Source organism: Rattus rattus, chromosome 13, assembly GCF_011064425.1.
Source record: "Rattus rattus isolate New Zealand chromosome 13, Rrattus_CSIRO_v1, whole genome shotgun sequence".
NCBI classification, from domain to species: Eukaryota; Metazoa; Chordata; class Mammalia; order Rodentia; family Muridae; genus Rattus; species Rattus rattus.
In genome coordinates this window covers 19,299,950-19,420,872 of record NC_046166.1, presented here as the reverse complement: position 1 = coordinate 19,420,872, position 120,923 = coordinate 19,299,950, and the positions used below count along the sequence as shown (strand labels likewise).

General features: G+C 44.4%; 1 protein-coding gene across 1 annotated transcript; it reads left to right on the top strand.

The window, feature by feature from the left end:
* The first annotated feature begins 9,777 nt into the window (after nucleotides 1-9,777).
* Nucleotides 9,778-93,716, top strand: Sh2d4b (SH2 domain containing 4B). The gene is made up of 8 exons (XM_032919367.1): nucleotides 9,778-10,723; nucleotides 31,708-31,867; nucleotides 33,216-33,363; nucleotides 51,313-51,460; nucleotides 64,686-64,902; nucleotides 67,186-67,310; nucleotides 88,165-88,385; nucleotides 93,054-93,716. The coding sequence occupies exons 1-8, from the start codon at nucleotides 10,540-10,542 to the stop codon at nucleotides 93,144-93,146; spliced, it is 1,296 nt and encodes a 431-aa protein (XP_032775258.1). The 5' UTR covers nucleotides 9,778-10,539; the 3' UTR covers nucleotides 93,147-93,716.
* Nucleotides 93,717-120,923: the final 27,207 nt, after the last annotated feature.

Sequence of the window (120,923 nt, the reverse complement as noted above, 5' to 3'; positions counted from 1 at the left end):
ATGGGGCATCGTGGTGGTGAGGTCAAGGAGGGAGGGTCATCCTGCCCCCATGTCTGCTCATCTTCATGCACATGTTAGGGTGCTGGGAACGCTGCGAACTTACCCTTATCCTCCTGTGGTTTTGCTCTTATGGTGTTTGTTTGAACACACACACACACACACACACACACACACACACACGGCCCTGCACTGTGGGCTGGGGAAATGGTGCTGTGAGTAAAGGGGCTTTTTGGATAAGTGTGGAGGACCTGTATTTGCATGAATGTCTGCCATCCCGCTGTCCTGACCAAGACGGGCAAGGTGTAGCCAGGAAAATCCCAGGCAGTTTGAGAGTCAGCTAGTCTGGCCTGTTCAGTAGAAGAACAAAGACCTTTTCTCAAGGTGGAAGGGGAGTACCTCTGACCTTCATATATGGTATGTGCCATGCCCAAATGCCCAGTCACACACAAGAATGTGCCCACGTTGTACCTGGACGTACATGAGTCACCCAGGGAGGGAACAAACAAAAGCTGCAGTACTTGTGTTCAGATCCCTTAACAAGACTTAGATGTTTGATGGTTTATTCCCCTAAAGAGAATTCTCCAGGAAGGTGGGCCCATGTTAGTGCACTGTAGGGGCTGGTTGTAACAGGCCAAGCTATAGCTTACTGTTGGTGTGTGGATGAATGCCCCCAGCTCCCACAGTTCTTGTGATAATGGGAATGGTAGCCCTTTCCCTTGTGGTGATGTGTTTAACATTTATCACAGGGATGTTTCCCTGAAGCTGCATCCCCACCAGCTGAGCCACCCATGCCACACAGAGTCCTGAGGTAAGCAGAAACGAAGCAATCACATCTCTCTTGCTTTAGGAATGAGTCTTTGAAGTTTGCTAGGAACCTCAGTAGGACTTTGGAGCTCACCAGTAGTGTGTGGGGTGAGACACACTCATTCTTACTGGAGTATAGCTCCTGCCAGAGGCCTACACAAGTAAAGAAGTTGCATCTGAATCTACAAAACTCTATACACACACACACACACACACACACACACACACACACACACACACACACACACACACACCCACTCCACCCCCCCACACCTACAGCCTAGGACTAATACGAAGCCTAGAGGAGCTCAGAGTAGAAGAAAGAGCCGAAATGGTAAACTTGTAGTCAGCCTTCTGCAAGCATGTACTGAAAACTGGGTCATGGTTGTATGGCTGAGAGACCCCATCTCCTTCCCTGGGGTTTCCAGGAGGAGTTTGCACGCTCCTCACTTCCAGTGGGAAAGCATGTCCTTCCCACCTCCCATGAATAACCAGGCTCCCTGTGAAACCAGAGCATGATGGCTTCTGTGTACTTTCCTGGGTACCAGGAAAATCTGAAAAAACTTGGGAGTCAGGAAAAGTCGAGTCAGATGTACCAGTCGTGATTCTGTTTTCCTAGAAGCAATGGGCATATACAGCCTTCTCCCTTGTGACCCCAGCTCAGCTTCATTGCTGAGCCTGCATCCTCCTCTTCCTCACCCTTCCTGACCAGCCCTGGCCTTGTGCCCTTGTAAAGATGCCAGGTAATAAGTTTATGCATTTCCCCCTTAGGCCTAAACAGTCATCACCTCTCAGCAAGACAAATCATTGTGATGCTATCTCCTTTTAGATTTGTTTTTCTTTCAAAGTCAGCACAGCTGTGGGCCATATGGAAGCATTGGAGTGGCCTCTCACAGGGACCTAGCACCCTGTCCCTGGTCCCTGAAGGTGCATGAGGAAGCATGGACCCCTTTCTAGGACCATAGGAATCAACGGGTGATGGGTTTTGTGTTTCATGGACTGAGGGGAGTCTGGGAGGATTTCCTGTGGGAAACGGCACTAGGAAAGGCCCAAGTTCCTGGTTTCATATCCAAGAGGCAATGGTCCTTCTTATGCAGTCTGTAAAGGACGTTTCTTTATAAGGGCTCATGAATATAGATAAGCACGTATGAAGCTTGTTTGACTTTTAGTTCATAGGTTGAGGGAGGTGGAAAGGTTAACAACCAGTTCTGAGGAGAAATCTCAATGAAGTGTCAATCCACAAGGAGAAAAGCGATGCCAGGAAGGGTGTTCAATACAAAAGGATCTGCTGAATCCCCTTTGGGTGTGCACATCTCTCCACGATAATAATCTATATTAGCTTTGCAGCACAGATGTAAAATACCTCAAAGTAAGAGCAGTCTAGACTCAGACTCCGCTGTTAAGGCATGTCCTGAATGACATAGGTTTTCATTGGCGGCAACCAGAAACTTTGTTTATTCCAAATTTCTTCCTAGCTTTATCTGGCCAGATCAAGTGAGATGTAGATCACTTGGACGCTGAGAAGGAAGTGCTTTTCCCATAGTTGTCAAGCCAGCTGGTCTGCAAGTTACCCCCAGCTATTGGAATGCTTCACTCATGCCCATCAGGACTTGAACATCCTTCTCCCTGACCCTCCTGTGCTGCTCCTGCAGTAGACTCTGCGTCACCCGTGTTGGAATCTGTTTTTGAACACAGCTGCATTTTGAGGTTTGTTTACCTTCTTTCTCTGTAGATGAGAAAACTTCCTGGCAGCTGCCAACACTTGAGGACTTTGGTAGAACAGTATAGAATCTGTAGTGAATGTTCAAAGGATCTCAGATGTAGGGGTTCCCAGCCCTGGCTGGTGAATCCTCTTCCTTCCCTGCAGTGCAAAGGCGTGTATTTTAAAGTATGTTTTTATTCTTTGATAGTTTTATACAATGTGCTTTGTCCATATCCTCCCCGACTCCTCCTGACTCCTCCCAGATCCCCTCCCCACTTTTTCTAACCCACAAAGTCCACTTTGTGCTGCTCGTGAGTGAGGGGTCACTCCAGTGGACGGTAATCTATCTAGCGGGAGCGAAACACTCAATGAAAGCTGACTCTGGAGGGAAGAAGCCATTAGCTGTGACTAGTGCTTCAGTAAGGGGCGGTGCTTATGAACTCCTCCCACCACGCTCCAGTGTTGATTGGCTGGATTTTGTGTCCGTCTTGTACAGGCAACTACAACTGCTTTGAGTTCACAATGCTCTATCATGTCCAAAAGACACCGTTTCTCTCCGATCCTTCCTGATCTCTGGCTCTCAGTCTTTTTATGTCCCCCTCTTTTATGATTGTCCCTGAGTTTTGAGGGAGCAGATGGAGGAGGGCACCAACGTGACTTTCATTTTATGTGAGAGGTAGTGGAACTTGTGGATACCATGAAGTTGGGAAGTGTTATAGAAGTCATCCTGATTTACAGCCAGGATTTCCTTTCCAAGGACTGCTCTCCCTCCCCATTGGTGCTCATAGAACACAGTCTGAGATCAAAGGGCGAATGGTCCACCAGGTTTATGGAGTCAACTCTGGCGGAGCTCAGGTTTCAGGTAACCCACACAGTAGTTTGAAAGCTGTCATACATGAACTGAGGGAGAAGATTAACCATTAACCACCTCCAAAATCTGAGTGGATTTGGAAAAGGTTAGTTTACTTTTTACCGTTTTCTCAGGCCCTGGGGGCTACTGGAGGATATAGGCTTGTGATTGCTCTGCTCTGCCGTCTATCAGAGGACCTGGGCTCCTTCTGTATTGTGGCTCCACTTCCTACTTCTCCTTGTGGCTGGTTAGGAACAGAGTGAGGAGCTTAGAGGGGTCGGGCTCACCTATGCCATGCAGAACGTTCACCTTTGGGGGCTGGCTGAAGTTTGGCTGTGTGCACAAAAGGGAGTGGGAATAGGCAGACATTGGATGCGGATGGTCTGGGCTCAGTCCTGTGGTTCAAGGAAGTGAAGAACTAGCTCTCCCAAGTCCCTTGGTAGGGAACCCGAGGTCTAAGCTGTTGGGGCTGGTTTATCTTAATGTAGCCTCTGATCCAGCCTGGAGGCCATGAGTAGCTGCCTCACCTGTAGATCTGGGCTGTGGACTGTGTCCGGTTGGGACAGGTGGGTCACTGTCTGCAGAGGTGACTGTGAGAAGTACAGCACAATCACAGCTACAGGAGGCTGGAAAGATTATCCAGCCGAGGACAAGAGTCGGAAAAGGGATGGGCTGGGAAGGTAACCTAGCCTGGAAGGGTTAGACTGCCTGTAATTCTCAGCCGTTCTGAGGCAAGAGCAGAGCTTGTCCCTTCCGGCCAGGAGAGCCTTTGTCTTCTGGGCTCTGAATTGTGAATGTGAATCTTTTGTAGCTAAAAGAGCAGTAGGCGTGACCAGAGTACTGCTTGTTCTTTATTGAGTACCCAGGGCCCTGTGAGGTGGTCTGTGGGATAGCCTGCTGGCTACCTGGGGCTGCCAACATCTCTCAGACTGCGCTTCAGGGCCTCAGTTGAGTGGAAATGGGGTGGACTAGTGGCTTCTGATGAGCAGGATTGGGGCTCCAGGAATGGTCTGTGGACTGGGGATGCAGGCCAGTGGTGGCCATTTCTACTAGGTGTCAGGTAGAAAGGTGACAGCCAGCTCAGTGGTACTTCTACATCAAGGACCCAGGGCTTCCTACTCCGTGAGCTGGTGCAGGCATAAACGATCACCTATGAGCAGACAATGCACTTCTTCCTCTAGAATGACCTCTCCCACTGTTTCCGGCTACCCGCAATGAGGCAAAGGAAAAGGAACTGAATTACTGCTTATCTTCAGTAAGGATGTGTTGGGTGACTGAATCCAGGGGTCTAGGAGGATTTCCTGTGAGAAAGGGCACCAGGAAAGGGCCTCAGTTCCTGGTCTTTTGTGTCATTTCCTGACCTTTACAGAATCCATGACAAGATCGTTGGGTCTCCAAATTCCAGCTATGGTGGAGAGCTGGGGTCAGGACATTTGGTTGCCTAGGCAATTCCTGCTTAAACAAAAAGTGGTTTACAGGCTTCCTATGTAGGGAAGAATAGTGGGAAGTAGGAAGTTAGGGGGCCAATGAGGGTCTTAATGTTGCCAAGGCAACAAGCCACTCTTTGCTACTGCATAGAGTTTTTCCCTGCCCTGCAAGCAATTTTGAAGGCCATCAGCCACAGTTGGGAACAAACAAACAAACAAACGAACCAAAACCAAACGGACAATCTATCCAACTTTCCCTAATGTTTGTGGGTGAGTCTGAACAGAGTGCTTGACCACCTAGCACACGAGACTTTCTTTCCACGGGAGGACTACGTGGGGCTTGCTCAGCAGAGAAAATTGGTCAACTTAGCCCACGCCTGATTATTTTGGTTTAGTGTATGAAGGGGCCAGGCCCTCCAAAGTGCCTCAGAAGAACCAAACTCATGAGGTAACTGTGTGCCTGGCTGACCATATCCATCCGGTTAATGAGGACAAAAGCGACTTGACAGCTTACTTGTATATGGACTTACCTGTATATAGGAGACGGAGTTACGAAAGAGGTGCATGCCTCTGTGTGTGTGTGTGTGTGTGTGTGTGTGTGTGTGTGTGTGTGTCTGTCTGTGTGTAGCACGTGCAACCTACAAAATTTGCCTGTGAAAGTGAAAGGACGACTCTGGGAGTTGGCTCTCTCCTTCCCCCATATGGGTCCTGGGATTGCACTCAGGTTGTTAGGGCTGGGGACAAAGCCTTTACACACTGAGCCAGCACCTTCCCTACCCCCAACACACTCCTCATTTTACAAGACAGTGTTCCACTGGCCTGGAGCTTACCAAATAAGCTAGGCTGGCTGGTCACTCTCAAGGGTCTGCCGGTCTCTGTCTCCCCAGAACTGGAATTACAAGTGTATATGCCATCACATCTCCATTTAAAAAAAACAAAAAATGTAGATTCTGAAGTGAAGAACTCAAGTCCTCATGCTTACCAGGCAAACACTTTACTGACCGTTCCATCTCTCCAGGCCAACAGTGGGTCATGCTGATGATGACTGTGTCACACCCTAGGACACCTTAAATAGGTATCCTGTCATCAAAGATGTCTTCTTTGCTTATCCACTCCCACAGGCTAAATATGTTCCCAGCATTTTGTGTTTTATGCATGGTTTCCATGGAGGGCAAGATATGCTTTTTACATAGGACGCGTTCTAAGTATTTACTGCACATATACACGTGCAGGGACACTGATGGCTTTCCTGCCTCCCCCAGTGGAGACAAGGCCTTTTCTGTAACCTAAGCTGGTCTTAAGCCTTTGGTCATCCACTTCAGCCTCCCGAGTGCTGGCATTATAGTCCTGTGTCCTGGTGCCTGTCTTATGTTTGTTATCGTTACTATGTTTAGTGCTAATGGGATGGAGATTGCCGTTGTCTTTCACAGAGCTGGACTGTGCTACTGAGATCTGAAGTGTGCTCTTGGGAGTAGCTTCCTCAAGGCACATTGGACCAGGGCAGGTGGACGGTGTGCAAGCAGGACTGTGCTGCCACTGACCTTGCAGTAGTTGCTCTCATGGGCTTGCATGTGGCTAGGATGATGGAGTCTTCTAGCGATCTCTGCCTCGTCGGGGACATACGTACAGGGATGACTGAGAAGCCAGGGCAAGTAACTTAGGCAGAGCCACTCATTCATTTACTGAAGCCTACCTTCCCTTGACTACAGGACAACCGGACTCCATGGCATTTGCTCAAGCTCTGGTTAACTCTACCTAGACATTTCTTTCCTCATCCCCCACCCCCTTGTTTTGAGTCAGGATCTCATGTAGTCCAGGCCATTCTCAAACTTGCCAAAAGCTGACTCTGACTCTGAGATCTTGGTCTTTCTACCTCCATTGCTTACGTTCTGAGATTAGAAGTGTGCACCGCACCATTCCTGGTTTACAGGATGCCGAGAATCAGACCCAGGTTTTTGTGCCTGTTAAGAAATTACAACAGAACTGTCTCTCCAGCTTTTCCTTCTTTTTCTATAGATGTTTATCCAGGACTACTCAGCAGTGTTCTTTCCACACTGTGAAGCCGACGAAAACACCCGCTGTTGGTTGCTTATTATCTAGCAGGGAGACAGACAAAAATACAGCAACAAATCAATAAGTAAAATAGTGGTTTACAAAGTTAAATGCTAAGGAAAAGCCAGAGCGGAAAGCAGAGGAAGTGAGTAGGACGAGTCATGGGCGCAGGGTAGTGAACAAATCGAGCTGGTCGGAGAAGGTGGATCCATACTAGAGCCCGGACAGCGGAAAGCCCTGGGTTTGATTTCCAGCTTTGCAGAGGAAAAGGATACGTGAGGACGAAGATTGGGATTTGCGGAGTAGCCAGGTAATGATTGGCTCAGGATAAGGCCAATAGGCTGCGGCCAGTGAGATTGGTGGGCGGGATCATCAGTGCAGATCACCCGGGATCTTGAGGACCCTTTGAGGACTTGGGTTTAGACTTCAGTAACTGGGTTTTGCTCAGAAAACTAACGTGCATTGACTTAAGTTTTAAAAGTGGAGTTGGAGATGTGCTTAAGCCCTGATTTCAACCCCCAACACAAGTTTCACAAAACGGTGTGGTGACACGTGCCAGGAAACCCAGCACTTGCAAAGGTGAAAACCAGGACACCCTCAACTACATAGCTAGTTCTAGGCCAGTATGAGGCGGTATGAAGGGGCATCTCCCTGCAAACTTCTTCCAGGGCCTTCTCCTTAACACTCCCTCTCAGAAACTCTCAAAGCTTTTCTCCAGCTCAGAAACCCAGGGGTCCTCCTGACTTCCCCAGGGTAGGGAAGCCTGGCTTTACCCTCAGCACTCTTTCTAGTAGTAAGCCTCATGGGGACTGATTTCCAGGCATGGTGTTTGTAGAGCACATTTTAGGGATTTTGAAATACATTTGGCTTTAATCATATGTGTTATGCAAGGCTATCTAATTTCTTGTATAGCATCCAACCCCTACTCTCTAAGAAGAAACCAGGTAGTTGGGTTAAACAATTAGGTGTGCAATTTTCTGTATGCTTCCCTTTGTTTACACAGAAATAATTAAACAATTCCTCTCAGCACTTCTGCCCTCTCTCAAGCCTACTTCCTAGGAGTTCAAACACATTTTTAAAACAAATAACACTGTGGACATATCCCTCGTTTTTTTCTTTTTTCTTTTTGCCTTTTCACTTTATCCGTCCTGGGTGTTTCCCCTCCTCCAGACAAAGAAAGTCATCGTTCTTTGGGACAAGAATAATGTTTCCCAGCTTACGGACATCCAGGTAGTTTCCAGAAGCTTGCACAACAGACTTGTCCCGCAAGGAATGGCGTCAGCTTGCAACAGGCACCACCTCGGCCAATGAAAAATAAAACCAAAACGTTACCTATCTGAGGATGGTGCTGTGGTCCAGTCCTGCTTGCACCTGTCGTGCATAGCCAGGATTGGGGTCCCGTGCTGCCGGAAGGGGGCGCACCAAGCTGGACGCAGCCTGAGGAATGCGTGGATGAGGGCGCCAATGGCGCCCAGTGTGGCGGAACCGCCCCCTTATTGTTCCAGAAACCCAATACAGCCCTCTGGCTGGGTCAGGTCCACGGATTTGGTGTCAATTGGCCTCCTGCCCCACTGACCTGGGAGCACCCCTCCTCCACAGAGAGAGCCTCGGTAGCACTTTCTATTCTTTTACAAATCCCAGGACACCACTACTTTCAAAGGGCTGGAACCCTGAACAGCTGGCCCATTCCTTCACTTTTAATAGTGTTCTCTCTGCCTTTTATCCTCTTCTTTTAAGAATCTGGGGACACAGAAAGAGGCTAGGTGCCCTTCCTGCTTTCGGTTAACCTGTGTTCCCAATTTGCTTCCCTTTGCTATGATAAAACGCTGATGGAAAGCAGCTTGAGAGGGGGAAAGGTTTATTTCATTTTATAGCATACACTGTATCACCGAGGGAAGCCAAGGCCAGGACCAAAGCAGAAATCACCAGGAAGGCTGCTTCTCTGTTTTCTTCCTCGTGTTTGCTCAGCTACCTTTCTTCCACAGATCCAGCCTGCCCGCCAACGCATGGCACAGTGGGCCGGGTCCTCCCACAGCAATCAGCAGTAAGCTCTTAGACTTGTCTGACTGAGACAATTCATCGATCGAGGTTTCCCCTTCCTAGGTGACTCTGGCTTGTGTCAAGTTGATAAAAATTAACCAGTACACATGGCGAGAAAGACAAAAATAACCAAATCAGAGGCAAGGAGTGAGCTGGGGAAGAATGGCTGGCCGGGCACTGAGGGGAGCCAGCGCTCTAATGGCGGTAGTCAGTAGAGATTGTGAAAAGTAGGAAGGATCCAGGTCACAGTCACTGTTCTGTCTCAGTAGGAGTTCCTGTGCGCCAGCTCTGAGTCATACCTGACCTGAGAGGAGGGTGTCTGACTACCACGTTTCTCTTTGACCTGTGGGCTTAACTGGTGAGACTGCTTAGTTCTGCTTACCTTACTGCCAGTCTTGCAGAGAGAGAACGATTCAGACTCCCGATCTCTTCCTTGCCTCTTGGTTGTGAGATCCATCTTCCACACCACCAATCCAACCAGCTCACGGTGCCAGATCCTGCCTGTTTTCTCTAGATAGGGTTGCAGCTTTAAACTACCTAGAGGACCTCGAATTTGAAACCTGGCTGAGGGCTGGTGCAGCAGCTTACTGGCTGGATAGCCCTAGGCATGCGCGATTCTCCTGGACTCTCCTGTCAGGATAAAGGGGCACCCGTAGGCAGCTCGGCAAGCAAGCTTAGAAAGGGAACCTCGGGTCTCAGCAAAAGCAGCCCCTCTAGGCCAGAGGCCGTTGCTTCCTTAAAGCAGAAGCCTGGAAGGTTCTATTAAAGCCGGTGACAGGTTTGCTTTGTGGTAAAGCACTTGGACAACAAAGACAACAACAGCCCCCGGGAGAGGCCTGTCTTTAAGCAGTTTAAAAGTCCGCTCTAGGGAAAGGGGAAATGAACTCATCTTTATGGCGATGAACACTGTGGGTAATAACCCCTCATTTCCTCTACTGACGCCATTTTGTTCTCTGCCTTGAATCCAAAAACAGATAGGGGGAAAGACATTTCCTCCCCAAGGCACTTTAAAAAGTAATACCTCCGTCTTCCAGGAACCCTGAAATGAGGAAGGTTGTCCCTGGTGAAGCAGATACAGTGTGGCATTTGGGGGGGGGGGGGGTCCCAGAAGCTTTTGAAAGTTTCATAGGCCTCTGTTTGACATTGGCTCAAAAGACATGGAATTAGCAGGCAATAAAACGACTTCGCCCCTTCCCCCTCTTCTCTGCAGGGGAGGGATCAGTTCTCAGCTGGCCAGGCCAGTGTCACTGATACAGCTGGTGTCACTGTTACCTTCCACTAACATCACTCGACACCTACCCTACCGACCCACAGGTTTGGACCCTTCTTGTCTCAGAACCCCAGGGAAAGCCACAACATAAGGTGTTGCTGAAACGCAGTGATCTAATGATAAGTGATCTTGATAGGAACCCAGGGCCAGATAGCTCCTCTCAGAGCTTGGTTCTTGCTGCTTGGGCTGAACAATGCCAACCTGGCCGATATGAATTCATCACTGGCTGGGAGCTGAGACAGAACAAAGATGCTATACAAGAAAAGGATATCTGGAGTGGTTCCAAAATGAGGAGCTAGGGCAGAATTGGCTCGAGGCCTTGGCCTGGCCGGGGGATCTGCCTGGCCCTGGAGTTCTGACTGGCTGCACTCCGGTGTGTGTCCCGGACAGCATCATGCTGCAGCAGATCCTGCAAGACATGTACATCGACCCAGAGCTTCTGGCTGAGCTCAGTGATGTGCAAAAGCACATCCTCTTCTATAAGATGCGAGAGGAGCAGCTTCGACGTTGGAGGGAACGGGAGGCATGGGATGCCCTGGCTCAGGCAGAAGGCCTCAGGCCCGCAAAGGTCAAGAGAGGTATGTGGATTGGGGGTCACCAAATCTTCACTAGTAATGAAAAAGTTAACAAGTCTAGGATGGGTTCTCCTTTCATACGGGCACTAGTGTGATAAAGACCCGGGATTTGGAACCCTGTGCTGGGGCCTTTGGTCCCACTAGCTTGGGCTTCCAAACAGGATTATAGACGATGAATGTGGCAGGAACTATGCAGGATCTAGATGGGCTGGGGAAATGTTGACTTGCTTTGTCACGTATAAGGAAGGCCCCAATTCAAAGAATGTACCACTGAAACTGACGCTTGGCTATTGCATGTTAGATAATATAGAACAGTCTTTTCTTTCTTTCTTTTTCTGATTCTAGGAATTGAGTCTAAGGCCTTGCGAACTCTACCATTAAGGTATATGCCCAGACCAAGGGCGTATTCTCCACCCTCACTAACAGTTCTAGTAGAGTACACTGAAGATAAGTAGGTCCTTCCTCCCTGGCATAGAGACTCTGGCTCTCAGCTTTGTCTGTACTCTGTATCGCAGCCCACAGTGTATATGTCTTCGTGTGAGAGGATGCTGTGGGCTGTGGTTATAGTCCCACTGCACATCTGTCAGAAGGATGCCAGGAAATTTTCTTGTACAATGAGTCATCTCCAAAGAACAGTAGCAACTTCAGGCAAGAATCGAGGACCCGACCTGTCCTTCGGGTAATTAATATTCAGTCATTTGTCAGTCAAAGCCGGGTGCTGGTGCTAACTGACTAGTGGGCCCTCTAGCCCGCATCAGGTGTGCTAACTCACCTTGCACATTCCAGGCTCCGCTGTGGAGAGTAGCTTCTGTGTATACTGCACTCACTTTACAGTTCCTTTGAAATCATTACAGTAAAGTAGATTCAGAGTCACCAGTAACGTGCTGGTGAAGCATGTATTAAGTACAGAGATCAATGAAACGTTTTCTCTTGGTGTCATTTGATCAAGAGGGAGCCCAGATTGGCATCTTCAGTCTCCCTGCATCTTCCGTTGCCCTCTGTCTGTCGTATGAGTCTGCTAATGTGCCCACCTCAATCAGGCTGTCTTGTGAATCTGTGTGTCCCTGTCTCTCTGTGGGTGTTTCTGTCCCTAACAGTTTGTTTTCTCCTTTATTGAGAAATGCAGAAAGCTTCATATGGGAAAAGGAATGACGAGTACTTCCCAGAAATCTTTAACAGTTTTGTAAGAGATTAAGTCACTGACCCTGACTGACCCAGATAACGAACCGTGCTACAAACATCGCTATTTACCCACTGATATTCATATGTTGCTTTTAACATTTCTGGTGGATATTCATTTTATAAGGTTGGTTTCCGATGTGTTTATAAAAAGATAAGGAGAGGATATGTCCCAGATTTCAGCACCAACGTTGTACTTTTGAAAGATAAAGAGAGAGGGGATTATGTGCTGTGGGGGTCTGGGGAAAGGAGGCGGCCGTGAGCCCATGGAGAGAAGGGGGAGGGGAATGGGAAGAGAAAGGACAAAGGGGGAAGAGGGTAAGATCCAGAGAGCAAAGCAAGAGCAAGAGAGTGAGGAGGGGGCAAGCGGCCCCTTTTATAGTGTCATACCTGGCTGTTGCCAGGGAACTGTGGGGGTGGAGCTTAGAATGCTAACACGTTCAGCCTACATCAGCTCTTTCAGCACTTGATTAGTGTAACACAAGTACCAAAGCACACGCGTCACTCTTGAGTGAGGGGCAGGAGAGCTGTGACACTTGGCTCCTGGTACTTGAGTCACCACTATTCCCTATGCTGCTGCTTCAGTCGACTGAATGCTCTATGACCCATCTATTCCAAGTGTCAAAGGCTAAGTCTTGCGGCAGCTCACTAGCGCCAGATGGATTAGGATTCTGAATACGTGGGAAATCCGGAGCAATTAAGGTTGGTTGCTGTATTGAACTCTTAAAGGCGGATTAAACAGGCTGAGTACACAGTAGGATAGTGATCTTGAGTCTTAGGTGACCTCACGGTGTGTTACTAAGTCTGGCTGTAAAGTCCAGCAAAAGTTCTAGTCTCCTTGAATGTTATTTTTTTTTTAGTAAAACACATAGCCCCAACTCTATACTTTGCAACACAAATCCACTTGCTTTCTTTTTTGCCCCTGTGACCCTCCCTCACTTGTCTCCATCTATTCGAGTGAAGTGTAGCTTTGATCTGTTCAGAGTTCAACCCAGGCCAAATCCAATGCAGGCCTGTTGGTGAATTGATCTGTTGTGTTTGATCTGTTGGTGGCCTCGCCTCTGCCTTCCAATCTAGCCTCACTGTTGGTGAGGTTGATCCTGTCCACCTCATCATGCCCACTCTCACCCTGGTCTTTGTGCATGTTTTTCTTTATGTTGGTAACCACCTTCTTCTTCTTCTTCTTCTTCTTCTTCTTCTTCTTCTTCTTCTTCTTCTTCTTCTTCTTCTTCTTCTTCTTCTTCTTCTTCTTCTTCTTCTTCTCCTTCTCCTTCTTCTTCTTCTCCTTCTCCTTCTCCCTTCCTTCTCCCTTCTCCTCCTTCTCCTTCCTTCCTCCTCCTCCTCCTCCTCCTTCCTCCTCTTCCTCCTCCTCCTCTTCCTCCTCTTCTCCTCCCCCCTTTCCTCCTTTTTTCCTCCCCCTCTCCTCCTCCTCTCCTTCTCCTCCTCTTCTTCCTTCCTTCCTTTCCTCCTCCTCCTCCTCCTCCTCCTCCTCCTCCTCCTTCTCCTTCTCCTCCTCCTCCTCCTCTTTCTCCTCCTCCTCCTCTTCTTTTCCTATCATCCCCATCCCTGGAGTCTTGAAGGATGTCATTGGTGCAGGAAGAACTTGCTCTTCTGTACCTTTCTGGCACATAGGACCAACCCCAGCTGTAGCATTTGCCAACCTGGCATTGTTTGTCACCATTCACTTGTGTGACTCTCCCAGTAGATTATAAACTGCTGGAACTTTGAACTACACTTCACTGTGTTTTCCTTCCTTGAGCATAGAGCTGGGACAATGTTAAATACCTGTTCTGAACAAGAAATAGCAAGAACACTCCCCCTGAGCACCCAACTCACCCACCCACCCAGAGGTGGTGACAGAACTCTGACATGACTTTAGGTGGCTGGTGCAAAATCTGGGCTTCCTACTCTGGCAACCGAAGCATAAGCTGGAGTAGTCTGCAAGTCAAGGTCTTCCATCCTCACTTAGCCTGAGTCCTGAGGCCTCACCTCTGTCTGGAAAGTCCTTTGGGAAGAAGACAGATGCCTAAAAATTTAACTGCAAATATATTTATGTGGAGATTCGTCACACGCTGACTTCTACCTTTTCATATATAAACTATACATTAAACTCATTTGGGTTTTTGGTGCAGAAGGTTCTTTTCTGAGTAATTACATTTGTGATCTATAAAGAATAGGAAAGAGAGGGGGACTGGCTGAGGAATGTATACATCCCAGGCCAAAATCCCATTCAGATTTTAGCTCCATACTGCAGTGCTACCCCTGGGAACTGCTTAGGCTTGACTCTGGAGAGTTCTAGAGGAACAACTGGCTCTTCCCCAGGAGCAAAAAAGCTTTTTTCTGGAGGGTTGAGGGTACACAGTGCCTTGGAGTCATGGTGAAGGATCTTGAACACCCTACACCCTGTGAGAGCTTTGTTCAGGCTCATACCCGAAGGCTCCCCATGTCTGGAAGGCAAGAACCTATGACCCTACTTCAAATGGGAGTGCTGAGCCTCACAGAACAGATGGAGTAGAGCCAAGGCCACCCAGATGATGAGAAATGGCGTCAAATACACATTCCATGGCTTTGACCTGTAGTCTCAAAACTGAAAATTTTCCTTCATAATTCTTTCTAGTCTTAGAACTTCAATTAAATAAAAAATCTGCCACTTGTTCTCTTGTCTAGCCACTCATCCATTCATTACTTATTCCAGGGCTGATACTGATGGACTGCATGGAGTTTTAGCCTTTGGAAGTTTGAACAGAAGGATTGTAGTGTACACAGTTGACACAAGTGCCAGGAATCAGGTATCATGCAAGGCATCTATGTGGTGGCTCAAGGTAGAAACATCCATCCATTGGATCTTTTCTTTCCTGCATATGTACAGAAATTCCCAGTCTCCGTTCTCCTAATTTGTTCCGTATGGCACATCTCCTATGCCCCTGTTGAGATGTATTTTGGCCTCTTAGGATCGCTCTGTACAACATTGCTCAGGCATGCTCAGATTAAAGTGGTATTGCACTACTTCTGGCCATTGTCCCCACTGAGCTTCTTCCTTTACTGGGAAAATTTCTAGTAGGCCTGAATTCACTATCTGTGAGCGCAGGTCACACTCTAATGGCAGGCTGGGGCAAAATGTGGCTTGGCCTTACTCTAGTTATATCTGACGAGGCTATGAGTAAACCCAGGGGTCATGGATCATTCTAGTTCCTAAAACCTTGTGACTTTCCCAACTCTCAGACATGCAGTTGGGACCACAGAAATGAGCTGGAATGACAGCTTAGACCTCTACTGTAAGGGGAAGGGAAGAACATTAGGGACACATTGTTTATCTCACTACGAGACATTCCTTTGTAGCCATCTCCTGACCCAGATGCAGCAGAAGGAGACCCCACAGATTGAAAGTCTATTCATCTTGCTGTTATGTTAACTGTTTATGTTCAGTGACTTAGTGGAGTCAATCATTGTGGTTGACCATTGTTGTTCAATGGGAAGTCGTGTTGTCACCTTGAGACTCTGGGGTAGTGTCATAACTATGCTTCTGCAAGATTTCATCCAGTCACTCCAACATTCCTAGGATCTGTGCAGTTCCCCTTTTCTCTTTGTTCCTTTTGGTAATGCCAAACTTCAAGCTGGCAGTTTTGCTCCCTCCCACTTCCTAGGGGCTAGGGATAAATTCTTGAGGTGTTTAAGAACATAAAATAATGCTGTCTCAGTTCTTCTACTCTTGAGTTGTGTTGATGCTATTTTAAAAATGTGTATAGCCTAGATGGAACCAGGATTTTATCACTTGGATTTTATCACCTAGTGGAATAACCTTGGAAATTCACCTTACAATGGGAGTAACAAAGCTTTTTGTTAAAACAGTAAGGTGGGGGGAGATGGGGAATTTCCAAAGTGTTCACCATATATAATATACATAACATAAGAAGCAGATTACAGTCATCTCAGTTCTTTCCTGATTTGGTAGTATGGAAGGAAGGCATCTCTGCTTGGCCAACCTCAGTTATTCTAGAGTCTGGGAGATGGAGGTGTAGCTTAGAATACTAGAATCTTAACTTTGTCCTGTTCCTCCCAAGCCATCACTGCTAATATGACTCATAAGTTTAGTTTCAATGTGTAGGATAAGTGGGAAGAAATTCAGTCTTCCCAGAAGAACTCCTTTGCTTTTGGAGATGTCGATAAACATTCTTGTGGGTGAAATGAAGACATAGTTGTAGGATGGGCATGGGACATACTCTACTGAGAACAGATGTGATCTGCTGAGAATGGTAGGAGTATCCTAAGGCCTGGAAGGATCCTGGTTGTGACTGTTCCTAGACATGGTTAGAGCAATGAACCAAAGCTGGTGATCTCTGAAAAGCAGCATGAAGATTGGTGTATGTCTATTCATCTTGCTGATGGTTTGTGACATCAAGAGAAGCTCTCATACCCAGGCTTATATGCTGTACCTGTTTGTTTTGTGTGATCTAGCGGGCCTCCCATGAGTTGTTGTTCCAACAGGAACATGGCAGAGACTCACTTTGTGGTTCATATTCTATCCTAAAACCAAAGCCAGTGAGTCAGCATCTTAGTGGTACAGTCAGCATCATGTCCTCCTGCAGCTCAGTCTTTCCTCTGTACTGGGAGAGACAGTTGCTGAAAGTATCTTCCTTTATAAGTGGTTATGAATAGTTAGTGGGCCAGTATGCAGAATTCTTGGTGCCTACCCTAAACATATGACACCAGCTGATGGCCTCCGGTTTCTTTCAACCAGCTCATTCCTATTCCTGTTTCGCCTTCCCCGAATCTCCTGAGACAGTTCCACTTGTCAAAAATCACCAAGATCAACAGCTCCCTACCTCCATGCCAGCCTTTCAGAAGCTACAACCCTCCAGATATACTAGGTAGGCACTGAGAGGGTCCACAAAAGAGCAGAACTCCTGTTGTGAAGGAGTACAAAGTCATCTGTAGGGACTGTGGTGATAGCTCTTTGTATCTGACAGTTGTGGATGAGCCCAGGGATGAGGTACACTCTTTGAAGCTATGGAGTTATTTTGTGTGGAACCCTTAAATACAAGAGCCAGATAGTCTGAATCTGTTGCATGAAGTTTTAAGTTACTACCTTTTAGCTCTGGGACCAGCCTCGCTACTAGCCCCTCCCAGCTTCCCTTTTGTTCTATGTGCCTTTCCTCTGGTGGGTATGGCACTTGATGGCTCCCGCCCGAGACCCTTGAATCCAAGGGTAAAAGACATATACACACAGTTTGTTACTTTACAACTTACCTTCTAGGCACATTTGCCTGATGTTACTATCTCCTGCCTGGAAAAGTATGCTTTTACCAATTTATTATCTCTGTCTCTCCACTTGCCTAAATTCAGTGGCTAGACCCACCTAGTCCCTGTCAAACATCCTTGGCCACCTATAGTGGAGGCCACAGGTCCTAGCATCTCCTAAGACCACACATGGTTGCTGTGTTCGTCTTCCTCCAAAGCATGACAGAAAAAATTCCTCTCTCTTTCCCTGCATCTGCCTTTTCCTCCTGGGACCCTGAGTCCTGCTTGTACCTTCCAACCAATAATTGGCCCCTAGTCTTCTTTACTGGTAAATCAAGAACCAATTGGGGAACAGGACATTAGCATCAGAACCTCTCCTTACATGAATCTACATGGAGTGTCAACTGAGAGCTTTTGATATGGGATCATGAAGGGGTCCTCAGCAAGTGAGTGTTGGAGGCTCAAAAGCAAAGGGTATGGGGAAGCAGGCAAAGCAGCAGCAGCTGTATTCCTTGAGAAGAGCTCACCCTGATAGGAGACCTGCCAGGTCTGTGATAAGCCTGCTTAGTCTTGCCCTCTTACTGACCCGGAAGCTGCCACTGTATGTATTTTATGAATTAAATCATGATGCACTGTTGATTGTAAGACACATCCTGATTGCAGAAATGTTACGATGCGAGTCTTTGAATTGATGAAGTGAGAACTGAGCTCTATTTTGGTTGAGCAGATGAGTCTCAGGCAGCTTAGCAGGCTGCACTGGGTAAGCACTCGGGGAACTGGGATCTGAGTACTGACCTCTCTGCTACAGTTCAAGTTTCTCTTCTTCCTGCCTCAGCACACATTTTACTACAGTTTACTCTGAATCTACAAAAGACTTTTATTATCTTTTTTTGAAATGTTATTTTTATTTTATGCGTATGAGTGTTTGCCTGAGTGTGTGTGTGTGTGTGTAATGTGTATCTCTCTATATATCTATATCTATATCTATATCTATATCTATCTATCTATCTATCTATCTATCTATCTATATATCTATATCTATATCTATATCTATATATATCTGCAGTACTGTGTGGGTACAATACCCTCAGAGGTCAGAAGAGGTGTCCTCTGGGATTAGAGTCACAGATGGTCATGAGCTGCTTTGCAAGAACTGAACCTAAGTCCAGCCAGTGCTTTTCGTTGCTAAATTAGCCCTTCAGCTCCTAAAAAGACATTTAAAATAAGTAAAAGACAGCATACAAAAAAGCAAAAGTATAACAAAATAATTAGACGAATAAAAGAAAAATGTAAAATAAAGATGTTTACTATAACAAGGAAAATAAAGAAAAGCATCATTAAATCAAGAACTATCTCCTTGGTAGTTTTGAACAGGACGAAGGCCATCAAGATGGTTGAGTGGGTAGAAGGTTTCGTGCAAGCCTGATGACTTGAATTTAACCCCTAGAGCCCACATTAAAGCGTCATGTGCTGTGGCTTGCATCTGTAGTCTGTTACTCCTACCTCAAGGTGGGAAGCTGAAATAGGCGACTAGTCTAGAAGCTCAGGGCCAGCTGCCCTGGAGCATGCTAAGCAACGTGGTGGAAACAAGTGAGACCCTATATCAAGACACAGTAGGAAGAGAGAGTCAACTCCCAGAAGTTGCCCTCTCTCCTTCGTGTTCATGCTATGGCACGCACACAACTTCCCTTACACACAGATCATACACACATGCACGTATCTGCCCGCATCATAATAAAAATTCCTAAAGGAACCCAAGGGAAGATACATGGGAGGAAAAGATTTACAACATATAAAACAGAGGACGTGTTAATATTTAGGACATAGAAACAAGTTTTTGAAGTCAATTAGGAAAATACAATTAAGAGAAAAAGTAAGAAAATATTTAAACAAGCGGTTTGCAAAAAAGACCATTTTAAATTACAATGAAGATGTAAAACAGCGCACAATCTCAATGGTGGCTAATCTTAAAGTCAGGCATTATATTCATTTAAGAGACAAACTGGTGAATGGGATTGTTGGGGAGGGCGGATGGGGAGGATGGGGAGGGGAACCCCAATTGAAAAGGGGAGGGGGGAGGGGGAGGGGGATGTTGGCCTGGAAACCCGGAAAGGGAATAACAATTGAAATGTAAATAAGAAATACCCATGTCAATAAAGATGAAAAAAAAAAAAAAAAAAAAAAAAAAAAAAAAGACAAACCAACCCCACCCGAACCCTCCCCATCAAAAATAAATAAATAAATAAATGAATAAATAAATAAATAGCAACCTAAATGGGAAGCAGCCACGGCAGAGAACTCTTAAAAAATGCGATGAGGATGCTGAAGTTGGCTGTCCACGGTTGCTGGCTTCTGACACGGGTGCAGGGGAACGGATGACTCGGTTCTATTAAGGGGAAAGCCACTGAGAGGCTGACCATGCTATAGTGAGTATATAGATAGCACAAGTTGGACTCTTTTATTTGGTGTGTGTGTGTGTGTGTGTGTGTGTGTGTGTGGTGTCACAAGGTTGGGAGGTGGACATGGAGGGCCTAGGAAATGAGCACGATGAGAGTGCATGATGTAATATTCCCAAAGAAGTAATAATGTTAGAGAGAGAGAGAGAGAGAGAGAGAGAGAGAGAGAGAGAGAGAGAGAGCGAGAGAGAGCGCCAGCAATAGCTAGTTTTGTGTTTGGGTTTCTGGGGTAGGACTACACACCCTGAATATGGATAGTACCGGTCCACGGGATGGGATCCCAGGCTGAAGGGAAAAGAAAGCATGAGTGTGGAGAGATGGCCCGGAGGTTAAGAGTACGCAGTTCTCGCTGAGCGCTCGAGTTCGGTTCCCTGCGTGGTGGCCGCTGCTTTCCTGACTGGTAGAGTCCCAGTGTGTGCTGCTGGACTGAGCTGCCCAGATTTACTTTCTCGTTCTTTGTATTAGAGACTCTGGTGCCTGTCACCTCCCGCTTCCCGCTCTAGCCTGAGGTGAGCCGGGACCGTTCCTGGGAAAGGCAGCCGCGGATTACATCACCTGGTAACCTGATGCCCGGTCTCAGCTCCTGCTCTGATGAAGGAGCAGCTTGCAGATGCAGCCTTGCTTCTCTGTCTTTCAGGGTAGCGAACACGGTTGCTTTCTAGTTGCTTCCTCATGTAAGAATCTGCAACGCTTCTTGCGGGGTTTCCATACTGAAATAGGTCTTTAAGTTAGACTTTGAGGTCTAAAGTCTTTGGGCTTGTTTTTGTATCAATCTTTCCCCAAGTCCCTTCACATTGACCGTAAGTACCCGGGATCATTTTTCTCTATCCTATTTCATGGGCGTGCTTATCTTCTGGTTGCCTGAGTTGAGTTCCGATGTTTAGAGTTTGTGAGACACTGAAGATTTAGTGCATCTAGTCCCTTAATAGATGCATCCCCCTCCTATGACAAAGTAAGCGATTAGTGCCTCAGACATTGTCCTAACTGGGAATACTGTGCTGATAAGGAACAGGATGAAGATTAGGGTCCCCAGCTTCTTGCTGGTATCCTGTTTCTGTTGTTTCAGTCCTTAGGGAATTACAGATAAGGGGCTAGGGTTGGAGGTGGAGTGCTGTGACTTTCTCAGTGACAGCTGCAGGAAGTCCTAAGACACTCCCCTTCAAAGGCCACACGGTCTTGAGTTGGAGTGTCAGGGGGTGGGGTGGGAGGGACGTTTTATCATCACAGCTTAGAGAGAGCCCTGGATAACCAACTGTGAAGTCTGTATGGACTACAACGTAAAATAAGCCATACGATTCATCTGATGTTACATTGTCCTGAGACTTTGTATTATTTGTGTTAGAGGACTTTGAGTGACATTCAGTGACTGGGTTTATATTCTGTCTCTGCACAAGCACTAACTGTACCCGTGTCCACATATTAATTTGGCCTAGGCGAGATATTCAAGTGTCTGTGTCAACTGAAGTTGATAATAGGGCCTATTCCCTGGCCTCCTGGGGACGGAAACCAGATGGCCCCAACCGAAACCCGATATGCTATTAAGTTATTGATTTTCAGTAGCTTAACAATACCACTTTTAGACCTCATCAAGTTATTTTTGTTTTCCTAGAAGATCAAATTTATAGCTTAGGACAAATGACACCTACGTGCAGGGAATACACCTGCTGTTGGGGCCACCTACCTGCAGGATTCTCTTGAGAGATGTCATAAAAGCCACACCTGTTTTTAACCCCACGAATGATGCATGGACACAGTGGACAAGCTGTGCACGGTACCTTGTGGTCCTCAGTATCTCCTGGCTCCTTACTGCCTAGAAGGTATGATTCAGTCATTTCATAATCAGCTATTAGTGTATTTCTAAGTCTGGATTCTCCAGTGATACAGAACCATTTAGAATGGAAATGTATTTACAACTTTATTTAAAGAAATTGGCTCACAGGGAATAGTAAGTCTCACTTCTATGGCCTTGAAACTCAAGCAGCAGTTCTTCTTCTTGGGGGAAACCTTGGTTTTATTCTTCCTTTCCCAAGACTTCTAGCTAATTGAATGAAGGCCTGCTACATCATGGAGGCTCATGTGTTCTATTAAAAGTCAACTGATTGTAAATATTAATAAATCCTTTAGTGTAATACTCAACAACATAACAAGCATCTTAGCACTATATCTGACCATATCTAATCGTATGAGATTAACCCTCTCAGGGCAGAGGGCGTGGTTTAGCAGGTAAAGATGTTGTTTCCAGGCATGAGAGCCTCGGTTTGATCTCCAGGAAGGGACACTTGCGAGCTGGCCTCTGACCTACACATGTGTTCCGTATCATGCACACCCACACACATGTGTACACAGTACAGATATAGAAATGAATGTAATAAAAACTCACCAGCACGGTATGCAGTTATTCCTATACACATGTTAGCAAACACTTGTTATATGCAATGTGACTCTACCACGAGAGACCTCAGTACTTTCTGTTCGCTAGACTCTGATACCAGGCTATGTTTTCAGGTATATTGGTGAAGAGATCTTATGGAAAAGAGGGTTTCTTTCAAGTAATATCTCAGAATTTAAAGATATCAGGGAAAATGGATCTGGAACCAGCAACTGGACTAGAGGGAGGGCTGTTTTCTCCATCGCCCGGTCATGTCTCTCTCGGCACACTGTTCCTGCTGAAAAGCTCGCCGTGCTGTTCATTCGAAAGTGGTGTCTCTCCCATGATATCCGGCGTCTCCCCGATGCTGTCTAGTGTCTTTGCAATGCCATGCAGTGTTTCTCCCTTGCTACCCAGTGACTTTACCACACCAGGCGGTGTCTCTGCCGTGCTATCCAATTGTTAGAACACAGTCCGAGAATGGCGTGCTACGAACATTTTAAGTGCTTGTGAGAAAACCCCAAGAAAACAGGCCTCAGTTTCTTGAAACATGGAATTGTTCTTGGGATGTGTTTTCATGCCCCTCCCAGGTGGAGTGGAGAGGAGAGCGCTTACTTTAGCTTATTCTTCACAGCTGGATAGTGTTACTTGTTTATACGCCTCTTCAGAAAAACATTTTTTTTTGCCATGTGCATCTTGTCCTTGTGATTGTACACTTTACTGAGGTGACTCTTAACCCTCAAAGTATAAATTGTCTTATGCCACGAATGAAGTTGGCATGAGACTTTAGTCTACCTGAATTTTAGACTCCATTCTCTCAGGTGCTACCACATCTAGAATTGTAAGCATCCAATGTCTCCTCCATGCCATCTACTGTCTCCCCCATGTTATCCAATGTCTCCTCCATGCCATCCAGTGTCTCCTCCATGTCACCAAATGTATCCCCATGCTATCCAGTGTCTTTTTATGCTATCCAGCATCTCCCTATGCTATCCAATGTCTCCATGCTATCCAAGTCTGAATTCATGTAGCCTTAAATGACCCTCATTCTTTTGCATCTTAATTTAGATTTCATCTAAATCTAAAAGTAGATTATGGTCTACATTTGTGAGAAAAGAGGGCCATGGTGACAGCGGGGCTGCTTTCTGTCACAGTTCCAGCTTGGAAAGGTGTAACTAGGAAAGAATTCAATTACAGCAGGTTAAATGGTAGATCATTTCTCAGTAAGGGCGAGCCATCTTGTCCTGCTAAAGATGATCCATCCGATTCTGCTTGGCCAGGATTTTCCTTGTTTGAAAGGCCTACATCTTGGATACCCTTGGCCATTCAGGCCGTCTAGGACTTCTGACCACCCCACTCTTGCATCAGTAAATACACCTTGGTGGAAATGTCCAAAGAGAAAGTTGGTGCCTTGTAAATGCAGGGCAGAAGCATCAAAGAGATGAGAAGTCTCTCAGGACCTCTCCTGGAGACGCTGCCGAGGCAGCTAGGTTTTGGAAGAAAGCATGGCAAATCAGTTGAGTTTTATCCTGGGCTTCCCAACATTTTAAAGTACAAAGTGCCTTTTTTTTTTTGGAGGGGAACCTGAATGTACACACTAATTCCTTGATGGCTTAAATGTGAATACATGTGTGATGTAAGGTAAGAGTTGAAAATAACATTTTTATATGAATGTTAGTTTGTCAGTATTTGTTGTTGAAAACAAACCCTTTTTAAATTTCATTGTATTGGCACTGCTGTTGGCCAAATGAGTGTGTGTAGTTCCAACTCTGGACTCTGCTGGTTACCAATGTGTCTGTCCTGACACCAGCATCACAGTGTTAACCAACGTGTGTGTCTGTCCTGACATCAGCATCACAGTGTTAACAATGTGTGTGTCTGTCCTGACACAAGCATCACAGTGTTAACCAATGTGTGTGTCTGTCCTGACACAAGCATCACAGTGTTAACCAATGTGTGTGTCTGTCCTGACACAAGCATCACAGTGTTAACCAATGTGTGTGTCTGTCCTGACACGAGCATCACAGTGTTAACCAATGTGTGTGTCTGTCCTGACATCAGCATCACAGTGTTAACCAATGTGTGTGTCTATCCTGACATCAGCATCACAGTGTTAACCAATGTGTGTGTCTGTCCTGACACGAGCATCACAGTGTTAACAATGTGTGTGTCTGTCCTGACATCAGCATCACAGTGTTAACCAATGTGTGTGTCTGTCCTGACACAAGCATCACAGTGTTAACCAATGTGTGTGTCTATCCTGACATCAGCATATAGTGGTTGTGGCTTTCTAGTAAACCTTGAAACTGTAGCTTTGAAGTAAACTTCAAACTGTTAATATATAGGTTGTCTGACTTTGTTCTCTTTCTAGGTTTATTTTCTTTATTATAGCTCTCTTATTATGCTAGATTTTAGAATTATCTTTCATGCTGGGAATTTAAGGTAGCATTGAATGTTTGAATTAATTTGGTCTTTTCGAACATTTATTCTTAATAAGAAGTGGTCTGGTTATGTAGGTCAGGCTGGCATCTATTGACCCTTCTTCTCAGCCTCCCAGGTCTGGGGATTCTAGGTATGTTCCCTAGTTAGAGTTTTACAGCTGTGAGCAGACACCATGAACAATGCAAGTCTTAGAAAAGCAACATTTAACTGGGTCTGGCTTAAAGGTCAGAGGTTCAGTCCGTTATCATCAAGGTGGGATCATGGCACATCCAGGCAGACATGGTTCAGCCACAGCTGAGAGTTCTACATCTTCATCTGAAGGTTGCTAGCAGAAGACTGACTTCCAGGCAGCTAGCAGTCTTAAAGCCCACACCTCAGTGACACACCTACTCCAACAAGGCCACACCCACTCCAACAAGGCCACACCCACTCCAACAAGGCCACACCTACTCCAACAAGGCCACACCTACTCCAACAAGGCCACACCTACTCCAACAAGGCCACACCCACTCCAACAAGGCCACACCCACTCCAACAAGGCCACACCCACTCCAACAAGGCCACACCCACTCCAACAAAAGCCACACCCTCTAAGAGTGTCACTCTCTGGGCCAAGCATATACAAACCACCATATCCCTGTACTCTGTGGCCATATTTGTTTATTCATTATTCTGAAATGAACTCATGGCTTATTTGCCCCTTTTAGGCTTTTGCGAACAATACTTTTATGAACATTTATGCACAAGGTTTTTTGTTTGCTGGTTGTTCTTTTTTGAGATAGGGCTTTAATATATAGCATAGGCTGGCACAGGGATCCTCCTGTATCATCCTTCCAAGTGCTGGCCTTACATGTGTATGGTACTGTGCCCGGCTTCACATGGACATTTCTGTGTGGAAGCATGGTTTCATTTCTTTTGGTTGGATCACTGGGTTGTCTTGTAACCTCCACTCCAAGCAGCAGTTTCAAGGGAACTTGTTTTTCTCTATTTTTTTTTGCCAATTCTTCTTATTATGTCTTATTAATGTCTCATGTCTGTGGCAAGTTATGCTATTGTAGTATTATTCAGTGTGTGTGTGTGTGTGTGTGTGTGTGTGTGTGTGTGTGTGTGTGTATACGTCAGAAGACAGCTTGTAGGAGTCAGTTCATCACTTCACTGTGAGGGTCTCCAGGACAGAACTCAGGCCACCGGGTTTGGGAGCTGGCACTTTTACTTGCTGAGCCGTTTTGCTGGCCCACATCATGTCTTTAAGAATACTACTTAAACATTTCTCATTAAAATTATTTGAGGCATTATAGGAATAATTATAGGAATAATAAAAATGGTTATGCCTTTGCTGTCTCCTTTGAAATAATTTTAAGAATCTTTCTGCTTCTGAAACCACTACACCTTCTCATGCTTTCCAGTGTTGTATGAGCAAAATGACAATTCATTCCTGTGTGGATACCGAATTTTTAATTGGTGGTGAAGTTAAGTATTTCGATATGTTTAGCAGCCATTCACAGAAGTTCTTTGTGTATCTCAGGCATTATTTCCCTCCCTTGAATCAGTATAATACAAGAAAATTGAGCTGTCATATTATGGAATGATTCTCAAAGTGTTCTTTCTGGGTTCCTTGAAAAACCTGCCCCTGGTTTTCAAGACAGGGTTTCTCTGTGTAGCCTGGCTGTCCTGGACTCGATTTGTACATCAGGCTGGCCTTGGACTCACAGAGATAAGCCCACCTTTGCCTCCTGAGTGCCAGTGCTACCATACCTGGCTAAAACTATGCTCCTTTTAACTATACTTGTACTGAGGCCGTAAAAACAATGGGGTGCCTCATTTAATATTTGGAGTGTCTCCCAAAGCTCCACACTGAAGGCTTGGTCCTCGGTTTGGTGCTATTTGGAGGTGCGGGGAGTGTTGGTCTGATAGAAGCCATCCTGGTCACTGGGGATAAATAGATTCCCAGAAGGGATTATGGGACCTCACTCTCCTCCTCGTTCAGTCACGACACATCTGCTCCGGTGTATGATTCCACCGGTGTGTGATATCCCATATTGGGTCTGCTCGCACATGCTCTGAAGCTCACAAATTGTAAGCCCAAATGAACCTTTCTTCTTTGTTAGTTGACTAGCTTAGGTATTTGTCATAGTGATGGAAAGTTAGCCAACACAGTGAGGAAATCTGCCGGCACCATACTGGGAGTGGTCAGTGTATTTTTCATTATTCTGTCCAAGTGAATGATGGCTTCATTCCAGTATGAAATAGCAAACGTTTTATCATGTGACAAATGTGATGACCATGGGAAGCATTGCTCCTGCTGCAGGATGCAGGGCTATCCTGCACAAAAGTCGTGGGCTTGTTTCGGTAAGTTGATAAACTAGCCTCTTTCGTGGTTCGCCGTCTTTATTTAAGAAAAGATTGCCAGGCAATGATATATGTATTTTTCATAGGTGACTACTCTAAAATGAGCGAAGAGAATATTACTCCAAGAAAAGGAACTGACAAAGCTTACACCGATGATAAAATTTCTGCTTTCAAGCAAAAAAAGCTAAAATTTTTGAAAAATGTCTGTCTGCTACAATGAACTTTTAAGAGGCCCAATGTGTAATCCTTTGCCTCATGAGATCATGATGGCATTTGCAAATGCCACTTTTCTGAACTGTAAGATAAAACCCATATTTGGAAGATGTGTTCGATGCATTGACCCAATGTTTTCCAAAAAACCAGTGACCAAAGTATCAAAGCCATGTATGAGTGCAAGATCTCTTCACAGTAGAATATGAACCAGTGGGGTGTATATGTATATATATGTATGTGTGTATGTGTATATGTGTATGTGTATATGTATATGTGTATATGTGTATGTGTATGTGTATGTGTATATGTATATGTGTATGTGTATATGTATATGTATGTATATGTGTATGTGTATATGTGTATGTGTATATGTATATGTGTATATGTATGTATATGTGTATGTGTATGCATATGTGTATGTATATGTGTATGTGTATATGTATATGTGTATGTGTATGTATATATGTATATATATGTATATGTGTATGTGTATGTATATGTGTATGTATATGTATATGTGTATATGTATATGTGTATGTGTATGTGTATGCAATGTGTATGTATATGTGTATATGTATATGATCTGTCTTGTTTGATGGTCAGGCTGGCCTTGAGTGTTGATTCTCCCATCTCTGCATCCCTTGTAGCTGAGAGAACCACATGTACAAAAGCATGCTTTTAATTTTAGCACTCACAAGGCAGATGCAGGCAGATTTCTATGAGTTTGAGGCTAGCCTGCTCTATCCGGGGAATTGCATCCATGGCTGCTTACATAGGGAGATCCTGTCTCAAAAAACAAAAAACAAAAACAAACAAACACATAAAACACTTGCTTGGGGCTAGAGAGATGGCTCAGTGCTTGCGGCTCTTCCTGAGGACCAGGGTTTGTTTCCCAGTACCCATATCGTGCCAGTCACAACCATCTGTAACTCCCAGCTCTAGGAGTTTCAACACACACACGCACACACACACACACACACACACACACACACACACACACACACACACACACCCTAAAATAAAACAGAAGCAAAATCTTGTGAAAAACCTTTAGACCTTTTATTTTGAAATAATTCAGACTTACTTCAGAAGAACTGCAAGTTGGAAGAATTGCTATAACATTCCCACTCAACATCCCCTAATGGTAACATCATTATGTCATTACAATCAATGGCTTTTAATATAAAAAGCTTAATGGCTTTATTGGTATGGTTTAGATTCCATGTTGTAACTAACCTTTAAGATTTACTACTAGCCAGGCATGGTGGTACATCTTATAACCCAGCACGGAAGAGGCTGGGGAGGGAGGAGTATTATACAGTTAAGATCACTGGGGCTATAGAATGAGTCTAGGGCAAGCCTAGTCTACATAGCAAGACTTTATCTCTAAACAAACAAGCAAACAAACAAACAAAGTGTCCATTACTTATTTGAACACAGTGTATTTATACAGTATCTATGACTACCTGGGGTAAAGTTGTGAGGTCTCCTCCACTCTTCTGTTTTCTAAGTGCGTGTGAATAATTCTTTTATATATTTCAACAAAAATATCTGTCATGGAAGAGTGAGCTCAGGAGAAGATATGAGAATCACTTTTGTTTTTAATTAGGCTGGATATTAAATAGATTTACAAAACATGCAACACAAGACCCATTCTTAAAAATAATAAATCACAAAGAAACTTATTTCAAAATCTCGGTATACAGAAAATATTTTCATTTATTACAGAGAAATTTGCATATTAATGAGATAGATGCTAATGAGCTTTAGATAAATATTTTTTTTGAGATTCCATACGTGTACACAGTGAACCATCATGCTTCTTATTTCTCCTCCAGCTCCTTCGAAGTCCCAACACATCCCTTTCTAACTTCATGTTTGTTTGGTTTTTTAAATAACCCATCAAGTCCAGTGAGTGTTGTAAATACAGCTAGGGACACACGTGTTTATGTCAGTGTCTCTCTGATCCTACTCCCCACTTTACATCCCACATGTGTGTGAGTTCATATGATGTTTGCGTGTCTGTGTCTGGCTTCTTTCACTTATCGCAGTGCCCCCCAGGTTCACCTACATGGTTGAAAATATGATTTCCCACTTTCCTGGGGCCAAATAGTATTCCACCATCCACGTGTATCACGTTTTCCATTATTTATTCTTTATTTTTGGTTGTTTATATGTGTGCATTATTCCATGTCAGTTGTGTCTAGTGCCACAGTGAAGATGACTGTGCAGATGTCTCTGACATGATGACTTCATTTCTCTTGGACACACACACACACACACACACACACACACACACACACACACGTATATAGACACCTTTAGTTTTCTGTACTCTTTTCTATAATGGCTGCATTAATTCACATTCGTACATCAGAGTACAAATGTTCCTTTACCTCTATGGACCTCAAGCTTTTATTTAAACATGGGTGTTTCTTTTGCATGCGTGTCTGTGCACTACATGTACACAGTGCTCACTAGGGCAGGATAGGGTGTTAGGTCCCCTGGAACTGGAGATCCAGGTGGTGCTGAGCTGCCATGTGGGTACTGGGAGTAGAATTCAGGTCCTCTGCAAGAGCAACAAGTAACCACTGAGCCACCTGTCCAGCCCAATGGTTCTCAACCATTCTAGCTATAAATATACTAATTATATTGATACAATTCCTCATGTTGTGGTGACCTCCAACCATAGGATTGTTTTTATTGCTACTTCGTAACTATAAATCTGCTCCCTTTTTGAATCCTAATGTAAATATCTAAAATGCAGGATATTTGATGTGTAACCCCTGTGAAAGGGTCATTCAAACCCCCAAAGAGGTCATGAACCATAGGTCATGAACCACCGCTATAGCCCATGTCCCCAAGGGTTTTAGCTTTATACATTTGCTGCTCGCCCTTCTAACAGGCATGGCGTGATATCCCACAGGGTTTTGACTTGAGCGTCTCTGATGATTAATGAGGTTGAATGTTTTCTCTAACAGCTGGCCATTTGTGTGTATTCTTTTAAGAGGTGACTGTTCACACCCCTTTCCCATTTGAAAACAGAATTGTTTGTTTTCTTGATACAGTGTTGCTTGACTTTCTTATGTATTTGGGTGGTAACCCTTAATGAGATGTAGGATTTTTGTCCCTCCATAGGTTGTTTCTTCACTCTGATCATTTTTTTTTTAATTTATTTTTAATCAACTGTGTATCCAGAAGAAAGGCAGGCGACTCAGCCTTTAGGGCAGCTGCTGAGTGATTGGCACCCTCATGATAATTTTGTCGTTTTATACAATATAGTTTTTTTTTTTTTAATGAAACCATTCTAGACTATTACATACTGGGCTTGGAACTATTTAAAATAAGTATGTTTTTAAAAATTTCCTTCCTGACCTTGAGTAAAGGAGGCAGGCTGGGAACCTTATTATAGGGAGCTGTGTAATACCGGGAAGTTTTGGCAGGAAGTTAGACATCTCAGTCATGAGCTTGTCATGCTGGGGCAGCCTCTGGGAAACACGAGGTCCTGGAGGCTGAGGGTTTATTGAGCAGCATCTGCTGCAGCGGAGGGTAGGAAGCCCATGCTCACAGCCACTGTGCTTGGTGTCCTCAGGAGTCCCATGCAAGGAGACAGCTGACAGCTCTGTCACCAAAGCTCTTCCAACTTTCACCTTTTTGCATTGTGTGTGTGTGTGTGTGTGTGTGTGTGTGTGTGTAAAAAGAGAGGGGAGGGAGGGGAGGGTCGAGGGGGAGTCACTGTATTGTCCAGTTAGCCTGGAATTCATGATCCTCCTGCCTCAACCTACAGAGTGCTGGGATCACAGGCATTTACCACCGTGCCAAATACAATTTGGAACCTAATTTATTTCCAATCACAAATTTCTGTATTCTCCATTTTCTCTTTCACTTCCCCTTCCCTGCAAAGCACTTGATTCCTTCTTGAATTTTGTTGGTGTTTTTTTTTTTTTTTTCTTTCTCTTAACAGTGTGTCAAATGCATCTAAAATACGTTGTTAATGTTTCATTTCCAACTTCCTGATTCGGAAAGACACAGGGTCTGCCTTTTAAGTTCTAAAACCAGCCCGTTACAATTCTGCCAGCTGTTTTGTTCCTGCATTCCTGGACCTCCAGCTGTTTGGCCTGCTGGATATCACTCACCCAGCTGCCAAAGCCAGATGCAGGGTTTCTATTGCTGTGGCAACCCCGTCACCGCGGAACATCGCTGGTCTAGTCACAGTTATCAGTGGAACCTGCTATTATTGGCAAAATAAGGGCTTTCAGTGACTGTATCTAGCCGAGGTTCATTTCTTGCTCAAATTACAGCATGATGTATATCACAGAGACACCAGGCTCCAGACTGCTTCATCTTGCAACTCAACCATTTCTGATTCCTTCTTTCTAGTCAGTGGATAGGAGAACAAGAGGGCAGAGAGGGCTCACTAGCACCCAACTGCCTCAGTCCAGGAATAGCACACATAATTTTCTACAGAGAATATCACGCTGTCCCTTGATATTTTTGTTGATTCGGACCTCGCAGAAGCTCACTTTTGACTCTAGCCTCAGGTGCTGGCTTAGCCGTATGCTGCTGCCTAGAGGGACTGGTGTAAGGGGATTTCTTGACCCTGTATTCAGGCCACGGTGGCTCTGCTGAGTTGTGTGATAACTACAGAACGTGCACGATGCACCATGTTGGCTTGCCTGCTCTTTGACTGGAAACCACGTGTTTCTTCTTTTCTCTCTGTCCCTCCTTCCGCCGTGAGGCAGCGAGCAACAAGCACATCCAGTGGCTGCTGGGAGCGGATGGCGAGGTCTGGGTGTGGGTCATGGGAGAAGGCCCTGGAGACAAGCCCTATGAAGAGATATCTGAGGAACTGATTGCAGAGAGGGCTCGGCTGCAAGCACAGAAAGAGGCCGAAGAGCTCTGGTGAGAGGTGCTGGCTGGGAGGGTGCTGGGTAGGGCCTGAGCCTGGAGCTTTGAGAGATTGAATGAAGCTATGGGTAGAAAAATGAGGTGCTGATCCATGGTTGGCTGTGTTGAGTTCTGTAAAGATCAAGTGACCAAGACATCAAAGTCTTCCATCAGTAAACCCTGTGGGCTCAAGTGTTAGACCCAGCTGCCAGCTAATCTGGGACCTCAGTTTTCCCCTGCTGGGGCTATGATCTAAAAACCCTACACCCCTTCCTGTATGTGTGAAGTGTACATTCGCCTGGATGGTATGGACAGCATGGTGTGTGTAGTGCATGTTCATGTACTCAAGTGCCTGTGTTTACGTGTGCATGCATGTGTGAAAGCCAGAGGTCAATGCCAGATGTCTTCCGTTGCTCTCCACACTATTTTTTGAGGCAGGGTCTCTCATGGGACCTGTAACTAGATTGTGTGGTCAGCGAGTTTGGTGGATTCTGTCTCCTTAGTGCTGGGATTTCTAAGCCTGTGTTACTGCATCCAGATCTATCTGAGGACGCTAGGAATCTGAATCCATTTCCTGTGCTCACATGGCAAGGCCGTCCGTTTCCACAGCCCCAGCCACTCTGCAGAGCTCTCTTGGGGATGGTCTGCTCATACCTTGGCTATGTGTTGTTCCCCTGCACATTACTGACATTTTCATAGTAGAAGGATGGCTAAGTCCTCAGGAAAGTTTGGAGTCAGACTCCTGTCGACAACGTAATTTATTTTTTTCTTGTGAAACTTAGAAATCCCTGTAACGGTGCCTCCAGCATCCTCCGCCATCAAGTTTGAATGATGGCATCTTAGTTGTGAAATTGTAAAAATATGTAAAGAAGACTGAAGATTAGAATGAATTAAAGAGCACCCACCACCTACTTCCCAAGCTAACCATGAAGGCTATTTAAGGGACAAAAAATGGCGACTTTATTTATACCTTGCCAAATCCCATCAGTTCAAATCCTAGTGCTGTTGCGGATTCTCATGTAGCGCTCCGTTACACGTTGTGGTTTTGAAAGACATTTATGTTGCGTATCATTTCTTTTATAAACCTCTGCTGGGCATCTACTGTATACACCTTCTTCTACTTGAAGAAGAAATGGGACTTTCATGGCTTGTTTCTTGGCTCCCAGAACGATGCTGCTGGTGTGCGGTTCCCTACGAGAGTGTTTTCTCTCCTCTCTTTTACCATCTTGCGTCCTGTTGATCTTTGTCCTCGCTGTTCTGTGTACCAAAGGGAGCCTGCTTGTCGCTTTTACTTGAGGTTGCATTGAGTCGTCGTCTTCTAGTTTTTCACCCGAGCTCGCCCCTGTTGCTGCTCTCTTGGAAGGAGACAGAAGGAAGCAGAGATCACCAAAAAGTTCCGGGATGCCTTGGCCAATGAGAAAGCCCGGATTCTGGCGGAGAAGTGGAAAGTGGAGATGGAGGACCGCAAGGCTGCTAAGGTCCTGGAGGAACGGATACATGAGGAATTCAAGGTGGGTCAGTGCATAGGGCGCCTGTGAGGAGCATCTGCTTTTGCCTCCAAGGTCAGTGTGGCTACTCTCTCACTTGGGTCTCTTCTTGGCCATTGGCTGGTTTTGGGTGTGTTATGAGACAGAAATCTGGCGTGCCTGTGCAGGAAGGAACTTGACACACCTTAGGCCCATCTTTTTTTTGTTGTTGTTGTATTGGTGAGGGAAGTGAGGGCCACACAAGGAAAAGGAATTGCCAAGGCCCTGTATGATAGGGGTTGGGGGCCGAGTCAAGAACAGAATATCGGCCTCTCTGCCCCAACCGAGAATGCTGTGAAATGAGGCCCCAGGAACGCGCTTCTAACCAGATCAGCTGGAACTCAATCCCAGCTCTACTACTGACTGTTTCGTGATCCCAGACTATTTGCTAAACTTCTCTGAGTAATCACCTTGTTTTTGGTAAAAAATAGTAAAATGAACAGACTATTTCAGAGTTTTTCCCCTTCGTTCTTTTGGTTCAGTGTCTCACTATGTAGCCCTGGCTGATCTTAAACTCCCCAGAGCGTCATATACCTCTGCCTCTCACATCCTGCGACTAAAGATCTAGCCAGCAGGCCTGGAAAGACTTATCTTTATGAAAATTTATGGAATGGCTGATCGTTGGGTGTTATTAACTAAATCTAGAGGATCTTGGGATTGGTAGATGAGTTTCACTGCTTTTTGCTAATGTGATGGTCAGCTTTAATTGTCATCCTGACACCATCTAGGGTCACCTGGGAAAGGAGTCTTCGTGAGGAGTTGCCTAAATTAGCTGGCCCACGGGCCAGCCTGGGTGGCGTTATCTTGATCACATTGATTGGTGTGTAAAGATTCAGCCAAAAAGTGGCAGCAATTCCTTGCACTTGGATCCTGGACTACACAAAAGGGTAGCTGGGTGCAAGCACACATTCATTCTCTCCCTGCTCTCACTGCATGTAGCTATTTCAACTTCCTCTGCCTCGACTGTACTACAATGATGGACTGCAGTGTACCATTATGAGCTAAAATAACTCCTTCAGCCCCAAGTTGCTTTTGTCAGAATACTTTATCACAGTGACAGAATGGGAACTACAACAGGCAGGGAGCTTAAATCACCCGAAAACATCTTTTTTGTTATTGTTATAATATGGGTGGAATACATTTCTTTAATAGTCAACAAAAAAAATACAGATAAGCAGAAAAAAATCATATTCAACTCCAACATTGTGCTGTTTTGTTAATTGTCTTGTTGCAATCAAATGTAGCTGGCCGTAAGTCAGGGAAAGAAAGTGGAGTTTGGGGCTGAGAATATGTATGTGGGACCCTGGGCTTCAGATTTAACCTTTGCAGAAAGCAAAACTCGAAACAAAAAAACATGTTTCTTTTTGGTAACTACGGGAAGTAGGAGACGGAGCTGAAATTCCTCAGAGCATCTGCAGAGGTTATTAATGGCACTGAGCACACCAGGACAGGGCAGGGGTGAGCCTGCTCTCAGCAAGAAGAGAAGGGAAGAAGCTAGAAGGAGAAGCCAGTCAGTGCCAACATCTAACTAGATGCTGCCTCCCTTTGGCCAAGCAGTTAGTGGAGGACCTGTCCTCCTCTAGAAGCTGGGGAAGACCCCCTCCTATGGCTACAAAGAACAGCTCCCGGGGCCTCTGGACTCATGCTTCTGGGATAGAAGATGTCATCACAAGGGTAAGTTCCTTAGAGAATGATCTAAAACGTTTGGGCCTGGTCAGGTGCAGGCTAGACCGCATTGCACATTTGGTTTGGATTCATCCCAGGCCAGGGTCTTCTGAGCTGGAAGCTAAGCTGGAATTTGATCCAGTTTCTCCGTGCACAGCTTTGAAGGAGTTCTGCTTTGGGTTCTGCTTGTCAGTGTCTTCAGAACGTCTGGGCCTTCTAAAGCCTGTTCCTTCTTCCTCGGCGATTACTTAGTGAGGGTGTGGAGAGAGTTTCCTCAGCTTCTGTGCTTTTCTTAGTTTTGGTTGTTGTGTTTTTACATGTATAGAAGCTCAAAACGTTTGTGAGGCAAGTTCACCAATTTTCTTTAAATACGTTTGTTTTTACACGTTCGTGCCTTTGTTTCTCTGTATTGAATCTTGGGAGAATCATGTAGTATTGGGCTCTGACATTTATTTCCCAGCTCTGTGTTACAGCGTGTGGTTGAGCTTCTTCCTTTCCATTTTCTGCTGTCTCGACTGGACTTGCCTCCAGATCTCTTCATTTTTTCCTCTATGATTTATTGTTCCCACCCCAGACTAATTGTTTAATTATCATAGCCTTAAAATATTTTTAAACACATATTTAGGTAAGAAAACCATCATTTTTCATTTGTAAAATGTCTTTGGCTAATAACCTCATCTACTTTTTTCTACCAACAGAACTTTTGAATACCTTTCTTTTTTATTTTTTAAAGATCTATTCATTTATTATATATAAGTATGCTGTAGCTGTCTTCAGATACACACAGAAGAGGGCATCAGATCTCTTTACAGATGATTGTGAGCCACCATGTGGTTGCTGGGAATTGAACTCATGACCTCTGGAAGAGCAGTCGGGTGCTCTTAACCACTGAGCCCTCTCTCCAGCCCTTGAATACCTTTCTTATCATTCCTCCCCTCGAATAATAATCCACGGTGACTTTCACTAGGGTTGTATTAAGCGGTAGCTGTGTTTATGGAAAGTGGACATTTTGCCTCCTTCTGGAATGTGCTGTGTCTCTTGTGATCAGAAGTCGCTTGCCTCTTTATTAACTTTAATTGCAAACTTGTAAAAATGAATGGTTTCAGAGACCCAAACAGTTTCAGTAACGTCTTTAACCTGTCAGCCTTTTCTGGACCTGGTAAAGACTTCAAATACTCTACACTTTCTTCTTAGTTGAGCCATAGGCTGAATATTTTTGCTGTTTTGAATAAAATTACCTTAGTGTACGTACATACATACATACATACATACATACATATATACATACATACATTTTTCTGATGCAGGGTCTCCCTATGTAGTCTAGGCTGGCCGTAAGCACAGGCCAATCTGCCCACACCTGCCTCCTGACTATTGGAACTACAAACATGTATTACCACATGGGCTCAAATGGTGTATTAAATCTATTTCAGTTCCTGCTAAGTTTACTGTGAATTATATTTTTGAGAACTTTTAAGTTTTTAAATGAAGTAGTATTCACTGTCAAAGTATTTTATGAACAATTTCAACGATGCAGAAAGATTGGAACAAAATAAACATACTTTTTCACTTTTATTTACTAATTAACAATATTTGCCAACTATTTATTGTTTCTTTCACACATATGCATACATATGGATATATACACATGCATATATGCATGTCTTTACACATGCATTTGTACGTCTATATACATATGCACACACATATGCACATAGGTGTGTACATGCATATATACAGATAAATATATATATATGTATACACACACATTTGTGTATCTTTTTGTCATTGGTTTGATAAACAGTTTAAAAGAATGTCATGTAGAGGACACTAACCCAAGAGCATTCTGAACATTGCCAGGCAATATTTTTAGGCTATAGGAGCCATACTGCCTACATCATGTTTCTCAGTTTACATTGAGGTACAATAGTCACTGTCTACAATATGCATGCGGCTGTGTTCCTAGAAGACATCATCTTTAAAGATGGCTGATAAGGCTTTAAGTTCTTTTGCGTGCATCCCCTTTGAGTAAGGACACTGCCCTTCAACTGTTACTCTCCCTCTTTCAGTTAAGAGCAAAACTATAAGGTATGTCCTGTCTGTCAGGTCTGAAAGAAACCCAGGACAAGTGCCTAACCGTCCTGCCTATTAGCATACGAAGTGTGGCTGGCCTCCAGGCTCACTCAGTGTTGCAGTTCCTTCTAGGCTCCACCCCACAGTTACCTGGCAACCGGCAGGCAGTGCCTGACGCACTATAAAAGGGGTTGCTCACCCCTCCCCTCTCTCTTCTCTTGCTCTTCTTCCTCCCTTCCTCTCTGTCCCTTCTTTCCCCATTCCCCTCCCCCTCTCTCCACGTGCTCATGGCTGGCCTCTCTCTCTCTCCCTCTCTCCCTTCCTCCCTCCTTTCCCTTTCTGTCTCTACTACCCCCTCAACTCCCCTCCCCATGCCTTAAATAAACTTTATTCCGCACTACACTGTGGTGTGGCTGATACCTCAGGGGGAAGGGATACCTCAGATGGGCCCACAGAGGCACCCCCTTCCCCCACACCATACGCCTTCTTTTTCTTTTTTATAAAACACAACACTCAGTACCTGTGGCTCCTCTCAGCTCTTCTCACCCTGCCCCACCCTAAACTTCTCCAGCTCAGGGGCTCCTCTTCCCCCAGCTTCTTACTCCTGTGTAACCCTACCATTTCAGTTTTGTGTTCTCTTGGCTCTCTCTCTTGCTCCTCTCTTAGTCCCCTACCCCACCATGGCCCAGGACATTCTGTTGGCCATGTTCGATCTACTTTTTCTTTGCCTTTGGCTGTACTCTCCCTCATATCTACAATAAAAACGTTCTCCTCAGCCATACCTTGGGGCTGTCGTGTCCCCCACTTTATAAACCTGATGCCTGAAACCCCCCACTTTACACCTATGCAGTCTAATCGTGCACAGAGCTTTATACTGTTGAGGTTTATATATGATTTAGCTTTAAGTTGACTGGAGAAGAAAAGTGCTTCCTTGTCTATATCTCCAGCAGTGAAAATTATAGACTGTATGGAGGTACATGGGGCTCGGAGTGAGGTAAGGAAGAGCTGGACCTTGAGTTCACTGCACAGGAAGATCACAGCAGGGTCATGTTATTGGTAGACATTTTCTCATTGATGGTCTCCTTGAAAGCTTCATTGATGCGAGGTGCTCTGCCAGGGCTCACAGTGGTGTCAGTGAGGCCATTTGGCCAGGCCTACAGGCCTCAAACATAGGCGTCTGGTGTCTTTTTCAAAGAAGATTCTAGTTTTGATGCATATATCTTTGGTTTAAAATTGAAGATGTTAAATATGCATGTTTAAACTTTAATATGAGTAGGCACCCTGATTTAGCATGGCTTCACTTTGAGAAGCTCCAGAAATGTGAGACAATGGGCTACTGGCTCTAGGTGGCCTGGTCTACTCTCCAACCTATCCTTTTGAGCTTATTTTGAGTCCACCCATCATGGGCATATATCTCTTCCACCACCAGACAACTTCTGGCCCCCTCTGCTCTATTCTAGTCCTCTGGGTATGACTGGGGCAAGAGTTACTTATAGTTTTACTGTAAATTTTCTAAGAAAAAAGGAGTTTACCCCTTCCTTCATCATTTCCCCAAATACTTGCGTTCCCAGTAAAGAAAAAAAATTAAAGTGGTTATCGCATTCCTATATTCAAGCATCGCTGAATGTTGGAATCTTAACATCAACAGATAACAATAAAAATAATCCAAGTCAGTCTCTAACCTGATACATAAATCCCTCATTTGGGCTCCTTCCGGCTGCAAGATAACCCACCAGAAAACAAACGGCTTAACACAACCACTGCTTCATTCACTTGAGATTCTGCAGGGTAATAATCCAGGCAGGGCTTCACTAGACAGCAATTCTGTACCACACAGTATCACCTGAGGTTGGTCCCTTGGCCAAGCTCATTCCTTGGGATGGCCTGGCAGAACCAGGAGGAATTCAGTAGGTGCTGGCTGCTTTACTACCCTCCACATAGCCATATGGGCTTTTTTTTTTTTTTTTTTTCTTTTTTTTTTTTTCGGAGCTGGGGACTGAACCCAGGGGCCTTGCGCTTCCTAGGTAAGCGCTCTACCACTGAGCTAAATCCCCAGCCCCAGGGCTTTCTTTTAACGGGGTTACCTACGGTAGAGGACTATTTGTGAGCAGCTCCCCAAAATGAGCACTACAAGAGGTGTAAGTAGAAGCTTGTGCTGAAAAGAGACATAGACAGAATACACCCAAGTATCTTGAACTTCTAGGAAAGCTGTCCAAAGATGTTTACTCTACATTTAATCTTAACCCAAACTGAAAATGCCCTGATTCAACAAGAAAAACCTAGAAAATACTCAAATGCAATCCGCTCAAAAGGACAGAGTCTTGGAATGATGCTTTTAAAAGTGTGCAAAAGAAAAACCTTTATGGAAGGGCATAGCTGGGTTGATTTGAGGATGACGGTGACAGCATAATTCCAGTTAGAGCTTCAGAAAAAAAGGTCAGTTAGGAGGTTTGGTTTATTATTATTTATTTATTTTTTCAACGATTAGGATGTGAAGTTGAGTTAGACTATGACTCTTGGCAGAAAAAAATGGTGGTGGCATAATTTACAGGTTGTGGAGGAATTAGAATGAAAAGAAGCAACAAACAAGGACTTACTTGTCCCAGGCTGAGGGATGGGCAGATGGCGGTAACTTCTTACAGTGGAAGTTGGACTCAGGTGCAGACTTGGAGGGGAGTGAACATGGAGGGGAATGTGTTAGCCAGGCGGAAGCTTTGGTTCTGTAGAGGAGAGAGTCGGAATGGATTGAGGCTCAAGAGGAGAGAATCTGAGAAGCTAGTGGTTTGAGGGAGGGGGTGGGGTGTGCTTGGGATGGTGTGCTTTGGGGGGTGTAGGCAGCTTCCTCTAATTGTCTAGGAGGTTGAAAAGACAATGCTGAAAACTTACTTTCGAAAATAGAAAAAAACCCCGTAAACCTCAGAATCTCTGTGTGCCGTTGCAGTGGAAAGCCAGCATAGGGCACAGTACAAATTGGTAATCTGTTTTTAAAAGGCTTTCCGGCTTTTATAAAAGCCTTCAGCAGCATCTCAGTAGTAGAACACTTTCCCAGTGTGCCCATAGCCCTGCTTTCAAATCCTAGCACCTGGCAACAAACAAATAACGAAACAAACAAAACCCCCAGTGGAGCAAAAAGCCATTCTCTTGGGGCCTGGAGAGATGGCTGAGAGTTTAAGAGCACTGAATGCTCTTCCAGAGACCCCAGTGCCCACATGGAGGCTACAATAGTCTGTAACTCCAGATCTTGGAGATCTCTTGACCTCTGGGGATGCTGCCATGCATGTGGGACACAGATGTACATGCAGGCAAAATAACTATCCACATAAAATTAAAATAAGGGGAAAAGACACATAAAAGGAAACAAAACCCAGGCCAATCCTTATCATGGACTGATGCCCTGAGAATGCGGTGTACATGCAGAGAAAAGTGAGTTCTTTAGAAAAAGAGAGATACCGGGGCCAGATACTATCTGTAGCCTGCTACTCCCTTCTTACTTGTACGGCCACGTTTATGTGCATCTCCTACTAGAGATCACAGAAGAAGGCTCACAGAGAATTGTGCTCTCTTTCTCTGGTCCCTTCACCTTCCTTCTTAATTCCCAAGTTCCTTGCCAATCCCATTTTCCTGATTTGAGGCCACTCTGTTTTTCTTCCCCTGGCCCTTTACTAAAAAGGTTAGAGTTTGTTTTCGTGGCTGGATGTCATCCTCACCAAACATCGGGATCTTCATCTCAATAACATCATAAATGGTGGCAAAACTTTCCATATCTCATTTTTTTTTCTCTTGAAAATTGTGGCTTCAGGGCTGAAGGTTTGGTTTAGGGACTAAGAACACTGGCTGCAGGTGGTTTACGTTGGCCCAAACCTTTAATCCCAGTGCTTGGCACGAGGCAGGCTGATCTCTGAGTTTGAGGCCAGCTTGGTCTAGAGAACGAGTTTTAGGACAGCTAGGGACATACAGAGAACCCCGGTCTCATCCCTGCCTTCCACCCATCTCTAACTCCAGTTCTAAGGGATCCAGCACCCTCTTCTGGCTTCCTCAGGCACTAAACCCAAGTGAGGCAAAGCTATACAAAACACCCACACACATAAAAAACAAATAAAACTAAAAACTTGGTGGGCTGTCGGGAACAGGATACCATGACTGGGGTCACTTTCTCCCTCTCATGGGTCATCAGAATCCCTGTGGTTTTTACTATTATTCATTAATCTACTTGGCATTTAGGAAGCACCTACTGTCTGCCAGGCCTGCCCCGCGACTTGGAGAGGGAGGAATGAACAGCATGGTTCCGTCCTTGTTGTTGTGCAATGTAGCATCTCACAGGGCACAGTGGCATTGTAAGAATAAGAATACAGTCAACATGTTGGTGCCTTCCAGAAAAAAGCTTTTATTGGCATTAGAGAGGCCCAAGCCTCCCTAATGAATTATCAGGAAAGAGGGGTGGGGGGGGGTTGAGTAATCTCAAAGGGCCTTGAGCAGCCAGCACAGGGGAATGTGAGTATTTGTGTAGCTGCCTCTTGGTTGGATTGGCCTTTGGCTGCCTCAGTGATCTCAGACTGAAGATCAGACTGAAGACCGACAGTTCAGGTGCTTGCCACAACAATGAGAAAGCTTAGGTGATTTTAGCTGTGAGAGTTGAGCCATTTTAGTGAGTCCTTGAGGAGAAAAATGCAATTCTGTGGATTTGTAGTTACACACTGTTTTCTTTTGTTGTCCACATCTTTGTGAGGAGATTTGCCTTTGCCACAGTAAATGACCAGTCATTTCCCTTTGAGAGGGGAGGTTGTTGCAGACCGCTGGCTCCCCAGGCAGTGTCCCACTCTCAAGAGGAGAAACAGTGGAACAATGACACTGTTGTTTAACATTCTGTCTCCTATCATCCACAGCTGGGTGATGCAGAGACCCCACCTTGTCATTTGAAGTGGAGAAAGCAGCTTAGTTATGGCACACCAGTCCTGACCCTTCGACTTGACTCAATTATCACTGCCCACTCCTCTCAACACCCCCACCCTGCTCCTACTCCCCACATATCTTCCTCTACTCTGAAATCTGAAATTCCCAGTACTTCAGCACATAACTGTATTTGAAGGCCAGGTCCTTACAGAGGTAGTTTTAGCTAACATGCACTGTTCAGTGTTGGTTGGTCCTGAATAGAGTATGCCTAGTGTCCTTCTAAGGAGAATAAATTGGACACCGTATGAAACAGCAGCAAGGTGGCCACTTGCAGGCCAAGGAGAAGCTGCAGAATGAGTCAACCCTCCTGATCTGTGTTAGGACTTGCCACATCTAGAACTGTGAGGAAGCACCCTCTTGTTTAAGACATACAGGCAGTGATGCTTTGTAACAGTGAATTAATACAGTTTATAGGTGAGACTCTTGGCTCTGATGGGAGTCAACCGACTGCCTGGAAGACCCCTGTGGGTGGGTGATAGATTTGAAGTGTCTGTGGCAGGATGCTTTGGCTAGTGTCTTGTGTTCTGAGTGACACAGTGGCCATTGTCAGAGATTAGAGAGCCCCAGAGGAAGAAAAGAAAATATATTAGGTAGAATATGAAGATCTGTGCCAGCATCAGTCAAAACAACTTAGGAGACATGGAGTTCAATTTAGAGTTGGAGACATGGCTTCGGGTTTTACATCAGTTGGGGACTGCTTTAAAATTCCTCATGTCAAAGCCATATATGTAACCTACCCTTCCCATGTCTATCTTTGAGGAATCTGAGCCGAAGGGCTGAGAAGCCATCCCGTGTCTGCCTTCTCTCATCTTGGGTGTCCTGAGGGGTTGTCTGTGGACATCTCTCCTTTCTCTCTGTGGTGTCTAGATAACTATCCCTCTGTTCTGTGAGGGCTGCTCTCGTCACAATCTCTACTCCCTTCCAGTGACGACACCCAGCTGTCTCTGGGAGCTTTCTTATCTTTCTACTGTCTCAGGAGGCTTCATTTCTACTCACTGCTCTCTGCCTTAAGTGCTCCCTCTTCCTGGTTGTTCACAGTCATCCTTCCTTCTACGTTATTATCTTAACCTTGGCTTTCTTTATTAGTCTTTTTTTTTCTTCTCATCTTTATTAACTTGGGTATTTCTTATTTACATTTCGAATGTTATTCCCTTTCCCGGTTTCTGGGCCAACATTCTCCTAACCCCTCCCCCTCCCCCTCTACATGGGTGTTCCCCTCCCCATCCTCCCGCCATTACCGCCCTCCCCCCAACAATCACGTTCACTGGGGGTTCAGTCTTAGCAGGACCAAGGGCTTCCCCATCCACTGGTGCTCTTACTAGGCTATTCATTGCTACCTATGAGGTTGGAGCCCAGGGTCAGTCCATGTATAGCCTTTGGGTAGTGGCTTAGTCCCTGGAAGCTCAGGTTGGTTGGCATTGTTGTTCATATGGGGTCTCGAGCCCCTTCAAGCTCTTCCAGTCCTTTCTAAGATTCCTTCAACAGGGGTCCCGTTCTCAGTTCAGTGGTTTGCTGCTGGCATTCACCTATGTATTTGCTGTATTCTGGCTGTGTCTCTTTTATTAGTCTTCTTAATCTGCTGTCTTTCAATTATACCACTAGGCTCCATCTATCAGAATGCGACCATATCCCCCAGTTAATATGCACACTTGAGCTTTGCCCTTAAGCCCTGTGCTCTCTTAATCTTAGCATCTTATTACTCACAGCAGGCCTACTGGGTGTCAGAAGGCTTCTCAAACACATGCACCTTAGAGTTCTGACTTTTTCCACTCTAGCCACAGTGACTTTGTACACAGAGAGGCTGGCATTGACTGCGACACATGGGCTTTTGCATATGTGGCTCTGCTGTCTGAAAATTTCTTCTCCTGGACTCACTTGACTGTGTTTTGCTTGTGACTTGGATGTCAGTCACATGCTATCTCCTGTGACGGATCTTCATACCGTAGGTCACATAGTCTGTGGTAATCTCCCAGACTCTGTTATCCACACTGGTCGTTCTTTTGTGAAATTTCTTGAACGTTAACCTGTTTGATTTGTGTTCTCCCCACCAGAGGGCAAGCTCTGAGTGAGTGAGGATTTTGTTCTCACCCGTCACCCACAGTAGGCCTGAGAGTGTCACAGGTGCTCAGTTAGAATTTGGCGAATGGTTTAGTAAAACCACATGGTTTCTTTAGCCTGTAGTCTCCTCTAATTCTTAGAGAATGTGTTTTGGTATTTTTAGAAACACAAATTGATCCTTGAATTGGAGAAAAGTTCTCAATCAAAACCATTTCAGAGTGCCAGCAGCAACACAATGTCATTGTCTTTTTCATTTCCGTTTTTATCTGGATGGGTGTTTTGCCTGCATCCGTGTCTGTGTACCATGTGCATATAGTGTCAGTGGAAGCCAGAAGAGGGTGTCAGATCCCTTAGAGCTGGAGTTCAAGACTGTTGTTAGCTGTAATGTGGGGGCCGAGAATTGAACCCCAGTCCTCTGGAAGAGCGGCTGCTTCTCTTAGCTGCTGAGCCATTTCTCCAGCTCCAAGATATCATTTTTAAGAATACAGAATTAAGAGTTTACAGTTACGTTGCTTTCTTTGCTTTTTTCTTCATTAAAATAGTACTGGAAGCTAGAAAAAAATTATAAACCACATGGACAAGAGGGGGTGGGTGAGATGAAAAAATATCCGACCAGAAGTAAATGGGGATGACTAAGGGACGTCTGCCATCGGGCAGAATGGAGAGAGACGGATAGGAAAGAAAGGCATTAAGTAGAGGTCTGAACCTGCAGCCATGGGAAGACAGCTAAGGTTGCTTCCAGGATGTACAGGGATGGTGACTGATTGTTTTGTAGGGCGTTGTCTTTATTGTCAACCAGAGCCACCTAAACCCAGCTGGCTGGCTCTGTCCCTGCAACTGATTCTCTTGTAAACTTATGAAAAATACATAAATACTCTATTGGCCAGCGGGATGTGTCTGCTTATGGACGTTCTGCTTGGAACTGGGGCTCAGCCACTGGGCTATAGGCTAGGCTAACTGCACAAAATGGATCCTGGAGTTCCTGGTCAACTCACTATCATTAATAAGCTGTGTCAGAAACAATTAATAAATTACAATTAACAATTAACAATTAAAATTAATAAGCGTGCATGTTTGTATCTTTCCACAATATACTGCATAACAATTCACACACAATATCAATTCTGTTCACTTTAATTCACTAAGTACTACTGTTCTCAGAGTTATTAAGATCAGAGCCCTGGACCTGGCAGCTCTATTGAGTTAGAGTTGGCCATGTATCCTCGATAGCCAATTAAATGGACAAACAATGGTGGGAAGTTGAGGTGAAAGATACGGCTACACCGTGAAGAGGAGCAAATACAGAGCTCTAGTGGAATGGGTTTAAGGTAAAGCGTCAGCTGTCATTGACCCATCATTAATTGTCTTTACTCCAGTTTCTCTTGTAAGATGGTCTGACAGGTTATCAGAACTGTGTAAAGGCAGAAAGTTCCTCAATGTCTGGCACCAGACTTTAGCCCTTTCCTTCTCCCAGTGTGAGATTCCTGAAAATTCTAATGTCTTGGGGACCATTGTTCCAATAATGTTATAGCCAAAGAGAAGGAGCACAAATATCTCAGTAAAATATCTTCATTCTTGTGAGGAGGGCTATGCTACGGATTTCATTTGGTAGATATGGCCAACAGTAACCACTGGTTCTTTTGTTTTAATATTAATTATTAATACTAATTCTGAAATCACATATTGTATTTTCTACGGTATAGTTATAAGTATATGCTACAGAGTGGCTTTGAACAAGTCAACGAGGCATGCAGGGTTCAGTGGTGGCAACGAGACTATCTAGATGGAAGGAAAAGTTTTAGTAAAGAACCAGGCAAGTAGTTTTAAAAACTATAGTTTTAGAGCTATTCAAGGCATAGAATGGTCAGATGCTAGGTGAGGGTAGTTTTACAATTGGATGTATGTCATAGGCAAGAGAAACTCCTTGATCTGAAGCCTGGGGACAAAGGCAGACAGTGTTTGCTATAGCAATTCTTCAGGATGTGACAAGGGACGACACAGTGGGTCAGTATGCCTTCTACATTTCAGTCTCCATTTTATAGTCTCAGGGGAAAAGCTGGTATATGATATGATTGATAATTCATGCATTGTGTTTCCAATATGATTCCATATATTCTCATGTGTAATGATTTATTAGTATGAATACAAGATTTATCAGGTTGTGCCTTATGCTGGTGGTTGTTTACTTGAATAAACAAGTTTAATGGCGTCCTATCTGAGTGCTTGGGCTCAGGGTATAATAATTTAGGTTAAAACTGTTCCCTTAGGGAAGGTGAGAGGGCTTAGTAGGTGTGGGTTCTTGCTACTAAGTCTGATGATTTTGGTTCCATCCCTGTGATCCACCTAGTGGAAGGAGAGAACCAATTGCCACAAACTGTTCTATGACCCCCTAGCCAAGTGGCATGATATGCATATGCCCTGCACACATACATACATGCACATGAAATAAAATGTAAAGGTATAATAAGAAACCCTTGCTTTAAAAACTGCAGTATTTCAAGGATAGCACATCAGAAAGGTGCTGGTCTACACAGTTTAGGACACGGCCTGATGTTCATACTCGTACCCTGAGGAGAGGGGCAGAGAGCATGTGCAATAAATAAATAAGAACTAGAATTCATGCAGGACCTTGTCTGGCCTTAGCACTACCGAGAAAAATGCTGGGAAGAAATTGACCGATGAGGCACTTCACAACATGACTTTCCATCAAGCAGTATATAGTGGTTTGAATATGCTTGGCCCATGGGGAGTGGTACTGTTAGGAGGTGTGGCCTTGTTGGAGGAAATGCGTCACTGAATAGATGGGATTTGAGGGCTCCTAGTGCTCAACCTTCCCACAGCACAGAAGAGACAGTCTTCTCCTGGCTGCCTTCAGACCAAGATGTAGAACTCTCAGCTCCTCCGCACCATGTCTGCCTGCGTGCTGCCATGCTTCCTGCCATGATGATAATGACTTACGTTTCTGAAACTGTAAGCCAGCGCCAATTAAATGTTTACCTTTATAAGAGTTGCTGAGGTCAAGAAGTCTCTTCATAGCAATGAAACCCCAACTAAGACACAGGGGTTCTCAACCTTTCTAATCCTGTGATCATTTAATACAGTGACTCATGTTGTGATGAACCCCAACCATAAAATTATTTCATTGCTACTTCATAATTGTAATTTTTCTACTGTTATGAATTGTAATGTAAATATCTTATATGCAACACCCCACCCAAAGGTGTTTCAATTCATAGTTTGAGACCTGCTGCCATAAATCATGAGGCCCAGGTTAGGGGATTTAATGAGAGCTCTGCCTGTACCATGTACACTGCTGACTTCTGGTCGGACACCACACAGGAAAAATAGGAGACTCTGGGTGGTCTTACTGATGGAATCTCCAGAATCTTCCATCTGACAGTTTATCAAAGAAATGGCTGGTTCCTCATGCAATGGCCACAGAGTGAAGCTGGCTACATCCTTAGCTTCCCATTCAAGTTGGATTTCTCTCTGAACTGCAACCAGATAGGGAGGGCGTATCTGATGAAAGTCTTCTTTTTCTAGCAATGGCAGGTACCAAGTCAAATAAATGCAACAAACCAAACCACAGACATAAATCTCAGCCAAAACAGAGGAACTGACAAAGGTCTCAATCCCCAGAGACTTGGGCTGTTGCACTTCTGGAACAAGTACAGAATGCGACCACAAGAAGGAGACAGTTATCAAATAAGAAAGAAGGCTTTAGAAATCACGCCTGCCCCAACGGAAAGTTGCACATAAAGTCAGTGACTCCAACCAGGAACGAGAAAAGAGGAGATATGGAAAACAAGGGAGAAAAGGTTGGGAGTTTTTAGGAGACTGATTCAAGCTGACCAGCGTGTGACTAATAAGAGTCCTAGAAAAGGAGAAATGATGGGATTCATGAAAGCTATCCCAGGCTCTGGACAGACATGAGACTCTGGTCTGAAGAAAACACAGCAGGGCACGTCATTGAAAACTCTTTAGAATCAGCAACCAAACAGGACAAAATAAGACACAATAAAACAAGGCAAAAGCGCTCTCTCTTTTTTTTTTTAAGATAAAAATATATTTTTATTTTTTTTTATTAACTTGAGTATTTCTTATTTACATTTCGAGTGTTATTCCCTTTCCCGGTTTCCGGGCAAACATCCCCCTAATCCCTCCCACTCCCCTTCTTTATGGGTGTTCCCCTCCCCATCCTCCCCCCATTGCCACCCCTCCCCCCAACAATCTAGTTCACTGGGGTTCAGTCTTAGCAGGACCCAGGGCTTCCCCTTCCACTGGTGCTCTTACTAGGATATTCATTGCTACCTATGAGGTCAGAGTCCAGGGTCAGTCCATGTATAGTCTTTAGGTAGTGGCTTAGTCCTGGAAGCTCTGGTTGCTTGGCATTGTTGTACATATGGGGTCTCGGCCCTTCAAGCTCTTCCAGTTCTTTCTCTGATTCCTTCAACAGGGGTCCCATTCTCAATTCAGTGGTTTGCTGCTGGCATTCGCCTCTGTATTTGCTGTATTCTGGCTGTGTCTCTCAGGAGCGATCTACATCCGGCTCCTGTCGGCCTGCACTTCTTTGCTTCATCCATCTTGTCTAATTGGGTGGCTGTATATGTATGGGCCACATGTGGGGCAGGCTCTGAATGGGTGTTCCTTCTGTGTCTGTTTTAATCTTTGCCTCTCTATTCCCTGCCAAGGGTATTCTTGTTCCCCTTTTAAAGAAAGAGTGAAGCATTCACATTTTGATCATCCGTCTTGAGTTTCATGTGTTCTAGGCATCTAGGGTAATTCAAGCATTTGGGCTAGGCAAAAGCTCTCTTACGGAGTCTGGACAAGGCGACTCAATATGAGGAAGAGTCCCAAGAGCAACCAATCGTCAGAGGCACAGCCGCTTCCACTGTTAGGAGCCCCACAAACCCCCAAGTTAACACTGCAGCATAGACACACGCAGAGGACCTGTACAGACCCATGGAGGCCCCATGCTTCTGCTTCAGTCTCTGTGAAACCGTACGAGCCCTGCTTAGTTGATTTGGTGGGCTGTGTTCTGCTCCCTTCTGAAGAAAAATGGACGGGGAGTGGATCTCAGGGAGAGAGGAGGTTGGGGTGGTGGGAGCTGGGAAAGGTGGAGGGAAGGGAAGGGATATATTTCATGAGAGAAGAATCTATTTTCAATAAAAAACCAAAACCAAAACAACAATAAAATAAGAAGAAAGAAAGGAAAAGAAAGAAAAGAAAAGAAGATGCTTTGGAATACCCATGGTAACAAGACAGCAGGTTGCCAGGGAGAAAACCAAGCACCCTATAAAGCAGATGAAAATCGAGTAACAGTAATGCTGGTAGCAATGTTTGTAATCAATCAGGTTCTATCTTCGGCTAAATGAGGGGTTGAATGTGAGGCCGGCATAGTCATGTTTTCAGTCAAACACCCGGAAAATGGCTCTGTGTACTCTGAGATGTTACGGAAGAAGGAGCGACACAGGGCTCTATCTCAGAGAAGGTTCAGAAACGGATCCTGGAGTTTGGATGAAGAGAGGTTTCTAAGAAACATCCAGCACAGCTCATCGAAGAATGAAAAATGGTTCTAAGGGGGAAAGATGTCCTTCTGAGAAAAGGAGCAGCAGTGTCTTTAAAGGACCCATACCTGGTTTAACTCAGACATTGTTTACTATAGTAGGAAGGAGTTTGGGAAAAGTCAATATTCTACTTTAAGAAAAACTAATTGTTAACCCAGGAAAAACAGGCTCTGGCAAAGATACTTAAAAAAGAAGTCCCATCCCTGCCATGTTTTACAGAATTTAAGAAGCCATCAATCATAAAAACCTGTCATTTATGAGAAGAAAAAAACCCTGTTGTTTGGTAGAAAGGCAAGTTGGGAGTTATACAGCACATGCAAGGAGCAGATGTGCTAAAAGGTCTAAAAACATATTCTTTAAAATTGAGGCTAACAATCTATTTGGCTTTGCTATATGATGGTTCATTTCTATGTTAAAAACTCAAGGAATAAAAATCAAAGATAGGGTTTTATTTTGTCTTTGATTAAAGAGCTAGACTTATTTTTCTCATTTAAGGTTTCTTATACAATAAAACCCAACTGTAGTTTCCCTTTCTCAACCCGTCCCAGTCCTCCCTCTCCCCTTCCCCCCATAGCCACTCCTCCTCAATTTCCCTTCAGATCAAAGGCAGAGTTGAATGTTTAGAATTGATAAATCAAGAATGAACAGTATTAGAGGGCAGGAAGATGGCTGATTCAGGCCATACCTGCTTGCCATATAAGCATGAAGACCTGAGTTCAATTCCCAGCACCTATGTAAAATGTAATAAGGGTCAATAGCATGTTAGGGTGGGAAAGGAGATTTGGTAAACTACTTTTCATTAGCTACTTATATAAGTCCTGGGTGCATAAATACTATTTTTATATAAACAAAAGTAGGAAGCCACACATACAAATCTTTTGGAGTCTGTAAGTGGAACTTGTAAGATATTTAAAACCTGGAGACCTGTGGTCTTGTCAATACTGTATCCAGATTGGTCAAGACCCCACCCTGTGTCCAGATGGACAAGCTTTAGAAAGGCTAAGCTCTGCCCTGTGTAGCTGTACTCTTTCTTGACCTCCAATGGAAGCAAGCCTGAAGATGGCCGAGTCCTCTTAGCTTTGTAGGGAGCTTTAGAGTTTAAACATCACTGGATGTCACAGTGATGGCAGTTGCCTAGCAAGCACGAGGCTCTAGAGTGAGGGTTGATTTGCAACCTGTAGATTTTGACCCCTTTGGTGGTCAAATGACCCTTTCACAGGGGTCACCATCGGAAAACACAAGTGTTTACGTTACATTTCACAACAGAAGCAAAATTATAGTTATGAAGTAGCAATGAAAATAATTTTATGGTTGATGGTCACTATGACATAAGGAATTGTATTAAAGGGTTACAGCGTTAGGAAGGTTGAGAACTGCTGATCTAGAGTCTAGGTTCGATCCCCAGTACTGCAAAACAGCAAATAAAATTTGCTTCAATATACTGATTACTTGATTCTTGCCCAGTGTGCCTGTCACATTCTAGTTGTGTAGAGATCAGGAATGGAACGGTCTGTGCTGGCCACTTTATTCCAGGCAGCTCATCTTGACCCACTGCAGTTCCCATTCCAATCCCACAGATGGTTCCCCATTCTAATGTCATTCTGTTTCCAAAATATTTCAGAGGAAAGAAGAGGAAGAGAGGAGGCGAGGGGAAGAACAGATTCGACTCCAAGAGGAACAGAGGGCAAAGGAACTCTACTGGACCCTGAAGCAGGCCCAGTTGCACTGCCAAGACAGTGAGAACGAGGAGCGTGAATGGGAAGAACAGCGTGAGTTGAGTTGGGTCTTCTTCCTGGAGGCCTGCCCTACTTTCCCCATCAGCTCCTCCTACTGTCATGCGATTTGTCATCAATTCAGCGTCTTCCTTACTACACAAGGCTAGACCCATGTGCATGGCCCTGCTGGGATAAAGACTTCACACTCAGGAGCTTATGTGCCTGCCCTGGAGATGTTGTACATTGAAGAATGAAACATTATATTTACTAAGTTGCCAATAATTTTCTGACTCTATGCTGTTGTCTGTATTAATGTCCTATTGCCATGAAGAGAAACCATGACCAAGACAACTCCTACAAAAGAAAACATTAGAGTTTCAAAGGGTTAGTCCATGATCATCATGACTGGAAGTGGACAGGCACTGGCAATAGAGTAGTAGCTGAGAGCTTTGTGCCCTTCAGGAAGCAGGCAGAAGGGGGTAGGGACACAAAGAAAGGCAGAGTCAGAGAGACAGAGAGATAGAGGCTGAGAGATAGACAGACGAAGACACACACACAAGGAGACAGAGAGACAGACACTGGGCCTGGAGTAGATTCCTGAAACCCCAAAGCACAATCTAGAGACACACCTCCTCCAATGACCACACCTCCCAGTCCTTCTCAAACTGTTCCACTAACTGGGAACCGAGCATTCAAACATATGAGCCTATGGGGGCCATTCTCATTCAAACCATCACAGCTGTGCTCTGGTGACCTCAGATATGGATACTTAGAGCCTTATCTTGGAATATATCTAACCAGAACAGATGGATATATGGACTCAGGGCTTCGAGGGAGAATGTGTCAGGAGTAGCATGAAGTGGACTTGGTGGTGGGTTAGGAATAATGATAGCAAAGAGCAGGTGGCAAAAACTCAGGATTTTATGTGTGTGTGTGTGTGTGTGTGTGTGTGTGTGTGTTTCTCTGCATATGCTCATATGCATATGGGTAACTATAGAGGTCAGAAGAGGACATTCAATACCCTGAAGTGAGAATTATAGGTAGCTATGAATGTTCTGACATGGGTGCTAGGAACTGATCTCTGTTCCTTTTCAAGAGCAGCAATCTTAACCTCTGAGTCATCCCTCCAGTCCCGAAGAGTGCACTTTAGATGGGGCCAGCATGTACAAGGCATAGTGACAATGGGACATTGTAGGCTAAAGATGCTGTGTATGGAAACCCTGAGGATTGTCTGGTTCAAGAAGTAAAGTGGGAAAACCAAGTTGGAGCCAGGTTTGAAGGGCGACGTTTTAATAGGTTCCCAGGAGTTGCTGAGACCAGGTATGTATGTTAGCAGAGATATGACTCTTAAGATATCGCTACTTATAGAACCTAGGTACCAAGGAGTAACACAAAATACAGGGTCACATAGGAAGAATCAGGATCAGTGGGGTTTAGGACTGAGTTAAGACCCAGGTAGGAACATTTATTGAGATTGCAGGAAAAGCAAGACAGATAAGATAGGCTTAGGATTGGCTGATGTGAATGGTTTTGTGGGGCTCTTGAATGTACACGCTGGCTCCAATTGTCTGTATCTGACCTCTAGGATAACTAGGGCAGATGGATGCTGGCCCAGGTATAATGGCCAGGTGTAGATGCTCTTCTCTAGAAGCAGTGGCTTTTGTTTGGACTATTTTCTTACGAAAGGCAGGCCTTTTACTAACTCTAGTAGTTGGCTGACCTGGGAGGGAGGGCCAGCCCTCCAGGCTCACCAAATGTTGAAGCATCAGTAAAGAAAAATGCTAAACGTTCTTGACCAGTACAGGTGGGCAGGATCCTTCTATAGTTGAGTGTGTGAATCTGGTAGGTCAGGGGAATAATGAGTGGGGGTGGGTGGGTGTTTGCAACCTGTACATTACAGATACTGCCACTAGAGCCAACAGTGGGAGCCAAGAGCTGAGGGTTCTCCTGGGTAGCCCTTTGCTTCTCCGGATGCTTTGACTATAGGCATATATGCCAGGTCCATTAAACAGACCTTTTGGAACAGCTGACATGTAATTTACATATCATAAAATCTATCATTTTAGAGTGTACTATTAAGCATTTTCTTTAGTGTACTCACAAAACTATGTCCCCCTCAATATCTAATCATGGAACATTTTATCACTTCAGAAAGACAATATAACCCACATTAGTGGTTTCCTTCCCTTGCTTCCAAACCACTAATCTAATGTTTCTCTAGATTTGCCTATTACGAGACACTTCTTTGAAATACAAAGATATAGAGTCTGGAGCCATGGCTTGGTGGGTAAGAGCCCTGGCTGCTCTTCTAGAGAGCCTGAGTTCAAAGCCACCACATGCTGGCCTACGACCATCTGTGAATCTAATTTGAGAGAATTCAATACCCTTTTCTAGCATCTGATGGCATCAGGCATGCATGCAAGTGCTACATAGAGATACAGGCTGGCAAAATACCTACACATAAAATAAAATGTAAAAAAGAAAACTATTATATGGCCCTTCATGTCTGACTTCTTTAACTTAGCAAGCGTGTAGGTCCATTCACGTGCTAACATCTGTCACTACCTCACTCCCTTTAATGTCTGTATGATCTAGTACATGCATATACCATATTGTTTTTTGTCACTTAAAGGACACTGAGCACTTGGCTGTTTCTATGTTGGAGCTGTTCTGACTCTTGTAACAAGTGCACGTGTTTTTTGAAGATATATTTTTAATTCTCCGGTGTATATACCTAGGAGTAATTTCTGAGTCATAGGGCGACGGAGTTTGGCACCTCGCTGAGCTGCCGTTCTGTCTTCCAAGGTGACTGTACCATTCTTATTCCCAGCAGTGTTGTCTGGGGTTTCACTTTCAGCGCAGCCTCACCTCTTCCTCGGCATTGAACATGGGTCTTGGGACCTGATCGTGGATCCTCTGAAGAAACAGTCAATGCTTTTAACCTCTGAGATGCATCGCCAGCCCCCTTCTGCTTTCTTGGTAGAGTTCTTTGAAACATAAATGTTTTGGATTATGAGGAAATCCTTTTCTTTTTCATACATTCATTAGTTTACATCCCTATCACAGCTTTTCCTCTCTCCTCTCCTCCCATCCTTCCCTCCCTCAATTTCTCCTCAGAGAAGGGGAGGCCTCCCATGGATATCAACCCACCTTGGCCTATCAAGTTGCAACAGGGAAGTCCTGTTTTCGTTTCTTTCTTTTTTTGTTTTCTTTTGTCACTTGTGGTTTTTGAAACATCCAAGAAACCAGTTGTTACTCCCAGGCCAATGACTGACATCCATTTCTCCTCTAAGAGTTTTACAGTTTTAGCTCTTATGTTCAGGCCTCTGCTATGTTTTGAGTTAATTTTTGTGTGAACCGACATTCCTGATTGACTCAGTTGTCAAAGTTCCATTTGTTGGAAGGGCTAGTTTTTCAAAGCCCTTGCTATTCTTGTAGGAATAGTTAAGCTAAACCATGTCTGCCCCTGACTGCTCAGCTCTGTTCTGATGGCTTATTTATCTCCTATGCCAGCAGCAGTCTTATAATGTCGGGAGCCTGGCAGCCAGCTTCGAAACTGGGTCTTATAAGACCCCCATTGCTGTTCTCCTTTATTGGAATATTTTAATTATTCTGGGACTCTTTTATTTCCATACAGTTTTTAGGATCATCTGGTCTACCTGTGAAACAAGAGCAGCTGGGATTTTGATAGAAACTGAATTGCGTTTGTATGTCCATTTGGGCAGTGTCGCCATCTTCACAATACTATACTGACTGTCAGGTATGATGGGACACTGCCTGAAATCCAAGAGGAAGTTCAAGGCCAGCCTGACCAACACAGCAAGTTCAAAGACATGCTCAGCTTGTATAGTGAACCTCTGTTTCAAAAATAAAGAGCTGGCTAGGGTAGGGGGCTAGAAAAATGGCTCAGTCATTAAGAATACTTCCTGCTCTTCCACAGGACTTCAGTTTGATTTCTAGCATCCATATCAGGTGATAACTATGCACACACAGGCACATGCATACATGTAATTAAAATAAGATAAATGATAAACAACCTAAGGGTCATACCTCAATAGTAAAATACTTGTCTAGCAAATGTGGGGTCCTGGGTTCAATCTTTTAAGATTTAAAAAAAGAGCTTAATCCTCTACTTCTTGAATTTGACAAGATAGCATTTTGTTTAAGTCTTATTTAATTTCCTTCAATATCTCATAGTTATACCCTTGTTTTGATAAATTCATTCCTATGAAGTAGATGGAATATATCTTAGATTGTACAGCCATAATATGCTGACCTCTTAATTCACTTATTGGCTTATATAGATTAACTGTATATTTTTGGAAATTTTCTGATAACGTTATATTTAAAAAGAGACAGTTTTACTTTTGAATGAGCATTTTTTCTTTCCTTTTTTTCTTTTTAAATTGAAGTCCTCTCAGTTCTTTAGTTTAAGGATATTTAATAGGAACATTTCCATATCACTATCCTTTGACCCTGTTTCTCTTCCATCTTTCCCAGACCTTCCAGTGCGCACGAGACACGCAGTTTAAACTCAGACTGGGTCCCAGAATTGAGAGAGGGAAGTGGATAATGGGGTCTACTCTTAACTAAGACGCTATTAGCAATTGATAATCACTGGCAAAGGAAAAATCAATTTTCTACAATGGAGTCTTCAGTGGGTATGTTGAACACTGTCCAGGGCAGGCCTCATGCTCAGGAGTAGTTGGCCAACACACACACACACACACACACACACACACACACCACACATACACACACACACACAAACACACATACATACACACACACAAACACACACACACACATACACACACACACACACACACACACATACACACACACACACACACACACACACACACACACACACACACACACACACACACACACACATACACACACACACACACACACACACACACACACACACACACACCACACACACACACACACACACACACACATACACACACACACACACACACACACACACACACACACACACACACACACACACACACACACACACACACCCCAAACCCAGCATTTTGTTTTTCCTAATCTTTTTATTTCATTTTGGCATTTTTCTGTCTTGTTGGTTTATGTTTGTTTTGGTTTGATCCACCCGACTTGTGAATTGTTCTGGTTGGAGCTTGCAGTACCGAGTAGGAGTGAAGTAGCAAAACCAGACATCCTTCTATTTGATTGTAGGGAAAGAGCTCATTCCTCTTTATGGGCGAGCGTGACGCTGTAGATTTTCACACAGAACCTTCACCAGGTTGAGAAGGCTCCTTTCCCCTATTGTTTGTTGGGGTATTGAGGTTTTCTGCATCTGTGGTGATAATTATGTGTTTTTGCCCTTTACCAATATGGTACATGCCCTGGTTGAGTTTTGAATTGAAGTCAGTCTTGTGTTCCAGGGATAACTCTCATTCATAGTGTATAATCTTTTTAAATATTTGTTACCATGTTTAGTGTGGTTAATATACATTTGTGTGTGTGTGTGTGTGTGTGTGTGTGTGTGTGTGTGTACACGTAGAAGACCAACGTTGATGTCTGGTGATGGAAGTCTTCCTTTAGTCTCAGTTATTTTTTGAGACAGGTTATTTACAAACCTGGTGCTTACTGATTGGCTAGTTTGGCTGGCCCATGTGCTCCAAGATTCTGCCTGTCTCCACTCCCTGCCCCTTTCCCATTCTGAGGTTACAGGCGCCTGTTGTTATGCCTAGCTTTTACATGGATGCCAGGAATCCAAACTGATTTACCAACAGTCTAGCTCTGGTATGTGAATATTTTGTTGAGGATTTTTGTATTAATATTTATAATGGATACTGGCCTGAGTTTTCTTAACTTTGTTAATCCTAGGTTGGATTTTCAGGTAGTCTGGGTGTCAGTGAATAAGAGGTATCGGGAAGTGTTTACTTTTTCTATATTTTAAGAAGGGCTTGAAGAATTGGAATTCTTGCTTAAATATTTGGTTGAATTCACCAATGAGGTCATCTAGTCTTAGAGGTTCTTGGTGGAAATTTAAACTCTTCATTTGGGTTGAATCCTTGTTTTTTGTATAAATGCTTTCTGTATGTTTTCAAGTTTTTGGTTAATTTTTAACATTTTAAGAAAGTCCATTCTGAACATTTGTTATTGTTCTTACCACCTGTAGGAGAGAGGATGTCTAGAGGGCCATTTCAAAAATATTTTTTTCAGTGTATGTTGTATGTGTGTGTGTGTGTGTGTGTGTGTGTGTACATGATTCAGGTGTCTGCAGAAGTTGTTGGATCCCCTGGAGCTGAAATTATAGGTGGTTGTGAATTATTTGATATGTTCTGGGAACCAGATTCCAGTCCTCCGGGAGGGCTCCATGTTCTCTTAACCTCTGACCCTTCTCTTCACCCTCGCAAGCTCTCAGTTCACCTTTGCTCCTGACACTCTTTGTATTCACCCTCTCTCAGTCTCTGTGTCTCAGTCTCTGTCTGTCAGGCTCTACATCTGTCTGTCTCTATATTTGTCTGTCTGTCTTTGTCTCTGTCTGCCTGTCTCTGTATTTCTGTCTATGTCTCTGTCTTGCATACATTCAGCTCTGAGGTACGTGGTTTCTGGGACTTATTTGTAGTCGTGACTGAAGCAGACAGTGCACACACAAGACACGATGTAGCTGCATCCTGGGGTTCATAATGGGCAACGATGACAAATGAGGCTGCGAAGATGCGATGGGGAGAGCCAATAGGGAAGCCATTCACCTAAATTCAGAATGGAGGAAGAGGCAATGGAGGGAAAAGACAACACTAATGTTAAAAAAAAAAAAGTAGTGAGATTCGCAAGATGAAGTCAACGAGGTCACTACAGGAAGCACTGGCTGGATAGCTTGGCCACTAACCAGAGTAGAACGCATGAGCTGTTGTCTTACTGGGGACAGAGACTGGAAATTTTGTCCTCTGAGACCTGCCTGATTGTAGCCCAATATGTTGAAAATGGAAACACCTCAGATAAACTTGTAATACGTGATACTTCAGGCTCCCTGGTCAGAGGTCCTCATATCATTCTTTCTTAAAGAGTGATGAGCTGAACTCAGAGCACGTCATTCAAATCTAGCAAATCCATTCCGCACTCAGTTAACGTAATCTGAAAGATATAGTGGGCGATTAATCTATCGGGAGTGGCAGTTTTGATAAAACAGCCAACTTAAAGTCTCCAACTGAGAAAAGAAGGGGGGAGGGCAGACATCGCTCAGTGTCACTCGAATGGAGGTTAGCTACTCAGCTCAAGTCTTACAGGTCTGGACAGGTCAGGCATGGCAGTGGGCTGAATGACTTTTCCGCAGTGAACCTGTGGGGGTGTGGAGTTGGAGTCTATTTAGGTGGTCAGAGATTTAGAGAGAATCCAGGAAATGATATTATTTATAGAATCCAGAAATTAGCACTGTTGCTGTGAGGTTAAAATGTAAATGAGCTTTGGCCATCTTGAGTAGGAGTTTTGGTCACTCTGGGTCCTCCAACTGTGTGATTTTGGTTATGGCTCCAAGTCAACTTCCTACATGCAGTCGTCTCTCTCCTTGCTGGGTTACCAAGAGAGCTGCCTGAGAAACCGTCACACAGCCTGGCACGGGAGTCCTGCGATGTTGGCTCTATCCCCTCCCTCTTAAAAAGAAGTGGGTCTGGGTTCTTGGTTGAACATTGGTGATCTTAAAATGCTAGATGTGTGTGACGGGCTGAGCCAGGGGGAGCTTTTGAGAACAGTCCTGGACCGGAAGAGGGCTGAAACAGAGGAGAATGTGGACCAGAATATAAGGGCAAGAGAAAAGAAGGTCTTTTGATATCCCCTTCCCCTCCCCTGCCTCTCCCCACACTGTGTGTGTGTGTGTGTGTGTGTGTGTGTGTGTGTGTGTGTGAGTATGATAGTTGATTCCAGTGCAGCAAGCTCGACTGGATTAACAAACCTCTAGGCCCCTGTGAGGTTCATCCCAGCTCGGTCTGTGAGAGTGTTTCCAGAGAAGATTAGGAGGTGGGGAGAGTCGTGGTGAATAGGGGTGGTACTGTACCTCACTGAGTGATAAGGGCAAAAAAGAGAAAGCCAGAAGAACGTCAGTCATTTCTCTGCCTTCTGACTTCAAGATGCAAGGTGAGCTGTTGCCTCAGCTTCCCACCACCGTCCTTTCCCACCAGGATGGACCTTAACCTCAAAGTCAATTAAGAGGCCTCTTGTCAGCTAGTTGGTCTCAGGGGGAAACATTACCGACACCTCATTATTCCTTGGACATAGTCACAGTTTTTCAACTTACATGAAAGTTATGTCCCCGAAGCCTGAAGTTGATATTGTGACCTAATCCAAACCCTAAACTACAGAATACCCTGGCTGCTCATCAACAGAGCCCACTGAGAGGATACAGGTTGTGATCTGCTCAGATCTCCCGGCTGGGTGGGAGCCACTGACCAGTATCAGCATACACATATGCCTATATACACACATGCACACACACATGTATGCACACCTGCAGATCTATATGCATATGGCTAGCCTGGGAAGAGATTGAAAATCAAAATTTGAAGTACAACTTTGACTGAATTTATATTATTTTTGAAAAAAAAAATACCCACCACACATTGAGCCATGATAAACCACAGGCCCTCTCAACTCTGAGTGCCTTTTTCAGTATTAAAACATTGACTAGTACTCATCTTAACTTCTGTATGCCTAGTTTAGGCTGTATTTGGGGCTCCCTCTCCTGTGGAGTTAGTTGCTCACAGAGCCCTGGGCCTTATTTAGCTTTCCTAAGGCAATCATTGTTCTGTTGAGATGGCCTGAGGACGGCTTAGGTTCTAACAGGGTCCAGCAGTTGGTCTTGGTCACCACAGGGATCTCTGTTGCCAGACATCAAGCTCAACTAGAAGGAAGCAGGTCATTGAGAGCATTCCCCGGAAGGCCTGGGATAGGGGCTGAAATCGCCCCTTTCTTAGACCAGTCCAACTGTGGATGAATCTCGTTTGCTTTCTTAAACTTTTATGCTCACTTTTCATTCTGTATCTCATCCTTATTGCTAAAGGCACTGATTTATGGCAGTGACCAGGCTACAGACTGAGTCACAGGACATCTGAGAAAATGGAAACCCTAAACATCCCCTCTCCAGAGGTTAGAAGCTCTTCTTTCTAGGTGTTCATTTGCTCCGTTCCCTGGTAGAAACTCCTGATTCTACCTAAATGCTCTCCTCCCCACTTGTCACTCCCCTTCTTACCTCCACCAGAGGATGGGCTGTTTCTAAATTGTGTGCTCAATCCCCAGAATACACAGCTTACACAGTAAGGAGCCTGAACATGTTTAATGCACACCTTTGCCAGGACCCGAGCAAACCCCCCATTGAGATCTCAAAGCAACTCCATGAAGTCTTCCTTTTCTAGTCAGGAAAAGAAATTATAGTTAGTTAATTCTCTGCTCAAAATTACAGAGAGATATTTGGTTTGGTGATGCAAACCAAATATTTGATATTTGCTTTAATCCCAGCACTACTCGAGGCAGGCAGAGGCAGAGGCAGAGGCAGAGGCAGAGGCAGGGCAGAGGCAGGGCAGAGGCAGAGGCAGGCAGGAGGCAGGAGGCAGGCAGAGGCAGGAGGCAGGGCAGGGAGGCAGAGGCAGGAGGCAGGAGGCAGAGGCAGAGGCAGGGAGGCAGAGGCAGAGGCAGGAGGCAGAGGCAGAGGCAGAGGCAGAGGCAGAGGCAGAGGCTGGTCTCTATGAGTTTGAGGCTGGTTTAGTCTGCATAATCAGTTCCAGCCAGCCTATCTAGAGAGATCCTGACTCAAAAAGACCAAAAAAATCACAGATGGCAGAAATTAAATGTTTATATATAACACATACACAAATACACAGATACACTCATATGTACACACATCATATATATGCCCATACACACACACACACACACACACACACACACACACACACACACACACACACACACACACTTTACTCAAAGTCAATCATTCATTCAACCAAACAATCAATCACTGTAATTTTTAAAAGACAAGAACCTGGCCTTTAGGTCTACACCTTCTGCTCAGTCTCAGTATAAAAACTGACCAAGGGAGCTTATGATTGGCTCAGTGAGTACAGGCAAATGCTGCCAAGGCTGATTACTTGAGTTCAACTCTTGGGATTCATAAGGTGAAAAGAGAACTGAGTTCCACTGTTGTCCTCTGACTTGTACACACAGACTCCACTCCCCTCAACCCCTGTAAGTAAATAATAGTAGTAGTAGTAGTAGTAGTAGTAGTAGTAGTAGTAATGATGATGATGATGATGATGATGATAACAATCCAAGCTAATTGTATAGATTCTGCCCATGTTTTCTCTCTGAATTTAAATGCAGTTGCTTCAGCCATTCTCCTCGCCCAGTGCATTCCTGTTTTCTCATTCTCTGGTTCCCTCCAGTGCTATTTAGCTCAAGCAACCTCTTGAGAGTGTAAACTGAACTCTGCCCTCTAGTGGCTTCCAGTTGTTTTTCAAGACAGCATTAGAACACAATAGCAGCAAGTGTCTGGTCTTTAAAGTGGCCTTTTCTGCCTTACGTGTCTTCAGTGATGCTGTACTGTTCCAGGAGGGACACCTCCTCCCTCTGGCCGCTGAAATCTGTTCTAAGAAAGCCCTTCCACTGGCCACTGTCAATCAAATCTCTTGAATCTCTCAGGTATCACTTTAGACCTCTCCCTCCTTCCAGAAGCTATCCATGTCTGGGTGAGATGTCCCTCTTCCTGGGGGCTCTGAGGTCCAATGTACAGCACCACTGCTTAGTGTGGTTTCCCCACTAGACTGTAAGTTCTCTGAGGGCCAACTACTGTCACAGGGTCTCTTGGAGCTGTATGGTGCTTGGGTTGTATAATTTTAAGAGGTAGCCCTATGCACTTAGAGCTGGCACATGTAGACAACTAAATATAGCTAAATGAATGGCTATGCCATTCATTCATTCATTCATTCATCCATCCATCCATCCATTCATTCATTCATTCATTCATATTTTTGAGACAGGGTTTTCTTATAGAGACAGGCTGTGCTGAAGCTCAAAATCCTCCTGCATTGGCCTCTAGGGTCTTAGAGGTATAAGAGTGTCTCACCACACCTGGCCAACATGTTATTTGAAGCGGTGACACCTTTTCAATATGTCTCTTTGCACCTGTAGAGCTGTGTGACCACTCATGCAGCTCTGCCAAGAGGGGAAGCAGACGTTGCTGTGTTTCCTCGGTGTCAGGGAACTGAATGGAGGGGATGCCACTCTGGAACAGCCTGGTCGTGTGGCACCCTTGGACTAAGGGTGGTACCGTCTCTATTGCCCAGGGAAAGAAGACTAAAAAATAATATTGTTCCATACCAGGCCGCGGTTCAGGAGCAAAGCCTCTGTCTGTCTGCCTGTCCTTCTACATCGTCTCTTAGGAACTGTGCACTCCGTGCCATTGTTTGTTTTTTTTGTGGCAGAGGCTTCCAATACGTCACTGCACAGTGATGGTGAGGTCAGTCCTGGATTTCCTGACCCTGCCTAACCTCTGCCCACAGTGCAGCAGGCTTCACAGAATTCTTGCTGCCGGAGACCTACAGATGAGTGGCTGGATCACTGAAGCCCAGAGTTTCTTCCTAGAACGGGCTCCTCGCCTCCTTTCTTTAGAAAGTAATTGATCTTTCCGTACTATCTGGTTCATTGTCTTTCACTGTAATTCACAAGCTCAGTAATTCACCAGGAAAACAGATTTATTCTCTGCCTGAGAGCCTGCGGAGGCAGAGAGGAGACAAAGGAGCTGATGTACTTTAGACATTTGTTTCCCGAGAACTGATCTATCCCCGGGAAAATTAATCCAGCCTTATGAAGGTGACTCCAGTCTCTCCCAAAGGCCCGACACCCAGCCTGAATGCTGGTAGGAGCAGACCACCTCCTTCACTGCACAGGCCAAGGCTGATTCTCCCTTAACGGCCCTGGTCCCTGTACGTTATGAATGCTGTGGACCCTGGTTTTTCTTCTTCTTCCCTTTATAAAATGACACTCATGACCAGTTTCCTTAAGGTTAGTACTACTTATCTGTCTTCTTCCATGACTTCTCTCTGTCTAGCCTTGAGTCAAATGCAGAGTCGAACCGTGGAATGCTTTTTAAAATCGTTAATTTTTAAAACGTATATGTGCATATACATGTATGTGCATATGCGTTTTGTGCGCGCTTGCGCGTGTGTGTACACATGTCTGCACATGCACACACTTGTGTATACTGAGACTGGTGGTTAATTTTGAATGTCATCTTCTATCACTTTCTACTTTGCGTTTTGAAACACTCTCTCCTTGAACCCAAAGCTCACAGATTCAGCTAGAAAGCTCCAGGGATTCTGTCTCTGCCTCCCCAGAGCTGAATTTCTGGCACGTGCCACCATGATCATTTTTTACAGGGTGTTGAGAATGGAACTCACGTCTTTATTCTTGTATGGCAACCACGAACCATCTTCCTAGCACACTGGATCCCCTTGTCACCTAGAACATTATCTTGTCTAGAAGGTCTGTTCCAGACCCTGGAGTTGGGCAATGAGCAGGCAGGGGATGCTCTACGTGTGACATCACTCTGTAAATGCTTTCGTAGGCACGGACTATGTGCTTGGATCTGGGAGATGCCAAGTTCTCAGGAAAGGCTCCTGACCACCTGTGAAGGAGAAACACTCTTTGCGGACTATAATTACTCACCACGATCTCCAAACTCTGACAAAGTGTGGTTTCTAGAGAGCTGTAGGAACCTGTGATACATTTTGAGGAGACAGAATAAGATTTTCCTTCTTGGAAGGGGATGTGGTCTTCCAGGCCAGTGCAATCATAAGTCTTGCACAGTTTCAAGTCTTGGGTCAGTTTCCAGAGCTCTCCATTGAAATCTCTTGGATTTTAGAGGAAGGTAGAGAGACCGGTTCAAACAGAAATCCTTGATTCCAATAGGTTTTGTTTGGTCTTCACTTTCCCAATCCCAAAATTCCCTTAACAGCTACGCACACATGCATGCATGCACCCACAAATGCACCCACCCTCCCATGCATGCACACACCTACCTATGCACACATACACACTTTGCACACACATACAACCATGCACACATGGCTGGGAGTACTCTGCTATATCCCTAGAGGAGCCAAGTATCTTGTAAACCATGGAGTTCTGGGTGGCCAGTTCTAGGGAATCTTGAAATTCCAAGTAAGTCGTATACAATGTTGTCTGTGTTTATGTAGTACAAAGCTTGGGCTATGGGACAAGGCCACTAATCTGTTTTCCTTTCCAGTGCGTAGATCCAAGGCAGCTGATGAGGAGAGGAGCCGTCGTGCTCAGCGAGCCCGGGATGAGTACCGGCGCCACTCACTGCGAGCCATCCAGAAGGGCACTGTTGCTGGTCTAAGCACCATGTTCCAAGAACTTGGTCAGAACCATGAGCAGGAGGCAAGACTCTATCACCAACTTCCTGGCACCAGGCCACCATCACCTCTCACAGGACCTGACAGGTACGTTAGGATGGGAATACAAGCAGAGCTGTGGACCCATGAGGCAGGCTCCATGGGTTCTAGTACAGGCTCTGTCTGTTACTTGCCTTCCAGGGCCTCAGTATTCCAGTCTATATAATGGCAGAACATAGAAATAAGGTGGGCTCTGGACCTCTCAAACAACTTTGCAATTTGGGGGGGGTTAAAATTTCAGAGGTCAAGGATTCTTGTCATCCTTGATAATCTAAAGAAAGTTGTACAACTTCATTACCTTAAAATCTGCATATACGAATACCCCAAATGTTTCCATAGTTTTAGATTCCTTGACCTTCATCAAAACCTTGTAGTGAAATCTCTAAGATTTAATGAATATGGCCCAGTATCTGGGAACTAGGACCATAGCCTTTTCTAACCATGGAGGGAGCTGGTTTGTACCTAGTTTGAATAGCAGGTTTGCAGACCAGTATGGGTAGATCAAGAGGTCCTTGCACACATTTGTGTCCCTAGAGGAGTTGTTTGTCAAGAACATTTCAGTGACAACCTATGATTGGCAAAGCCAAAAGACACTGGTCCCCTGGAGCCTCTGCAAGTTCGGCCTGTCTTGCCATAGAGCCCTGAGATCTGGCTTCTTGGCTCAAGGCCCCTTGGCTATGCTTGCAGAACAGCTACTTCCTGTGGAGCAGAGATGTGGGACTGCATGCCTGAGGCTGGCTCCCTTGTCCTCAGGGTATGTTCAGGAGTCAATTCACCTCAGATAATGTAGCTTGCCTAATTTTGTTCTGATTGGACTTTGGGGTTTATAACCTACAGCTCCTTTCCTCTAGAGTCCAGGTAGAGCTGATTCTGGCTTTCCATCTTCCCTCCCAACCCCCTCTTTCTTCCGTCCTTCCTGCCTTCCTCCCTCCCTCCTTCTTTCCCTCCCTTCTTCTTTCCCTCCTTCCCTTCTTCCTTCCCTTCTTCCCTCCCTCTCTCCCTCTCTCCCTCCTTCCTTCCCTACCTCACTTCCTCCCTTCTTCCCTCCTTCATCAGCTATGACTCCTAAGCCAGAAGGTCTGAGAAGGTCTGAGAGGGTCTGGTGTTCATAGAGACATCTGATTACTTCCCCGGGTACCGTCTCTTTACTGTACAACCATAGACACTGCTCTCAGCTTCTTCTCTGTACCCTATCCTAGCCCCTGGACTTTTTTCTGTGCAGCTGCCAACATAAAAACAAGCAAGCAAGCAAACAACCCTGCTTCTCCTCTCCTCTTTAACAGCCACCTTGTATTCTGCGGTGTGGATTTGCCATTGGTTGTCAGAGACTCCATCAGTCTATCAGACATCGCTTTTCAAATCCTTTTGCAACCACCGTCAGGGCTCTGTGTACGTAAACTTGTGGAAATGAATTTTACATTGGACAACCATAATCTGCAACATTGGACATTCTCCCAGGCAGGGCCTTTGCTCCAGGGCTGTGTGCTTTTGAGATTCAATGGTCCTGCACAGGGCTAATGCCAATGCTTTGCATCTTCCTACCCGTTATCCCAGCCCATCTTGTTTTGCTGTCAACCTTGTTCGAGGAAATGTGTCTTGGATTCAAATGCTCACGTGTCTATGGGCCAGACTAAGCAAGTCACAAATGTTGAGGGGCCATGCTCTCGTCTTCTCTATGGGTGATCGAGTCCATCCTTCCACTATGAGCTCCGTGCTCTCTTTATCCAGATCTAGAATTTCCCCAAGTTAGAGAAAAAAAATTGTGATGAACTCCTTTTTCTCAATTTGTCATTTACCTTTTGTTTTTTGGAGATAGAATATCCTGGCATGCAGAAATGTTTTATTTTTATGAGATAAATTTTCTTGTGTGTTTTCTGAATCTGGGAGAATAATTAGAAATTCCTTCCAGATTCTATGCTTTTAAAACTTTTTATCAATCAGTCAATCAATCAATCAATCAATCACACACACACACAGACACAGACACAGACACAGACACACACACACACAGACACAGACACAGACACACACACACACACAGACACACACACACACACACACACACACACACACACAGAGACACAGACACACATACACACACACATGCCAGATCATGCATGTGGAGGTCAGAGGGCAACCTGGGAGAGTCAATTCTCTGCATGTGGGTTCCTGGAATCAAACTTACACGGTCCAACTCGGGAGTAAATGCCTTTATCTGTTCTGCCATCTCTTTCCATTCAACTTCTTCCCTTTCTCCTCCCTATCCCTCTTCTTCCCTATCTTTTTCCTCTCTGATCTATCCCCTCCATCTCTCTCTTTTCTTCCTTGCAGGACCTGGGAGCGACCTCTGCGTCCACTCTCCAGAGAAGTCATCGTGCGCTGGTTCAAGGAGGAACAGCTGCCTCGCCGAGCTGGCTTTGAAAGGAACACGAAGTCCATCGCTCCCTGGTTCCATGGTAGTATACTTTCTGGGCCCCAATACAGATGGTGTTCACACGTCCAACTCTTTCTCAGATGAAGATGTTTTGGAGAATGGCTGTAACTAGAAATGTAGAGAACGTCAGAGTCCATAGTGCCTCAATCCTTCCTCCAGCACTTGGCAAGAATCCAAGAGTCCAGGGTCACTGGAATACTGGACATGTATCCCCTGTGTTTTCTAGGAAGTTGTGAACCTGAGTCCCATCTTCTGTTGCCATCAGCATTTGGCCTCTTTGGTTTTCACATCGCCCACCAGGTTATACCTTTGTACTCATTAGACAGTGAGCCCAGGGGCCCCAGTCTACTGGTGAGCAGGGCCAACACCATAGTTGTTCTTGAGTCTGCAGCTCTGTTCACAGCCATGGTAGCATGGTAGACTGCTCACTCGCTGTTTTGTAGACTACAAAAGCAATGCTATTTGGTTAGATGCGACATTGATGGATGAAGAGTTCAGAGTCACTTCAGTGCAGAGCATTGATGAGACCGTTCTTTAGGACTCTTCCAATCTCTTCATTACGGCTAGGAAACCAAAGCTCAAAGACAGAAGGGTGTTTCCAAAGAGGACTAGGTGATGTGCATCAAGAAAGGATCTCCAGGTCCATAAACCCTGGCAGGGATCTGAATACACAGGAGCTTCACAGAGGGAAACAAACATGAGTGTGGCTTCACCAGAGATTTTCTACAGAGGATTATCAATAGATTCTGGCATTGAGTTCTCTCACTATTAGCTAGTCATAACTGTATAACAAACAACTTCAAAGAACCATACCTGAAAGCAAGTAGACCTTTTTACTTTCTTCGTTGTGTCTGAGTTGGTTGGACAGTTCTAGACTGGTTCAGATGATCTTGGCTGATCTCATCGATCTTCCGCTGAGTAGTCAGAAGGTTGCCTAAGGCTCCTGGCCTAGGAGAACCTTCTATGTGTTCATGTGAATCCTTACATTCTAGCAGGCTAGCGAAATGGTCAACTTTCTGCAGCTTGGCCTTGTTCCCTAAGCCTTCCTTTCCCTACCAGACTTAGTTCAAGTTAGGAAAGCTTAGGATTCCTCCTGTCAGAATGAACCTCTCCTGACACTGTTATTTCCCACATGACCCCTCTCTGCCTGCTTCCCTACTGTCAAATCTAGTGGACTGAAGACCTTATCTTGTCCTGTGTTTCCTGTGTTTGTTGGTCCTGGTGGCAAACTGCTCTCCTAGTCCAGACCAGGTTCTCTGTCCTCTCACTTCTCTCCAGTGAGAAGGATGAACCTAGTGTCGTGTGGATGCAGAGTTACGGTGTCTTGATGGCTGCTTGGCATCTGGAAAGGAACACCCTTATGGGCTATACTGGGCGTGGCTCTAGCTCTGAGAAGGAAACCAGAAATGCTTAGCAGGAAAATGTGCTAATTGAGCAGAACTATCTGTACCTTTGCTCTAGTCTGTTGGCGCCCAAAGAGCGTGTGAACTCTGAAGGCGGACTGCAGGAAGCGGATATGAAGTACTGATAGGACCTCTGAAGGTCACAAAGGTGATGGTGCTTCCAGTCTTCCTCGGTCTGTTCTCTTTGTGACTCATTTTACACCAAGCATTCTGGGACTCTTTTATATTTTTAATGTTTTATTTTTGTATTTTTTACATTCTTTAATTTTAATTTTAATTTTTATTATTTTATTTAATCCTTTTATTTTTTACAGTCTAGGTTTTATTCCTCTCCTAGTCCACCCTCTGACATCCCATACCTCCTCCTCCCCAGCCCCCTCCATCTCCACAAAGATGTCCCCACCCCCATCCCCCACCTCACCAGACCTCTAAATTCCCTGGGGCCTCCAGTCTCTTGAGGGTTAGGTGCATCTTCTCTGATTGAACCCAGATGTGGCAGTCCTTTGCTGTATATGTGTTAGGGGACTCATATTAGCTGGTGTATACTGCCTGGTTAGTGATCCAGTGTCTGAGATATCTTGGGGGTCCAGCTTAATTGAAACTGCTGGGTCACCCTTCTCCTCAGTTTTTTCCAGCATTTCCATAATTCAACCATAGGGGTCAGCAGCTTCTGTGCATTGGTTGGTAGCAAAGATTTGCATCTGACTCTTTCAGCTGCTTGTTGGGTGTTTTGGAGGACAGTCATGGTCCCCTTTTGTGAGTGCTCCACAGCCTCAGTAATGGTGTCAGGCCTTGGGGCCTCCCCTTGAACTAGATCCCACTTTGGGTCTGTCGCTGGACCTCCTTTCCTTCAGGCTCCTCTCAGTTTCCATCCCTGTAGTTCTTTCGTACAGGAACAATTACGGGTCAGAGATTTGACTTTCTGCTGCAGGTGGGCTCTGCAAGTCCCCTCTCCCCACTGTAGGGCCTTTCATCTAAGGTCCCTCCCTTTGAGTCCTGAGAGTCTCTCACCTCCCAGGTCTCTGGTACATTCTGGAGGGGAGTCCTGCAACCTCCCACCTCCTGAGGTTGCCTCCTTCCATTTTTTCAAAACAAAACAAAACAAAACAAAACAAAACCTAAAAACCAAAACCCCTCTAAATCCTGGTCCAAGGTCCACCAGGCCCAGGTGACAGTAGTTTTCCACAGCAAACTTATGTTAATCACCTGTTCCCCCTCGCCCAGAGCTCTGGCCTTTCTTTTCTTCTTGAATGAGCTACCCCCCTTTTCCAGCTCAGACCCTTTGTCCTTGCAATGAGGTTGCCTGCCTTTGATGTCTCTCCCCAGCTCGTTGCTTGGCATATTCAGTCTTATTTTTCACCTGCAATATCTGCTCCTTCGAGAAGCCTTTCCTGGATTTCTTTCCAAGGCTGTTTTCTTTAAGCTCTGCCAATTTGTCTTCTATCATTCCCAAATTGCTCCCTTATGCCATTGGTATTTATCTTGATGTTATTGTCTATTCCTCTGTATGAATGTAAGTCGGCAAAGCGAAGCACCTGGCTTGTGTTACCCAGTGCCTGTACAGACGGCAACTATGGAGGAATGGGTAACATGGGCATTGGCTCTCAGAGCTCAGGCTTTCCAGTCCCAAATATCAGTTCTTGGTACTCAGCACTGAGTCCTTGTAGCTGTATGCTAACTCCTCCACAGAGCTAGTAACAATTGGACAGGCCAGAGCTGTACAAGAGAGAGAGAGAGAGAGAGAGAGAGAGAGAGAGAGAGAGAGAGAGAGAGATATGCCCAACAGATGGACACATGCCTTAGTCATCTCTCTGTTCACCTGTCACCTCTACCTCCCAGTTGCCTAGGGGTCAGGTCCAGAAACACAGCCAAGAGAAGCTTGCAATCTTCTATTACTGCCAGTATGGCCAACTTCCAGAAGACCACTATAACGTCCCCACTATATGGGTCACAATATAGGCTTTGCTGCACCTAAGAACTCAGGCACTCAAAGACTCAGTGGCTACTACCAACTACGGGTTATTTTATACCCTGCTTTCATGCTCGTTGGCCTAGACATCTAGGCCTCAGACTGAGGTTTTGTTTCCATTGGAAAGTCTAATGGTTTCATGGCATAGGGAAGGGAAAGAGTGAGTCACACAGTAGTCTCAAAACTTCTAGATGGAACAGACACCTGCACAGGTGTCAGCCAGAGGCTGCCTGGTGTCTTTGGTGTGGTTGGGAGTTTTGAATGACAAAACTCTTCTAACTACGTAGGGTTATGGGTGCCAGTTGTCAGTTGTAGAGTTTTAGGCTCCTGTGTCTGCTCCGCCACAGGGCACAGCTGCTCAGAGTGGCAGGACATGGGATTTGACTGTGCTTACCCCGCAGCTTTAGGGAAGCCTGGGGACACTGGTCCAGGGGTGGGAAAGTGCAGTGCAGTCTGAGGTGTGGGACCACTGGAACAGGCTTGGGGGTCCCTGGGCCTGAGACGAGGTCAGGGCCATCTGGTTCTTGGACACCCAGGCACTGCTGGGAGCCATAGAAGAGATGAGAATGGAGTGGGGGCCTGAAGTGCCACTCCCCACCCCCACTGGATCTAGCCTGGGGCTGGGGTGGGAGTGGTGGTGGTGAAAGTGGAGGAGCTTTGGCAGGTCTCACAGCAAGGCTTCAGCTTGGTGATGGTCATGGCTGGGAGCACAGAGAAGCCTTCTATGGGAGATTAGATGGTGGCTTTATAGGTGAAAGCCTTCTCTGTGGGAGCCATGGCAGATCCCGATGAAAAGGGCCAGTCTATGGGTTTAAGGCATTTATTGTCATGGCAGAAAGTAGATGCTTAAAACTGTACCCCACTTCTCAGGGTGAGCCTGAGATTAAATGCCTTTTGCAGGGAGGAGTGTCTGGGAAGGAAAGCTTATTGAATAAATCCTCCGGGCCTTACGGTACATTATTAAAATGGGGATCTTTCTTGAGCCTACGTGATCACAGATCATGTCTTCTGCATTTGGAGGGGCTTGGGGCGTGCCCTTATGTGACTGATGGCCACAAATCTATGGGGGTGCTGCGGCTAGTGACAGGGCCCTGGTGCCTGGGCACAGGTGAAACACCTACTGTCCCTTCAAGGTCTCCGGGGTTTCAAGCTTTAGCTCAACCAGGGACCAAACTACCTTTCACAGTCCACACAACTATGTCCCACTTTTGGTGGTCTCCTTTCTCTTAGGCCGTCACATCTCTGAAAGAATCATAGGTTAGCTCTTAGTGACCGAGAGAAAGCACTCGTGGGCGATTGAGCCATGTTTCCCAGGAGCTGGTACTGGAGCCTTCCTCCATACTGTAACAGTGTATGGTCTGAAGCCCTTGGCGGATCTCCCATTTGGACCTCCAACTTCTTTTCCCCATGTGCATATTATTACCACTGTGGAAGTATCTTATGATGTCTCGGGTGACTGCAGAGTGCGGCTCAAATGTCCCCATGGAGGTGGGGCTTGGTGGTCATGCTTGTTGCTTGGTAGCCAGTGGGGGAGATAGAATGGAGGTGATGAAATTTATCCTTTTTATTCCTTTTGGAAGATCTTAATTTTTATTGTTACTTTTATGTACAAAAAGACTAGCATGGTCTCTTTCACTGGGTAGACCGTCTTGGATAACACATTCAAGAAGGGTCACTTTATCCAGCTTACTGACGCCTGCGCCCTTTCCATAGAACACTGCCTGTACATGCCCAGCAGTGACTCTCATGGAGTTACTGGCCACCCATGTTGCCTTCAGATACCCAGCTAGGGAAGCAGAAATTTGTCTTTAATTTTACTTTCTATTTCAATAGAGAAAAGGGTAAGTTTTATGTTGTCACAGAACAAACAGAACCTAGATTTAAGTCTTAGAATTTATGTAATTGACTTCATGTTTTTCTGCCAGTTTCTACCATAAAGCATGTAGGGAGGTTGTTAACACACGGAACAGAACTATTTAGTGACCAAGTTTTCATCAGTCTGTGGCAGAATGAAAGAAAAAGGCTCATACATGGAGGATGGCCTACTGCTATGGCTTAGAAAGAAAGGACTACGCTATATTTACATTCCAGGGTTAGATTCCTCTTCAGTTTTTGTGTTAAAATGCCCCATTTTTTTTTCTAAATTGACGGTGATAATTAACAGTGGTACTTTATTGTACTTTTGTGTAAAAGCAAAACACAAACAGCCCAATTTTGGCTTTTAAGACGTGTGTGTATGTGTGTGTGTGTGTGTGTGTGTGTGTGTGTGTGTGTGTGTGTGTGTGTGTAACTTTGTTCATTTTTAAAAATGCTGAAGTAGAGAATACCTGGAAGTTCCCCAATTTTTTCCAACATGGGGTGTTCCTGATGGGTAGGTGATACTGCTTCTGTACCAAGCTGTACAGAGACAGAGAGCTTATTAGCCCACAGGTAGCTGTAACAGTCTGTTAACCCTTTGATAGGGACCCTGCTCATGCCAGGGTTGGCTGGGGAATCTCAGCTGGAGACGTCCTACTTTATGTAGCTCTCATCTTCTGGAAGTACAGGATCCACTTGGATATGTTCTCGTCACAGTGATGCTGTAGGTAGGAGAGAATTATGAGAAGCATTGGAGTTTCTTGAAGTCTGCGTTTAGGACTAGTGCACTGTGAGTTCTGCTTTGTGCAGTTGGTCACAATTTGTCAGTCCTCCTCCTCCTCCTCCTCCTCCTCCTCCTCCTCCTCCTTCTCTTCCTCCTCCTCCTCCTCTTCCTCCTCCTCCTCCTCCTCTTCCTCCTCCTCCTCCTCCCCTCCTCCTCTTCCTCTTCTTCTTCCTCTTCCTCCCTCCTTCCCCTCCTCCTCCTCTCCATCCTCTTCCTCCTTCCCCTCCTCCCCCTCTTCTTCCCCCTCTTCCTCTTCTTCCTTTTCCTCTTCCTCCTTCTCTTCTTCCTCCTCTTCTTTCTTTTACTCATACGTTTCCTCATTTTTCATCCTTGTATGATACTGCAGAGTTATATATCAAAAGGTGTTAGCAGGTTAGGAAGATTTTGAGAAGAGGCTTTACCTCTTTCAGGAAATACAGTGTAATGAAATGAGCTCAGAGCACAGATGGGAAGACAAGTGGAATGGAGATTATCTTCCCCCTGGGACCAACTTTGGAAGTTAATCAGTCCTCTGCTTAAAAAAAAAAAAAAGCAAAAAAGCAGTCCCTTTTCTTCTTTGCTCATTGCCACATCCCAAGAATTATGAGAGACTTGAAGTTCTTCCTGAGGAGTGCCAGCACATAAGCTTGTCTCTGGGAAAAAGCTATTTTGGGACTTTAGCGTGTGTCTGACATTATTGAATGTTCTCTGTCAGAACATTGGCTCATTCAGAAAAAAATTCTCTTCCTTAGCTTTACTTCTAGTAAAGATTTAAAATGTGCTCCATGGTTTATTGTCTTGGCAGTGACCCATGGTGGCCTTGCTACTGCCCTTGGGACTTAGCACAGCACCCATGTGGTTGAGCATGGGTGTGGCATTGGTGAGTCCTGTTGAGTTCTGCTCAGACACTGGGAGTGGGTCCCAAATGGACTCACCCTAATTTAAATGAGGCTGACATGACCCAGGTGGCATGCCACTGCTATGGCACTCGCTGTGGTAAGCACTGAATATGAAGTTGGTAGTCCCCATCTTTGTAGAAAGCAACGTCTTCAGGGAGCCTAGAAGTTAGGATGGCTTTCCGTTCACAACCCTTCTGATGTTTCAGTTCCATGTAGTTCTTCATGTTTTACTTGTACTATGTAGTTCTATATACAACATCCCACATCATTGTCAAGGGCTTCTTAAACTGGGTGTGGACATCCCTTTTCGGGTGACCACCATGAAGCCCAGAAAGCTGGAGGAACTGACCAGTAAACCCAGGAGCTTAAACAAGACACAGGATTTTATATATTCTATTTTGAATGTTTCATTCCTCCTTGAATTCTATGCCATATAGGGATAGATATTAGGATAAAAATATCCTATAAATATGGGTTTATAAACGCTTATTGAGAATCACTTGTAGAACAACCTTCCACTCACTCTCCCTGCTCCATGACCTTGCAGAGCAGACCTCAGACCTGATCTGCCTCCTATAACCTAACTTGAGGAGGTGTCTGAGAATGTTCAGTTTGTTCTTATTGATTTCTTTCTGGGCCTAGAATTTCCAAGACAGATGGAGAGGGTGAGGTACATGCCCATGATGTACTCACCCTTAGCTTCCAAGATTGGTGGGGAAGAAGCTGGAGTGAGACTTTGAGGCTGTTTCTGTTCATGGATGGAGCTCAGGAATAGTTGCTGAGATCTCAGGACCACGAGCTTAAGCGCTAAAACTCTATGAGAGGCACCAACCAACAGTGGGTACAATAGCAACATCTGGTCTTACTCTGAGGGTTGCAAGTATTAAATTTTACAAACAAGTACTATTGCTTGTTATATGCGATGATTAACACAGTGACCTTGGAAGGTGAACAATGGGACTTGAAGTGTACACCCCAGTGGCTTCATACCTCCAGGCTACACTATAAATCAGTCTTCTCACTCAGATGAGAAGGAAATGACGTGACTCCACCAAGACGATACTGATTTAGCCTTCCTGCTTAAAAAATAAAAAGCTCAAATCAAAAATTTCTTTTATTATGATTATCTTAGGGATTTTTTGTTCGCCGTGACCATGGCAACTCTTATAAAGGAAAACTTAATCAGGGCTGGCTTACAGTATCAGAGGTTTAGTCCATTATCATCATGACAGGAAGCACGGCAGCATCCAGGCAGACATGATGCTGGGGAAGGAGCTCAGAGTTCTACATCTTGATCCACAAGAAGACTGATTCTTCCACACTGACCATAGCTTGAGCATAGGAGACTTCAAGCCCACTCTGACAGTGACACATTTCCTCCAACAAGCCACACCTACTCCATAAGGTTACAACTCCTAATAGTGCCACTTCCTGTAGGCCAAGCATTCAAACGCACAAGTCTATGGGGGGGGGCATTCCTATTCAAACCACCACACTCATTATAATTTCAAAGTCATTTCTAAAAGCCATAGATGTCACACAGGCCATTTGGAGGGCTGGTGTGCACGTCCAGGTAAAGAGCTCTCTTAAGACCCTGAGCAGAAGTTGAAAAGAAAAATCTTCCACCAGTTCTGGTCTCAAATGAAAAGCTGTCTTGAGGTGTAAAGAGTAGGTCACTTGGACCCATTTTCTTTGTCATTGTAGTGGTGAGGATTAAATCTGAGGCCTTGCAAATGCGAGGCGAGCATTCTTCTGGTGAGCTATGAGCTAAGGATCTTCTACCAGTTTTGCTGAAGGTATTTCCCACCAAGAAATAAAAGAATTGTTTTCATTCTTTTCCGGAAAATGTGCATTGGTTAGATAGGCCCAAAGGGGATTAAGAAGAACAATATTACTTTTGCTTAAGGAAGGCAGAGTGCCCTGGTATCCCCAAGGTTCTGACTTCCCTTTAGTTGTCTATAATTCTGCTGCTGGCTCTGCTCCCAATCCCTGCCTATGATACAGAGCTTTCTACCTGGGCACACAAAGGCATCATTTAGCTCTGTGGATTCCATGGATAGGAGAAGTGTGACTCCTTGTTTTCAAGCATGTATCTTTGCAACTATGTCTGGCCACACCTGTGGGAGTGTGATGGCTTTTTATATTTTAATAGGCTTTTGAACATTTACTTTGTTTTGGCACTATATCGAACACGCATTGTCTATCCAATACTTCATTTACTCCTCACATCAGTTCTCCAGCACCGTGCCTGACTGGAGGCTGCCATGCTTCCTACCATAAGGATAATGGACCTAAACCTCTGAAACTGTAAGCTAGCCCCAATGAAATGTGTTCTTTATAACAGTTGCCATGGTCATGGTGTCTCTTCATAGCAATAAAATCCAAACTAAGAGTACGTAATAATACTGACCATTTTGTGTATGGGCTCACAGAATGCTAGACATTCTTTAGGTTCCATGTTTACTTAGGGTTTTATTATTTGTGTGAGATCACCAGGCACTGGGCATGCTATTATATAGATGTAGAAATGGAGGTCCAAAGAACTAAAGGTACTTGCCTCAAGCTACACTGCTAGTAAATGGGAATGGAGGGCTTCACGTTCAGTGATCTGGCTCCGGAATCTCAAGTGCTTTCCACTGTGTTCAGCCATGTCACCATCTCATCGGTGAAGAAACTGAGACTCTGAAATTGCCTCAAGGAACCACAGTGAAGGGGAACAGTCCTTGTAGACCCTGAACATTGAGCTGATCGTGCCTTTAGGGAGTACTCAGTTGTCCTGGGCCCATTTCTGCCTGGAACTTGGTGCTTCTTCTGAGGTTGCTGGCATTCTTCCCCTGTCCCCCAGGGAACTTCTGAAGTGTGCTGTCTGAGTTTTATGCGGTCTGCAAAGGTCTTAGGTAATAAATACGGTAAAACAGGAACTTACTATTTTGGGGTCTGTTGAGTTACCTGACTAGGGGCATTAGGAGGTCAGCTCCCTGTGTTAAGGCATTTAAATAATTAAAAACAAATACATGTAGTTGGTAGAGGAAAGTCATGGAGATATGGAAGAAATTGGAGAGGGGGGAGTCAGGGCTTGATTTAATCAAAACGCATCACCAAACAATAAATTAAAAAGTAGCAGGCTTATAGCAATAAGTGATTATAGAAGTTAGAGACAGAGGGCTTTGGTCACGATTGTAACAGTGTAGTAGATATTGCACAGTACAGTGCTGGGGTCCTGGTCTCTAATGTGTTAGTATTTATCATGGAAAGAGCCTGGGAGAGAGGAGGCGCATGGCCCTCAGGAGGGAGCTGAATTGTACTCAGTCAGTTCTCAGAGAGAACTTTGTTGTAGAATGGAGCAAAACGGTCTCGCACCCCTGTTCCTGACCTGTGATATGAATGATCTCTTCTGCATGTGCAAATTTGATTTCTGTTCCACTGCCACACTGTTTCCCAGCCAAAGCCGTTCACCAGAAGTGCAGCTGATGAAACCATTCAACCTTGGACTTTAAATCTTTCAAACTCCGCGCCGAATAAGTCCATCTTAGAGTAAATAAATAAATAAACAAATCGTTGGTTCCTCAGGCTACACGTAAGTCTTCAGGGAACTTAGGTTCAGTTGCAGGTGACACAAGAACGCATAGCAGCATAGCCGAAAGGAAAGTCAGCTCACATGACTGCAAAGCCACCTTCCCAACACCCCAGCCAGGTCTAGTTTCAGGCTTTACCTGATCTGAGGTGCGTGCAGGTCTCAGCCACTGGCCTTCTTCCACTCACTGTTACTTTCATTCTGAAGCAGCTGTTGTTTAAGGTGCCGTGCCTACTTTCTCCCAAGTTCAAGTGCAGCAGCAGAGAGGGAATGCTTTCACGCCACAGTCCCAGTATTTCCCTGTTTTGTTGGCTCTGATTTGCCTATAGAATCAACTCTAAGCCAATCACTGTGGCCTGGTAGATGAGTTGCCCAACTGGGCTGCCTTAAGACTGTCTAGAGCAGGAGTTGACCGAGAGCAAGGAAATGTCCCACTTCCATTGGCAGAAGATGGAAGGCAGGACTGAGCAGGGGAGGCTGATCTCTATCTACAGAAGAAAACAGCCTGGTCTCTGCTCTAATGAAGCAATCAGGTGGGTTACAAGACTGACAGTCTGTAAGTCATTATGAATACACCCAGTCTAGGTAAGTCCTACATAGAAAACATAATTTTGCTAGGTGCTATCTCTCACTCTGTCATGTACAAATTGGATGTGTTTGTCTCCAAAGCTCCATATGATAAAGACTGTTCACTGGGTGGTGTGATTAGAGAGTAGACAAACCTTGGGAGGCTATTGGGAGTGTGACCTTGAATGGGATTATAGATGAGGTTCCATCATTTTTCTTTGGGTTCCTCCCCAAGAAATGGGCATGTTCCCCTATCCCCATGCTACCCAGCACCTCCACCAGAGACCTACAGTGGGTGTGCCTAACCATAAGCAAACTTGTCTGCTTTTATGTTGACTGTCTAAGGTGCTTTTCGAAGAGACTCTGACCTGCACAAGTGGCCTTAGTGATTAGAACCTGGCACATCAGCTGTGAATAGACAGTCAGGGGCAATAATGTCTCTTGTGCATGTATACCTGGAGCAGGGAAGCCTGTCCACTAAACCTCTTGTCTCAGCAGTTAGCCATGGTTCAATTTCATTTGGAAGGATAAAAAAAAAAAGAACACATTTGAACACATTCATCACAATCTCTGTGGCTTTCAGATGTTCTGAGAAACTGTTGAGAATGAAGAGCTTAATAACTCCAGCCTTCTTAATGATATTGTCTGCAAAGTGTGGCAATAAGAAAGGAAAGTCACAAAAAAGAATGAGAAATAGCTAAGTGGTAATGGGGGAGTTGTCAGCCGGTGAGGCGAAGCCGCGGCAAAAGCTTAAGAAATATGCGTGTCAGATAAATTGAGACTCATAAAAAAGGGAACCGGGGCAGCTGGCCTGCCTGCATGCCTTTCTTTCTCAGAGCAGAGCAGTGGCAGAGAAATAAAAAGAGCTCATTTGGTTACTTGGGTGGCTTCGGTTCCTGGCTAATGATTTCCAAGGATGGAATTGGGGTTGAGAAGGAGACAGAGCCCGGGGTCAGGTTTGAGGCTGTGTTAACCAGCAGATTTATGGGTCTATTAGAGTATGGCAACTTTTGGGACTATGAAGTGCCCTCTTTCTGCTGAGCAAATATTTTGGTATCAAATATTGATGCTCATGGTATTTGAGAGCATCTGAGTGGGATTTGGGACAGGAGATAGGGGGTGTCAGGATGTGTCTAACTTAAGGTCTGTACTTAAAATGCAGCAACAGAGGAAATTAGGTGCTCTTGGACCCCTTCACTGGGCTGTTGACTGCACATGGCAGATATTGGACAGTGGGGTCTTACTGGTGGGAGGGTGGAGGTGGTATGGCTTGTTTTCTAACTCAGCATACACCCCTGCTTCTGCACTGTCCTTCTGTGGTAGCCAGGAACCCTGGGCAACTCCAAGGAAGGGCTTGTCTCCTGATAGTGGCCCTATCCTCTTCTGGTGATGCACAATAGAGGGCACTGTGATTATTGGGCTGCTTTGAACTCTGGACACTTGCAGGGAGATTCAAATGTCCTTCTTCATTCCCATTAAGGGTCCAGGTAGGTGACATCTGAAGTGTATAAAGGAGAACAGGGTCAGCTAGGTTTGTGTCCCACTTACGATAATAGCATCCTACTTCCCACCATGGTCAATGCCTCTGTGAGCCTCTGGTGGTGTTTCACTTATCATTCCTTAATGTTCTCCATGTTTGTGGGTTCTGTATCCATGGGTTCACCAACTGAGGATGGAAAAAATATATATCATTGAATTAGATATCTATCTAGAGATGATTTAATGTACCCAGTATGGAAGGTTTTCATACGTTATATGCAAATACAGAGTCATGTTATGTGGATGGATCCTAGAATCACCTTCCTCAGGTAAATGGGGTCACTGGACTTAATCTCCCAGTGTCTGGTTATGAGCCTCTCTGTATTGGAAAGACTGCAGAACCATTTCTTCCTTGTAGATTCTAATAGCTATCTCCTCTCCACATCACAACCTTGGGAATTCTTCATCAATTCCCTGGTCTTGGCTCACCTAGAACTCAGCCAGCTGAGAAACTTCACACTTCTAGGTTGAGTCTCCTTGGGGAAGGGACTAGTTGTACTATTCCACACTATGCTCACCCAGTACTCCTGTTTGCTGGAGAGTACAGACTGACAGTCAGTCTATACTTTTACTTTCTTCTGCTGTGAGACCGTGGTAGGTAATTCAGTCTTTTTATGCCTCGTTTTCTACCATGAAAAATGGTGTGTGTGTGTGTGTGTGTATGTGTGTGTGTGTGTGTGTGCGCGCGTGTGTGTGTTTGTATAAAAGTATCTGTCTCAAAGGACTAGTGTGAAGCCAAATGCTGGATACCTCTCAAACAGTAGTTGGCACAGATAAACCAGTTATGGGACTACACTTACTCTGTGTTACTTATTGATAGCCCAAGTCCAGACACATTTCTAGACATGAGGATAGAGTGGAAGAAAATAACCCCAGAAAGTTGTTGTTCTGATAAGTCTTAGATTTGTGTAAATATAATTTTAATATAAATAACTACTATTGAAACCATACATTTAATGTAGATTGTATGATGTACTGTAGTAGTATGGTCTAAGTTTTTGTTGCTGTTGTTCATTTATTAACATGTTTCTGGAGATTCCTGGTCTGTGCCCAAGGTGGGGGCTCTCAGCAGGTGACTGTACCTAGAGGGGACATTTTCGGTGGTAACAACTGGGAGGGGGTTTGGCATTTGGGAGGAAGAGTCTAAAATGCCAAGTAGTGCTCCAGTTGATAAGTCCTGATCTATGGATCTATGTCTGGGCATCTCGCTATATCCTTGTATAGCTTCCAGGAGTTTGTTCTCACTGGAGAAGTGAGAAAAGACAAAGACAGAGAGACACACAGACAGAAAACCTGGGATTGCGTGGATTGGGCGCTCTACTGGAGAAACGACAGCACCCCAGTGCATCATGTCCATTATATAGAGTTGAACAAGAAGGCCGGATTTCTGGGTACAGCTGAACAAAGAGGTGGAGTTATTACATGCAGATATGCAAGGAAGAGGGGCTGTATTACACAGCTGGATCAAGGAGACAGGTTTGGTTGGAACAGTCTCTGGATGGGAGAAAACTTCAGGCTCTACGTGTCTGAAGGGAGAAAATGAAAGTGGACATTTTTTGTACATACTATCAACATCTACACATGGCCCAGAAGGGAAGGCTTTGCCAAATTTCTGAGCCTTAGCCCCACTGAGAAGGCTTTGCCATTCCTCCATGGGTCTGAGCCTTGTGGAGTCCTTGACACAGCCATGTCAACAATACACATTTACCTCACAGCTTCACTCATTCATAGCTTCCTCTGTTCCTACATTGTCTCCTAAAGATCCTCTCCCCCCTTCCCCTCCTTTTCCCTCCCCTCCTCTTACCTCCCTCCCTCCCTCCCTCCCTCCCTCCCTCCCTCCTTCCTTCTTTCTTTTGTGACAGGGTATCACTTAGCTCAGGCTGGCTTTAAACTCTCTGGAAATGACTTTGAACTTCCAATCCTCCTGCTTCCACTTCCCAAGTGCTGGGACTCTAGGCTGGGCTTCCTGCCATCAAATCCAGTTTATGCGGTGCTAAGGGTGAGCCTACTCATCTGTGCATGCATGTCAAGCACTCTCATTTGAGCTACATACTCATCCTTTGTTCAGACTTTTAATGACTAGTCATTTCTAATTCCTAGAAAGATGTAAAACAGATGAGATTTGATTTTCTAACATGCTTTGCTTTATTTGTTTACTTATTATTTGTGTGTGTGTGTGTGTGTGTGTGTGTGTATGTGGGTATGTGTGCTTGCGTACGTGCGTACGCGCGCACACGTGTGCGCCGAAGGAAGGAGGTCATTGGGTCTCCCTAGAACTGGAGTCGAGACCGTTGCGAACCTTTGGGAATCCATCTCTGATCCTCTGTAGGAACAGCAAGCAGTCGTAACTGCTGAGCCATCTCACTAGCCTTACCTTGAATGATTTGATAAGTAATCTTACCTTACTCCAGACTCTTATTTACTATTGATGATTAAAAAAGCTCACATAGTCTTATCAATGACAATTTATATAATGACATCCCATGATCACAATGCATTCTGCAAGTAGGAATACTTTTTATGTTTTAGTTGAAACTAGTCATTAGCAGGGAGTGAGATGGCTCGTAGGTAAAGGTACTTGCCAAACCCTATGGCCTGAGTTTAGTCCTCTGGCCTATGAGGTGAAAGGAGAGAATCGATTATAGTTTGTCCTCTGACTTCCACATGTGTGCAGCCCGGTGCTTTTCTGCACACACATGTAAAAAAAAAGTGACCATCATATTTTTTTTTTTGCATCAGAAAATAGTAGTCATGTCCCTTTGGTATGCTTATCTTTCTTTCAGTTAATCTCTTTTATCTCCTGGTGAAAGTTCAATCGTTTAAGCTCACAGTCCACCTTCTTGCTTTGATGGGTCTAACTTCAGTCCCTTTCCAAGATGGGGGTCTCAGTGCAAAAGCCTCCTTGGGAGAGAGTCTTAGAAAGTCATCCCCTGGGCCTCGTCATCTGTGTTCACCACACCCACTGAGATGACCCATAGCCGATAGACTAATGGCATAGACAAGCCACTAATCAGACCAAACAACTTAGCCATTTTGGCCCCTATGCATTTCAGCATCTTCCATCAATGACTTTTAGCTGGGGCTATTCACCTTCAAGTGTAACTATGACGTCATGTTGATTCCTTTTCTTTTAAAAAGATTTATTTATTCATTTAATGTATATGAGTACACTGTAGCTGTCTTCAGAAGTACCAGAAGAGGGCATTGGATCCCATTACAGATGGTTGTGAGCCACCATGTGGTTGCTGGGAGTTGAACTCAGGACCTCTGGAAGAGCAGTCAGTGCTCTTAACCGCTGAGCCATCTCTCCAGCACCCTTGTTGCCTCTTTACCTGATGGCCCCTTAGGAGGCTGGACCTTTGGGGAAACCCTAACTGCTGAAAGTTGAGGTCATTAACCACTCCTTCCCTCAATCCCACAACTAACTATTATCAGAAGAAAAAAGGCTGCCCCCATTTATTGAGTTTCTCAACTTTATCTTTACATTTCACGTACATTCTTTCCTCTCCAGCAAAGACACATCCAGCCCAGTAACACGGTCCATTGAAAGAGTTTCTTGTAATTGCACTTTCTCCTATGGTTCCACATACGCTTGGCTTCAGAGCTCCCATTGGTATCAAACTCCAGTTTCTTAAGTCTATTTTATAAGTATAAGCATATCAGCCATCTACACCCCCTGCATATGTTGTCTTAGATGACTTAGAGTGCCCTATAAGATATATGTGCTGTATAGACAGGTGTTATGCTAAATGATGAGAAGAGAAAAGTCTGTATGTATTTGGTACGGAGTAGATTCCATCCCCAAACGTCCTTATTGTCTTTCGTTGTTAAAGAACCTGGAGGTATAGAGAGGGCCAATTGCATACATTATGGGTGACATATGCACTTTGCCTTTGGTGATCCCTCTCCACTTGATGGAGGTCGACCAGATGTCCCTAATATATGGCGACGCGTGTTACCTACAGGGACAAACTTCTGGCCACTCCTTTCTTCTCGTGGTAATGTGACTTGACTTTGTTGCTTCTCTGTGACTTTTTATGTAAAGTTAATTTTCTCAAACTTTTCCAGGAGAAGTGTTTCTAACTCCACAGAACCTCCTCTTTTGTATGTATGTAGTGTTTACGGACAGAGAGGCTGACTTTCTCAGATGGCTAATGTCCTAGTCAGCGTTCTATTGCTGCTAAGAGATACCATGACCACGGCAGCTCTAATAAAGGAACATATTTAACTGGGGCTGGCTTGCAGTTCAGAGGTTTAGTCCACTGTTGCCATGGGGGGAAGCATGGCGGCATACAGGCAGACATCAAGGTGGAGAGTAACTGAGAGTTTTACACCCAGAGCCACAGGAAGCAGGGAGAGAGAAACACTGGACCCAGCGTGAGCATTTGAGACCTCAAAGCTCACCCTGCAGGGACACACTTCCTCCAACAAGACCTCACTTCCTAGTAGTTCTACTCCCTGCTGACCAAGCATTCAAATCGATAAGCCTGGGGGTGGGTGGGAGGGGGGTTATGTCTGAATCTTGCTGAGTTTTGATTCTATTCTTAGTGAAGGTGTTCCCGGGTGGTCTCCCCTTGGCTTCTCAACCCTCCACTTTCCTTGAGTCAGCCTCCTGCTTTCTATTTCTTACAGAGCATCCTTAGATCCACCTGCCTGTTTCTGTTTTTGTCCTCCTCTGTAGGTTATTATGCAACAAAAGTCTTGTGCCAATGCCTTGTTCCCATCATTGTAATTGCAAGTTGTCATAGTCTGAGCTAGCTGAGCTGGGTAACCCATAAGGAACATACGTTTATTTAGTTACTGTACTGAGGGCTAGAGAATACAAGGTCAAGTAGAGGTGCACTGAGGGCATTGAGGTCAAGAAGAAAGGGGTGAGTGGACACAGCACCAATCTTGAGCCCTGTGTGCTGTGTACACAGACCCCTCTCTTCTACCAGGCAGGTTCCTGGTCCCAAATGCTTTAGCTATCATTTCTTCTCTTCCATTTGTTGTTTATCTGTTAATTTCTCAGCACTTTATTAGTTTCATGACGGTAAAAGGAGTCTCAATGTGTTTACTTTCTGGTTAATCTTGTCTTTCGTACTTTGCTGAATTCGTTTCCTCATTCATTTTTCTGCCTTTGTTATCCTTTGGATTCTATTGTCTTCCTGCCCTGGTTAGGATTTTGCCAACTTGACACAAACTAAAGTTATTTGGGAAGAAGAATCTCAACTGAGAAAATGCTTCCATTTGCCTATAAGCAGATTTGTAAAACAGGGCCTAGTTCTCTGGGGGCATTGCCACCCATATTTAGGTGGCTCTTGGTGATCTAAGAAGGAAGGCTGGGCAAATCAGAGAAAAAGCCCTTGTTCAATTTCTTCCCTCCTTGAGTTCTTTCCTACCTCGACTTCTCTCAGTGATGTACTGCAACTATAAACCAATAAAATCTTCCTTCTCAAATTGCCTTTGGTTACAGTGTTTATAAGAAAAATAGAAACCAAAATAGGATACCTCCTTTCTTAAGATCTTCCTCTGCATGAATGGCTCCTTTCTAGTTCCTGGATTCTATAGATATCCTGAAATAAACACACACATATAAAGATTTGATGCTAGGATCCATATTTGAGTGGGAAAAACACACGTTTGTCTTTCTGAGTCTGGGTTACTTCACTCAATATAATATTTTCCAAGCATCCACGCTCCCGCAAATTCCATCATTTTATTTTCCTTTATGGCCAAATAAAATTCCACTGTGTAAAGGTACTGAATGTTCGTTATCTATTTTAATTGATCTTAAAAAAAACTTGTCTGTTCTCATTGTACTGTAACGTTACTTTCATTTGTTCGTTTTCAGACTGACCTACAGCATGTACCTACCATTCCTTCTGGATTCTCACATTCTCTGCCCAGGGTATATTTTCTTTTTTTCTGAAATATATCCTTTATTAATCAACTCCCTCATTACTTTTCTAAGGATGACTTTATTATACTCATCTCCTTGAAAGATTGTCTTATTAAATGTAGTTGTTTTGCTCTTAGCACACTGACTATATTAATCTAATTTCCTATGGCTTCTATTACTGCAACTGAGAAGTTAATCTGTTTGATATTTATAAGAAATCTGTCTGCTTTTCCTGGTTGACAAAGGGAATATTGAGTATTTTTGCACAACTTTTCCATACGTCTTTGATGATTCTCAACCACTCAGTTTTAAGTTCCGCCTCTATTAGTCCTCCCTTCTCCTCTTCTTACCTCCCTTGTAGGATTAGAATATACAGTTGTCAGAGTTTCTGTCCACTTCTGGAACATTACATTTGTGTGAGTGACCCATGAGTAGACCTTGCTACTCTTCCAATGCATGTTTTCCTTATGATTATCCCCCTTGCTTTTTACACATAACCTACCAAGCTATTAAGTTGCACTTCTTGTTTCTCTCCAGTGCCTCTATGCAGCTTACCTTAATCTCCCTTTTATTGTATTTTCTAGCATTTCTGTCCTCATGAGTTAACATGGTGTACGGCAAAGAACCCTGCACTTGGAGTTCTGAAGACCCAAGTCCAAGTCTGGACTCTACCCTCAACATGGCCATGTCCTTGGGAAATCTTGAACCTCTGTATTCTTTGTTACAATCTGTTGATATTAAGACGTTATTGAAGAGTAGACGAGAGGGGGGGTCATAGTGTGTCCAGCTAGTGAATTTCTGTTCTGTCCTCCATGTCTCTGAAGCTACCTACTTTTATGGTGGGTCCTCCCATAATAAAGTTAAAGCATTCCAGACAGTTCTGTACAGATATACATATAGGCCAGTTTAATCTAGATTGTCTCTCATGATTTTACATTGTGTCAAGTTGACAGTTAAAACTGTCACAACTAATTTTCTGTGCCTCTGATAGCTCTCTTTGGTCCATCTCTGCATGGGACAATGTACTTTCTTTAGCTGCTCTGTTGCTATGAGGCCTTCCTTCTCCTCCTCCTCTAGCTCCTGGACTTACTTTGCCTGGTTGGGGAGAGCTAGCCAGCTTGGTTGCCATTTTTTCTGAGTTTTGGGATAGGATGTGAGCAGTAGCCCTCAAGCATGGTGATTGTCTTTGAAAGCAGCATTTGGCAGTGTGGGTGCATTTCCCCCTGCCTCAGGTATAAGGAGCTTAAAGGGTGTATACCTTGTCAAGTAGTCAAGCGGCTGTGCAGATGGGGATTTGTTACAATTCATTGCTCTTCTAGAACAGCAGAAGATGACAAGACTCTGCAAACCCATAACTAATAACAGGATCAAAAACAACCAACCAACCAACCAACCAACCAACCAACCAACTAACCAACCAACCAACCAACCAACTAACCAACCAACCAACCACCCAACCACCCAACCACCCAACCAAAAACATTTGGAACTTTTTACTGGATTTGGACTACATTGGATGTGGATTTAGACACATAAATATCAAAGGACCCTGGAGAAGTTAAGGTTTTGGCAGAAGATCCCTTGGTGGGGGAAGTGTTAAAGAATGAATATACTTCTGACTCCCTCTCTCCTCCCTACCTTCCTGCTCTTCAGAGTTTGTCTTACCAAATACTTGCCTTCTCCCAGTCATGTGGATGAGGCAGCTTCATGGAAACATTTCTAGGGGTTGCTGCCAGTGCACATGTAACTCCAAAGGCAGACCTGGATTCTGTACTCTGGTGGTACCACACAGCATAGGCCAAAGTACCTTAGAAGGTCCTAGTCCTTGTGCAAAATGGAGTTTTATTATTCTACCCACTAAGAAACCTTGTGCAGAGGCATTCAGAGGGCTCTCTAATCAGATACGGGGGCCACTTGTGCCTCAGAACAGCTATGAAGAAAGGTTGGACCCCAGCCTTAGGGGAAACCACCATTTAGGTTTCATCTACTGTACTAGGTCAACATGGCGTGGTCCTCCATCATTCTGGCTAGTCATTAACTCTGGTCGGTAAGGCTCTCTAGTGTTTGTAATCAATAGATGAACTATAATCCAGTTCATTAGTGATTCCTTGCTTACCTAATTAATCCAAATTAGTGTGGTTTAATTTGGAGAAAAGCATGCTCCGCTCTGGTCATTGTCGAAAAGCTCTCCCCTGCCTCATTGCTGGTTGTTCTGGGTCAGTATACTTTTGCAGCAACAAGCAGAGACCAGCCAACCTCCCAAGGCCCCTTTCTTCCTTCCCACACCCCAGAAAACATGGATGGTCTGTGAAGTGAGCCAGAGAGAAAGGGCTAGTGGATGATCTGACAGTGAAGTAGGAGAAGAAGAGGCAGAGCCTACCAAGGCTTTTTAATTTTTCTTCTCATGTTCTTCTTTTGAACTAGGAATTATTAGCCGAGAGAATGCAGAAGACCTTCTGGAGAATATGACCGAGGGAGCATTTCTAGTCCGGGTCAGTGAGAAGATCTGGGGTTATACCCTGTCCTACCGCCTGCAGAGAGGTTTCAAACATTTCCTTGTGGATGCCTCTGGGGACTTCTACAGCTTTCTGGGAGTGGACCCCAATCGCCATGCCACCCTAACAGATCTCATCGATTTCCACAAGGTAACTCTCTTTGAAGGGTTGGTTGGGTGTGGAATTGGCAGAAGCTTTGGTTGAAGAAAGCCTGGAGCAAGTACAGCAGGTATAGACTCCGAGTTAAGGCTGTGGAGTCTCGGAACAATGGCATATTGGGGTAGAAGAGACCACTGGCTGTCCAGGGCAGCCCATCGTCTCCCGTCTGTTGCATGCCTTAACTGTACCTGTAACCCCACTCCCAGGCTTCTCTTCTCTAAGTATCTGAGGGCTATCTGTTCTTAGCACAAGGAGATGACAGCTAGCTCTCTGTCCAAGTCCTTCTCTTAGTCTCAGGAACACCCCTGTGAACAAGTCCTATCCAGAGCAGCTTTAAAGCTAGCTGGAGTGCAGGAAGTAGTCATGTGGCTAAAGCAACTTAACTCCATAGTAGCGTTACCACTGTTTTTGTCTGTGCATGCTTTTATTTTTGGGGCATGTATGTCTTTGCCCATGCCATATGGTCCTATTGAGTCTCAGCATCCCCTGCATTTTTTGCCATTACAATAGAGCGCAACATATTGGAAAATTTATAAGGAACACAAGCCCATTTTTCATTACCTTTGGAGTCTGATTAGTCCAAGATGGGGGGACTGTCACTCAAGGAGGGATTTCTTCCTTCACCATCTCCTGGAAAAATATAGAAGAGCAAAGCAGGGTGAGAGAACAAGAGAGTGGGCAAATGTAAGAGGGGGCTACATCTGTGTCCATGGAGAGGGCTTAGTGGGTAAAGTGCTTGCTGTCTGAGCATGAGACGAGCTCAGATCCCCGACACCCACGTGAAAGCCAGTCATGGCAACAAACACTTATGCTGCAGTGCTGGGTTGAGGGTGCAATGGTAGAGACAGGCAGATCCTGAGGGCTTGTTGACCCGTCAGTGTAGCCAAAATGGCGAGTTCTAGGTTCAGAAGAGAGGCTCTGTCTCAAAAACTAGGAGAGTGACATCTGTCCTCCACACTTTCCTATGAGCAGAGGTAAGCTCGCTTCTATGTACACATGCACAGGCATGTATCTCTCTCTCCCTCCCTTTCTCTTACACACACACACACACACACACACACACACACACACACACACACACACACACACACACACACACACACACACACACACACACACACACACACACACACACACACACACACACACACACACACCCCAAAGTTGTTTTATAACGAGAAGCCCATCCTTGAGACAATGGCTTTGATCCACTTGTGGAGGCAGAGCCCTTATGACCTGTTTACCTTTTCTGGGTCCTATTTAAAACCCTTAAATTGCATGTGTCTGGAACACATGCTTTTGGGGAACACATTCAAACCATAACATTGAGCAGATGAATACACATAATGCTTATTTGAGGTCTTGTGGAGTTTAAACAATGTCGTATTCACGATTGCACCCTGTGATCCTGTACCCAGTGCTCTGCCATTTCTCTCATCACTGACTTACATGCTGTCTTGGGAATGTCTCACACGTGTCATAGTGAGAAGTGGCTTTCGTTTAAATGCAGTTGTTGACAGTTCTCATAACTGCAAGAAGAGTCGGACCTTAGCAAGAAGGGAAGGTCTGAGGGATTCTGGGATAAAGTTATGGAAACTCCAGCTCCGATATCTAATTGAGTCTCACAGGTATAGAAGGTGTAACAGAATTGCTTGCACTAGGAGTTTGCTGAAATAGGGTCTTTTGGATTATGTATGGCTTTCTTCCTTTTATCCATCCACAGAAGACCCCAGGCCTTGAGAAATACCTTCTCACCTGGCCTTATGAATGGAGCACATAGAAAATCACCTGTCTAACTAGGCATGTTGGGAAACATCTGTAATCCCAGCACTGTGGATACTGAGGCAGGAGCCTCGCCAGTTCAAGGGCAGCTTGGGTTACATGGCAATAAACAACAACAACAACAACAACAACAACAACAACAACGATGAAACTTCCAACCAACCAAAATAGCAGCAGCAGCAACCACTACAATAATAACACTACCACCACCACCACCACCAGCACCACCACCACCATTACCACCGCCGCCCACCACCACCACCACCACCACCACCACCACCACCACCACCACCACCACCACCACCACCACCACCACCACCACCACCACCGAAGCAGAGTTAGAGAAAAGGAGAGGACAGAGGACAGAAGAGAAAATCGTTCATTCACAGATGCCTGGGCTCAGCGTACTGCTGTGGATCTAGACTAGGTCAGGGGGGATTTCTACCTGTTTTAGGAAGGGCCTTCTAACAGCCAGAGGAAGGAGGAAGAGGAAAGGAGGGACAGAAGGGAATGTGGATTCTGGTAGCATTGTTCTGGGTCAAGCCTACATGCCCTCATAACCATGGTGACCCGTGTGTTATGAAAGAACATTAACCTTGTTCACAGAGCAGGAAACCAAGGCCAGGGAGGCCCAGGCACTTGGCCAAGTTCCAGTGGCTGGTACCGGCTGCAGTCAGGAGTTAAGCCCCTGGCCGCCTTCCTCTCCAGCTTGCACTTCCTACCGAGACCCAGGGCTTATTTTTCTTGTTCAAAATAAACTACGCCAGCAGCTGTGCCTCGTGGTCTCCACCAGTATTTCAATCAAAGGGTCAGTGCCCAGTTCTCAGGGCAGGTTCTATACAAGAAGGCCACCAGGCCGTCTTATCAAAATAAGGGCTTAATTTGTTCCAGATTTAAATTTGGGAGATCAACAGTTTCCCTTCAAGCCCTACACAGACATCATCTATGCCCACATGGAGGTCTAGTGGTCAGTTTTGATAAATTAAATTTTAATTACACCATTAATTCCTGATTAAATTAGTCATGTCAGCTTCACTGACTTCGGGCCCCTGACTGCATCTTCTACCTTTAGTTAGTAGTGTGCCATGGGTCATTTGCTGGGCAGTAATACCAAAACCTATATAATATATAGTTTTGTGATATTTACATCATATAACTTAACAATTTAACCTCCAAGCCCGCATCTAATAAACTGTAGAAGGTAGTGTTTAAAGGCATGGTCCCTGATACCCAGAATGTCAAGTTTAAATCCCAACTTCCTTATTATGCATGGCCGTGGGTCACTGCTCAGGATTTTGTGACTCAGTTTCCTTTTCTGTTGGGTGGATCAGTGACATGCCTGTGAGGTTTCAAGGCGGCATCACTGAATAGAGCACATTTAAAAATCAGCAGGAGGTGCCAACTGTTACTAAAATGTGGCTAGGAGGAGTTGGGACCAAACGTCAGTTATGAGAGTGCTTACTTAGCCCAAAGCTCTGGGTCTGAACCCCAGCGTGACATAAGCTGGGTGTATATAGGTGGAGAAGTAAGTTTGTAATCTCAGTACTCAAGAAGGGGAAGAAATTGGGGTCAAATGTTCAAGGTCGTCTTTAGCTATATAGTGAGTTTAAGGTCAGCCTGCAATGCATAAGAACCTGTCTCAAAAATATCCCTGGCAGATCTTTCCACATTGGTATGTGTTTCGGGAGTCCCTGGTATGTGTGTAGGATTCAGCTTAATTACTCGCTCTCCTCCTGTGCCCATCTTGCCACCTTCCAGATTCATGATCACGAACAGCATTTCAGAGGCTTCTGTACTATGTCTCTGCTACTTTGTCACTATGCAAACATATGTAGTGTTTTCCAGGATCGATTCCTTGAACTGAAATTGCTGGAAAGAAAAGTATGCACATTTTAATTGCCGAAGGCCTGCCAGATTGCCTTCCAAAAACAAGGAACCAATTCATGTTCCTGCCAGAACTATTTGAGGCCCGTTCCTCCATCAGATGGGCAGACGCGATAGCTCACTATGGTCTAACTTGCATTTTTCTCATGGTCTCTGCTGCTGAGGTGTCTTTCCATATACTCAATGGCTACTTCCATTAGTCACCTGTAAATTGCTTCTTTTTATTCATGGTCTATTTTCCATTTTTAAGTATTTTTTTCTTGATGTTACAATCCCTGTATCTGCCAAAGTGCTCTTTAGTCAGATCTATTTTGCTGAAAATATTTTTAATTTAAACAGTCATATTTTTCAATTGCATGCTCATGTTTTTAAAGTTTGTAAGTCTACTCTTGTTTCATGGATGACTACTCTGTTGATAAAGATAATGTAGATCTCTTAAAGCTTCCTTTTGTTTCCTTTATATATTTGGTATTTTCTTAGAAATTTGTTGGGCTATTGAGATTTAATCATTCTGTTATAGTTGAAGTGGTCCTTAACTCAATAATGAGACAGTCTTCCAACATTCAATCTTGTTTATTCATGTGTAGACAATTTATGTTTCCTAAATCCAGTGTCTTCTGTAGGCTTGGGGCCAACAAAGAGTAGCTCTTTGAGGGATATGGAAATGTCTGTGTTTTTGGTCTCCTCAGTTTCACCAGCAACAGAGGCACACATGTATTTGCAGTTGTGTCCCTAATGTGTCCCCAGCTTGTACTTCTTCTTAGACAGTCTATTTGTTTGTCACATTTTACTTGGTGGCCTTACTTCCTATTTTTGCACACTATACAGATGCATTTCTTTTCTTTTCCCTTTTATTTCTAGGAAGTTGAGTGAGGGGAGGTAGATAAATGGCCTTAGTTTTTTGTCTCTAACCATTTTCTACCTAACTCCCCATGAATGTTTATATCTCTTCTTGATATGAATTGGATTTCCTTTCTTCTCTTTTCCCTGTAGGAGGAAATCATCACCGTTTCAGGGGGAGAGTTGCTACAGGAACCCTGCGGACAGAGGGATAGCCCACCAGACTATCACCTGTTGTTTGAATGATTTTTTTCCCTCTTCTTTGGACTCCTTTGAGTATCCTGATTTTAAACTGAGCTTAATAATGTCCAACTCAAAGCCTCATGGCATTCTGGAAGATCCACCATTCTTCAGATGAACAATTGTAGTACCGAGCCTCCAGGATGTGACCTATGAAATGTGACTGCATTTGTGATACTGGTCCCATTCCAAAGCTCAAGACAGAAACCCCAAATAACGATGCATCTGGAGGCCTGTCTGTCATGGCTGTGCTAATCTGAACTCCGAGAGTGAATGGGTCATGTTTTAGTAACCCAAGTAATTCCAGTGCCGAACCTTCCATTTAATATAGAGCCAGTACTCAATAATTATTTGTTGAGTGAATGCCCTTCTGAAAAACTCCCAACATCAATGACTTCTAGCAAATTATTTTCTATACCACTCCATAAAGTCATAGAAATAACGGAAGCAGGCTTGCGACTAACTTCCATGTAAGGCATACATATTGCATCTTTCCTACTGTTCAGGGACTTGTTGATATTATCATGGGCGTTACCCAAGGTTGCTATGCTTGGCTTTCAGGACAGAAGATTAATGTTGTGCTAGCTGCTTTGTTGAATCACTCCTGCCTCTCTCTTCTATCTCATCTTACATGTTTTTCAAATTTGTGGTAATGATGTCATGTGAATGTGCAGAATATCTGGATGGATTATAAATCCAAGGATGGTGTTTTGATACTTGACGAGGCAGGCCTTTGCTGTCTAGAATGTTCTCTGTGTGCTCTCTACCTAAAGGCTTAGTATGTTACATTTCATTTTATTTTTATTTCTTCCATCTGAACATGTTCTTCATATTAATGAGAATAACCTCCCAATAACTTAGTAACTCTCAAGGATGGAGTCTATCTTAGTTAGGGCTTTACTGATGCAAAGAGACACTATGAACATAACAATTCTTAAAGTAAAACATTTAATTGAGGCTGGTTTATGATTTCAGAGGTTCAGTTAGTCGTCGCCATGATGGGAACCATGGCACCTTATAAGCAGACACGGTTTGGGAGAAGAGTTCTACATCTTGATCTGAAGGCAATTGGCAGAGAGCCTGTCTTCTAGGCAGCTAGGGGGAGGATCTCAAGGCCCACCCCTGCAGTAAGGCACTTCGTCCAGCAAGGCCACATATGTTCCAACAAGGCCATACCTCCCAATAATGGATCAAGCATATTCAAACCACCACAGTGTCTAATGCGAGCACAGTCATGCTCCCTTATGATGATAGTCAAGGAGATAGCAGATGTCACAGCAAGATTGCAGGTTCTGAAATCTGGAAGGTTTCAGTTCCAATCCACACTCTGAAACTTTGTGACATTATAATCCTTATAGCACGGGGTTTGGCATTTATAAAAGAATAGATGGACTCCGGAAACACCAGGAAACTGTTTGATCTGCCTTGAGAGTCGTGTCATAAGAAGAATAAGGTGTCTTTGTTCTCCACTCAACCTCTTGGCTCTTGATTCTTGCGTCCTTGGCCACTTGTACCATCATCCACCCTCATGGCTATTGTTACAGCCAGTTTTGTGGGAACGACTCTGCTTTCGTTCGTTCACCATATTCTCCAGACTCCTGTGTACATATGCCAATGGTGCTTTGCCACACACGGTTCTTTGGGGGGGGGATTTATTTAGTTATTATCCTTTAAACTGTTTTTCTTTATTCTTGAGAATTTCATACATCTATACAATGAAAAATTTACTGTTCCCCTTCCCCATCCTCTTCCCCAGATCTACCCCAGTGTACTTTCAACATCATGTATTCATAAAAAATAGCTCATAGGTACAATTAATGCTGCCATGTGAGCATGAGTGTGACCTTTCACTGCACCATAGAAATCTTACTAGGGGCCACATCTCCAAAGAAGATTGACTCTGTCTTCTCCAGAAATTACCAACTACCAATAGCTCTTCAGTAAGGGCTAGGACCAAGAAGCATCTTTTATAGTCAGTTTCTTCTATTAGAGTCCTAACAAGACTTACATGTAGCATCTGGTATGCTCTTAAGTCTTTGATAACACCCTTCCTCCTTTACTCAGCCCGTGACTGGTTATATAAATTAGAGTTCTATAAAATGACCTGTCTTATTGAACTTGTCTGAGCTTGCCTTATTGTTTCCTGTTATTATTTGTGTGTTGGCTCTATTTCATATTTCTTGACTTGATTTGATTGAGACTGGATTTGGGGGCAAAAAATACTTTCTTAGTACATCATATCACAGGGATCCTTGTGACACATTGGCCCAAATATTCTAGACTTGTCAGTGGGTTTAGAATATCTCAACCTGAGTACCCCAGTTGTCCTTCTTCACCCTTGTCTTTTGTTTTTGTTTTTTGAGGTAGAGTCTCATAACACAGGGTAATCTTAAATTCCCTATGTTGAACTCCTGATCTTCCTGTTTCCACTTTCCATGTTCTGGGATTATATGTGAGTACCACTGTGCTTGGCTCCCCTTTTGGTCACACTCTCCCTTTAAGCAAAAACCATGGTTATCATATATTTATCCCCTGTTGCTTCAGTGAAGCCTAGGTCAATGGGATGCTCAGGTTGGTCACTCACTTCTTCCTTCATCCTCCTGGATGAGAGACAGCTCTCGATGTGGCCTCTTAGAAGACAGTCATGCAAGATGACATAGCCAGATCTACCAACACCCGTGTTGCCACTCATTCTGTCTTTTCCATTCCCGTAAAGTTCTTCTGAGATGCTACTCCAGAGCTTAGTGGCTGTCTTATTTAGTCTTTACCTCTTGGGAACTAATAGGTAAGTGCCTTCCATACAAATATGTATTCTGACCTTTTGTAACTTGAATCAGGGTCTTCCCTGGAAATCATTAGCTTAGGTTTGGTTCTGAGTTCATGATCTTGTGTTAGTTTCCTGAGTGCTAGATGACCGATGTGTGTCATCACAATTGGCCATATTATGGTTTTATGTATCAGTTCCATGGCTTCCCTCCATCAGCCAGTATCACTGCATGATTGAAATGATGTGACGATGGAAGGATCTTGTTTTCTGAACCCTATGAACTCTCAAACCGTAGCCAAATTCTATTCTAATTACATCTATTCTACCAGGGCTCAGAAGACCCACTCTTGCTCTGATTTTTCTCTGTATTAGCCATGTGAATTTGTTCAGGCCACTACATCTCACTAAACCTTTCTATAACTGGGAGTAAGATTTTTTTTAAAAAAAATAATGGTCACCATTAGCTTCTTCCGGCTGATCAATTAAGTGACAACTAGGGAATCTTTGTCCAAATGAAAGACCTTGCTATCCACAGCCACACAGTGGCAGATTCCTGCCAAGCAGTGCTGTGTCAGGGGATTCCACAAGATGATTTCCCACCCACTGGAAGAAAGTTCCAAGCAGTAGCTTTGAAAGGAGTCCAGGATGAGTCGAAAAACCTGACATCCTGGATGGTGGTTCCTGTTGCCTGCTAATTAATATGTGAGAGATAACAGCTGAGTTTACCATCCCTAACCCATTTATTTCATTTTATTTGGGGCCTGCACTTTCTGTACGTCCCATATATTTTAGGTTTTACCTGGCTTTCAAATAAATTTCTTGTAAGTTGTCCTGCAAATGAAATTACTGTCTGGAAAACTGCAATTTCATCTTGAGAGTTTTATTATGCTAATAAATGTCAGAATTCTCAAATAAAGGAATGGCCTCTTTTTTCTCCTTCCAAGCCTTACAAATATAATGAAAAACAGTCAGCTCCAAGACTCAGCAGAAGGAAAATTTACAATCTATAACTAGAAAGAGAAGCTGTAAAAAATAATATGCATCTTAATAAAAGATAAATTTCAGGGAATTAAAGGGCAAATTGGGGTGCAGATTCTTGGAGACTCCTGCATGGTAGGTATTCTTAGGGACTATTTAAGGGTTCATGAGCTCAAAAGAGGCTAGGGACAAAGTGATTGTTTAGAAGGATATGTGACAGTGATGGCCTTGGAGACTTTCAGATCATGGTCACTTAGACCTGTTGCTTTGTGCCTGGGATGGCACAGAACAGAGTGGCAGAAAAAATGTGGTCGAGTCTTATTTAACTCAGGCAGCTAGGAAACAGAGTAGAGAGTGGCCAGCCAAGCCAATAATTCCCTCAAAGGCATACCTAGCTTCCTTCCACTAGGGTCTTTCTCTTAAAGGGTTTGCCCTTTTCCAGTAGTGTGCAGGCTAGGGACCAAGTCTTTAATTTGTAGGCCTCTGGGGGAAATTTCCAAACCACAGCACTTTGAAAGGAGTCTAATGCTACAACTGATGCTCCAAAGAAACCCAAGTAAATGCATTGAATTTTATTATAATCTCTCCATCTGAATGTTTGCTTATAGCTCAGGTCTAGAATTCGCAAAGGGGGTCATTTTTCTTGTCCAAGGATTCTAATCAAATGTAAGCAGGTAGTACCACAACTGTATAAACACTTTACTTAGTTATAGAATCACTGAGGGCACAGGTAAATGTGCTTTGTGTATTTTTCCCTCCAGTCTGTGAGGTCCTGGGGGTCAGGAAATGTCATGTGTATATGCGTATTTTAGGGTTCCTAGAACAGTCAGTGTAGAATTCACTTTTTAATGGACTAGCAAAACTAGGTAATACAGATTTCAAAGACCTACTTTAAGCTTAAGAGACCCCTATGATGGAAAACTCCAGGTTGGGAATGTTTGCTGCCTTGGGTAAAAAAACCCTAAGTGATTGCTTTGTGTCAGAAGGACAGACACTAAGTAAGCATTCCAGTGAGATGGGAGTCAAAAGCAGTTTTGTTAACAAGCCAAGATGGGGAAACTGAACATTGAAACAGAAATCATATCTCAGGAGTACAGGCAGTGTGGTGCCCCAGCATGCAATAGGGACTGGAGCCCGTGCTAACCAGCTCATGTTGCTGCTTTCCATGGACCCTCAGACTAGCCAACAGGAATGTCGCATGCCTTTTTTTTCTTTTATTATTATTATTATTATTATTATTATTATTATTATTAACTTGAGTATTTCTTGTATACATTTCCAGTGTTATTCCCTTTCCCGGTTTCCGGGCAAACATCCCCCTCCCCCCTCCCCTTCTTTATGGGTGCTCCCCTCCCCATCCTCCCCCCATTGCCGCCCTCCCCCCAACAATCTAGTTCACTGGGGGTTCAGTCTTAGCAGGACCCAGGGCTTCCCCTTCCACTGGTGCTCTTACTAGGATATTCATTGCTACCTATGAGGTTAGAGTCCAGGGTCAGTCCATGTATAGTCTTTAGGTAGGTCGCATGACTTTTTAAATATTTAAAGTAAAATGTATTTGTATTTATCACTTGTGAGGACAGAGCAGGGCATTGAATATCTCTATAGCAGTCTGCTCTATTGCCTTGAATCAAGGCTGCTCACTGAACCAGAAGACCACCATTTTGGCTAAATTGAGTTCTCGGGATTCACTTGTCTCCAACTCTCAGTGTTGGGGTTATAGACATGTGGAGCCATGTCTAACTTTTTAGCCAAGGGCCAGGGATTTAAACTCATTTTGTCTTTGTAAGCAAGTACTTTCTCCCATTGAGCCATGTCCACAGGTTGACATTTTCCCCATTTCAGTGGCATTAAGTGCAGTCATATTGTGACTGTCAATAGTGTATTCACTTTGCAAAATCAAAACTGTGAAGGTGTTAAACAGTGACCTTCCTATTCACCCTCCCCCAGTCCTGGGTACCTGCTATTCTTTCTATCTTTACAGGGTTGTGCCTGTAAGTGGAACCAGGCAGTGTTTGGATTTTCCCGAGTGCCACTTATCACTTAGCTTTACACCTTTAAGGGTTGTTCATGTTGTAGGTGAATCAAAATGTCTTTTTGAGGTATACAACATCTCTTCTGATGCATACAGCTTATTTTATTTACCCATTTTCTGTCAATGGTCATATAAGCTTACTTTGGTTACTTTGGATAACACTAATTTGAACATAGGTATGGATTTTTTTGACACTTGCTATAATATTCTTATGTATTCTTATATATTTTTGTGCATATTACTTCTCCTTTCTCGACTTCTCCTAGCTTCTCTCCACCTCAGTGACCAAGTAATTTCATAATCTCCCTTTCTTTCTCTCTCTTTCTCAAAAAACAACCTCAATAACATATCAAAAATAAATATTAATACAAACAAATAAAAATAATCAAAAAACCACACAAAAAATCATGGGGTCTGTTTTGTATTGGCCAACTACTCCTGGGCATGGGAACTGCCCTAGAGTCTGGTTGATATACACAGTGAAACTTCATAAAAGAAAACTGATTCCCTTTACCAATCTGTACCAGCTGTGAATATCTTCTTGTTTGGGTGGATCTTAAGTCCACTTCTTCTCAGTGTTTGTCTTGATTATTTTAACACCTCCATATTGTACAGATTTTGGCCACTTTATACTGAATATATTTTAATAAAATTTTTTTCCTCTTAATGGTGTTACGATTCCTCTGTTAAGTACCCATTTTTGCTGCAGAGTCAGTTGTAGGTTTAGATATTTCAAAACCTACTTATTAGGGTTCTCAAATGCTTCAATCTTCCTTCTAGCCCATTGACCAGAGGCAGCAGAGAAAGAAGGCTAACAGGGAAGGGGGTTGTGGACCTGTTTAGAAGTAGATCTTTAAAGCAATTCCAATCTTCATTGTCAGGATATCAGCAGTCTAGTTCAATAGCAAAGACCAAACACGAATCAGTAGTGGTGGCTCAATCCAGCAGAAACTGCAAGGCTCCTTCCAATTGACTGGAGTCAGAAGTGGTGGCAAGAATTAATCAGAATACCATGAAAAGTTCTTTGGTGTGTTTCTCTCTATGAAGTGAGGAGCAATGAAAACCAGTGAAGTGCTACAAGGCATAGCAATGCAAGAGCATCCTCTTACTGTCAGTGGGGTTATATTTATATTCTTTCTTTCTAAACATCAGGTGCCCTCTTAAGCGTCCACTCCAGCAAAGTGTCATATGCACTCTCATGTGTCTGCTTAAGCAAAACATCCTCTCACAAGAGAGCTTTCAGAAAAACATTGCATGGCCCAACTGAGTTACCAACGAAACCAGATATGTCTATTTTAGTCAGTCAACTTGACTTTGGCTATATGTGTTCCTGGTAGGACTGAGCTGATGGGACATAGGGATGACACCCCTGAAGCCCTCTAGGGCAGATGCTATGTAAGGCTCAGTGAAGTGATTTGCAGCATCCTGATGATTAGTGACACTGATCACATTAGTTATTTTTCTATTGCTGGAATAAAGAGCCCTGACCAAGGTAACCTACAGAAGGGAAGGACTTATTTGGGTTATGGCTCTGGAGGGATAAAAGTCCATCATTTTCATAGTAGGACAGCGTTGCATAAGCAACAGGCATAGTGGCAGCTGATCGTACACAAATCGAACCACAATCAGGAAGTAGAGCGAGAGAGAACTGGTCTTCATGCTTTCAAAACCTGTTTCCAGTGACAGTTCCTCAAGCAAGGCCACACTCTCTCAGCCTCTCCAAACAATGCTAGGAACCTGGAATCAAGAGATCAGATGACTGAGGTTATGGGGAACATCTCAATCAAACTGACACTCTTACCATTTCTCATATATTTGTTAGCCATCTTTAAATATTTTCTTTTGAGAATCACCTCTTCAGATCATTTGATCATTCAACAAATCATATTATTTACTTTTTCGTGGTCATGTGTGTTTATTTTCTATTCTAGACATTTACTCCATTGGTGAGTTGGTTGCCATTGTCTTGCTGAATGATGTCTCTTCATCCTGTTGTTTGTTTTCTTTGCTCAAGAAGCTCCTTTGTTTGACACAAACCTGTTTATGTAGCTTTGCTTTTGTTGCCTAGGCTATGGATGTTGAGAAATCACTGCTTATATTGGCATTCTGAAATGGTTCCTCTATGTAATCATTTGATTTGAAAATGCAAATCAAATTCATGATGAGATATGAATCCACCCCAATCAGAATGGTTACTTGCCCCAACGTGAAAAGTCAGAGATGTTGAAAAGGGTGCAGAAGAAGGGGTCCTTTTATAGCTGCTGGAAGCACTCCTACCCATTCTTTCCCTTTATGGTGCTGAGAATTGTTCCTGGGGTCTAGCATGCTAAGCATGTTCTATACTACTATGCTGTCTCTCTAAACCTTAGCATTACCAAGGAGAGATTCTTTTTTTAAAAAGCTTTTATTTATTATTATGTATAAGTACACTATAGCTGTCTTCAGACACACCATAGGAGGGCATCAGATTTCATTACAAATGGTTGTGACCATGTGGTTACTGGGATTTGAACTCAGAGCCTTTGGAAGAGCAGTCAGTGCTCTTAATCACTGAGCCATCTCTCCAGCCCCAAGGAGAGATTCTTAAAAATAAAGTAAAGGTACAATATCTGTATGTTCCAGACATCCCACTTCTGGATATACAACCAGAGGAATGATCAATATACTAAAGATATCTTCACACCATTGCCAATAGCCAAGATATGGAATCAACTGAGTTATCTACCAGAGGTCATTTTATTAAGTGAAACAAGGCACAAACAGATAACACACATTTTCACTTATATTCATAGCTAAAGCTGATGATAAAGTAGGAAAGAGATTACTACAACCTGGGAAGGGTAATGAAGAAGGAATTACAAAGAAGTTGGATTATCTGGGCGAGGTGGCTCATATCTTTAATCTGAGCACTTTGGAGGCAAAGTCAGGCAGTTCTCTGTGAGTTTAAGTGAGGCCAGCCTAGTCTACAGAGCAAGTCGAGGACATACAGGGCTCTGTCACACAGAGAAACCTTGCCACAAAGGAAACAAACAAAATAAAAAGCAAAATCCACCGAACCAAACAACCCTCCCAAACGACAAAACAAAATAAAACCCCCTAAAAACCAGCAAACAAGACAAAATAAAACAAAACAAAATGGGGTTGGATTACGGGCACCAAAAAATATAGTCTGGACATGTAGTATTTTACAGCATAGCAGGGTGACCACAGTTTACAGAGACGTAAATATTTAATGAACAATTAGAAGATAGGCCATTTGAGGCTGCAAATACAAAGGGACGCTAACTGTCTAAGGAGACAAAAATTCTAATTATCCTTATTTGCGTATGCCACACATATACACTTATTGAATTATACTGCAGCCCATACATATGTTCACTATAACAATTAGCATAAATTAAAAAAAAAGCCTCAGTATTCTCTCTGTTTGTGCTGGGCAACATGCTCGTGTGACTCTTGGCTGTGTTAGTACCTGTGTCTCTTCTTATCTCAGAGAATGAGCTCAGAGACTTGCGGAGCTGTAAGTGCATCTCCTGGGAGGCCATTAAATGAGGATGGTGAGAAGGCAGAGCCAGAAGCAGACTCATATGTAGTTGTGCTCGCTGCTTCTCTGTAGGACACTTCCTCCGCATGGGTGGAGTTCTAGTATCAGAGACAAGAGGTCCCAAGGGCCTCCTCGACAGAATGTGAAGGACAAGAGACGGATGTCCATCCTAGAGTGGGCCTTTTACCTCCTTCCCAGAGATGTCTGCCCATCCTCAGAAATCACCTTTCTTATTTTTTTGTCCAAAGTGGTAGGAGGAGACAGGATAGGCTAGAAAGAAGAGTAATTTCTTAGGGGCTATCAATAAAATCTGAATTCAAGTCAGGAAAGGAATGGATGAAGTCTCCAGGAAAAGGAAACAAATTGGCACAAACAGAGATCTGGTGGCAGGAGTGTGTGTGTGAGTGCGTGTGTGTATGTGGTGTGTGTGTGTGTGTGTGTGTGTGTGTGTGTGCGTGTGTGTGTGTGCGTGTGTGAGTGTGTGCGTGTGTGTGTGTGTGTGTGTGTGTGTGTGTGTGTGTGTGTGTGTGTTTTTCTGTCTGTGGGGCAAGGCTGAGATGTGCGTTCTTGCTCCTTATTCTACTTAACATATACACTAAATGCTTTCTGATCAACTTCTTCTGGGAGGACCATCTCTGTTTAGATTCGGAGCACGAGTGAAGGGTGTTAGACAACTCTGCAAACCTTTACGGTAACAGCAATTTGTACCAATAGCCTGGGTGCTGGCAAAATACTCAACCCAGTCTTGCCCTGACTTGGTTAGCTCATCACAACTGCTTTATTTCACCACTGCTGTATTAAGGCAACAGTCCTATGTCCACGTACTGCATGCCTCTCCTTCTTACAGCTTTGAGAACATTAATATTTGGTTTATTCTGGCTTGTTGTAATGCTAGCTTCTTACTGGAAATGCTGATTCGGGGCAAAGCGGTAAGCAGGAGAAGCCGATGTACCTGGCGAGTGTATTCTGTTCAGCTCAGGACCAGAGGATTGATTTAGGGTAGTTAAACCTTTGTCCACTTCCAGTTTCTGAGGATTCATGGAAAGTAAGGCACTTGTGTCAAACACAACAAACAGAAATATCAGATGATTTCATGATAGTAAAAGTAATAGTTATTCTAATAAATAGCTAAATTCCTTAAATCATCTGGAAGCTGGAAGCCCAGAGCCTTGTTCTAGCATAGTATTTTCTCAATCAGCCCTCCTGGAGTCTTTCTAACAAAATACTACTTTCTATTAACAATTTAGCCATGTAAGAGGGAAGGAGCCCCTGAGTGAACCAGCCACCAGAAAACTGACGGCTGCATTAGATCTTCTGCTAACTTCAAAGACTAGCTTCAGACTCTGTTGAGGCAGACGTGTAAAATCCTCTTAGGAACAACTTAGTTTTTATTGCGTAGTACACACCAGGGGAGAAATAGTGCCTGTTTAACATCATTCACTTGACACACATATACGAACAATAAGGCTCAGGTCCAAGCTGTAGCACACCTTATCCTTAAAGAGAAAGTGTCAGCATTCACAATAGAGATTTATGTCCCCCATTAGGTAATTCCATTATTGATTTAAGGGAGGCACTGTCTCTCCCAACAATTTTAGAAGTCCCCGGATGCTACTTTAACCAATTGTACTCAAAAGAACAATAAAGACTCAGAGAGGAGGAAAACAGATGCATTCCCACTGAGAAGCATTTTCTTAAATCTCAGTTTCTTCTTCAGGTAGAATCATCCTTCTGCCCTGCTGAATACACGGTTGATCTTCTACGGTAGCCTGAGAAGGGCTGGGGTGAAGCAAATCTAGGGACTGCTGGTATTAGCATTCAATAGGGACCTTGGAGGAAGGATCAGGAAGCTAAAAAACAAAAACAAAAAACCAAAATAAAACACAAAACCTTTTGAGCAGGACTTTTTTTTTTTTTTTTTTTTTTGAAAACCTGGAATTCCACCTTCTCAGAGGTTGAGGCAGGAGAATTGTCTGTTTAAGGTCTGTCTGGGAAAGACACACTTAGCCAGGAACTGCCTAAGTGCTCTTGCTTAACAGGTTCTCAGTCTCATTCACCTAGGCCAGAAGGACAAGATAGGAACAGAGATGTATGAACAATTGGGCACTTCTGTAGAGAGGGTGGGTCACAGGAATAAAGCCAGTCTCAGGAAACGGCGGTGGTTTGAATTAGGATCAATATGTTTGAATGCATAGTTCTCAATTAGTGGAACTAGTTGGGAGTGACTAGGAGGTATAGTTTTGTTGGATAAGGTATGTCAATGGGGATGGATTTTGAGATTTCAAAAGCCTATGCCCCGATGTCCCACCCCCAACCCGGCACTGTGTGTCTCTCTGTCTGTCTGTCTATCTTTTTGTTTGTCTCTCTCTCTGTCTCTCTGTCTCTCTGTCTCTGTCTCTCTCTTCCTTCTGCATTTGAATCAGGTTCTAAGCTCTTAACTACTGCTCCAGCACCATGTTCGTCTGCTTACTTGTATGCTGTCACAGACTAGCCCTCTGGAACTATAAATAAGCCTCCCCAGACCCCACATTAAATGCTTTCTCCTGTAAGTTTCTTTGGCCATGGTGTTTCTTCACATCAATAGAACAGGAACTGTGGAATCAACATTGCAAGAATACAGTTTGCACCGAACATGTTTGCTAGTCTTGGTTGCTAATCTTAGTAGATAAACTAGGTTAAAACCAGCAAGTTTCAGCCTCTTGGTATAACCTACTCAGGTCTGCTGCCTTCCAAGGAGGTTAGAGACTACATATAGAAGGTTCAAGTTAGTCCCGAGGTATTTCTTTCCATAAAGGAGAAACTTTGTCCGATATCGTACCAAATACTTAGCCTTCAGTCACACACATATGTGGAAACTTCTTCCCATCAACTGTGGTGTCTTATGATTGATCTCAATTCTGACACCCTCTCTCTAGATTTAGAGTTAGATCTCGCTGGCTGAGGGCTCAGACCTACAAGGTGGCCTCTCCTTTCAAACGCCAGTTCCCAGCTGCAGATAGTGACCGTGTTTGTGACTGGATGTATATCAGTATCTTAACAGCCTCTCCCAGGTTTGATTAATCTTCTGTTACACCTCACAGAACTCAGAAACTCATCCGCCTACTCGCTATGGTGTAGATTGTTGTCTTTATGTAGGTGAAGGCGGGCACAAAATGAGACAAGGCCTGTGATTGGGCAGTGAAAAAGTAAGGCGGGCACAGAGTTTTGAAGGGAGGAGAGAGGAGAAAGGGAGAAGAACCAAGATGGAGGAGAAGAAGTGTGGCCAGATCTGTGTGGCCTTAAGGGGCCACAGGTAGTTATGAAGGTTTCATAAGGGATGGATTTCTATAGGACAATTTGTCTCATCTAGGTGGGCACTTGATGTCATTATCAGTTGGTTGCGAGTCTATTGTGTGGACATTTTGTGGAATGAGAATTTAAGTTATAAATCGGATTGCTAAATTGCAAGCTTATTGAGTTTTGATTTCAATGGGCTCCTGGGAGTTGTGACTATAACCACAGGGGGCGGATGCTGGGATTGTGAGCAGTTGCAAGAGGGTGGCGGCTGCTGGGCTCAGAGAGTAGCCCACGACAACACGGGATGGAGATTGGACCAGAGAGTAGCTCGAGACAACGCGGGATGGGGGATTGGGAGCTTAGTGGTTGAGACACTTGGCTGATTGAGATGAAAATACCCCAGAGATGCCATGTGGCCCATCAGAGTCGGCACTGGTGTGGGTTACTAGATTCTTTTATTACTGTTTACCCCTACATGATGAAGGCTATAAATGAACAGCCTCAAAAAAGAGAGGTGTTGTAGATCAAGGTCTGGGTGAGGGCCGCCCAGCTCCTAGATGTCTTCTTTCGATGCATGACATTTCAGACATCCCTGCATATTTAGTAACCTAGAAGTCCTCTTAAGCCTGTCCTTTTAAAATGGCGGTTTGAGTGTGCTTATGAGAGTCTCTCTCTCTCTCTCTCTCTCTCTCTCTCTCTCTCTCTCTCTCTCTCTCTCTCTCTCTCTCGGTTTTAAAATGGCGGTTTGAGTGTGCATGTGACTCTCTCTCTTTTTTTTCTCTCTCTCTCTCGGTTTTAAAATGGCGGTTTGAGTGTGCATGTGACTCTCTCTCTTTTTTTTCTCTCTCTCTCTCAGTTTTAAAATGGCGGTTTGAGTGTGCATGTGACACTCTCTCTCTCTCTCTCTCTCTCTCTCTCTCTCTCTCTCTCTCTCTCTCTCGGTTTTAAAATGGCGGTTTGAGTGTGCATGTGAGGAAGTGCACAGGGTGCCAGCATACATCTCTCTCAGCTTCCTCACTCAGATACAGTGTGGTGAGCAGCCTCCTATCCCGGCCACTGTGCTTTCCCGTTGTGGTGGAGTGTTCCTTTCAACCGTGAGCCCGAACAATTTTTTTTTCCAATTCTTTTTTTTAATTGAATATTTTTATTTACATTTCAAATGTTATCCCCTTTCCTGGTTTCCCCATCCCATCCTCCTCCCTTCTTCTATTGAGGGTGTTTCCCCCCACCCATCCACCCATCCCTTCCTGCCCCCCCCCACCCCACATTCCCCTACATGGGGTGGTCCCGCCTTGGCAGGACCCAGGGCTTCTCCTCCCACTGGTGCCCAAGAAGGCCATCCTCTGCTACATATGCAGCTGCAGCCTTGAGATCCTTTGTTCTTTAAGTTGCTTCTGCCACACATTTATTCACAACACTGGGAAAGTGGCTAATGCACAGACTTTAAGGAAATTGTTTTCAGTTCTGTGTCCCCTGCGTGGGTGCACAGGACAAGACCGGCACGGTTCTGTGGGGAGGATGATGTTTACTCTTCATCACACAGCAAGCACTGTGGTAAATGCAACTCTGTGTTTTTAGATTGATTTAATTTTCAACAGTTTCCATCCTACCGAGATGAAACTCAGGTACTTCAGGTCAAAACCAATTTCGAATCCTCTCTTCTTTCTAGGCTGAATTTGGGGGGGTATACGTGGGATTGGCTGAATGTTGTTATCTCAAGAGGTGCTCTCTTTGTTTTCAATACCCCCTCACCTTGGGTGGCTGTCCCTGTCCCTGGTGGATCCAGGGTCTTAGTTAAGGAGTCACATGGCTACAGGGATGAGTCTTCTCTGGGCTTCTAAACATTTCCAGTTCTGCTTCACAGCCCTGCAGGAAACTTGCTGCCTGCTTTCTGAGTCCTCTATGCCCAGGTACGGAAGACGCCACAGCACTACTCTGAGCCTACCCTCCTAGAATCTCTTTCCAATCCTTTTGTTCTGAGTCTGGTGCTATGGTGGGCTGTGGGAAGTCTGGTTGTTGGCTCTCAGGCCTCAACCCTCACCAACGTGCTGACTTATCTCTGCTTCCAACCTGCAGGGCTCCTCCAAAGATGGGGCTCCCTAGGTGTCACTTGTCTGGCATAGTTATCTTGTTCTTTCCAATTCTTTTCTTCTCATCAGTGGGAGGCGTTCTCTCTACTCCAAGAGAGCAAAGCTCAACTGCTGGTCTAATCTGTTTCTTCCACTTTGTTCCCTTAAGCTTGGACAACGGCCTCTGGACTGACATCCAAACTGCATTGGTAACCATAGGGCTACCAAGGGAGTGATTATTCTATGATTTCCGTTTGCAGATGTGGTTGAAATTTTTTTGTTAAAAATGTGGTAGTTTTTGTTTTCCAAAATGTGAATAACATGGTTTTTCGGGCTCCTTTGTGAAAGCAGCCCCAAAGGGTAATTTGTATCTAGAATCCTGAAAAGGCAAGGGTCTGAGGGACAACAAAGAATCCGTGTGTCAATGTGTACCTCTGTCTCTATCTCTCTGACTCTGTCTGTCTGTCTTTCTCTGCGTGTGTGTGTGTGTGTGTGTGTGTGTGTGTGTTGTGTGTGTGTGTGTGTGTGTGTGTGTGTGTGTGTGTGTGTGTGAGAGAGAGAGAGAGAGAGAGAGAGAGAGAGAGAGAGAGAGAGAGAGAGAATGTGCACACACTCTGTTCTTGACTCTAACCAGAGCAAGGAAATTGTCCTCATCTCTGCTCTTTCTCCGAGGCATAGGATTAAACACTGCCTGTTCACTGCCATGAATCCTTCAGCGCTCTCCTGGGAAAGCTCATCTGTCAGGGGCTTACAAGCCTGTTCAGTCCTGCCTTCCACTTGCTAGTTGTTGAAGAGAAGTGAGCTGCCATGGCCAATTGCCTGTGTCCTTTGGGTATTTCATGTGACTTCTGGAAGCCGAGGCTTCTTTTCTCCTTCTCTGGGGAATACGAAGCTACTTTCCTATTCAGGACTTCTAGAGATTTGTCCCCTCTATAGAGACCATGTCCTCCAAGCAGTGACTCCATTAGATCTTTAGTAATGACATGGGCTTCCAGCTTTGGGAATGACATGATTTTTTTTCCTTTGATGCAAGTGGCCAGGACTTGTAAGACCAAAAAGTCAGTGTAAATCAGGACTGGAAGCCCCCTCCCTTTGCCTATATTCTTGTTTGGGACTGTTGCTGCATTTACAGCCTGTAGATCTTGTGTACTGTCTGGTCAGTCCCTCCTTTGCTGGATATTTGCTGCAATTTTGTAAGCCTCCTACCCTGTGCTGGGTTATGGGAACACAGGGACAAGTCAGCAGCGGGCAGCATTGGTGGGTCTGCAGGGGCCACATGAAGTCATTGTGTCAGAGCTCTGCCCCTTCAAAAACCCCACTTACCAACACTGCTGCTAACTTCTGGCTCTCAGCAGTTCCCACCTGCTGCTCTTCCTTCAAGGAGTGGTCTGGAGGCAGTTGGACTGAATGTTTGCACTCTTCATTCTAACCATGCTGCCACTATCAAGGCATGCTGACTATGGGCTATGGAGTTGCAGAATTGTCTATAGTTACCCTCTAAGGTTTCCTTGGAGTGAAATGTGCCAGCCTGAAGCTGTCCTCTGCCCTCTTTTGTCTGGGATCTGTACCTCACAGGCTTTGCCTTCTTCTGTTTCCCTTTTCTTTTTGCTCATAGGTCTGCTCTGGGAATACTTTACAAATCAATTATGAAGGTCAGGTTTTGGGAAGTCTTTCTAAGGTAGTCATAGGATCCTAGGGAAGACAGGGCATGATTAAGGTTTAGGGTTCTGCAGGTAAACATACTTCTAGGGCTGTGTGTTTGCTTGTGTGTATGTGTGACTTGTAGAGGAAATACATAAAAGAAGGTCTTGAGCACTTCCATGGTGCTCTGGTGGCTTGGCAGCAGAAAGGGGCAGAACAGCCTGCAAGACGGACATTGTTGGTAGTCCATACATTGATGACTTCATGTGGCTACCAGTGAAGCCAAATGTGGAGGCAGAGGTGTGATCTCTGGGCTGTTTTGTCCAGAAATCTTGGCTGGGATTCTATTTTTTCATGATTTTTATTTGTGACAGTTACTCTTGCCAACTAGTTGGAATTAAAAAATCATTAAAATATGAGTATGATTTCAAAGAGGCTTCTAGATTAGGTTAGTTGAGGTGGGGCTATCTACCCTAAATTGGGTACAATCCCATTGACTCTACACTGAATAAAAATGTAAAAATGAGCAGATCGTTACTTCTCCACTGCCCCTGGGTACGATGTGACCGGTTGCTGCAAGCTCCTGCTGTTGTGCTTTATCTACCATGATGGGTAACATCTTCAAGAAGTGAACCTTCCTTAAGTTGTTGTTTGTAGGAGGCTTGGTGGTCTTTGTGCTCCCAGATAAACACTAGGGGAACCTGGCATGTTAGCATACATGGTAGTTCCCTCAAGGAAGGAATGCAGTACCTGTTATCTGTCCAGAAGGCAGGGGATGGATGAAGTTTAACCTGCTGAGTTTTGCACTATTTGCATGTCAGGAGACCACACCATACCCTTCTTCAAGTTCTTATCATAAGCTTGTTTTTCTCATTCAGTCTATAAGACCTGTCTTTAAAGAAGGTGTCACATGTCATTTACCAAGAGCTTCTGTGCAGCCATGCCCAATCTTTATTTAGTTGACTTTATTCTTCAAAGTGATTTATGTATGCTTTACTGTGCCCACAGGATCGAGTTAACTATTACTAGAAAGTTTTCACCAAATTGCATTGTGTTTAAAATGCCTTAAATAAAAAAAATGGAGTCAGACTCGGGAAGTTTAACCAACTCTGGCTACTGAGTTGTGAATCAAGCTCCCTTCTTGCCTCCTGCAGATCATCACTCTGCTGACTGTGGAGGTCACAGAGACCCTGTGTCTTTTGTTATGTATTTTGTTGCAGCAACAAGACAAATAACTAATACATGGCACACTTGTATAGATATTTCTGCAGCCTTCCAAGTGGTCCCATCATCCTCTGCAACCTGAACTCTGGTCTTGGGCTAGAAGTCTGTGGAACACGGAAGATAAAAAGGGAAAAGAGGGCCATGTGGCCAGGTTTAGAGGTGTATAAAAGGGAGTGCTTATGAAGCAGAAGGAGTTTGGGCTCAATAAAGATGGTGCCAGGGATAAGTTAGACCTACTTGGCCAGAAGTCAGGGTAGAGGGGTATAGAGGGAATTTCAGATGAGGAGACAGGTCATCTACCCTTCATGACCTAAAGTCTTTAATGGTAAAATAAATTGCCACCTGCTTGATTTTTAAATGGACATTTCTGTATCAGCTTTTGTTTCTGATGTCCTAGACTCACAGGTCCAGAGCTGACAGCAAAGAAGTGCTTACGTGTGTCTTAAATTCTAAGCTTTCTTATTTAAGAGACACCAAGGAAAAGAATGACAACTTTTGAACCTCTATGTTTCCTTTTCTTAAATTTAAGGAAATAGATATTTCTTTTATATTTATCAGTGCTCTGTTCTTATGCACAACAGAAGAGGGAATCAGACTCCATTACAGATGGTTGTGAGCCACCATGTGGGTGCTGGGAATTGAACTCAGGTCCTCTAGAAGAGCAGACCGTGCTTTTAACCTCTGAACCATGTCTCCAACCTGCGAACCTCCACATAGTCTTTGCAGACATACATACTACGATCATTATGCTGGGGAAGAAGCTGAGGCTACAAGAACTTGTAAGGTTTGCTGGGGTCATGGCTACAGAGAGATAATTCTGCTATGTGAGCATAGCCCCTCTAGCTGGACAGCACCATGTTTCCCCCTTTATGATCCAGGAACATTTTACCTGCAGGTCACGTTCTGGTGTCTGCTCAGCGCACATGTGAAATACAGCTCACCTCCAGTGTGGCCATGAGGCATCAATCTTAGTTCTTTTGTGTCTTTCCAGTTTGGCTATGAGAGAACAAGCACATTCATCAGGGCTGACTGAGACCACGATTAAGTGAACTGGCTGTGAGCCTTGGGTTTACAGATGTAGGTGGGTCTGACCTTGGCAGCAAGGGGGCTCATAAATGAAACTGTGACGTCCATAACTTTGAGATGCTGTGATTTACACCCCTGTGTAAATGAGCACCCTTTAGCTGTACTGTGCATAGGCAGCAAATTGTTGAAGACGTGAACCTCCTGGATTGAAATCAATGTGGTGATAAGGGCTACCTGTCTGCTTACTGTTTGCCGGAAGCGCTACTCAGATGTATACATGTCATTTCTACATGCCACCCAAGAGCACAGTGAAGTACGTGTTGGTATGCCTGCTTTAAATACCTGGAGTTCAAAGTTGGAGATCTTTTAGATGGGGTTTCAAATAAAAATATGGACACTTAAGCATTTAGATTTGGCACTCAAGTCTATGTACTTCCACATCAATTCTTTGCTACTCAGAATATACTCTCTTATGGGTAGCATCACCTAGGAGCTTGTGAGAAATTCAGGATCTCAGGTGGTACCCTAGACCTAGTCCATGGATGTGTCTATCTCCATCTTAACAAGATCTCCAAGTGATGCTTCGGCCTATGGAATTTCAAGGCACTGGTCTGAGTTACATTATCTCAATTTCTTTCTTTAGAGGGATTGCTTCAATCCTGATTGCCCCTGAGCAATCTTAGAGAACTGTTTCAAGTTCTGGTGGAGAATTCTCCCAGTTTTCTTAGATACCCATCACAGAGTTCTGGTGCTGCCAGACCTGTAATACTCGATGTGACCAGCAGGTGGCACTGTTGGACTCTCCCAGTGTATCTATAGAGACCTCTTTATTGCAGTAAAGGCAGGGCACCCAGACCTGGGTCACTGGGAGGGTGCAATGAGTGGATTAAAAATGTCACCGGCACAATTTGAGACCCATCCCATGGGCAAGCACCAATCCGTAACACTATTAACGATACCCTGTTATGCTTGCAGACAGGAGCATGTTGTCCTCTGAGAGGCTCCGCCCAACAACTGACTCAGACAGATACAGACACACACAACCAAACAGCAGATGGGGCTTCAGGACTCTTATGGAAGAATCGGAGGAAGATTGCAAGCCCTGGAGGGGATAGGAACTCCATAGGAAGGCCACCAGAGTCAACTAACCTGGATCCTTGGAGCTCTCAGAATCTGAACCACCAACCAAAGAGCAAACATGGGTTGGGCCTCCGGCCTCCCCGCTTATATGTAGTAGATGTGCAGCTTGACCTTTATGTGGGTCCTGAACAACTGGAACAGGGCCGATCCCAAAAGCTGTTGCCTGTACGTGGGATATGATCTACTAACTGGGCTGCCTTGTCTGGCCTCAGTGGGAGAGGAAAACACCAAGCCTTGAAGAGACTTGAAGTGCCAGGGTGGGGGTTGCGGGGGATACCTAGGGGAGCCCCTAACGGCTCAGAGTCTCCTCTGGGGAGGAGGGATGTAGGAAGGATTGTGGGAATGGGTGACCCGGAGGGGGCCAGTGAATGGAATGTAAAGTGAATAAGTAAAAACAAAACCCAAACCAACAAAAACCAAAACCAAAACCAATACACAAACAACAACAATAACGAACAGTAAAACGTCACCATGGGGGAGAATTTTTCTTTGTAGCACTGTGGCACAGAGGAAAGAGGATTTTTGCCAATGCCTGTGCTTCTAAAAAAGTGGTGTAAATAATTTCAGGGGAAAACAAACCCAAGCATGACACGCCTGTGCCGAGCTGCAGTCAGTGCTCGGGCTCAGGAGGACAGGCAGGAGGGGCCTGGCTACTACTGTTTACTTTGCCATCTGTTCCATCCAAACTCTGGGTCTTGGGTTCATATCCTGCCTTTGCGAAACCAAGAATATAAGCTCGCCACAAGGTTCTTTTAAGTCGCAACATTTCAATTGGTCATCATTAAGGGAATCTCTTTGTTAAACTGTGTACAAATTGTCACGCCCAAAATCATGCATTTTTCTTTCTAAATTTATAACACATATAAAAGTGAAGACGGGGCCCACAAAGATGACTCAGTCAGGGAAGTGCTTGCTGTACCGCGTGAGGGTCTGAGTTTGATTCCAGTACCCGTGTTTAAAGAGACAAACAAACAACCCCCCCCCCAAACGGTGTGAAACAGCGTATGCTTGCAATTCTAGCGACGGGGTAGTGGAGACAGCAGGGTCCCCGGAGCTCACCGGCAGGGCAGCCTAGCGAAAGTGGACGGCTTCGGGTCAATGACGGACCAAGTCTCAAAAACAACATGGAGAACCATTGAGGAAGGCATCTGATATCAACCCTCACCATGGACCCCTGCACACACATGTGCACACACATGTCTCAAAGTAAAAGAAAAGAAAGAAAAATTGCAATCAATTTTTCCCACAAGCTCTGGCTGTCCTAGAACTCACTATGTGGACCAAGCTGTCTCCAACTCACAGAGATCCACTTGCCCCTGCCTCCCAAATGCTGGGATTAAAGGTGTGCGCCACCACACCGGGCCTGGATTTCTATCTTTCTACAGTTCTCTGGAATTCATGTGATTCGCTGATCTTTCCGTATGAATTGCCATTGAGTAATGATTCATACGAAGGACTAAAAGGTTAGCTTGCTCCTCCGTTAGTGTTGAGGCCCATTTCTGCATGTCTTATTTTGATAGCTGGGATTTGGAAACTATAATCAAATAGTCTGAGTGTGGCTAGCATTACGAACGAGCGCTTTTCAAAAACCGAAACCCTCATCTCACCGCCGTGTTTCACGCTGTTTCCACCAATAGAGCCGCAGTGCGTCTGTAACTTCGTGGTCTGTATTATCGAGTGTATTCTTGAAAGAACTCCCATTTCGACTAAATGTCAGAGAGAATTCTGGCTATTGCCATTAATTGTACGTATTTTATAATGGGAAGGATTTCCCCCGGGTAAATATCGTGTGTTTCAAACCTTCCAATTCCTTTTCCCTCCTCATTGAATTCTAGGGGGACAGCTACATGGGAGCATGTTCCTAGGGAGACAGAACTGGTGGCCCTCCACAGTCACAACAGATCGTCCCGGAAGCCAGAGCCTAGTGTATATTATTATGTGGGTACTATTCCCACTGCTGCTTGCTCTGTCTAAAATCAGGGCTGTCTGTTGCTGCAAAAGGATTCTGAGCTGCAGGGGGCAGCATGAGACACTAGCCAAGGCTGAGCAAGGCTTCCCTAATAAGGTTTCCCGAAAGGGATGGTGGGTAAGCTTTCACAGCTTCTATTTTTCTCCGCCTCTCCTGAGCTGATTCAAAACATCAACCAGTGTTGCTTGCACCCCTTGCTCTCATGATTACTTTCCCCACCACGGTCCTGAAGCCTGGAACATTCTCAAAGTGGGTTTGGAATAGGAGCAGGTAAGCTCTACATTTCCCTCTCACTTCTAAAGGGAAGGTTTATTCATCCAGAGAAATATTGATTAACTAGGTCTGGCCTCTTGCTGGTGCTGGTGATTTTCTGCCCCCACCCCCCGATTTTGGAACTGGGCATTTTTATGAGGATGCATTAAGTCAGATGAAGACTGAGATCCATTGAGACAATGCCGTTCTGAGAAGTCAGTTTGAGCAAACAAGTCAGGAATGAGGCATCTCCAATCAGATTCAGGAGTCAGTTCAGGAGCTCCGCACATGGATGTGAAGGGAGAGAAGTAGCTGGTTGTTTATATTCCACAGCTAGTGTATTTGTCCAGCTCACTGGACCACTCCTAGTTAATTATACCTCTGTTGACGGATTCTGATTGATTGAGCTCAAGTTCTGTTTCTTTCTAATAGGGATTTACAAGAAACCTTCCCAGGCTTTGCTTACGCTTGCAAATCGAGCAGTTAACGTTGCTTTGGGGAGCGTGTTCGCCATCTCTCCAGCATGGTAACAGATAACGGAGATGATGAACCACATAAGGAAAAGGCTTACAGTGACTGAGATTTGGATCTTTTAAGTGTCTCTGACGGTGGTGCTGGAGATGGGGAAGCATGCACTATCTAGAAAGCCTGAGAAAATAATTCACTGTCTCCTAGGATGGGATGTAAAAGGAAAATGAGAAGGAATTGGGCCTACCACGCTTTTCCAGGACACATCCCAAATAACTCTGAGGTTTCCCACTAATTCCTATCTCATAAAGGTCAACCATTTTCCAATGCTTCCACACTGGGGGTGGGAGGAGGGCAGTCTTTAACCTTTAGCCTTTGGACAGTTTTAAAGATAAACTTTAGAAGGGATGATTAGCTTTGCCTGTTTAGAGACTCCCTGGCTTGCTCTCTATTTTAATTTACTTTAATAACTTTATAGGGCCAATGACCCAAGTTCTTCAGAAAATAAATGACACACAAATAGGAGTGCACACATGTGTGTATGTGTGTTGGTATTGTGTACATGTGTATGCTTGGGTGCATGCATATATGTGCATGTCTGGGTTGCTATTGTGAGTACATGTGTATGTGTGTGCTAGTGTGTGGTTGTGGTGTGTATGTGAGTTTATATACATGTGTGCATGTGTGTAAGTATGTGTGTGTGTGCGTGTATCTTGTGGCAGAAACTTTTAGATTAAAAGAAATGTAAAAGAAAGGTACAATATGTAAATTGGGTCTCTTTTTAAAAAACATAAAAAGAAAGTAATGTAAAAATCAGGTACAGAATGCCGACATTTTCTGGAAAGCTAGTGTTGTTGCGTATCTATTTCAAGCTTTCCTCCTGTCTTTGGTGGAACTAAGTTCTAGTCAAGTGTTCTATAACTGATTGTAGCCCTGGTCATTTTATGAACACTGATTTGAATCAGTACAAATATGGTCTGGGAATTAATCGGTACTAAGGAATTTTTATCAGTGTTGTCAATGTGGTTGGATGTGAGCTGGAGATAGTTTGAATTAAGGTTCAGTTAAGGGCTATTACTCTAAAATGCACCCCCTCTCTGTATGTGGGGGTATAGGGGATGTACATGAAGGACAAGGCAGAGTAATATGCTCAAGAGAGGATGACAGGAATCTGGGTAAAGGAGACCACATGCCACATTTTTCTTCTCGTCTTCCTGTCCATCCTTTCCCATAGTTACCCTCTTTCTTGCCCATGGCCCTTGACCAGGCTATAATTAGTTATAGATCACTTGGCTAGATCTTAGTTGCGGCAAAGACGGGGGGAAGCTTGAAATAGATATGCAACACACTAGCTTTCCAGAAAATGTCTACACACTGTACCTGATTTTACATTGCTTACTTCTCAGGAACACTCCTTGACTCCTTCCTGTTCATGATGTTTCAGCTTTCCTTGATCTGAACTGGACTCTAATCTCATTGCTGTTTTTCAATGAACAAACATTGGATTCCTGAGTTTGCAGGCTATTATTGCTTATGGGTCAATGATTGGCTCCATGTTCATCTTGCCAACTGAACAAGCTAAGTTAAGTGTGTTGTCTGCTTTATCCTCTGTGCCCAGGAGAAGCTTACCAATTGAAAAATACACAGGTTCCCCCAAACCTTATTTTGAAAACTCTATTTGCAAAGACAGGGCTATTCAGTGTAGGGGCAGTGCTGATGCTAAGGTCCAGTTCCCCAGTTGGTTCTTGATCTGTCAGTAAAGAAAGCCGTGGGTCAATTGCCACACGGGCTGCTCCTACAAGAGGGTGGTCAGGGGTGTTTAGCAGGGGCTGGATGGGGCAGGGAAAAGCTACACGAAACAATTCAGAAGCATGGATCCTGGAGGATCTGTGAACAAAGACAGTACAGGAAGGGATCCCGGAGGATAACAAGCAGTGAGACTTTATTGTATCATGACCCATCTCTTCTGAGATGCTTGGAAAATGGAAAGGACTGACTGACAGAAAGATGCCAAAAGAGAAAGGGGACAGTAGGGGAGAGAAGGATAGGCAAGGGGGAGGGGGAAAAAGTGGAAGAAAGAAGGGTAAGAAGGAAGGGAAGGGAGAAGAAAAGATGGAGGTTACCATTTTTTTTTTTTACCTCAGAATAGAATTTCCTGGGGTAGGGAGGACTAAATTTCAACTCAGTTGTTTCCTGAAAACTAATTAAGCCATAGCCTCTGGGAAATGGGTGATGAAGTTCCCTCCCCTACCCCCTGGATCTATACAGATGGTAACAACCACAGCCAAAGTAGGGAATCACTGGGCTGTGGCTCTCTTTTCCTCTTTCCAGAACTTGGATTCTATGGAGTCATTTATAATGTCACCAGCTGTTTTCTGTTAGCCGTACCAACTAAGAGAACACACTTACATGTTTTACTTCTGTAAAATACAGTCAGTAGTCTCAGTGGTGAGAAAAGGGAGAATTTTAAAGCTGTGATCTTTGGGAGAAAAAGCAGGACAGGGTGTCATTTCCCAGGGGAAATTCAGAGGCATAGCCAGAGGCTCTCTTCAGAAGAACAAGGGCTAGGTAATCAAGTCACATTGCTTGTGAAGAGAAGAGAGTGTGGAAGAGATAGTGCTCAGGGTGGGTGAGAAGGGAGCAGGCAAGATCCTCAGGTTGTGCGGCCAGCCTGGAATTCATAGTTTAAGGAAGCCTAGGAGGAGTGGCTGTCACTTCCCTCCATTTCAGGACAAATCGCCCTCTTCTTGGCATGAATACTCTCCTAGAGCACAGACGAAGCTCTTTTTATTACATCTGCTCCTACTTAGAGGTTTAGTCATGGTGGGTACGGATGGAAGTGAAGAGAGCAGACTTGGGGAGATTAGAGCATTTATGAGGAGAAATGTGCACTAGCCAGAGTGGGTGCCCCTCTCATATTCCCACACCAAGGGTCTTCCTCCAAGCCTTATGTGACTGACTACTCTCAGTTCTAAGTGACTAGAATCTGGAAAAAACCACTTCCATAATACTTATGGTATATAAAATGACATTTTGTTGTTGTTTGTTTGTTTGTTTTGTTTTTATTCCTAGTAGCCATTCTGCTCAGAGGCTTAGCTCATGAGGAAGCCAGGTTTGTTTCTTGCATTTCCATAGATAAGAGTCCTGAAACTTTTGTGCTACATGATCTTCTCTGACTCTTCTTCTCTCCTTGGCTCTGCTAGCAACACCCCTGCTTATTTAGGAAGTCACTGGAATGCAGGTTATATCACCTCAGCTAGGCCCTTTTAGGTATTCCTTCTCACTATGACCTTGCTCTTCTTTGGGGGGTGGGGCTGGGCTCAAGACAGGCTGTAGGGCCTACTAGGAACCAAAACCCAACCCATACCCTATTCTGTAGCTGACTAGAAGGGGCTAGCTCCACTAGTTGGAGTTGAAGCTTCAACTTCCTCAATTTTGGCCTCAGGTTCCTGCCAGATTCCCCAGAGGAGCTCTAAGAAGCACAGTGATTGGCTCTGAGCTCAGGATTCTTGTTTAATTGGTCTGGATTCAGGCTTAAAAGTTCCAGGTGATTCTTTCTGCAGCCAAGGTTGAGAGTTACTGCCAACTCAATTCCTCTTCATTACGAATAGAGAAGTTTCACAGCCCAGCTCCCTGTAGAGATTGAACAGTTAGTTAGCATCAAGGTAGGATGCCAAGCTCCCCACCTGGCCATATCCAGGTCTTCAAAACCTTGTCCATAATGAAAGTCGTAGCTAAATGTGCCTTTGGGGCAACATGAGACCACTCATTTAGGAGTTTGAAAACAAAAATGTACTTATATCACAGCAAAGGCAGCCCAAGTCCTTAGGATCACAAACCCTAGACTGTTCTTTGGGGGGCATGAATCAAGGTTGTTCCTAAATCAAGTTGTAGCAGATTTATAAAAAACCATTCTGTTGTGTTGGTTGATTTGTGTACTTGAATACCCACTCCATAAGGGCAGATGTTATGTCTGTGATTTCCTGCTAATACTCCCTCAGATGCAGTGGATTGTTGTTGGAGAGACTGTGAATGAATGGATGGGTGGGTTGGTAGGTTTATGGGTACCTTGATGCATTTGTGGGTGGATAGTAGGGGTGGGCAGATGTTGGATGGGTAGGTGGATAGAGATATGGGTGGATGGATGGATGAGTATATGTAGATAAGTAAGTGGGTGAGTGGGTAGTTTGATAGGTGGGTGGATAGGTGGGCAAATGGATGGAGGATGAGTTAGAACCATGTCTCCTGAAACAGTGTGGAAAACCAGCTTCATTAGTTCCTTTCAAAAGCCAACAGTGGCCAGGAACCCATCAAAGCAGGGAAACTCATAACTTCAACCCTTAGAAGGACTGGAATCAGACGCTTCATTAGTGCACTAGATCGTACGTATGTCAGTTGATGAAATGGTTAGACTCAGAGGGCAAAGGTAAGGTTTATTTTACCTATTCATGGGGCCACAATTTAAGATTTTATGAGTATCTGCCAGATCAGCCTCTCCATCTTGTGACACTCAGACTCCATGACTAAGGACCAGAAAGGAAGCGCATTCTTCAGAAAGCCCTCAGGCTCAAAGAGTGACCTTTCAGACACAATGACTTACAAGAGAAGAAATAAATGCTGCAATGAAAAGGATGAGGTTTCCTTTCATTCTTTTTCAGCCATCTTTATTCCTAGAGGGAACAACTTGAGCTGCCTTTTACCTCTCCATGGTACAGGGCTTCCATCTGCAAGCTGTACAGAGGGGTCCCCGAGGAGAAAGAGACTTCTAAGTAGTTCGGGGTAGAGCAGTGGGGGTGGGAGGCCTTGAAGTTGATGTTGTCAGCTGTCCAGACTTGGTTCCATTCCTGTTGCTTCTAATCAGCAGGCAGGGCCTATTGGCTTTGTTATCAATTTTCCTTGGGAATGAACAGAAGGTGTTTCATGTCCAGAAAGCACTGCCTTCTGTAGCCAAATAGTGCTGGTGGGTCCGCATATGCCTCAAGGACCATGTCTTGGAGATGGCAGGTTCTTTTTCTTGTCCTGTGGAAGAGGTTTCACATCCCAGTATGGGATAGAGGGGTGAAGAGCTCAGAAAGAACACTCATGGTAGCAGTTTATTTGACAAGCCTGAACTGCCTTAACTCTAGCCCCACCACTTACCTGTGTAGGGACTAACCCCATGGACCCATGCTCTTAGACTTTATCACAGATCATAAGCCTATCTGTGATTCCTTTCTTACAACAAAATATTTTTGAAAAGTCAACTTATACAGAGAAAGGGCTTACTTTACCTCACGGTTTTGAGGGTCTTGTTGATGAATGACTAGATTCATTGCGTTTAGATCCTGATATTGTGTGTGGGAAGTTAGAGCAGCACATCGTGACAGAGTGTATGGCAGGGGAAAATTGTACATATTC

What these genes read in the sequence shown, in the direction of transcription:
- Sh2d4b (XM_032919367.1), top strand. Translation starts at nt 10,540, where the DNA reads ATGCTGCAGCAGATCCTGCAAGACATGTACATCGACCCAGAGCTTCTG. An exon ending in AAAGAGGCCGAAGAGCTCTG is followed by an intron (nt 31,868 to 33,215) that starts GTGAGAGGTGCT and finishes CTCTCTTGGAAG; the next exon opens with GAGACAGAAGGAAGCAGAGA. An exon ending in CCTCTCACAGGACCTGACAG is followed by an intron (nt 64,903 to 67,185) that starts GTACGTTAGGAT and finishes TCTTCCTTGCAG; the next exon opens with GACCTGGGAGCGACCTCTGC.